Source organism: Callithrix jacchus, chromosome 21, assembly GCF_049354715.1.
Source record: "Callithrix jacchus isolate 240 chromosome 21, calJac240_pri, whole genome shotgun sequence".
Lineage (NCBI taxonomy): Eukaryota > Metazoa > Chordata > Mammalia > Primates > Cebidae > Callithrix > Callithrix jacchus.
Window position 1 is genome coordinate 42,351,195 of NC_133522.1, and position 142,606 is coordinate 42,493,800.

At 45.4% G+C, this 142,606-nt stretch overlaps 3 protein-coding genes and 1 pseudogene across 6 annotated transcripts in view; 2 read left to right on the plus strand and 2 right to left on the minus strand.

The window, feature by feature from the left end:
• Positions 1–12,419: 12,419 nt before the first annotated feature.
• MORC3 (MORC family CW-type zinc finger 3) lies at positions 12,420–66,828 on the plus strand. 3 transcript variants are annotated; one of them, XM_054249123.2, is made up of 17 exons: positions 12,420–12,524; positions 25,110–25,182; positions 27,456–27,588; positions 28,604–28,817; positions 29,961–30,109; positions 31,904–32,051; positions 34,851–34,979; positions 35,190–35,309; positions 39,177–39,274; positions 48,806–48,910; positions 50,659–50,781; positions 50,888–50,962; positions 52,079–52,124; positions 54,254–54,414; positions 58,751–59,639; positions 61,960–62,117; positions 65,329–66,828. In XM_054249123.2, exons 1-17 carry the CDS (start codon positions 12,486–12,488, stop codon positions 65,480–65,482), a joined length of 2,814 nt encoding a protein of 937 aa, XP_054105098.1. In that variant the 5' UTR covers positions 12,420–12,485; the 3' UTR covers positions 65,483–66,828. The 3 variants fall into 3 exon arrangements, with proteins under 3 accessions (XP_054105098.1, XP_054105099.1, XP_054105101.1); XM_054249126.2 differs by lacking the exon at positions 12,420–12,524 and adding an exon at positions 12,598–12,938; XM_054249124.2 differs by lacking the exon at positions 25,110–25,182.
• Positions 20,139–22,785, minus strand: LOC103789648 (elongin-B pseudogene; annotated as a pseudogene).
• A 7,249-nt stretch (positions 66,829–74,077) lies between the features above and the next one.
• On the plus strand, positions 74,078–104,887 carry CHAF1B (chromatin assembly factor 1 subunit B). 2 transcript variants are annotated; one of them, XM_002761418.6, is made up of 14 exons: positions 74,078–74,143; positions 74,761–74,960; positions 76,866–76,998; positions 81,064–81,181; positions 82,407–82,510; positions 85,505–85,601; positions 86,289–86,373; positions 89,460–89,553; positions 95,700–95,769; positions 96,169–96,260; positions 98,910–99,051; positions 100,647–101,078; positions 103,679–103,773; positions 104,340–104,887. In XM_002761418.6, exons 2-14 carry the CDS (start codon positions 74,835–74,837, stop codon positions 104,429–104,431), a joined length of 1,680 nt encoding a protein of 559 aa, XP_002761464.5. In that variant the 5' UTR covers positions 74,078–74,143; positions 74,761–74,834; the 3' UTR covers positions 104,432–104,887. The 2 variants fall into 2 exon arrangements, with proteins under 2 accessions (XP_002761464.5, XP_008984896.4); XM_008986648.4 differs by having other exon boundaries at positions 74,792–74,960.
• Positions 104,888–137,297: 32,410 nt separating this feature from the next.
• CLDN14 (claudin 14) overlaps positions 137,298–142,606 on the minus strand; it is a 21,315-nt gene continuing 16,006 nt past the window's right edge. The window contains exon 2 of the mRNA XM_002761411.6: positions 137,298–139,140. Coding sequence (XP_002761457.1) covers positions 138,341–139,060 — 720 coding nt within the window. The 5' untranslated portion in view covers positions 139,061–139,140 and the 3' untranslated portion in view covers positions 137,298–138,340. The remainder of the gene's footprint in view (positions 139,141–142,606) is intronic.

The window sequence follows — 142,606 nt, forward strand, 5'->3', positions numbered from 1 at the left end:
ATACGCCATTCCAACTGCTTGATATTATTTTCTCCTCCTCCTCCACCTGGCAGAGTCCTAGTTAAGTCATCTGTTGGTTTATTTAACAAATATATGGGAGCCAGTCTGAGATTTTGTTCTGAGGAACTTCTTGCTCTCTTTCTGTCCTTCCTCAGGTACAGGGAGGGACTTTGCCACAGAGTGGCCCTAGGATTGCACCTAAAAATGGAGCTGCCCATTGCTGGCTGTGAGGCAGGAGCCCTTTTATGAAACAAACAGGGTCTGTATCTTCATTTCCTAGTGGTGTCCGGCATATATAGGTGCCCGGTACATAACCACCAGAGGAACCTGAAGGTTGATGTATCTGCCCAGGGTGGTGCTAGAAGGAAGAGGGGAGGCTAGTAAACTAAATGTTTAATCGACTAATTTGTGAGACTAGACAGGTGGGGGCTCAGAGAACAGTGGGTTTTCTGCCCAAAACATGGACCTTTCATCATCTTAATAATCACCTCCCCAAGGCAGATGCAATTTCACTGTTCAGCCACCTTTTGCTCACAAGGATACTGTCCCTGGCATGCTTTTTAGTTTTTTGTTTTTGAGACAGGGTCTCACTCTGTCACCCAGGCTAGAGTGCAGCAGCATGAGCTCAGCTCACTGCAACCTCCGCCTCCCAGATTCAAGCAATTCTCGTGCCTCAGCCTCTTGAGTAGCTGGGACTATAGGCACATGCCACCATGCCCAGCTAAGTTTTGTTTTTTGTTTTTTTTTTGAGACACAGTCTGGCTCTGTCACCCAAGCTGGAGTGCAATGGTGCAATTTTAGTTCACCACAACCTCCACCTCCTGAGTTCAAGCCATTTTCATGCCTCAGCCTCCTGAGTATCTGGGGATACAGGCGCACACCATCGCACCCAGCTAATTATTTATATTTTTGGTAGAGATAGGGTTTCACCATGTTAGCCAGGCTGGTCTTAAACTCCTGACCTCCGGTGATCTGCCTGCCTCGGCCTCCCAAAGTGCTGGGATTACAGGCATGAGCCACCAAGCCTGGCCTTTAAAAAAATTTTTTTGTAGAGACTGGATTTCCCTATGTTCCCCAGGCTGGTCTCAAATTCCTGGACTCGGGCAATCCTCCCATTTCAGCCTCCTAAAGTGCTGGAATTACAGGTATGAACCACTACACCCAGCCCCTCCGGCACACTTTTTACCTCTTCCTTGCTGGTTCCAGGACTACCCAACCAGTCCAACCCCACTGAAGCATCTCTGTGAACATCACTCATGCTGTCCTCACTGGGGTTGTCCTTAATTTTTACTGGACCCTTTGACAACCAAACAGAACTCCGTGCACAACAGCACTTCTTGCAGCTCTTAGTGTTATATTAATGATACTGCGTTAACTGAGAAGGACTTGATTGAATATTGTTCCACATTTCTCCTCCTATTGTGTTTCATTTGTTTCTGTCTTATCCAAGATAATCTAAATTTCATGGTCGAGCACGATGGCTCACACCTGTAATCCCTACACTTTGGGAGGGATCACTTGAGGTCAGGAGTTCAAAACCAGCTGGCCAACATGGCAAAACCCCATCTCTACTAAAAATACAAAATTAGGCCAGATGCAGTGGCTCACACCTATATTCCTGGCATTTTGGGAGGCTGAGGCAGGCAGATCATGAGGTCAAGAGATCGAGACCATCCTGGCCAACATGGTGAAACCGCATCTCTACTAAAAATACAAAAATTAGCTTGGCATGGTGGCACATGCCTATAGTCCGAGCTACTCAGGAGGCATCGCTTGAACCTGGAAGGTGGAGATTGCAGTGAGCTGAGATCACACCACTGCACTCCAGCCTGGGCAACTCAGGGAGACTCCATCTCAAAAAAAAACTAGCCAGAAGTGGTGGTGCATGCCTGTATTCCTAGCTATTTGGGAGGCTGAGGCAGGAGAATCACTTGAACATGGGGTCAGAGGCTGCAGTGAGCCCAGGTCACGCTACTGCCCTCCAGCCTGGGCAATAGAGCAAGACTCTGTTTCAAAAAAAAAATAGAAAATAAAAAATAAAATTAATTAATTTTGTCAGGAAACAGACAAGTTGTTTAATGTTTTGGGAGGGGTAGTTCTTGTGGCCAGCTGAAGACTATGATTGCCTAATAGCAATCAATGAGCTTAACATGTACACATGAAGCCAGGCAGGCACTATGACACACCTGTAGTCCCAGTCACTCAGGAGGCTGAGGCAGGAAGATTGATTGAGACCAGGAGTTTGAGACAAGGCTGGGCAACAATAACAAGGCTGCATCTGTACAAAAAAAAAAATTAGAAAATCAGCTGGGCGTGGCAGCACCAACCTGTAGTCCCAGTTACTGTTAAAACAAGTGCTTTGAATGAAGAGACCCCCGCCCCCCACCAAACAGGCTTTGTGTAAGCAACATGGCTGTTTATTCACCTAGGTACAGGTGGGCTGAGGCCGAAAAGGGTGTCAGCAAAGGGTGGTGGGATAGGAGTTAGTTGTATAGGTTGGGGCAAATCTTTTGGGGAGGGGGCAGGCATGTTAATGGATTAAGATTAGTTACAGTGGTGGGGCTAGGGGTATCCCTTACCATAAATTCAGTTACAGTGGCAGGTGGGGTGAGGAGTATTCACATTATCATAATAACAGTTAAGATGGCAAGCTGGGAAGAGAAGCTTAATGTCCCAGGGAAGCTCCGCTGGGCAATCAGGGATAATGGCAAACCCAGGCAGGGGTGGGGGGTGATCAGCTGAGGCAGGCAGAACTTCAGACTGTCTGGGTCCAGGCTTCCACATGGAGGCTTGACCGTTACTCAGGAGGCTGAGGCAGAAAGATAACTTGAGTCCAGGAGTTCAAGGCTGAAGCGACTTATGATTGAACCACTGCACTCCAGCCTGGGCAACAGATTAAGGCTCTGTCTCAGAATGAAAAAAAAAAAATCTGCATAATCAATATCATAAGCAAGGTAAAAGATAAATGACAAACTGAGAAAAATATTTCAGACTCTTACCACAAAGGGCTAATTTCTCCAATACTTGAAGAATGCCTACGAAAAAAAGAAAAAGAAAAATAGGCAAAAGATATGAAGAGTGAGTTTACCAAAAAGTGCAATTGGCCTTTACGTATGTAAAATATACCCAAATTTACAAAAGTTAGAAAAAAACAAAAATTGCTCTGAAATACTATTCACCGATCATGTAGCAGGTATCAGTAGTAAGGGAAAATAGAATACCTCGTATATTGCATGTGGGAATATAAATTGGTTCAATCTCTCTGGAGGAAATTTGGCAATTTCTATCAAAATTACAAATGCATGTACTTTTTGACCCAGCAAATCTATTTCCAGGAGTTTATCTGATACATGTGCATATGTGCAAAATGATTTATGTACAAGTTATTCATTATAGTAGCACTGGCCAGGTGCAGTGGCTCACGCCTGTTACATGTAAATTTTTGGTGCCACAAAAGAAGTAGCACTCGAATATAAACCTCCTCAGCAAGGTAATTTACTTCCACAGAAGGCTGCAGCTCACAGATGGAACAGTGGCGAGCACACACGTGGACAAGGGAGGGGAAGGGTTCTTATTCCTGATGGAGGTAGCCCCTGCGCTGTGTCGTTCCCCTATTGGCTAGCGTTAGATGGCACAGTCTAGGCTAATTTGGATTAGCTATTTTAAAGAGAGCAGGGGTACCAACTGGAGTGGTGGGTGGGTAGTTTGGAAGAACAGTTACGGGACAGGTCAGAGCAGGTCACCAGGGGTAACTCAGGTCAAAGCAGGTGACCAGGATGAGTCAGGGCAGAGCAGGGTATCACAGGGAACACATGTGAACTGCTGATTCGAACTGGTGGAAAAGGTTGTTTACTGAAACTGCAAGGAAGTTAAACTTTAAAATGGAGGACAAAGAACTGAACCTACTGACATACTGATTCTTTGAAAAGAAATTCAGAACTCATCGTATCCAACACGCCGGTAATCCCAGCACTTTGGGAGGCCGAGGTAGGTGATCACTTGAGGTCAGGAGTTCAAGACCAGCCTGGCCAACATGGTGAAACCCTGTATATACTAAAAATACAAAAATTAGCCAGACATGATGGCACACCCCTGTAATCCCAGCTACTCAAGAGGCTGAGGCAGGAGAATTGCTTGAACCTGGGGGGTCAGAGGTTGCAGTGAGCTGAGATTGTGCCACTGCACTTCAGCCTGGGCGACAGAGTGATACTATCTCTAAATAAATAAATAAATAAAATATAAAATAGTGCTGATAATAGCAAAAGTTTGGAGACAAACTCTATGTTCTCCAGTAGGAGACTGGCTAAATACATTGTGATGCATCTGCTGACTGGGCGCGGTGGCTCACGCCTGTAATCTCAGCACTTTAGGAGGCCAAGGCGGATGGATCACCTGAGGTCAGGAGTTCGAGACCACCCTGGCCAACATGGTGAAACCGTGTTTCTACTAAAAATACAAAAATTAGCTGGGCATGATGGCGGGCACCTGTAATCCCAACTACTAAAGAGACTGAGGCTGGAGAATCATGTGAACCCAGGAGGCAGAGGTTGCAGTGAGCCAAGATAACACCATTGCACCCCAGCCTGGTGACAAGAGCAAAACTCTGTCTCAAAACACAGTCACACACACACACACACACACACACACACACACACACATCTATTTGGTCCAGAAAGGCCGGACGACTCAAAGGTGGGCAAGTGGGGGAGGGGCAGGGTTCAGGTAAATTTAAATATTTTCTGTTTAACAATTGGTTGAGTTTGTCTAAAGACCTGGGATCAACAGAAAGGAAATGTTCAGGTTAAGATAGACGATTGTGGAGGCTGGGTACGGTGGCTCATGCCTGTAATTCCAGCACTTTGGGAGGCCAAGGTGGGTGGATCATTTGAGGTCAGGAGCTCGAGACCAGCCTGGCCAACATGGGGAAACCCCATCTCTACTAAAAATAAAAACAAAAACAAAAACAAAAAAAACTTAGCCAGGCATGGTGGTGGGTGCCTATAATCCCAGATACTGAAGAGGCTGAGGTGGGAGAATCGCTTGAACCCAGCGGGTGCAGGTTGCAGTGAGCCGAAATTGCTCCACTGAACTCCAACCTGTTCAACAGAGCAAGGCTCTGTCTCAGAAAAAAAAGATGGTGGAGACCAAGGTTCTTTTAAGTCTTTATACTGGCTGCCCTTAGAGAAAATAGATGATAAACGTTTTCTATTCAGACCTTTAAAAGGTGCTGGACTCTTAATCTTTTCAATATTGGGGAAGTAAGAGATCTATCTGTGTTAATAGAGATTATTTACAGATGCAAATTTCCCCCTACAAAGGACGGCTTTGCAGGGCTAGTACAAAATATGGCAAAGAGTGGGGCCCAGTGGTTCGCACCTGTAATCCCAGCACTTTGGGTGGCCGAGGTGGGCAGATCAACCAAATTCAGGAGTTCAAGACCAGCCTGACAGACAAGGAGAAACCCCATCTCTACTAAAAATACAAAATGTATGGTGGTGCATGCCTGTAATCCCAGCCACTTGGAAGGCTGAGACAGGAGAATTGCTTGAACCCTGGAGGTGGAGGGTACGATGAACCGAGATGGCACCATTGTACTCCAGCCTGGACAACAAGAGTGAAACTCTGTCTCAAAAAAAAAGAAAAAAAAAAAATATATATATATATATATGGCAAAGAAACAAGTTTTGGGTTAAAATATTTTCTTCTTTGTCACCTAATGTTATGCCAGAGTCATATTGGAAAGTAAGTCACAATGTAATAGAGTTAAATAAAACCCATCTGATGAGAATTTACGATTTGTAGGGCATGAGTCCCCAGACCCCTTAGATGGGAATTTGGTCAAGATAAGAAAAAAATCAAGAGTTTGGCGGGGCGCAGTGGCTCACACCTACAATCCCAGCACTTTGGGAGGCAGAGGCGAGTGGATCACGAGGTCAAGAGATCGAGACCATCCTGGTCAACATGGTGAAACCCCATCTCTACTAAAAATACAAAAATTAGCTGGGCATGGTGGCACACGCCTGTAGTCCCAGCTACTCAGGAGGCTGAGGCAGGAGAATTGCCTGAACCCAGGAGGTGGAGGTTGTGGTGAGCCAAGATTGCGCCATTGCACTCCAGCCTGAGTAACAAGAGCAAAACTCTGTCTCAAAAAAAAAAAGAAAGAAAGAAAAAGTCAGAGTTTAAGCTGGGCACGATGGCTCATGCCCGTAATCTCAGCACTTTGGGAGGCTGAGGCAAGCAGATCACCTGAGGTCAGGATTTCAAGACCAGCCTGGCTAAATGGCAAAACCCCGTCTCTATGAAAAATACAAAAATAAACTGGGCGTGGTGGCACGCATCCGTAGTCCCAGCTACTTGAGAGGCTGAGGCAGGAGAATCCTTTGAACCCAGGTGGTAGAGGTTGCAGTGAACCAAGATTGTGCCACTACATTCCAGCCTGGGCAACAGAGCAAGACTCTATCTCAAACAAACAAATAAATAAAAACAAGCAAATAAAATCTATGGGAAGCCATTTGTTTGGATTGAACTTTTGCAGTAGACACAACAGACCAGAACAAAATGGAGTCACTCATGCCAAAGTTGCATGTCACAAAATGAAACCAAGTTGTTAATTTGCCGCGGATGGGTCGGTTTTAGCCAGCATAATGAGGAAGTCCTCTCTGCTTTCCCCTACAGGGGAAGTGACCTGAAGCAACTAGATGTTAACCAATCTGCTTTTTGTATTTGCTGTTTTCTTGTTCCTGCTCAAGTTGCCTTAAAACCCAACTGTCCTGTCTAAAAAACTCTGTTTTTAGATGAGATGCTGCCCATTTATGACTCACAAAAAAAGCCAATTAGGTCATTAAACTAAATTTGTTGAAATTTGGTCTTTTGAGAAACCTAACAAAACTGTCTGTTCAAATTAGCTCTCAATCAGTTTGACACAATGGCGGTGTCTTTAATAGTGTCTTTGCTATCTGCTGTTGCTCTCTGCCAGGATTCTTTTGGCAGTCATCTCAGATGCCATTTTTCCTCCTGAAAAAATAACCATAGAAAAAATGGTATTTTGAGATTACAATCCTAATTCTTTTTATTTATTTATTTCTAATTAACTTTTGAGACAGAGTCTTGCTCTGTCACCCATGCTGGAGTGCGGTGGTGAAATCTCGGCTCACTGCAACCTCCACCTCCCAGGTTTAAGCAATTTTCCTGGCTCAGCCTCCAGGTAGCTGGGATTACAGGTACCTGCCATCATGCCTGGCTAATTTTTTTGCATTTTTAGTAGAGATGGGGCATTGCCACGTTGGCCAGGGTGGTCTCAAATTCCTGCCCTCAGGTGGTCCACCTGCCTCAGCCTCCCAAAGTGCAGGGATTACAGGCGTGAGTCACTGCACCCGGCCTCTCTCTCTCTCTCTTTTTTTTTTTTTTGAGATGGAGTCCTGCTCTGTTGCCGAGGCTGGAGTGCAGTGGCTCGACCTCGGCTCACTGCAACCTCCGCCTCCCAGGTTCAAGCAATTCTCCCGCCTTAGCCTCCCGAGTAGCTGGGACTACAGGCGCGCACCACCACACCTGGCTAATTTTTGCATTTTTAGTAGAGACAGGGTTTCACTATGTTGGCCAGGCTGGTCTCGAACTCTTGGCCTCAAGTGATCCACCCACCTCAGTCTCCCAAAGTACTGGGATTACAGGCTTGAGCCACCGTCCCCAGCCGAGACTCCATCTCAAAACAAAAAACAAAACCCCCCCCCAAAAAAAAACCGCTTGTGAATTCATGGTGATATTTCCAATTCACAGCAAATTCAGATTTGACTTTTTGTTCTTTAGACTTACAAGTAAATTTGAATTTGTCTGATATGGGCAGCACAGGTATGTGGCTGAGCAGCTGCCATGATCGGGAATCCCCCATAAGCCTTGATGCCTCCAGTTCATAGTCAAAACTGCTGGCTGGGTATATGCTTGACTCTCTATATATTATATTTATATAGTGTATCTCTTTTTTTTTTTTTTTTTTTTGAGATACAGTCTTGTTCTTTCACCCAGGCTGGAGTGCAGTGCCATGAACTTTGCTCACTGTAACCTCCGCCTCCCAGGTTCAAGCGATTCTCCTGCCTCAGCCTCCCGAGTAGCTGGGATTATAGTCACCTGCCACCATGCCTGGCTAATTTTTGTATTTTTAGTAGACAGGGTTTCACCACATTGACCAGGCTGATCTTGAACTCCTGACCTCAGGCAATCCACCTGCCTCGGCCTCTCAAAGTGTTGGGATTACAGGCCTGAGCCGCCATGCCTAGCCTACAGTGTATTTCTTTTTTATCACTCTGAGAATTCTGGCTCTTGAGGGTATGGGGATGATAGATTAGAATATCAGGTAATGATTCATTAGTTTTAGCCCAATTTAAACACAAAGCAGTCTGATAATAGCAATAGCACAACTATCAATAAGATTACCGAAGAGTTAGACTTTTTTTTTGTACCTGCTCTCTGCATCCTCTATCTCCTCTTTTCTTTTTTTCACACTCGAATTCTTTCTACATTGCCAGGCATATAGCCAGCACATCTTTTATATTTATTTTTTGTTTTTGAGACAGAGTCTTGCTCTGTTGCCCAGGCTGGAGTGCAGTGGTGTGATCTTGGCTCACTGCAACCTCTGCCTCCTGACCTCAAGCCATCCTCCCACCTCAGCTTCCTGAGTAGATGAGGCCAGCCATGTGCCACCACGCCCAGCTAATTTTTGTATTTATTTATTTTTTTTGAGACGGCGTTTCGCTCTTGTTACCCAGGCTGGAGTGCAATGGGGCGATCTTGGCTCACCACAACCTCTGCCTCCTGGGTTCAGGCAATTCTCCTGCCTCAGCCTCCTGAGTAGCTGGGACTACAGGCACGCACCACCGTGCCCAGCTAATTTTTGTATCTTCAGTGTCACCTTATTGACCAGGATGGTCTCGATCTCGTGACCTCGTGATCCACCTGCCTTGGCCTCCCAAAGTGCTGGGATTACAGGCTTGAGCCACCACGCCCGGCCAATTTTTGTATTTTTTAGTAGAGACAGGGTTTCACCATGTTGGCCAGGATGGTCTCGATCTCTTGCCCTCATGATCTACCTGCCTCAGCCTCCCAAAGTGCTGGGATTACAGGCGTGAGCCACCGAGCCCAGCTGATTCATTGATTTTTTTTTTTTGAAGGTTTTGTGTGTGTGTGTGTGTGTGTGTGTCTATCTCTTCCAGTTCTTCTCTGATCTTAGTTATTTTTGTCTTCTGCTAGCTTTTGAATTCGTTTGCTCTTGCTTATCTAGTTCTTTTAACTGTGATGTTAGGGTGTTGATTTTAGATCTTTCCTACTTTCTCCTTTGGGCATCTAGCACTATAAATTTCCCTCTAAACGCTGTTTTAGCTGTGCCCCAGAGATTCTGGGATGTTGTGTCTTTGTTGTCATTGGTTTCAAAGAACTGATTTATTTCTGTCTTAATTTCGTTATTTACCCAGTAGTCATTCAGGAGCAGGTTGTTCAGTTTCCATGTAGTTGTGTGGTTTTGAGTGAGTTTCTGAATCCTGAGTTCATATTTGATTGCACTGTGGTCCCAGAGACTGTGTGTTATAATTTTCATTATTTTTAATTTGCTGAGGAGTGTTTTACTTCCAATTACGTGTTCAATTTTAGAATGAGTGTGATGTAGTGCTGAGAAGAATGTATATTCTGTTGATTTGGGGGTGGAGAGTCCTGTAGATGTCTATTAGGTCTTCTTGGTCCAGAGCTGAGTTCAAGTCCTAAATAGCCTTGTTTAATTTTCTGTCTTGTTAATCCATCTAATATTGACAGTGGGGTGTTAAAGTCTCCCACTATTATTGTGACGCAGTCTAAGTCCCTTTGTAGGTCTCTAAGAACTTGCTTTATGAATCTGGGTGCTCCTGTATTGGGTGCATATACATTTAAGATAGTTAGATCTTCTTGTTGCATTGATCTCTTTACCATTGTGTAATGCCCTTGTCTTTTTTGATCTTCGCTGGTTTACAGTCTATTTTAGCCTGGGTGCAGTGGCTCACACCTGTAATCCCAGCACTCTGGGAGGCCGAGGCGGGCAGATCACCTGAGGTCGGGAGTTCAAGACCAGCCTGACCAACATGGTGAAACCCTGTCTTAAAAAAAAAAAAAGTGTTTTATCAGAGACTAGGATTGCAACCCCTACTTTTTTTTTTTTTGCTTTCCATTTGCTTGGTAAATATTCCTCCACTGCTTTATTTTGAGCCTATGTGTGTCTTTGCACATGAGATGGGTTTCCTGAATACAGCACACCCATGGGTCTTGACTCCTTATCCAATTTGCCAGTCTGTGTCTTCTAATTGGGGCATTTAGCCCATTTACATTTAAGGTTAATATCGTTATGTGTGAATCTGATCCTGTCATTATGGTGCTAGCTGGTTATTTTACCTGTTGGTTGATGCAGTTTCTTCGTAGTGACGATGGTCTTTACAATTTGCTACGTTTTTGCCGTGGCTGATACCAGTTTTTCCTTCGATATTTAGTGCTTCCTTCAGGAGCTTTTTTTTTTTTTTTTTGAGACAGAGTTTCGCTCTTGTTACTCAGGCTGGAGTGCAATGGCGTGATCTCCGCTCACCGCAACCTCCGCCTCCTGGGTTCAAGCAATTCTCCTGCCTCAGCCTCCCGAGTAGCTGGGGCTACAGGCGCGTGCCACCGTGCCCAGCTAATTTTTTGTATTTTTAGTAGAGACGGGGTTTCACCATGTTGACCTGGATGGTCTCGATCTTTTGACCTTGTGATCCACTCGCCTCGGCCTCCCAAAGTGCTGGGATTATAGGCGTGAGCCACCGCGCCCGGCCCCTTCAGGAGCTCTTGTAAGGCAGGCTTGTGGGTGACAAAATCTCTCAGCATTTGCTAGTCTGTAAAGGATTTTATTTCTCCTTTGCTTATGAAGCCTAGTTTGGCTGGATATGAAATTCTGGGTTGAAAATTATTTTCTTCAAGAATGTTGAATATTGGCCAAGGGGAACAGATGTGAACTACTGATTAGAACTGGTGGAGAAGGTTGTTTACTGAAACTACAAGGAAGTTAAACTTTAAAATGGAGGACAAAGAACTGAACATACTGACATACTGATTCTTTGAAGAGAAATTTAGAACTCATTGTATCCAACAGTAGAGATGGGGTTTCTTCATATTGGCCAGGCTGGTCTCAAACTCCTGCCCTCAGGTGATCTGCCCACCTCAGCTGCCCAAAGTGCTGGGATTACAGGGGTGAGCCACCATGCCCAGCCAGCTAACTTAAAAAACATTTTTTTTTTTTGTAATTAGGTCTCCCTGTGTTGCCCAGGCTCATCTTGAACTCCTGGGTCAAAGAGGTCCTCATGCTTTAGCATCTCAAAGTGCTGGAATTACAGGCATGAGCCACTGCACCCAGCCTATTTTGCTTTTTTTAAAAATTAATTAATTAATTTTGAGAGACTTGCTCTGTCACCTGAGCCCCAGGCTGGAGTACAGTGGTGCCATCTTGGCTCACTGCAACCTCCACCTCTTGGATTCAAGCAATTCTCCTGCCTCAGCCTCCTGAGTAACTGGGATTACAGACGCCCATCACCACGCCCAGCTAATTTTTGTATTTTTAGTAGAGATGGAGTTCCACACATTGGCCGGGCTGGTCTTGAACCCATGCCAAGTGATCCCCCAGCTTGGACCTCCCAATGTGTTGGGATTATAGGTGTGAGCCACTGCACCCAGGTTTTAGCCTTTAGGACTCTTTCTTTTTTTTGAGATGGAGCCTGGCTGCAGCGCCCAGGCTGGAGTGCAATGGTGTGATCTCGGCTCACCGCAATCTCAGCCTCTGGGGTTCAAGCGATTCTCCTGGCATTACAGGCGCACACCACCAGGCCTGAAGTAGAGACAGGGTTTCACCATATTTGCCAGGCTGGTCTCAAACTCTTGACCTCTAGTAATCTGCCCACCTCAGTCTACCAAAGTGCTGGGATTACAGGCGTTACCCACCGCGCTGGGCCATAGGACTCTTTTTTTTCTTGAATCAGAAGTTCATAATTTTCAGGGCAATAATTTCCATCTTTATTTCGTCTTTATGGACACTGGTGGATAGGAAATGGCTTTTTTCAGTGCAATTCACATCCTACCAGGTTAAGTGCCTGGAGTTCACCTGTCTCGGCTACACCACACCTCGCGCCAGGCTTCAAACTTGCGACCCCCAAGTCACCAGGTCCAGCTTGGTGTCCAGAAGGATACCGGCCTGCCGCCCTTCGCGCATGCGCCCTAGGCCCGCAGGGCCCAGCGCTGGGACCTTAGCTCCCAGCGTACCCTGCTTTAACCAGCCAGGCAATTCACCTTCCCCAAGCTCCCACTTCGGCTTTGCCTGAAGGCGGAAGTGGGTGGGAGGGGCCAGAAGCGCGCCCCTCCCCGGAAGTGGGCGTGACCTCTAGGGCTCTAGTCGTTCCACCGTCTCCCAGTCTGGTTGCGGCTGAGGCCGGTCCTGGCTTTGTAGCTCGCTCAAGATGGCGGCACAGCCACCCCGCGGGATACGCCTCAGCGCGGTGAGCACCACGAGGGGTGGAGCGGGCCGTGTCCCAGGAGGGCGGGCAGGCGGGCAAGCGAGGGGGGGCTGGCAGTGGGCGGTGGCGGCTTCTGGGCCCGGCGCGGCGGCGGGGGCTGCGGCAGGGCCCGAGGAGGGGGCGGCCATCTCGCTCCCGTCGGCGGAGCGGCTCGGCTCAGGGCCGGGCTGCGTTCCGTCGCCTCCGCATTGTGTTTCAGTTTCGCTCCGGTAGCTTCGGGGCGGGCCAGGGCCGCGGCCCCTCCTCCCAGCTCCCTTCTAGCCTCCTCGCAGCTGTCGTCCGCGGGCGAGGCCTCGGCGGGAGTTCTGCCTGCCCCCGGGCCGCGGAGCCCCTGACCCTCTTAAGCCCGTGGGGCACCGTGGTGGGAGGGAGCGGTTTCCGCATCCAGAAACGCCGGTGAGGGGGACGGGGCTCCGGGGCTGCCATCGGGCTAGCGGAGCCGGGATGAGTCTGCCTGATTCCTGTCTGTGCCCGCAGCTTCCTTGGCACTGGAAGCCCTGGGGCTCAGACACTAGATCGCCGAGCTCTCCTCTTTATCCCGCGTTGCGTCTGTTTGGGGGCGTTTCGATTTCACGGAAACACTACAAGCGTTTCTCGTATCTTAGATCGTAGGGAGCGGTCACTCAAGAGGACTTGAACTCTCACGCCCAAGACATGTGGGCGTGGCTTCCCCACCTGATTATCCTAAAAAAGTTTTCTTCCTTGTGAGCGCAGTTGATGCTGAGCAGAAATGTTCCTATTCTCTGAAAGTTGTTGACTCCTGCCAAAGGATAATTGTCCCGGTGCCATTAATTTTAACGTTCGAATTGGTAGTGACTGCTTGGGATACAAACCCGTAGTGAATAATTGGTGCTTTACTCTGCGATTTCTTTCATTCGTTTAGCCAGATTCTAACACCTGGTGTTGTCGGACTTTAAATTTTTTCGAGTCCGATCTTTGTGAAACGATGCCTGGTTTTACTTGCATTTCCTTGACTGTGTAGTTGAGCTCTTCGCATGTATTAGTCTTAGTGTGTTTTTTGTTTGTGTGTGTGTTTGAATTGCCTATTCGTATCCTTTGCCCATTTTCTATTTTTCTTTTGGGAGGATCTTTATTGATTTTTTTCTTGTGATTTGTAAAAGTTCTTTATTTATTCTGGATAAATGTCCATCCTTTCGTTATATAACTGGCTTATTGAGTGAGACAGGCTTTGGTAGTTTGAAATTAGAGAGCAACTTTGTGTGTGTGTGTGTGTGTGTGTGTGTGTGTGTTTGCCACCGGCTGTAAACAATTATTCCCCACTTGTGTGACTCTGGGCCGACTGACGCTTTCCCATTAGCTTAAGGTTTTGTAAAGTCTGGCCTCATCAGTTTACAATCTCTGTTTTCTCTCTCTCCCCTCTTTCTTCTATCTTTCCTCCGCCCCTCCTTCCCTTCCCCTCCCGAGGTTCAGTCTTGTTCAGGCCCAGAAACTTGTAGTGGAGAAAAGGAGTGAGTTGATTTCTTAACTGTTTCTGTCCTTAGATTCTCTTCTTCCTTCCCAGCCTCTGGGCCCTTGGTGTAGACTCTGGCTCTTCAAGATTGAGGGGAGAAAGGAAGAAGAGATAATGGTCAAACAGCCTTAAGAGACCAGCGTTTGTTAGCCGGCACTCTGGGTGTAGCTGCTGTCCATGTGCTGGGTCTTTGTTTTGTGGGTAATACGGGCTGTTGGGAACCTTATGACAGAAATCTCCCATCTGCAGCCTCTTTGCTTTTGCTTTAGGTCAGGAGTTGGCAAACTACATACTGCTGATGGGCCAAATTCAGCCTGACACCTGTTTTTATATGGCCTAAAGCCTGATTTATACATTTGTAAATGGTTAAGAAAAAAAGAAGCATGTTTAGTGACATAAAAATTATGCGAAATACAAATTTCAGTTTCCATAAAATTTTATTGGAATGTTGCCATATTATTTGCTTATAGTTCTCAAATGCTTGCATTAACGGAGATAGAAATTAATGAGCTGGCGGGGCGTGGTGGCTCATGCCTAAAATCCCAGCACTTTGGGAGGCGGAGACCAACCTGGCCAACATAGTGAAACCCCATCTCTACTAAAAATACAAAAAATTAGCCTGGCTTGGTGGCAGACGCCTATAATCCCAGCTACTGGGGAGGCTGAGGCAGGAGAATCTCTTGAACCCTGGAGGCGGAAGTTGCAGTGAGCTGAGATGGTGCCATTACACTCCAGCCTGGGCGACAAAGTAAGACTGCGTCTCACAAAAAAAAAAGAAAAAAAAATTAATGAGCTAATGTATTAGTCAAAAGTCTTACATTTTAAGGCACAAAAGGTGAACCCTTAATGGATACACTTTTTTTTTTGAGAGATGGAGTCTAGCTCTGTCGCTCAGGCTGTAGTGTGCATTGACACCATCTCAGCTCACTGCAGTCACCTCCCAGTGTCACCTGCCACAACGCCCAGCTAATTTTTGTATTTTTAGTAGAGACTGGGTTTCACCCTATCTGCCTGCCTCGGCCTCCCAAAGTGCTAGGATTACCAGCACGAACCACCTCGCCCGGATTTTTTTTTTTTTTTTTTTGAGGTAGAGTCTCACTCTCACCCAGGCTTGAGTGCAGTGGCATGATCTTGACTTAATGCAGCCTCCACCTCTCGGTTTCAAGCAGTGCTCCTGCCTCAGCCTCCTGAGTAGCTGGATTTACACGTGTGGGCTACCACACCTGGCTAATTTTTGTATTTTTAGTAGAGACGGAGTTTCACCATGTTATCCAGGCTGGTCTCAAACTCTCCACCTCAGGTGATCCTCCCACCTCCCCAAGTGCTGGGATTACAGGCCTGAGCCACTGTGCTCTGCCCAATGTATACACATTTTAAAAAGTCATTTAGGAGGTCGGGATGAAATACAGAGTGAAAAAAACTTTTAAAAAGTCATTCAGGATGTCCCAGGGTGAAATGCAGAATGACAAAAACGTTTTAAAATTTTTGCTTTTTACCTTTGTAATTCTAGTGATGTGAAATGCACATACTTTGGTTTTCGTTGTTTTTTTTTTTTTTTTTTTTCAGAAATCCTGCTGTGGATTTAGCTGACACACACTCTTCACCACCTCTCATACTTCCAATGCTTTTACCACTTTTTTTGGTTGAATTACTATATGGTTTGTTATTACTATTACTCACAAATGAGCCAACTAGTGTAGTATGATTGCATTTTCTTTCCTGTACAAACCTTTTGTTTTCCCTGAAGTTAACTGATTTATATTTTGTTTTTTTAGTTTTTCTCTGTGCCGATCATCCAGACATCTAGAGAACTGGGAGCTCTTTTCCAGATGTATTCAGACACACCCAGTATTTTGTCATTCGGATGTCAGTTGGGAGTCATCGGCTCAGTTGTAATTTGGGGACTTCCCTTTAACATCTGTCTGGAAATTTCCTTCCCCTTTTTATGTGTCTCCATCTCACATATCCCTCTGATATGTAGGTTAGTGACTGACATTCTGAATCCCACTCTCGGGTTCAAATCCTGACTCATAACCGGGTGCATGTCCTTGGCTAGGTCATTTAACCTCTTCGTGCCAGAGTTTCCAATTTGAATGATGGCAGTAATAATCTTACCTACCTCAGAGTGTTGTTTTAAAAATTACATGAGGCCAGGCATGGTGGCTCATGCCTATAATCCCAGCACTTTGGGAAGCCGAGGCAGGTAGATCATGAGGTCAGGAGTTCAAGACCAAGACCTGGCCAAGATGGTGAAACCCCATTTCTACTAAAATTACAAAAATTAGCCCGGTGTGGTGGTGGGTTCCTGTAATCCCAGCTACTTGGGAGGCTGAGGCCCGGGAGGCAGAGGTTGCAGTGAGCTGAGATGGCTCCACTGCACTCCAGCCTGGGTGGCAGAGCAAGACTCTGTCTCAGAAAAAAAAAAAAAAATTGCAAGAGCAGATAGATAAAAGGGCTCTGTATGCTCTAGGTGCATAGTAATATTTGCTATTTTTGTTATTGTTAGTGGTGGAGAATATCTACCCTTCCAGAAACAGGTGTCGCTTCCTGAGAAAAGGGTTCATGGGAAGAAAAAAATTGTCATTTCTTGAAAATACATTCATGCTACCCTTGGTCTTTCTTGAATTCTAATATAATTTGTCTGGATTTGCATTCTGGATTGGAAATTATTTTCGAATTTTAAAGATGTGCTTGATTGTTTAATATTAGAGTCTGCATTTTATTGGGCACTTAGCCTGGAAGCTCAAGTCCTTAAGATCTGGAGAACGTTCTTATTTTGACAATTGTCTTCCCTCCATTTTTCTCTTTTTATTTCCTATTTTCTCATTTCTCCCTCCTTGAGGGATTTCCTCCACTTATCTCCTGCTTTGCTCTTACTGTAGTTCTAATTGTTACAAACAACATCTTAGTTTTTGAATGTCTTTGAGACATTAAGAATGACAAAATATTCTTACTGCTAGATATATTGACCATAGTATTTTTGAAGTTTTCTTTTGCTCACTGCATTATCTATTTTCTTCATGTTTCTTTTACTGTATATTGTTTTTGGTTTCTAATTTATTATATATATATTTATTTTTTAAGACAAAGTTTCACCATGTTGGTCAGGCTGTACTTGAACTTCTCCTTTTTTTTGAGACGGAGTTTCACTCTTGTTACCCAGGCTGGAGTGCAATGGCGTGATCTCGACTCACCGCAGCCTCCGCCTCCTGGGTTCAGGCAATTCTCCTGCCTCAGCCTCCCGAGTAGCTGGGATTGCAGGCATGCGCCACCATGCCCAGCTAATTTTTTGTATTTTTAGTAGAGATGGGGTTTCACCATGTTGACCAGGGTGGTCTCGATCTGTTGACCTCGTGATCCACCCGCCTCGGCCTCCCAAAGTGCTGGGATTACAGGCGTGAGCCACCACGCCTGGCCATGCTATACTTGAACTTCTGACCTCAGGTGATCCGCCCGCCTTGGCCTCTAGAGTGCTTGAATTACAGGTGTGAGCCACCATGCCCGGCCTTGGTTTCTAATTTTAAACACTTTCAAATGTCTAGAAACAGTGTTCTCATGTTTTGTTTTTGTTTTTAAGATGGAGTTTCACTCTTGTTTCCCAAGCTGGAGTGCAGTGACGCGATCTTGGCTCACTGCAACCTCCGCCTCCCAGGATCAAGCAATTCCTCTGCCTCAGTCTCCCAAGTAGCTGGGATTACAGGCATGCGCCACCATGCTCGGCTGTTTTTTTGTTTTTATTTTTAGTAGCAATGGTGTTTCACCATGTTGGCCAGGCTGGTTTTGAACTCCTAACCTCAGGTGATCCACCCGCCTTGGCCTCCCAAAGTGCTGGGATTACAGGCATGAACCACCACATCTGTCCGCCTTCTTACATTTTTAAGTGAGACACTGAAAGCTGACCGCAAGATTTTCATAGATGAATAGAGCAAGTCCTTTGGTGGCCTTCACTGTTGGGAGATCACACAGGAATTTTAACCAACGAGAACAACAAGATGCTATCCAGAAGGCCAGGCGAAATTGTTTTTGTTTTTGTTTTTTTCAGACGGAGTTTCACTCTTGTTACCCAGGCTAGAGTGCAATGGCGCGATCTCGGCTCACCGCAACCTCCGCCTCCTGGGTTCAGGCAATTCTCCTGCCTCAGCCTCCCGAGTAGCTGGGATTACAGGCATGCGCCACCATGCCCAGCTAATTTTTTCATATTTTTAGTAGAGAACGGGTTTCACCATGTTGACCAGGATGGTCTCGATCTCTCGACCTCGTGATCCACCTGCCTCGGCCTCCCAAAGTGCTGGGATTACAGGCGTGAGCCGCTGCGCCCAGCCCAAAATTGTTAAAGAACCAAGTAGAACTTTTAAAAATCAGTTTCCCAGCTGGGCGTAGCGGCTCACGCCTGTAATCCAAGCACTTTGGAGGCCAAGGCAAGTGGATCACCTGAGGTCGGGAGTTCAAGACCCGCCTGACCAACATGGTGAAACCCCATCTTAAATAAATAAAAATAAAAAATATATAAAAAATAAAAATCAGTTTCCCAAGGAGGAATTCTACATCTAGTCTTCTGCCATGGCATAATCCTGGCTGCTAGCTCTTAGAAATTGGCATGAAAGGGAGGAAGGAGTTTCACAAGGTTCAGTTTGCTAACTTGCTGTTTGTTTGGTTAATATTGTGATAAAACACATGTAGTATACAATTTATTATCCTAAGCATTTTAAAGTTTCAATTCAGTTGTGCTAAGTACATCCAGATTGTTGTGTAATCAGTCTCCAGAACAGTTTTCTTGCTGCAAAACCAAAACCCTGTACCCATTAAATTGTAAGTTCCCCAGCACCTGACAAACACCATTCTACTTTCTATCTAGGAGTTTGACTACAGTCGTCCCCCCTTCTCTGCAGGTTTGCTTTCTTCAGTTTCAATTACCCAAAGTCAACCATGGTCTGAAAATGTTAAATGGAAAATTATAGAAATAGTTCATAAATTCTAGGTTGGGCACAGTGACTCACACCTGTAATCCCAGCACTTTGGGAGGCCGAGGCGGGTGGATCACCTGAGGGCAGGAGTTTGAGACCAGCTGGGCCAATTCGGTGAAATCCCATCTTTACTAAAAATACAAAAATTAGCCAGGTGTGGTGGTAGGTGCCTGTAATCCCAGCTACCCAGGAGGCTGAGGTAGGAGAATCATTTGAACCTGGGAGACAGATTGCAGTGAACTCAGATTGCGGCATTGCACTCCAGCCTGGGGGACAAGAGCAAGACTTGGTCTCAAAAAAAAAAGAAATAGTTCATAAATTCTAAACTGTGCCCCATCATCTGAGTAGCACCTGGCATGTGAATCATCCCTTTGTCCAGGTGTATCCACTCTGTGGATATGTGCTGCCCACCTGTTAGTCACTTAGTAGCTGTGGGGTTATCAGATTTGGTATTACTGTATCATTCTATTATTAAATTATTGTTAATTTGGCCGGGCTTGGTGGTGCATGCCTGTAATCTTGGCACTTTGGGAGGCCGAGGCAGGGGAATCACTTGAGGTCAGGAGTTTAAGACCAACCTTGCCAATGTGGTGAACCCCTGTCTCTCCCTCTCTCTACTAAAAATACAAAATTAGCTGGGTATGGTGGCACATGCCTGTAATCCCCGATACTCAGGAGGCTGAGGTGGGAGAAGTTTGAACCTGGGAGGTGGAGGTTGCCCTGAGATGAGATCCCGCCATTGCACTCCAGCCTGGGCAATGAGCAAAAGTTCTTCTAAAATAAAATAAGTTGTTAATTTGGCCAGGCATGGTGGCTCACATCTGTAATCCCAGCACTTTGGGAGGTCAAGGTGTGCGGATCACTTGAGATCAGAAGTTTGAAACCAGCCTGGCCAATATGTTGAAACCCCGTCCCTACCAAAAATCCAAAAAATTAGCCAGGCATGGTGGCACACACCAGTAGTCCCAACTACTTGGGAGGCTGAAGCAGGAGAATCACTTGAACCTGGAGGTGAGGTTGCAGTGAGTCACTGTAGTGCACTCCAGCCTGGGCAACAGAACAAGACCCCATCTCTAAATAATAAAATGTTAATTTCTTTTTTTTTTTTTGACTTCCAAATATCTTTTATTGAGAGTAATGGGCCTCTTGGTTGGGGGGTCCTCACTGCATGGCTTATTCATTGGCACTGCTTCCCGAGTCCTGGGGCTTCATCATGTTGGGCAGCTTGGGCGGGCTGGAGAGTGGCTTGATGCACAGGGCCTCAAAGGTGTCATCTTCCTGGTAGGCCAGCCCCGCTGTGGCTGGGGCCTGTGGCCATGCTGTTTGGCTGGTGAAGCCACACTTGCCCAGTGTCTTGCCACTGTCCAAGAGTTGGTCATCCTTGTACAGCCGCTGCTTATCCTGTGGCTGCTTGAGGATGCCCTCAATGATTCACTTCAGCTTGAACACCATGCTGGACTCCTTGGCATCCGTGAAGACGGTGGTCTTGTGGCAACAGATCATAGGGAACACATCCTGGGGGCAGTAGGCTGGCGTGAGGGCAAAGCCCGGGGCCTGCTCCAGTGGCCCAGCTGCCCCCAGCCTGGCTGTCCATCCCCAACCTAAAATGAATATATCTTACTATATCTAATTTGTAAATTGAGCTTTATCATTATATATGTATAGGAAAAAGACATAGCATATATATGGTTTGGTACCATCCTCAGTTTTAGGAATCCACTGAGGGTCTTGGAATGTATTCCCTGAGGATAGACAGAGACTGCTGTACTTCTGTCGGTGGAATCATACAGTATTTTATTATGACTGCCTTATTAATGTCTTCAGGGTTCATCCATGTATCGTGTGTTAGGATTTTCTTCTTAAGGCTGATATTTCATTGTATGTCAGAAGACAACATTACAAATTTAAAGATCTTTTTTTTTCTGAGACAGAGTCTTGCTCTGTTGCCTAGGCAACAGATAGTTCAGTGGCACGATCTTGGTTCACGGCAACCTCTGCCTCCTGGGTTCAAGTGATTCTCTTGTCTCAGCCTCCTGAGTAGCTGGGATTACAGGTGCCCACCACCATGCCTGGCTAATTTTTTTGGATTTTTGGTAGAGATGGGGTTTTGCCATGTTGGCCAGGCTTGTCTCCTAACCTCAAGTGTTTTGCTCTACTCGGCCTCCCAAAGGGTTGGGATTACAGGAGTGAGCCATCATGCTCAGCTTTTATTTCCTATTCTAGAATTGGACAACACTTCTTTCATCAAATGCAGTAAATGTTCTAGTGAGCTGAGCAGAGGAGATTGGCTTTATAGATAGAAAAAGGCTGAAGAAAGCAGAAACCAAGAACAAAAAGCAGATTGGTCATTTCAAAGTTAGGAAGAATAGAAAAATAACTGAATAATTGACATCGGGTTACTTTTTGTTGTAAAACAACAAAATGAGGGGAACTGTAAAACAGAGGGAACTTATCTATCACATAATTGATGGCTGAAACTGGCCTTTTTCATAAATTGGCTGTTATCTCCCCTGATTTCTCTGAAGGTGAGATAACTTATTTCAATTTGTTGACTGAAATTTTAGCATGGGTGACTCCTGTTTGATTTTTAGTCTTGGTTTTGGAGTCCTAGAGTGGGAGCTTAATCCAAAACTGTGGCTGCCTCTTTCTTTTGTTTTGGATACAAAGTCTCCATCTGTTGCCCAGGCCGGAGTGCAGTGGTCTGATATCTGGGGTTCAAGTGATTCCCATGCCTCAACCACTCAAGTAGCTGGGATTACAGGCATGTGCCACCACACCCAGCTACTTTTTGTGTTTTTAGTAGAGAGGGGATTTCACCATGTTGGCCAGGCTGTTCTGGAATGCCCAGCTTCTTGGCTTCCCAAAGTGCTGGGATTATAGGAGTGAGCCACCACACCCAGCCATCCTCCTCTATTTTTTATTTCAAATTTACATACATTTGATACTATCAAAAATGTATATCTTTGTTCTGGTTCTTCGCACTGGAGCTCCTGAAATCTTTGGTATTTCCTGATAACCATGAGAGGAACATCTTTTGTTATTCCTAATAAGCCCCTTTTTATCACACCTTAGTTTATGCTAATTAGCTTTTTTTTTTTTTTTTTTTTTTTTTGAGATAGAGTCTCTCGCTCTGTCGCCCAGGCTGGAATGAAGTGGCTTGATCTCAGCTCATTACACCCTCCACCTCCCGGATTCGAACAATTCTCCTGCCTCAGTCTCCCGAGTAGCTGGGACTATAGGCATGTGCCACCATGCCCAGCTAATTTTTGTACAGATGGGGTTTCACCATGTTGGTCAGGCTGGTTTCGAACCCCTCACCTCAGGTGATTGGCCACCTTGGCCTCCCAAAGTGCTGGAATTACAGGTGTGAGCCACTGCGCCCAGCCTCAGCTTGAGCTGACTCTTGTTAGGCCCCTGTGTAGCTTTCTAACAGTGGCTGGTTGCCGGAGGAACTAGCCATGTCATTGGATGATTAGAACTTTCATTCTCAATCCCTTCCCCCAACTCTAGGTTGGAAGAGGGGCTAGAGATTGAGCTCAGTCACCTGTGGCCAGTGATCTACTACACCACGCCTATGTAATAGAACCTCCATAAAAAGTCCTGAGTGATGGCGTTCAAAGGCCTTAGGGATAGATGAACACATGGAGATGCTGGGATAGTGGTGCATCCAAAGAGGCAGTGGAAGCTCCAGGACCCTTCATGGGTTCCTTGCCCCATGTGCCTCTTTATCTCTTCATCTGGCTGTTCATCTTGTAATATCCCCCCCCCCACCTTTTTGTCCGCCCGAGACGAAGTTTGACTCTGCCATCCAGGCTTAAAGTGCAGTGGTGCGATCTTGGCTCACTGCAGCCTACGAGTCCTTGGTTCAAGCGATTCTTCTGCCTCAGCCTCCCAAGTAGCTGAGACTACAGGCACCAGCCACTATGCCTGGCTAATTATTTTTTCTTTTTTCTGAGATGGAGTCTTGCCCTGTTGCATGGGCTGGAGTGCAGTGGTCTCAAACTGTCTTCATGATCTACCTGCCTTGGCATCCCAGAGTGTTGAGACCCACCGTGCTCAGCTGGAAATTTAGTTTCATTAAGAGCTGTTTGTGATGTGTGTTTTAGAAAGTTCATTTTACATGATATACAAAGAAAGTCTGAATTTCATATACACCAGTTTGAACAGTCTTCTTCAGGATACTGTTTCTCACTTGTGTACTTCAACTTAATGGTAAATGAAGGTTTGGGAATTGTCCAGAAGCAAGTGTGGACAGAGGAAAAATAGACCTTTCTGACACCTTGTGGCCGCACTGAGCACTACATGTGTGATTGGCCGGACCTACACTCCTGTATTTTTAGGGCTCTTCACACTACAAGGTGCTCTTCCTTTTTTCCCCTTTTTAGGAGAGAATCTATTCAAAATGAACAACAAGAAAAAAGCATGAAAATTCTCTGCGTACTGAAAATTTCAAGACTCTGCCTTTTGAAACTGTTTGTGTGTTTTATGTATTTGGTCCATACTACTAAGGAATTTAGAGAGTTCCCAGTAGTATGAGATTGACTGGCATATTTTTCCATAATGAATTGTGAGTAAAATCAGACATAAAAGCCTTGGAAATTAAGATGCAATGCAAATTTGTTTAAAGGAAAAACCTTAGACAAGTTAAGAAAGTTTTATAGAGCAAAGAATGATTCAAGAATTGGGCACATGGGGCGCAGTGGCTCGCTCCTGCAATCTCAGCACTTTGGGAGGCCGATGTGGGAGGATCATTTGAGGCCAGGAGTTTGACCAGCCTGGGCAACACAGTGAGACTACTGTCTCTACAAAAAAAAATACAAAAATTAGCCGGGCATAATGGTGCATGCCTGTGGCCCAGCTGAGGCAGGAGAATCACTTGAACTCAGGAGTTCAACGTTGCGGTGAGCTATGATCACATTACTGCACTGCAGCCTGGGCAGCAGAGAGAGACTCTTACCTCTAAAAGAAATAAGAGCTTGGGTGCGGTGGCTCACACCTGTAACCCGAGCACTTTGGGAGACTGAGGAGGGTGGATCAATTGAGGCCAGGAGTTCCAGACCAGCCTGGCCAGCAGGGCGAAACCCCATCTCTACTAAAAATACAAAAAATTAGCCACGTGTGGTGGTGCACATCTGTAATCTCAGCTACTCTGGCGTCTGAGACAGGAGAATCACTTGAACCCAGGAGGTAGAGGTTGCGGTGAGCCGAGATTGCACCGCTGCACGAAAGCCTGGGTGACAGAATCTGATTCTGTGTAAAAAAAAAAAAAAAAAAATAGGACAGGCTTCAGAACCAGAAAAGATTCTAAGCACTCTGTCCTGCAATGTGATCAGCCAATATTTATGGACAAAACAAAAGTGAGGTACAGGAATAATTTAATTGGTTGCAGCTTGTCATTTTGTCTTATTTGAATCAGCTGGTGACCTGTGATTGAAGATGGGCTTCTGTAACTGACTGAGACTCAGCTGTTTGTTACTGGAATACAAATACTCCTAAGTTAGGCATTTAGTTAGTTTTATGCTGTTAGGGTGTAGTTCCTCATGTCCTGACTGGAGTTTGGCGGCATCCTCAGGCCAAGTTTAGTTTAGTTTAAAAATTGGAACTCTTATTTGAGTTCTTGAAGTTTGTAGATGTGAACTACTACAAGTTCAGCTATAGTGAAACTTGGAGTAAATAATCAAGTCACAGTGCCAGAAAGTCATATTGATCAAGCAAGTCAAGTTTATTGGGCTTGATACACCTAGGAGAAAATGCCTCCTTGACAGAGTCTTAGTTGTGTCTCAAAAGTAGAGAAATTAGGAAATGGTGTTTATAGGATTTTAGGGCCTTGACTGGATCATTTTAAGGTAGGTCTTGGCAAGGCAGGTCCCTGTTTGGGTTTGGACAGTTACTACATTGTAGACATAAGGAGGGAAAGGGTTCTGAACCAAGTCTTGGTCAGTAAGCCGTTTAGTTGGTTCCCAGTGTTACCTTCCAGGAATCATATTCTAGATTGTATCTTACAGATGTATCCTGGAGAAGCAGCGAAGTCACTTTGGTCTCAATGTTGTTGAACACAGGGACAAAAATACTGGTTTTTATTTTCAAAAGTAAGTCCTGAATTAATTTACATGAAGCATTTGTTTGTTTCAGCTTTGCCCGAAGTTTTTACATACAAATTCTACTAGTCACACATGGCCATTCAGTGCAGTTGCTGAATTAATAGGTATGTAGTTTGACATTTCATGTACCATTTGTTGCTTGAAATTGTAGTTTTAAAAACCTGTTATTGAAAACTTGTGTACAGTGTCTTTTTGTAAAAAGTGTCTTGGCCAGGCACGTAAGGCTAGAAGTTGAAGACCAGTCTGTGCAACATAGTGAGATCCGGTCACTACAAAAATATTAAAAAAAAATAGCTGGGTAATGGTGGTGCATGCGTCTGGTCCCAGCTACTCAGGAGGCTGAGGTGGGAGGATCATTTGAGCCTGGGAAGTTGAGGCTGCAGTGAGCTATGATTGTGCCATCGCATTCCAGGCCAGCTTGGGCAGGCGACAGAGCAAGCGAAAAACAAATACCTCGAATGACAACATTAGTGGTAAAGATTACACAGCATAACAGCTCTTCATATGGATGTTAAATTAATCACTGTTCAGCCTTCTCTTTAATACTACTCAAGTATTTTGTAGTGTTTAGGATTTACTTGGCTAAGTTCCTAAATTGTTTATATTCTGATTATAAAAGTAAACAGATTTATGGGGAGTTTGTTTATTTTTAGACGAGGTCTCACCATGCTGTCCAGGCTGGTCTCAGACTCCTGGGCTCAGGCGATCCTCCCACCTCAGCCTCAGGAGTATCTGGGATTACAAGTGTGCATCACAGTGACTGGCATAATTATGTTTCTTAGTAGCACAAAAGTGTGTTATACATACAGCATGGATTCATTTTTCTGGTATCAGTAGGAGGATTAGTATTGTGTTAGATTTGTGATAAATTCTTGTTTTCTCTAATAAATGGGAAGTTTAAGGTTTAGGATTGTATTTTAACAGCATTTCAGTGAATATGAGAAAGAGGCATGGTTGCAGTCAGATTTGCATTTATGGGCTGTGATTTTTCTTCTTGGGAAAAATTCATGCATTGTTCACACCTGTAATCCCAACACTTTGGGAGAGAGAAGCAGAAGGGTCACTTGAGCCCAGGAGTTTCCCACCCTGAGAAATATAGTGGGACCCCATCTCTACAAAAAATATAAATATTAGTCAGGGTGGTGGTGCACACCTGTAGTGCCAGTTACTCGGGAGTCTGAGGTGGGAAGATCACTTGAGCCAAGGAAGTCAAGACTGCAGCAGAGTGAGTCTTACTCCAGCCTGGGGAACAGTGAGACCCTGTCTCAAAAAAAAAGGGAAGAGAAAAAGAAAAGAAAAATTTATGCACATAAACATAAGCCTGGTTGAAAAATTTAGGTCTCTGGGGCCGGGCTCAGTGGCTGAATCCTGTAATCTGAGTACTTTGGGAGGCCGAGGCAGGTGGATCACGAGGTCAAGAGATCGAGACCATCCTGGTCAACATGGTGAAACCCCGTCTCTACTAAAAAAAAAAAAAAATACAAAAAATTAGCTGGGCATGGTGGCACGTACCTGTAATCCCAGTTACTCAGGAGGCTGAGGCAGGAGAATTGCCTGAACCCAGGAGGCGGAGGTTGCGGTGAGCCGAGATCGCGCCACTGCACTCCAGCCTGGGTAACAAAAGCGAAACTCGGTCTCAAAAAAAAAAAGGAAAATTTAGGTCTCTGTTTAAGAAACAGATAATAAAGGGATATTGTATTTTTAGGTATTCTTAGTTATATTTTAGAATCTTTATCAATGAAGAGGTTCTATCTTAGATGGAAGAAAAGAAGGAAGAAGGAAATTTTTTTTTTTTTTTGAGACAGAGTCTCACTGTGTCACCCAGGCTGGAGTACAGTGGTGCAGTCTTGGCTCACTGCAAACACTGCCTCCCGTGCTCGAGGGATTCTCCCATCTCAGCCTCCGAAGTAGCTGGGACTTGAGTGTGTGCCATGATGCCCAGCTGATTTCTGTATTTTTAGTAGTGACGGAGATTTACCATGTTGGCCAGACTGGTCTTGAGCTCTTGACCTCAGGTGATCTGCCCACCTCGGCCTCCCAAAGTGCTGGGATTACAGGCACAAGTCACCATGCCCAGCATCTCTCTCTTAATCATCTCTGCAGTGTAGTGATTTTTCTTCATTTGTACTTTGGTTTGCTGGGTATCAGTCTTGCCATCTGTTTAACATGAAGGTGTTAATTCTGTAATAGTCAATTAATATATACTAGGATATAGTTTATTTTCATGTTTTTAAATCTTAAGAGTTCCTGAAAATTGCAGCTTTTAAAGTTGTCTTAAACATAGTCTTCTATTGCTTCTTATAGGATTGTTCTGAACTAATTAATTACTCTTTTTCAAAGTGCAAAATCAGATTTTTTTCAAACTTGTGTTTCCCAGATAATGCTTATGATCCTGATGTGAATGCTAAACAAATATGGATTGACAAAACAGTGATAAATGACCATATCTGCTTGACATTCACTGACAATGGGAATGGTATGACTTCTGATAAATTGCATAAAATGCTAAGGTAGGTAAAATGTGCCACACTTCTTAAAATTGTTACTTTTACTTAAAGGGTTTCCCGTGCCATACTTATTATTCTTGGTTTTTGTTTTTTGAAGTGAAATGCTGTACACGTAGTGTGAGCTGTTCTCTAAGAGTCTTCCCGTGATTCTCCTCTACTGGTGGATGATGAGTCAGTCCTCACCATCCTCATCACCTACCCCACCCTATCTCCAAATCCCTAAAAGTCCACCATTTATTTAGAGTTGTAGTATACTGATATCAATTACTGATACTTTAGTGTACATTAGGTTTAACCAGTATTTCTTTTTTTTTTTTCATTTTTTGAGACGGAGTTTCGCTCTTGTTATCCAGGCTGGAGTGCAATGGCGCGATCTCGGCTCACCGCAACCTCCGCCTCCTGGGTTCAGGCAATTCTCCTGCCTCAGCCTCCTGAGTGGCTGGGATTACAGGCATGCACCACCGTGCCCAGCTAATTTTTTGTAATTTTAGTAGAGATGGGGTTTCACCATATTGACCAGGATGGTCTCGATCTGTTGACCTCGTGATCCACCTGCCTCGGCCTCCCAAAGTGCTGGGATTACAGGCTTGAGCCACCACGCCCGGCCCCTAACCAGTATTTATAATAAAACTTACCACTTTGTTGGGAGTAACTTTTAGAGGAAGAGATTCATGGGGTGAAATCTCACAGTCCCGGGAGCATGGCTTTTACTCAGCTATTTAGTCAGGGTGTGCCAGTGATGAGTTTCCCTGTTAGTACTTGCAGTCCTTTCTCTCCCCTGTGACATAGATTTGGTTTCCTTCATTGCAGAGCTGGGAAAACATGTCACAATAGATTAAAAGTAATCTGCCTAATATGTAAAAAATAAAACAACAGAAAAGTAATGTGCCCAAGATTATACAGCTAGGAATGATGAGACCAGCATTTGAACCCAGGCTGTTTACTTGGTATTACTTACTGAATTAAGAAAAAATATAGATATAGGTATTGTTTTAAAAAATCTTTCTTTTCTTCTTAGCTTTGGTTTCAGTGACAAAGTCACCATGAATGGTCATGTCCCCGTTGGATTATATGGGAATGGCTTCAAGTCGGGTTCCATGCGTCTGGGTAAAGATGCCATTGTTTTTACCAAAAATGGAGAAAGCATGAGCGTGGGCTTTTTGTCTCAGACCTACTTGGAAGTCATAAAAGCAGAGCATGTTGTTGTTCCAATAGTGGCATTCAACAAACACCATATCCTTTTTGTTGTGAAATAGAAGCTGTGGAGAAACTGGAGCAATAATTCCAAAACAATCTATGTTTTTGCCTTCCTCCAAATTATTCTCTTGGAGTAACACCTATTTCATTTCTTACCTCTGTCCGCTGCGTTTACCCTACACCTGAGGCTAAGGGTTTGTCCCTTTCTCTTCTCTGTTGGACTCCTACTATGGAAATCCTCAACATTTTATGTTAAACTTCCCATAGCTCTTCTGTTCAGGCTTATTGTGGACTAATAAGACTTTGTAGTCTGGCTTGAAAATTTGACTAGTGACCATGAAAAGCAAGATAACTTTAGGAAAATGCTTTCTGTATGAACACATTGAAATATTGGAAAGTATTAAATTAAGAATAATTTGCTCATTTTTTATTCTTCTTGGTGTTTGTTTGAAATCAAACTGCTGGGCCGGGCGCAGTGGCTCAAGCCTGCAATCACAGCACTTTGGGAGGCCTAGGCGGGTGGATCACGAGGTCAAAAGATCGAGACCATCCTGGTCAACATTGTGAAACCCTGTCTCTACTAAAAATACAAAAAATTAGCTGGGCATGGTGGCACGTGCCTGTAATCCCAGCTACTCAGGAGGCTGAGGCAGGAGAATTGCCTGAACCCAGGAGGCGGAGGTTGCGGTGAGCCGAGATCGCACCATTGCACTCCAGCCTGGGTAACGAGAGCGAAACTCCGTCTGAAAAAAAAAAAAAAAAAAAAAAGAAATCAAACTGCCATATTAAAACTTACAAAATAGACTGAGCTCGGTTACTGATGCCTGAAATTCCACTGCTTTGGGAGGCCAAAGCAGGAGGATTGCTTGAGCCCAGAATTTTGAGACCAGCCCAAGCAACATAGGGAGACCCTGTTTCTACAAAAAATTGAAAACTTAGCTGGTCATGGGGGTGGGTGTCTGTGGTCCCTGTTAGGCTGCAGTTAGCCCTGATCATGTTACTGCACTCTAGTCTGAGCAATAGTGAGACCCTATGTCAAAAAAAAAAAAGAAAAAAAAAAAAAAACCTTAGAAAATTATTTATAAATAGTTTTTCTGTTATTTAAGTTTACAGAGTTGGTTTTCATATTGTAATTGTGAAAAATATGTCGGCAGTCTGAGTCTTTAACTTAGGATATACGACAGATGATTAATTTGGCAGAATCAAAAGCCAGCCTTGCTGCAATTCTGGAACATTCTCTGTTTTCTACGGAACAGAAGTTAATGGCAGAACTTGACGCTATTATGGGCAAGAAGGGGACGAGGATCATCATTTGGAATCTTAGAAGGTAAATGTGGACAGCTAGATGTGGACCATTTGGGAAGGAAAGTGCATGTGCAGGGTGCTTTCATGACATTCATTTCTGTTACACACAGTAGAAATACATGGAAAGGTACTCATTCTTGGGTGTACTGATTTGTCTTTGTTCAGGATATGTTATAGAGGCCATTTTGGCTTCAATTTGTGATATTTTCATATTGCTAAAAAAAATTTCTGTTCCTGCCATTCATTCTCCGTTAGTACTCTATTCTCTCTCATTCCATCCTCTCTTGTCAAAAAAAATGAAAAAAATCAGTGAGAAGACAAATTTAGGAGGATAAGTCTTTCTCCATTGTGTCTATTATTTAAAGCTAAAAGTGATGTAGAACCTGATGAGAAAAGTAATATAGGTGAGATTTTTGTGTTGTTAAAGTTTATAGTCCTTTATCTTTGTGAGGATAAAATCCTTTGCAAATAAATTTTAAAATTTAAGATTAATGTCTAATATTGAAAGATCTAAGACATACTGCGTCACAGATAAAGCACAGGTACTGATAAGCCTGAAGAACTAAAAAAGCTTGTGCTGTTCAGATACCTGAATTCATTTTCTTGCTTTCACTTCCCTACCCCTCCTCCTGGAGGATTTTTTTCTATTAAGCTTTTTGAGATAACTGTAGATTTATGTGTAGTTGTAAGAAATAACATAGAGGTTTCATGTATACTTTATCCATTTTCCCCCAGTGGTAACATCTAACAAAACTATAGTACAGTAGTACTGTTGATATTGACAGGATTTTGACATTGATGTAGTCAAGATGCAGGACGCCTTAGTCATCGCAGGAATCCCTCATATTGCCCTTTTATAGCCATACCCACTTCCCTCATAACCCCCACTCCCTTCTTAATCCTTGGCAACCTCTCATCTTTTCTCCATTTCTATTAATTTTGCCATGTTAAGAATGTTACATTAACAACATTGAAACCTTTTGGGATTGGCTTTTTTCACTTAGCGTAATTCTTTGGGGTTTTCTAGGTTCTTGTATGTATAGTTTGTACCTTTTTCTCTTTTTATTTTTTTGAGATGGAGTTTCACTCTTTCCTCCAGGCTGTAGTAAAGTGGCTTGATCTCAGCTCACTGCAACTTCCGCCTGCCAGGTTCAAGCAATTCTCCTGCCTCAGCTTCCTGAGTAGCTGGGACTACAGGGGTGTGCCACCACACCTGGCTAATTTTTGTATTTTTAGTAGAGACGGGGTTTTGCTATATTGGCCAGATAGGTCTCGAACTCCTGTCCTCAGGTGATCACCTGCCTCAGCCTCTCAAAGTGCTAGAATTACAGGTGTGAGCCATGCGCCCGGCCAGTTTGAACCTTTTTCTTGTTGAGTAGTATCTCATTGTATGTATGGAACGCAGTGTGTTTACCTGTTCAAGACATACGGGTTTATAGTTTTGGGATATTACAAATAAAGCTATAAACATTTGTATACACGGTTTTGTTTGAATATAGTCTTCGTTTTTCTGAAATAAATATTCAGACCTATAATTGCTGTATCATATAGTACTTGCATTTTATTTTCTAAGAAATGCCAGACTGTTTTCCTACCAGCAAGGTATGAGTCATAGAGTTCTCTACATCTTCCAGGATCCATTTTCTTTCTTTTTCTCTTGCCTTTGCACCCCAAACCCCCACTGACATGCACCACGTATCTGTTTATTTATTTGCTTACCTTTTAAATGACTTACAGTGCTTGCTTGTAAGTGATAACTTACAGTTATCTTGCCGTGAGGTTCAATTTTGGTTCTTTCTAAAAATTATTTCTGCAGCTACAAAAATGCAACGGAGTTTGATTTTGAAAAGGATAAATATGATATCAGAATTCCTGAGGATTTAGATGAGACAACAGGGAAGAAAGGATACAAGAAGCAGGAAAGGCTGGACCAGATTGCCCCTGAGAGTGACTACTCCCTGAGGGTATGTATTCTGCTCTTTGTGGAAATGAGAAAATCATTGAGTCATGGTGGTATTAGGAGAGAGCTCATGTTACCTATTTGTGATATGAAGGCTGCCAGTGCTCAGAGAATGAAAGTATCTCAGACATAACCAGCTTAGTTAAACTTTTCATTAGCACATTGGTTGATTTATTTGCTTAGAAATCCTTTTTAAATTATGAAGTCGTCAGGTCTAACAATGCTTGTAGTTTTTACTATATGCTGACATCATCATATTAGAATCAGTATATTATTATTAGATTAATCAGTATATAGTGGTCAGACTCCTTCAACCAAAAAACACCAAATTCAAAGTCTCATTAAAATTTTAACGTATTCTAGAATACATACCTTAATTGTCCTTCTAAAGCAATAAATTATAGACTACAGATAGATAATGTACATTAATATGCTTTTTTGATAAATGCCTCTAGGATTTTCCCTTTAGAAATGAGGTTTTTGTTTTTTTGTTTTTCTTTTTGCAGATTACGTTTTTGGGTCTCACTCTCTTACCCAGGCTGGAGTGCAGTGGTGTGATCTCGGCTCACTGTAGCCTCTGTCTCCTGGCCCCAAGCAGTCCTCCCACCTCAGCCTCCTGAGTAGCTGGGACTACAGACATGTGCCATCAAACCCGGCTAATTTTTTATATTTTTGGTAGAGTTGGGGTTTTGCCGTGTCCAGGTTGGTCTTGACTCCTGGTCTCAAGTGATCCACCTGCCTTGGCCTCCCAAAGTGCTGGGATTACAGGTGTAAGCCACCACACCTGGCCAAAATGAGTATCTGTTTAAGATTGAAGAAATTGGCCTGGTGTGGTGGCTCATGCCTGTAATCCCAGCACTTTTCGAGGCAGAGATGGGTGGATCACCGGGGCCAGGAGTTTGAGACCAGCCAGGCCAACATGGTGAAACCCTTTTTCTAAAAATACAAAAATTAGCTGGGCACGGTGGTGGGTACCTGTAATCCCAGCTACTTGGGAGGCTGAAGCAGGAGAATCACTTGAACCCGGGAGGCAGAAGTTACGGTGAGCTGAGACTGTGCCGTTGCATGCCAGCCTAGGCAACAAGAGTGAAACTCCATCTCAGAAAGAAAAAGTGAAGATTGAAGAAATTAATATCTTGATATAACAATGTCAGTAAATTAAGGTTGGCATGATCTTGGCTCACCACAACCTCTCAGGTGCAAGTGATTCTCCTGCCTCAGCCTCCCATGTTGCTGGAATTACAGGCATGTGCCACCATGCCTGGCTAATTTAGTATTTTTAGTAGAGATGGGGTTTCTCCATGTTGGTCAGGTTTGTCTCAAACTCCTGACCTTATGTGATCCACTTGATTCAGCCTCCCAAAGTACTGGTATTATTGGTGTGAGTCACTGTGCCTGGCCAATGTCAAATTTTTTAGTCACTTTGATAAGACATGTGATACTTTTTGTTCTATTTATTTTTTTTCTTTTTCTTTTGAGACAGAGTCTCGCTTTGTTGCCCAGGCTGCTGGAGTACAGTGGCATGATCTTGGGTCACCACAACCTTTGCCTCCTGGGTTAAAGTGATTCTTCTGCTTCATCCTCCCAAGTAGCTGGAACTATAGGCACACGCCACCATGCCCGGCTAATTTTTTGTATTTTTAGTAGAGACGGGGTTTCACCATGTTGACCAGGATGATCTCGATCTCTTGACCTTGTGATCCACCCGCCTTGGCCTCCCAAAGTGCTGGGATGCTTTATTTCTTGTGTTAAAATTATTCTCTAACCCCAGCCTATGGATTTATTAGACATTTACAGATTAAACATGTAATTTTTGCTAAATTCTTAGCAATTATAGTGGCAGATATTTACTATTCGTTGACGTTTCCTAAAGTGTTTGTAGTGTATGTCCTATTATTTCATACTTGAGTATATCATACTCAAGTATGAAACAGGTTCAGAGGCAGCCAGAGAAGATGGTATGGGTTTAGTACTCTACAAAATATGTTTTTTAAATGACACAAAGCACCACTTTTTTTGAAATCAAGAGTCCGGAAAAGTAATAGAAAATTTCAAAGTTTTAGTTTTGTGTTGAAACTTTTTTTTTTGTTTGAGATGGGGGTCTCCCTCTGTTGCCCATGCTGGAGTGCAGTGGCATGATCTTGGCTCACTGCAGCTTCCACCTCCGTACTTGACAGAAAAATCAGAAAATGCACCTTTTTTTACATATATACATTTTTAAAAATTAAAATGTGATCATACCATGTGTGCTGTTTTGTAATTTTTCATACTCTGTAATATTAAGTGTTTCAGCATCTATATCAGTTGATTGTACTTTGCAAGTCATTTTTCCTGGCTGCAGTGCATTGAGCTTAATTTTAATGAAAAATAGAATAACATACAACTTTATAGTCTGTTTTATCGAAGAGTTAATTTGTCTTTTATCAAGTTAAGAGGAGAGTGTTTATGTAAATCCACGTCTAAGTAGTGATGCACAAACCTGTAGATACTAACTTTTTTTTTTTTTGGAGATGGAGTCTCAGGCTGGAGTGCAGTGGTACAATCATGGCTCACTGCAACCTTTGCCACCCGGGTTCAAGCAATTCTCCTGCCTCAGCCTCCCGAGTAGCTGGGACTACAGGCGTGCGCTATCACATCCAGCTAATTTTTGTATTTTTAGCAAAGACAGAGTTTCACCATATTGGCTAGGCTGGTCTGGAACTCCAGACCTTGTGATCCGCCTGCCATGGCCTTCCAAAGTACTGGGATTACAGGCGTGAGCCACCATGCCCGGTCGATACTAACTTCTTACGTTACTTTGCAGGCTTATTGCAGTATATTGTATCTAAAGCCGAGAATGCAGATCATTCTACGTGGACAGAAAGTGAAGACACAGCTGGTTTCGAAGAGTCTTGCCTACATTGAACGTGATGTTTATCGACCAAAATTTTTAGTATCCTTTTCCTTTTTATGATTCCTTATAGAGCATATATTAATCAGGTGTATTCTCCTTTGCCCCTTTCCCCTTCTATGTGGATAGGGGTTCTAGTCTTCTCTAGCTTTGCCCTCTTTGTGTACTTTTAGACCTACTAAAGAATGAAATAGAAAGGATGATTTGAACTGAGCAAAGTGTTAGGTTCAAAATTTACCTTAATATTTTAAGTCTAAAACAGTGAGAATTACCTTTGGATTCAACTGCAGAAATAAAGATCATTATGGGATAATGATGTATCACAGAAATAGACTCATCAAAGCTTATGAAAAAGTTGGATGTCAGTTAAGGGTAAGCTTTATTTTTTATTTGAAAAGAAAATGTCTATTTTCCACAAAAATTAGGATAATATATGCTATTGGGTCAAATGTTAAATAATTTTATCGTACCTTTTGCCTATGACTTTTCAATGTCAGTTTTATAAAAATAACATTAGTATGGTATTTAAATTATATTTTCTTTTCCTTTTTCTTTTTTTTTTTCTTTGAGACAGAATCTCACTCTTTTTTCAGGCTGGAGTGCAGTGGCACAATATCAACTCAATTCACTGCAACCTCTGCCTCCTGGGTTCAAGTGCTTCTCCTGCCTCAGCCTCCCAACTAGCTAGGACTACAGGCACATTCCACCATGCCTGGCTAATTGTTTTGTATTTTTAGTAGAGATAAGTTTCAACACGTTGGCCAGGCTGGTCTCAAACTTGTGACCTCAGGTGATCCACCTGCCTTGGCTTCCCAAAGTGTTGGATTACAGGCGTGAACCACCATGCCCAGCTTTATTTATTTTTACTTTTTGAGAGGGCTGTGTGTCTGGCTGGAGTGCTGAGGTGCAATTTTGGCTCACTGCAACCTCTGTCTCCCAGGTTCAAGTGATCTCACATCTTAGCCTCCTGCATAGCTGGGACCACAGATGTGCACCAGCACACCTGGCTGTTATATTAATTTCTTTCTTTTCTTTTTTTTCTGGAGATGGAGCCTCACTCTCTTGCCCAGGCTGGAGTGGAGTGCAGTGGTGTGATCTCAGCTCACTGCAACCTTTGCCTCCCCGGTTCTAGCGATTCTCATGTCTCAGCCTCCCAAGTAGCCGGGGTTACTGGTGTGTGCCACCGCGCCTGACTAGTTTTTGTATTTTTAGTAGAGATGGGGTTTCACCATGTTGACCAGGCTGGTCTGAAACTCCTGACCTGAAGTCATCTGCCTGCCTCTGCCTCTTAACGTGCTTGGATTACAGGTGTGAGCCAGTGTGCCTAGCCCATTAATTTCTTATTTGATCCTGAACAGTCCTGTGAGGTAGGGACAGAATATTTCTTTTATCTCTATTTTATGCATAAGGAAGTTGGGGACCAGACACAGTGGCTTGTCCTATAATCCTAGTACTTTGTGTGGCTGAGGTGGGAGGCTCACTTGAACCCAGGACTTCAAGATCATCTTGGGCAACATATCAAGTCTCTGTCTCAGCTGGGTACGGTGGCTCACACCTGTAATCCCAGCATGTTGAGAGGTCAAGGCAGGTGGACTGCTTGAGCCTGGGAGTTCAAGACCAGCCTGGGCATTGGGGCAAAACGTCTGTACAAAAAAAACTCTAAAAATTAGTTAGGCCTGATGGTGCATGCCTGTGGTCCCAGCTACTCGGGAGGTTGAGGTGGGAGGATTGCTGGAGTCCAAGAAGTAGAAGCTATAATAAGCCAAGATTGTGACACTGCTTTTCAGTCGAGGCAGCAGAGTGAGACACTATTTCCAAAAAAAAAATCACTGTCTCTACAAAATGACAAAAATAATTAGCCAGTTGTGGTTGTACATCCCTGTAGTCCCAGTTATTTAGGAGGTTGAGGTGGGAGAGTGCTTGAGCCCTGGAGTTTGAAGCTAAAGTGAGCTATGATTTTGTCCTTGCACCCCAGCCTGGGCAGCAGAGTGAGACCCTGTCTCTTAAAAATAGGGAAATTGGGACTAATAATAAATAGATGAAGCAACTTACCTAAGGCGTAACAGTGTGGATCTCAGACACAAACACATTTGAGTGCATTTGGATATGGATCCATTGCATATTTCTAAGATTTTGGTGGTAATTCTTTATCTTACTTTATTCTAAGTTTTTTGTAGAATGATACTGGCTCTACACCATATAACACTGTGGATTCACCTTGAATATTAACAGGGGTTCTGACTCTGCTTTACTTACTTTACATGGCAAGAGCCCAAATACAGCATATTTGCAAAAGTAAATGAACTTTATGTCTACCATGGAATGTAAATTTTTTTTTCTTTTATCAGTTATTAATCTGACTTAAACAAGATACATACATGGCCCATTTTCCCAGCCTAGTTAAATTGGCATGGTGTGTATTTCCTAGTTAAGCTCAACCTTGTAAAAATAGGCTGTTACAGCTAAATAATAATATTCGTCTTTAGCAGATGGTGAACTGGGCCTAGTATTTGCATTCTGTGAATTTAGTAAAATGCCCATTGTGATTTGCGGTGCTGGGTGCTCAGCATAAAATGTTAATAAAATACAGAGCATGTCCTCAAAGCTCAGTTTTGTGAGGGGACTGTGGAACATCCTTGGAAGCATCAGCAAAGGCTTCTTTTTCTGTGTGTTGAGTTGAGTCTCAGCTGACTTCATTGTCTGAGTCAACATTGACTGCAAAGTCTGGAAGGGCTTTCCAGGTAGGGAAAACATGTGAAAAGGCAGAGAAAGAGGTTTCTGAGAGTATGACATCATAAAGGGAGTAATTTACTGTGGCTGGACCATATTTTAAGTGGAGAACAGAGGAATGAGAGAGGCACAATGATAAGGCTAGACGGAAGATGGATAAGAACCACAAATTAAAGGATCTTGTTATTACCGTAGTCTGAAATGGTGAACCTGATGGATTTTGATAGAGCAGAATTAGGATTGGTTGTATGGTTTGGTCCATAGTTGTGTTCGTAAAAATTGTCATTTTATGAGTTACATGTTATTTTATTTTTTCTTCATAGGCTAAGAAATACAGCTACAATCATGAATATACTTGTTAATCTCATGTAGATAATCAGAAGATGAATCATATTCTTGGAGTTCAACATTTTAGCTAGTAGATTTAAAAAACCAACCTAGGTTTTTATTTCCTCATCTTTAGTAACTGGATGTGTAATTTTGGGTAAATGACTTTAACTTTTATCTTGCAAACTTACGGAATATTGCCTTTCAGAGTCTTTGCTAGTCGCTACACTATCTGGATGAATTATTTGTGGTTTCTGTTCTCTAAGAAATTGTATCCTAGACCAGGTACGGTGGCTCATGCCTGTAATCCCAACATTTTGGGAGGCCAAGGCAGGTGGATCATGAGATCAGGAGATCAAGACCATCCTGACCAGCATGGTGAAACCCCGTTTCTACTAAAATGCAAAAAATTAGCTGGGCATGGTGCCGTGCGCTTGTAGTCCCAGCTACTCAGGAGGCTGAGGCAGGGGAATTGCTTGAACCTAGGAGGTGGAGGTTGCAATGAGCCAAGATCACGTCACTGCACTCCATCCTGGTGACAGAGTAAGAAAAACTCGTCTCAAAAAAAAAAAAGAATTTTATCCAAGTAGAGGTAGTCCTTTTTCTCTTGTGTAAAATTAGGAATGATAATACTTTTCTAAATGGATACTTGCCAACATTCAAAAGGGCTTTTGAGGTAGACTCTAATGTATATAGAAATTAACTCCCAGGAAAATGTATCATCTACCCTTTTCTTTTTCAGCCTAAATTTGATGAGAATTGGCTGGGTGCAGTGGCTCATGCCTGTAATCCCTACACATTGGGGCCGATGCTGGTAGATTGCTTGAGGTCAGGAGTTCAAGACCAGCCTGGCCAACATGGTGAAACCCTGTGTCTACTAAAAATACAAAAATTAGCCGGGCTTGGTGGTGCATGCCTGTATTTCCAGCTACTCGGGAGGCTGTGGCAACGAGAGTTGCTTGAACTTGGGAGGTCTCATGTTTCTTGCAGTGAGCCAAGATCACGCCACTGCACTCCAGCCTGGGTGACCATATGAGACTCTGTCTCTAAGTAGATAAATAAATATGATGAGGATCATACAAGATAAAATAGAGGAAAATATGCAATCTATAATTCTTTAAGAATACTTACTTTGAGCATCATGTCTTATGCTGAAAATGCTGATTTCATTTTATTTTTCAGGCAAACAACATGGGTGTTGGAGTGGTTGGAATTATAGAGTGTAATTTCCTTAAGCCAACTCATAATAAACAAGATTTCGACTATACTAATGAGTACAGGTATGTTACCTATTTAAATTATTGACTGAGGTTCCTAGGAAATGGATTACCAAGAAAGCAGGAACTTTCTCTATTTTCTACGAATCTCAGAAATACCTTATTAGTAAAGATAGGTTTGAATATACTACTTGTGATTGTGTAGGTTACAGTTTCTAGAAGGGAAGATTGTTATATTAGCTTTCTGTGTAAGTCCCTTCCTACTTATTTTCTTAAAGTTCGATAACATAATTATAATTTCATAAGTAAACTAAAAATATCCACAAGATGGCAAAATACTTAGTTTAAGTTATGAAAGTATTTTGAAAATAAACTTTAAAAAGAAGTCAATAATTTAAATAGGTAAATAGAGGGCCTGGCCAGTGCTGACCTATAGACACAGTCTCTGATTGACAGAGTGTGTGAATAGGTGGAGCTGGTCTGTAGAGGGTGCCTTATGTTGTTGGAGCTAGCAGAAGACTGCTGGTCGGCAGAGCATGGTCTAGTGGGCACAGCCAAAGCCTCTGGGAGGTCACTGGGCAGAATAGTAACAAGAGTACCAGAACTTGGGCTGGATTTGGAGCCCAGAGACAATAAATTTGTGATTGACTCAATCATAAAAGTCTGCTGGGTGCAGTGGCACAAAATCCTGTCTCTACCAAAAATACAAAAAATTAGCCAGGTGTGGCAGCATGTGCCTGTAGTCCCAGCTACTCAAGAGGCTGAGGTGGAGGATCGCTTGAGCCTAGGGAGATGGAGGTTGGAGTGAGCCGAGATGGCGCCACTATACTCCAACCCGGTTGATAGAGTGAGATCCCGTCTCAGGAGAAAAAAGGCCAGGTACAGTGGCTCACATCTGTAATCCCAGCACTTCAGTAGGCCATTGCAGGAGGATCTCTTGAGCTGAGGAGTTTGAGACCAGCCTGGGCAACATAGTGGAGAGCCTATCTCTATAGAAAATAAAAAGATGAGGTGGGAGGATCACTTGAGCTTGGGAGATTGAGACTGCAATCAGCCATGATTGTGGCACTACATTCCCACCTGGGTGACAGAAGAGACCCTGCCTCAAAAAAAAAAGGCCGGAACATTGTTTGGACTAATAAAGTCTATAAGTATCTGGCAAGACCAGTTAATGAAAAAGGAGAAAATACAAATCATCAGTATTAGAAATGAAAAAGAGGAAATTGCTGTAGAGTCTACAGACATGAAACATTAAGCAGATAGCGTGAACAAGTTTTCTCTATTTTAAATGAGGTGGACGTATTCCTTTGAAATTGAATCAGTTGGTTAGAAAACTTCCCACATACTAAATTCAAACATTTAAGGAAGAAGTGGCACCAATCTTTTTAATTTGAAACAACACATAACAATCCATTTTTATGCAAATACATGTGATATTTTATTACAAGCATATAAATACATAATGATCAAGCCAGGGTTATTGGGATATCCATCACCTCAAGCAGTTACCATGTTTTGTGTTAGGAACATTCCAGTTTTGCTCTTCTAGTTACTTTGAAATATATGAGTGTTACTGCTAACTACAGTTGTCCTATTGTGCTACCAAATACGGGATCTTATTCCTTCTAATTAACTGTATTATATTTATTTTATTTTATTTTTTTATTCTATTTTGAGACGTCTTGCTCTGTCACCAGGCACCAGGCTGGAGTGCAGTCGTGCAATCTCGGCTCACTGCAGTCTCCTCCTCCTGGGTTCAAGCAATTCTCCTGCCTCTGCCTCCTGAGTAGCCCAGCTAATTTTTGTATTTTTTAGTAGGGACAGGGTTTCACCATGTTGGCCAGGATGGTCTCAATCTCTTGACCTCGTGATCCTCCTGCCTGGGCCTCCCAAAGTGCTGGGATTACAGGTGTGAGCCACTGTGCCCAGCAGCTGTATTATATTTATACTAATTCGCCATCCCCTCTTTATTTCCCTCTCTGCACTCCGTGTCCCAGCCTCTGGTAACCCTCATGCTGCTATGTCCTAAGATGAGTATTTTTTAGCTCTCATGTATGAATGAGAACATGAGATATTTGTCTTTCTATACCTGACTTACTTCACATAATGTCCTCCAGGTATATCCATTTACATCCATGTCATTACAAATGACTATTCTTGTGGTTGAATAATATTCCATTGTATATATGTACCATAGTTTTTTTATTCATTTATTTGTTAATAGATGCTGATGAGGATGTGAAGAAAGGGGAACCCTCATACACTATAAGTGGGAAAATAAATTAGTATAGTTGCTATGGAGAATAAGATGGAGGTCACTCAAGAAAACTAATAACAGAATTACCATATGATTGAGCAATCACATGGCTGGATATATATCCAAAGGAAAGGAAATCAGTGTATGTGAAGAGATACCTGCACTCATGTTTATTGCAGCACTGTTCACAATAGTCAAAGGTTTTATGAAGCCACATAACCTTGATAGTAAGCTCAGGAGTACAGGAAAGGAAATTTATGTCAGTCTCTCATCATAGAATTGAAAGTCTTAATTAAAATAATGGGGGAAACGATCCAAGATGGCTGATGGCTAACAGCTCAGGATTGCAGCTCCCAGTGAAAGCGCAGAGAATGAGAGGATGCCACACTTTCAGACAAATTTTTGGTCGCTCACGGAGCAGAAGATTCCCAGTGGAGGAACGGTACAGGTCGCCAGCGCGACTCTTGTGGCCGGCGCAGCGGTTTTGCCGGCACCTCGGTGCGGCAGCTCTTGGTGCAGAGTAAACGGGACTGGTTCCCCTTCTGACCTAGGTTTGGAGGAGCTGCACGGGTCGCCAGCATGACTCTTGTGGCCGGTGCAGCGGTTTTGCCGGCACCTCTGCGCGGCAGCTCTTGGTGCAGAGTAAATGGGACTGGTTCCCCTTCTGACTGATGTTTGGAGCTCCGGGAAGGCAACGTCACCTATTACGGACTCAAGAAGGAAGCCAGACTGGAGATTCCTGGGGAGAAAAGCACCATCAGTCTTAACACTGTGGTTTTGGCCAGCACAGTGGGTTGCTCATATTTCGGCCCTGGATATTAACAACTTGGATGTCCACTCAGAGACCTAATTTGAAAGTTAGTAACTACAAAGACGACAGTTGGATAAATTTACAATGATGGGAAGAAACCAGCGTAAAAAGGCTGAGAATACTCAAAATCGGAATGCCTCTCCCTCTAAAGAGGATCATCATCAACAAGGGAACAAGGCTTGATGGAGAACGAGCGCATCCCATTAACAGAATCAGGCTTCAGAAGATGGATAATAAGAAACTTCTGTGAGTTAAAAGAACATGTTGTAGCCCAGTGTAAAGAAACTAAGAACTTTGAAAAAAGGTTTGACAAAATCCTGAGAATAGACAACTTAGAGAGGAATATAAGTGAATTAATGGAACTGAAGAATACAATACAAGAACTCCGAGAAGTATGCACAGGTTTAAACACTCGAATTGTTCAAGGAGAAGAAAGGATATCAGAGGTCGAAGTCCAACTTAATGAAATAAAACAAGAAGACAAGATTAGAGAAAAAAGGATAAAAAGGAATGAGCAAAGTCTCCAAGAAATGTGGGACTATGTGAAAAGACCAAATTTACGTTTGATAGGTGTACCTGAATGTGACAGAGAGAATGAATCCAAGCTGGAAAATACTCTTCAGGATATCATTCAGGAAAATTTTCCTAAACTAGCAAAGCAGGACAATATTCAACCCCAGGTAATACAGAGAACACCACAAAGATATTCCTCAAGAAGAGCAACCCCAAGGCACATAATCGTTAGATTCACCATGGTTGAAACGAAGGAGAAAATACTAAGGGCAGCCAGAGAGAAAGGTCAGGTTACCCACAAAGGGAAGCCTATCAGACTTACAGCAGATCTCTCAGCAGAAACTCTACAAGCCAGAAGAGAGTTGGGGCCAATATTTAACATTCTTAAAGAACAGAACTTTCAGCCCAGAATTTCATATCCAGCCAAACTGAGCTTCACAACTGAAGGAAAAATAAAATCTTTTATGAATAAGCAAGTACTCAGAGATTTTATTACCATCAGACTGGCTTTACAAGAGCTTCTGAAAGAAACATTACACACAGAAAGAAACAACCAGTATTAGCCTTTCTAAAAATACACCAAAAAGTAAAGAGCATCAACATAAAGAAGAATTTACATCAACAAATGGATAAAACAGCCAGTTAACATCAAATGGCAGTAACCCTAAATTTAAATCGACTAAATCCCCCAATCAAAAGACACAGCCAAAACCCAACGGTATGCTACATCCAGACCTGTTTCACATGCAAGGATACACAAAGACTCAAAACAAAGGGATGGACAAAGATTTACCATGGAGAGCAAAAATAAATAAAAAGCACGAGTTGCAATTCTCGCATCTGATAAAATAGATTTTAAAGCAACAAAGATAATAGTGGTAAAAGAATCAATGCAACAACAAGAGCTAACAATCCTAACACCCAGATACATAGAGGCTTAGACTCAATGAGACAGAAAATTAATAAGGATATCCAGGACTCGAACTCAGATCCGGAACAAGTGAACTTAGTAAATATTTATAGAGCTCTCCACTTTCAATACACAAAATAAACGTTCTAGTCAATACCACATCACACCTACTCATAGGTTTAAATGAAATATTGATTGACCATTATTAATACCCATTTTTTTTGGAATAAAGCAACATTTTTGTTCTCTCTCCCTCTTTTTCTTCCTCTTTCTTCCTCTCCTTCACTCCCTTTTTTTCCTTTACTTCTCTCAAAAAAAGAAAAAATAAACTTGTAGACCTCTAGATCCAGGTTGGCAATGTCTCTCTCATTGCCTGATTTCCTTCCTTCCCTTCCCTCCCTCCCTCCCTCCTTCCCTTCCTCCCTTCCTGTCTCCCTCCCTTCCTCCCTAAAAAATAAAATAAAAAAATAATGGTAAATACCATCCAGTGACATGCTAAAAGCATAATACCATTAAAACCAAGTGGGCTGTGTTCTAAGACAACATGGATGGTTTTAATGTAAAAAGTGAATTTAGGTCATCATATTGATGACATCATATTGATTGTTAAATAAAAGAGAATCCTTATGGTTATCTACATAGATACCAGAAAAAGCACTTGTGATTATTATTTTTTTCCACCTCCCACCCCGTGATTATTTTTAAAAGGAACACTTACAAAAACTGTGAATCAAAGGGCATAATAACAGAGTATTTATACACACAGCAAGCAACATTACTAATGAGGGACAATTGATAGCTTTCCCTGGAAGGGTGGGAAAGAGTTAAGGATATCATCTATTCACTAATGTTCTTGAGAAAATAACTAATGTAATAAGGCAAAAGAAAGAAAAGTGTTGAAAAGGAAGACATAAAGCTGTATTACAGGTTGAGTATCCTTATCTGAAATCTTTGAGACCAAAAGCGATTTGGTTTGGATTTTTTTATATTTTGGAATGTTGGCTTTATACTTACTGATTGAGCATCACAAATCGAAAATCTGAAGTCCAGAGGGCTTTGACGAGCGTTTGCTTTGAGTATCATGTTGGTACTCAAAAAGTTTCAGATTTGAAGCAATGTGGATTTATGCATTTTGTATGTTCAACTTGTACGAGTAGTTGACAATGTTAAGTACCATTGACCCTTGAGCAACACAGGGTTTAGGGATACTAAATATCCCTCAGTCAAGGATCCACGTATAACCTGACTGCCCAAAACCTTAAGAGCCTGCTGTTGAATGGAAGCCTGACTGATAACATAAATAGTTGATTCAGCTGGGGTTGCTGGCACACACCAGTAGTCCCGGCTACTCAGGAGGCTTGAGGCAGAATCATCACTTAAGCCTAGGACTTTGAAGCTACAGCGAGCTGTGATTTTGCTGCTGTGTTCCAGCCAGGGTGACAGAGCAAGACCTTGTCTCTTTAAAAAAAAGAAAGAAAGAAAACCATCTATTAACATGTGTTTTATATGTTAAATATAATATATACAGTATTTTTAAAGTAAGCTAATGAAAAAATGTTAAGAAAATCATGGCTGGGTGCCATGACTCAGGCGGGTACAGTGGCACACACCTGTAATCCCAGCACTTTGGAAATCACCGAATCCTAGCCACTAGACCATCAGGGAACCACAGTCCCAGCACTTTGGGAGGCTGAGGTGAGTAGATCACTTAAGATCAGGAGTTTGAGACCAACCTGGCTGACATGGTGAAAACCCATCTCTACTCTTTTATTTTTTTTTTTCTGAGACAGAATCTCGCTCTGTCATCCAGGCTAGAGTGCAGTGGCTCAATCTTGGCCCACTGCAACCTCCGCCTCCTAAGTTCAAGCAATTCTTCTTGCCTCAGCCTCCCAAGTAGCTGGGATTACAGGCATTTGCCACATAGCCTGGCTAATTTTTTTTTTTTTTTTTTTTTAGTAAAGATGGGGTTTTGCCACCTTGGCCAAGTTGGTCTCTAAATCCGGACCTCAGGTGATCCAGCCACCTCGGCCTACCAAAGTGCTGGGATTACAGGTGTTAGCTGCCACCCCTGGCCCCATCTCTACTAAAAATAGAAAAATTAGCCAGGTGTGTTGGTGGGCACCTGCAATCCCAGCTACTTGGGAGGCTGAGGCAGGAGAATTGCTTGAACCCACAAGGCAGAGGTTGCAGTGAGCCTAAATTGTACCATTGCACCCCAGGCTGGGTGACGTGAGAATTCGTCTCAAAATGAAACAAAACCCAAAACAAAGAAAATCAGAAGGAAGAGAAAAGATCTCGGCTCACCGCAACCTCCGCCTCCTGGGTTCAAGCAATTCTCGTGCCTCAGCCTCCCGAGTAGCTGGGACTACAGGCAAGCGCCACCATGCCCAGCTAATTTTTGTATTTTTAGTAGAGATGGGGTTTCACCATGTTGACCAGGATGGTCTCGATCTCTTGACCTCGTGATCCACCTGTATCAGCCTCCCAAAGTGCTGGGATTATAGGCATGAGCCACCACGCCCAGCCAGACTTTTTTTTTTTTTTTTTGCTCGAGTGCCGTGGTGCGATCTTGTGATTCTTCTGCCTCAGCCACCTGAGTAGCTGGGACTACAGGCGTGCACTACCATGCCCGGCTGATTTTTGTATTTTTAGTAGAGACAGGGTTTCACCATACTGGCCAGGTTGGTCTTGAACTCCTCACCTTGTGATCTGCCCAGCTTGGCTTCCCAAAATGCTGGGATTACAGGTATGAGCCACCATGCCCAGCACATTTTTATTTTCCTAAAAATAAATCTGTGCAGTACCAATTCTTCCACTATCTGCTTCAGTTTCAGTGCGAGTATCATAGAAGTGTCCGTGTTGTAAGAAGTCAGAAGCAGTTGTGAATGATTGGAACGCGTATGCCAGACTGTCTAATGTCAGTTTGTTGTCTGGCACTGCTGCTTTTGTCTTCTTCCTCACTAACACTGGTTCAGAAACACTTACCTCCATCAAGTCGACTTCAGTTGATTCCTCAGTTGTGGCCTCTGTCCACTCTTAAATTCCTGCAACATCCATATCTTGAAACTCTTTGCCCCCTACCTTATTTTCCCTGTATATCCACAATCTCTTTGATGATTTCCTCACGTGGCTCTGTTGTAAATGCTGTGAAGTCATGCACAACATTGGACACAGAAGGAATTTATAGTTTTGAGCTTGATGTCTTTCACAGCTTTTTCTGTACTAATAATGGCCTCTTCAGTGGTATCATTATTCTTCTAGACTTCCATGATGTTTTTTCTGTGGGAATTCTTTTCCACAGTGTTAACCATCTTTTCCATAGACTACTGTGCGTAATGAGTCTTAAAGGTCTCATGACCGCCCTTATTTTCTAGTAGCTGAATTAAAGACGTTGTGTTTCCAGACAAGTAGACCGTTTGGATGGCTTTGGTGTTGAACTCATGGGATTATGGGTGGCCAGGATACCTTGTCCAGTATCAAAAGAACTGTAAAATGCAGTCCTCTACTGGCAAGTTAATTCCTGACTTCAGGAACAAAGCATCAATGGAACCAGTCAGAAAAAGGGTTTCTCATGCAGGCCTTCATTTATACAACGAAGACTGGCAGCTAGTTTTTGTCTTTTCTCTTCAAGGCTTGAGGGCCAGCATGTTTATAGATAATGGCAGTCCTGATCGGAAACCTGATGACATTTCCATGAAGTAGTAGGGTTAGCCTGTCCCTTCTTGGACTTAAATCCTGGTTTATGCTTCTCTTTTTTTGCTAATAAATGTCCTTTGTGGCATTTTCCCCTAGAATAGAGTACTTTTGTCTGCATTAAAAACCTGTTCAAACAGGCTGGGTATGGTGGCTCATCCCTGTGATCCCAGCACTTTAGGAGGCTGAGACAAAAGAATGACTTGAGGCCAGGAGTTCAAGAGCAGCCTGGGCAAAAAAAAAACAAAAAATGAGACCCTGGTTCCACAAAATTTACCCAAAAAATCAGCCAGGTGCAGTGGTGAGTGCCTGTAGCCCTATCTACTTGGGAGACTCAACCTACATATCAAGGAGTTATACTTTTTATTGTATTGTGACTTGGCTTCTTGAGAAAACAGCTGGCATCACTAGTGGCAGTTCATGTGGGTCCTGTGGTGTTATTCAGCGTTTACAGTATTGCACTAAATGATTTTTACTGCAATACAAAATTTCTTGGAGATGCTAACATGGAGATAATATGTCATAAGGCACTTTAAGCAAATAAAACATGTTAGTTCACCAAAAGCAATAGGAGGTGGCTGTGAAATTATAGTAGTGTTGTATATACTATAATTAATTTTATGCAGTTATAATTTAAGACTGTGTCTTTGTTTACATTTCTCTTGACTGCAAATGAAACCACTTACAGTCTGTATATGCTTATGTCTTAATAAATTCTAACTCTTTGAATAGCTTTGTGTATATTTTATGGTAGTAAATGATAAAATAGACTAGTATCTGTATTTTTTTTTTTTTTTGAGACGGAGCGAAACTCTTGTTGCCCATGCTGGAGTGCAGTTGTATGATCTCGGCTTAGTGCAACCTCCGCCTCCCGGGTTCAAGTGATTCTCCTGCCTCAGCCTCCCAAGTAGCTGGGATTACAGGCATGTGGCACCACGCCTGGCTAATTTTGTATTTTTAGTAGAGACGGGGTTTCTCCACCTTTGTCAGGCTGATCTCGAACTCCCGACCTCAGGTGATCCACCTGCTTCGGCCTCCTAAAGTGCTGGGATTACAGGCATGAGCTTACCACGCCCGGCCTGTATCTGTATGTTTTATGCATTCACGACATACCTAACTTATTCTTAATTTTTTGGGTATTTCTGGACAATGCAGTTTGTGTTTAAGTTTTTTTCAAATTATAATCCTCTAAAAATTTTTCTAATTTATTGAAAGAAACTCATATGTAAGTGCAGTTCTAACCTGTGTTGTTCAGGGTCACCTGTACCTTGAATGTTCTTTATTAACTATATACTTTGGAGTTTTTTCTCTTCACAGTGTCTATTTACTCATTACTAGATTATTTATGATTTCTCTTGTGTTGGAAAAGACTCTTTTTTCTTGGACTGATTTTATGATTTACTTTTTAAGACTTACAATAACAGCACTGGGAGAAAAGCTGAATGATTACTGGAATGAAATGAAAGTGAAGAAAAATGCAGAATATCCTCTAAATTTGCCAGTTGAAGATATACAGTAAGTACATTTTTTTTTTTTTTTTAATTTTTTATTGGATTTTAGGTTTTGGGGTACATGAGCAGAGCATGCAAGACAGTTGCGTAGGAACACACATGGCAGTGTGCTTTTCTTTCCTTCTCCCCTTCACCCACATTTGGCATTTCTCCCCAGGCTATCCCTCCCCACCTCCCCCTCCCACTGGCCCTCCCCTTTTCCCCCAATAGACCCCAGTGTTTAGTACTCCCCTTTCGGTGTCCATGTGTTCTCATTTTTCATCACCCGCCTATGAGTGAGAATATGCGGTGTTTCATTTTCTGTTCTTGTGTCAGTTTGCTGAGGATGACGTTCTCCAGATTCATCTGTGTCCCTACAAACGACACAAACTCATCATTTCTGATTGCTGCATAATATTCCATGGTGTACATTTTTTTAAAAAATCAACTTGGCTGGGTGCGGTGGCTCACGCCTGTAATCCCAGCACTTTGAGAGCCCAGGAGGGCAGATCACGAGGTCAGGAGATGTAGAGCATCCTGGCTAACATGGTGAAATCTCATCTCTAGTAAAAATAAAAAAAATCAGCTGGATGTGATGGCACGTGCCTGTAGTCCCAGCTACTCGGGAGGCTGAGGCAGCAGAATTGCTTGAACTCCCTGGAGGTGGGGGTTGCAGTGAGCCGAGATCGTGCCACTTCACTCCAGCCTAGCAACAGAGTGAGACTCCGTCTCAAAAAAAAAAAAATAACTCACTTTGATATCAAGATGTGGCATTAAGAGTATAGGGATTATACAGTGTTTCATAAACTTAGGACTGTAAACTCATAGTAAGGAATAAATTCTGCAAAATCGTTGGCGAGAATGTAAACGTATACATGCACACAAAACATAAGACGGTATTTACCTGTATGTGTGATGCACATTCATGTTACTCATTTTAAGATGCGATGAATGGATTGTGTAATCGTTTGAAAAACACTGATACAGTGTATCATTAGGATGATGGGGCTGAAACCTAACTTGTGTTCATATTCTCATTCTGCTTAAGTAGCCATGTGACATGGAACATATTACTCGGCCTCTTGTAAACCTCCATTTTCTTGTGTATAAAATGGGAACATTCAGAGCATTTGCCTCCTTGAGTTATATGAATTAAATAATATGCCTGGCAGGCACGTAGTAACACAGCACATGATAATCCTATAAATGAACTGTGTGTTCTTTATACATTATGAATAATTTATACATTATACATAATTTATGCATTATTACAAAGATAACCAAGATACATGATGAAAAACAAGAAAGATGCAGCTCAGTGTATAGACTTTCTATTGTACTTTTCAATTTTTCTATATTATTTATAGTTTTTATATATTTATTTTATATATTATACAGATAGGGTCTCACTATGTTGCCCAGTCTGGTCTCAAAGTACTGGGTTCAGGTGTTCCTCCCACCCAAAGTGCTGGGTTTATAGGCATGAGCTACCATGCCCAGCTTGTATTTTTTAAATGTATTAATATACACATGCACTACCATGCCCAGTTATTTTTTGTGTTTTTTGTAGAGACGGGGTTTCACCATGTTGTCCACCTGGTCTCTAACTCCTGGGATTATAGGCATGAGCCATCACACCCAAAGAGTATGTCACAGAATTTTTAGGAAAGGAATTAAATAATGGCACCTTGTGGTAGAAATGACACAGAACATCTAATGAAGTATTTAAAGTTCATGTTTCTGTGTTAATATTTTGTTCTTGTTTTGGGATAGGAAACGTCCTGATCAGACATGGGTTCAGTGCGATGCCTGTCTAAAGTGGCGGAAATTACCTGATGGAATAGATCAACTTCCTGAAAAATGGTATTGCTCCAATAACCCTGACCCACAGTTCAGGTACCATAGAGTTGGTAGTACCCTTTTTGGAAAGACGGGAAGTACTGTTAACAATGTATAAATAGACGCTGGTGACGTGTTATTCCTGTGTGATTTTCCTGACTAGAAATTGCGAGGTTCCAGAAGAACCTGAAGATGAGGATTTGGTACATCCCACTTACGAAAAAACCTACAAAAAGACGTGAGTGTTGCAGTGATGTCTGGTGGGTAATAATGCCTAAAGCATGAACAGTGATGCCTTGGCAACATTAGTTGATGCTTCTCCAAGGTAAAAGTTTGTAATGTGGAGTGCGTAATATCAAGGGCTTTAGAAACAAAAATTTAACACTGTGGATACCTGCTGTTTCTTTCCCTCATTCCCATTGCTGCCATATCTCCTGAGTAGCAGAGTCCCAGCACTTTGGGAAGCTGAGACAGGTGGATCACTTGAGGTCAGGAGTTCAAGACCAGCCTGGCCAACATGGTGACACCCCATCTCTATTAAAAATACAAAAATTAGCCTGGTGTGGTGGCACGCATCTGTAATCCCAGCTACTCAGGAGGCTGATGCAGGAGAATCGCTTGAACTCAGGAGGCAGAGGTTGCAGTGAGCCGAGCACGCCACAGCACTCCAGCCTGGGTGACACAGCCAGACTCGGTTTCAAAAAAAAAAAAAACAAAAGGAAAATAAAAGAAACCTGGCCAGGCGCAGTGGCTCATGCCTGTAATCCCAGCAATTTGGGAGGCCGAGGCAGGTAGATCATGAGGTCAAGATATTGGGACCTTTCTGGCCAACATGGTGAAACCCCATCTCTACTAAAAATACAAAAAGCCCGGTGCGGTGGTATATGCCTATAATTCCAGCTACTCAGGAGGCTGAGGCAGAAGAATTGCTTGAACCCAGGAGGCAGAGATTGCAGTGAGCTGAGATCGCACCACTGCACTCCAACCTGGGCAACAAGGTGAGACACCGTCTCACACACACAAAAAAAAAATTAGAAAAGAAACCTATGTGATGTTCTAGTTGAAAAGTCTGTGATTCTGGACTGAGTTAACTGGCCTTACTGGAGAAAAAAAGACCAAAGTTCTGCAGTTCATACCTGTGAGGATGGAAAAATTCAGGCAGACATTACGGTGCTACTAAGATAAGAGGTAGAAAGTATTTCCCGAAAGGCTTCCTGCTGATCGTGTTGAAACAGAAGCAGAGTTTAGAGTGCCTTCGTAACTGCGCAGTTAAATGGCAGGTACGTCCGTGGGAAATGGGATTGAGAAATAACAATGAGGTAAATGTAAACATGTTTTCATCTTTATTTTAAAGCAACAAGGAAAAATTCAGGATCAGACAACCGGAAATGATCCCGCGGGTAATTAAGCCTTCCTTCCTTTTTTTTTTTCCTTTTCTTTTTTTTTTTTTTTTAATAGAGTTGGGGGCCGGGTGTGGAGGCTCACGCCTGTAATCTCAGCACTTTGGGAGGCCAAGGTGAGTGGATCACCTGAGGTCAGGAGTTTGAGACCAGCCTGGCTAACATGGTGAAACCTGTCTCTACTAGAAATACAAAAATTAGCCGGATGTGGTGGCACATGCCTGTAGTCCCAGCTACTTGGGAGGCTGAGGCATGAGAATTGCTTGACCCTGGGAGGTGGAGGTTGCAGTGAGAGAGATCAGTGCCACTGCACTGCAGCCTGGGTGACAGAGACTCAGTGTTGACCAGGCTGGTCTTGAACTCCTGTCCTCAAGTAATCCTCCCAAACTGCTATGATTACAGGTATGAGCTACCACACCTGTCCAAGCTTTCCATCTTAGAGCTGTGTCTTATGTTGGATAGTGCTTAATCAGTACTGACTGTTAAAGTTTACTATATATCAAAGGGATTTGGTTTATTCGTTTTCTTCTCTTGTACTTTTCCTTGCCCACCTTTCCAACTCTTCCTTTTTTTTTTTTTTTTTGAGATGCAGTTTCACTCTTGTTACCCAGGCTGGAGTGCAATGGCGCGATCTCAGCTCACCGCAACCTCCACCTCCTGGGTTCAAGTGATTCTCTTGCCTCAGCCTCCCAAGTAGCGGCAACTACAGGCACACGCCACCATGCCCAGCTAATTTTTGTATTTTTAGTAGAGACGGGGTTTCACCTTGTTGCCCAGAATGGTCTCGATCTCTTAACCTTATGATCCACCCGCCTCGGCCTCCCAAAGTGCTGGGATTATAGGTGTGAGCCACCGCACCCGGCCTCCAACTCTTCCTAATTCAACATTGTTCAGACTGTTAGTTTTATTGTTTAGTTGGATATCTTCTGAGGAAAGGGAAACAAACTTTTAAAAGTAGTACTGTTAGATAAGCAGTTAAGGAAAAGGTCCCAGGAACACCCAGGAAGCCATATTCTAGTGCTAACCTGGACAGAAGCTATAGTGTTTTTCTAAGTGTTGACTACTCTGCCTGATCTCTCTCTTCTATCTTAATACTTACTGTGTTAAAGAGTTTTGGTTGAGTATAGATGCTCCAAGGCTTATCGTGGAGTTACATCCTTGTAAGCCCATCAGAAGTTGAAAATGTGGTTGGCGGCTCACGCCTGTGATCCCAGCACTTTCGGAGGCTGAAGCAAGCGGATCACTTGAGGCCAGGAGTTCGAGATCAGGCTCGGCAATATGGCAAAATCCTATCTCTACTAAAAATATAAAAAATAACTGGGCCTGGTGGCAAGCCCTTGTTACCCAGCTACGCAGGAGGCTGAGGCACAAGAATAGCTTAAACCAGTAGGTGGAGGTTGCAGTGAGCCAAGATCTCACCACTGCACTCCATTCTGGATGATAGAGTGAGACTCTGCCTCAAAAAATGAACTAACAGCACACAGAAGATATTATCAAAAATGCATTTAATACACTTAACCTGTTGAATATCATAGCTTCGCCTAGCCTACCTTAATTGTGCTCAGAACCCTTATATTAGCCTACAGTTGGGCAGTCATCTAATAGTCAGTTTTATCATGAAGTGTCAAGTGTCTCAACCTTATTGAATACTGAAAGTGAAAAACAAAACCAAAGTGATTGCTTGAGTACTGCAAGTACAGTTCCTGCTGAATGGGTATTGCTGTCGCACCATCATAAAGTTGAAGCCATCATAAATCAGAGGCCATCTGTATACGAGTAGGCAATGCTTGAGAAGTTCTGGTCTTGATAAGTCCAGTAGCAAAGAGGTCACCACATGGTAAATCTTTTTGGCTTTGTGGGCCATATAAAGTCTCTGTTGCATATTCTGTTCTGTTGCTTTGTTTCTTCATACCTTTTAAAAATATGAAACCATTCTTAGCCTACTTGCAGGCTGAATTTAGTTCATTGGTTTAGTTGTTGATCATCCCTGGTGTAGCACAAGGAATTTGCATGTTTACAATTGTTCTTGTGTCTTCTGGGATAAGGGAGAAAGGAAGATTATGTCTTGTGTTTTGGGCATGTCACAGTAGAAATAGTTCCTTTAAGATCAGTATTTTTCCCTCCAACAGATTAATGCTGAACTGTTGTTTCGGCCAACTGGTCTTTCAACTCCCAGCTTTTCTGCTAAGGAAAGTGTTCCAAGAAGAATTTCAGAAGGAGCAAATTCTTATGCAACAAGACTTCTAAATAATCATCAAGTTTCACCCCAGCCCGAACCTGAGAGCAACAGGTCAGTGGCTAACATTGGTTTTCCATTTGGGGAATATTAAACAGAGCCTTTGATTAACACTTTTTTTTCTAGATGGAATATCACGCTGTTGCCCAGGCTGGAATGCAGTGGCATGATCTCAGCTCACCGCAATCTCTGCCTCCTGGGTTCAAACGATTCTTTTGCCTCAGCCTCCCAAGTAGCTGGGGCTACAGGCATGCGTCAAAAATGCCCGGCTAATTTTTGTATTTTTAGAAAAGATGGGGTTTCACTATGTTGGCCAGGGTGTTCTCGAACTCCTGACCTCATGCTCCGCTTGCCCTAGCCTCCCAAAGTGCTGGGATTAACAGGGTTGAGCCATTGTGCCCAGCCTTACTTGATACTTCTATGACAGTGATGCAATTTAGGATCATTGTAGTTTACATTGTGATTTGTAGGTTACATGAATGTGAAAATCTTAAGGATGAATTGTCTTGCTTTTATTGTCTAAACTTAGGCTAAACCCTACTTCCGCCACCTCTTGAATTATTTAAAAAATGTTAATTGAGCAGCCTGGCCAACATCGCAAAACCTCATCTCCATTAAAAATACAAAGAAAATAACTGAGCATGGTGGCAGGCACCTATAACCCCAGCTACTTGGGAAGCTGAGGCAGGAGAATTGCTTAAAGCTGGGAGGCAGAGGTTGCAATGAGCTGAGATCATTGTGCCATTGCACTCCAGCCTGGGCAACAGGAGCAAAACTCCGTCTTGAAAAAGAAAAAATAAAGAGTTTAATTGTATTCATTGTAGAGTTTGATCACATTGTCACCTCTTTGAACTTCTATATAGTATGAAAATTCCTGCTTTTAAAATGATCAGTACTTAAAAAAATGTGAAGCAATTAACAGTATGACACTGTAGTGACCCAGAAATTCTTTGCAAAAAAGCCTATGGCACGCTGTAGGCACTTACTTTTATTGGAGGAGTGGATGGAGAAGGAAGGGAGAGAGAAAGAGAAAGTGATACATGAATAGTTAGCCACCTTGACCAGATTGATCAGCGAAGGCTTTGTGATGAGGTGGTACTTAGATTGGCTGGTTCCTGAAGTTCTGAAAATAGTAGTCTTGTAGAAGCCTCTTCCAAGTTAACAGAATGAACAAGAGTGGAGAAGAATGAACATGATGTCTACAAACTAGCGGATCAGACTGACTATACTGATGTTTGTTATTGAAAGAGGGGAATTTTTGATTAAATGACTTTTTTTTTGTTTTGAGATGGAATCTTGCTTTGTCACCCAAGCTATAGTGCAGGGGTATAATCTTAGTTCATTGCAACCTCTGCCTCCTGGGTTCAAGCAGTTCTCCTGCCTCAGCCCCCAAGTAGCTGGTACTACAAATGCATTGCCACCACACCGGCTAATTTTTTGTATTTTAGTAGAGATGGTGTTTCACCATGTTGCCCAGGCTGGTTCAAACTCCTGAGCTCAGGCAGTCTGCCTGCTTTGGCCTCCCAAAGTGCTGGGATTACAGGTGTCAGCCACAGTGCCCAGCCTATTAAACAGTTTTTAAAGCCATATTTATTATCAAATTTATAAACCAAAGTTTATGGAAAGGGTGTATCTAAACTAAGTCTTAGGAAATACAAACAGGAATTCGCTTGGTAAGAAAAATAATACAGTAATTCTAAATTAAACGGGCAGAGTAAGAAGTAATTGATATAGCAGACCAGAGAAAGCTGAAACCTAAGGCTACCGGAGAATGGTAGAAACCTGACAAGAAGCAAACCAGTTTACTCCACAAATCCCCTAGAAAGTCTCCTAACTTGGAAGCATCGCTGACTGCTGAAGGTGGAAGATAGGTAGGGGCAAGAACCAGAGGCTCAGTTGGAAAATTGAGGTCGAGACCTCTTCCCAACCTGCAATGTCTGGTGAGTGCTCTTTCTCTGCCTCTGTCAGAAGATAGGAAATTTATTTTATGGAGCAGTTTTTACTAAAGATGAAGATGAACAATTGGTTTATTTTATTTGTTTTTTGTTTGTTTGTTTGTTGTTTTTGAGACAGTCTTGCTCTGTTGCCCATGCTAGAGTGCAGTGGCATGATCTCGGCCCACCACAAGCTCTGCCTCCCGGGTTCAAGTGATTCTCCTGCCTCAGCTTCCTGAGTAGCCGGGATTACAGGCACATGCCACTACGCCCGGCTAATTTTTTTTTGTATTTTTAGAAGAGATGGGTTTCGCCCTGTTAGGCTGGTCTTGAACTCTTGACCTTGTGATCTGCCCGCCTTGGCCTCCCAAAGTGCTGGGATTACAGGCATGAGCCACCATACTGGCTGAGCCATTGTTTTGAAACAGAATGAGTAAGGGAAAGTTTGGTTACTAAATGGTGAGAAATCTACGCTCCCTCACTTCCTCACTAGGCTCCAAGAGAAAAGCCCTAAATGCTGATGGCAGTTGGAGCACCCTTTGAATCACAAGCTCAGTCCTCATTGCTGCTAATCAGTTTCACTCTTAGGTATAAACAGATAGCCATGGATAGCCAGATGTGTGATCTCCCACATGGGACAGCAAACTGAAACAATGGGAAACGAAGAAAACACTGTGACACTTACTGGGGGAAAGTGATGTAGACTTGAATAAATAAATCTCTTAGAACAAAAAGATAAACAGTTGGAAGATAGAGAAAGAAGAAAAGATAATAGTATCTGTATTGGAAAGCAGCCATCTAAATAAGGGAGTTTTAGAATGGGAAGTTGGCACTGGTGTTGGTGGTATGGTGTGGTAAGCATAGCCACCTTCCAGAATGGGAAATCATACCAGAAAAACTGCATTTCCACTAACTACAGAGCATAACATCTGGAAAGAGAGCCACTCCAAGACATTGCATTGTGACATTTTTTTAACACAAGGGAATAAAATATTTTTTCAGAAAGAAAAAAGCAGATTATGTACATGCAAAAGATGAGGAATTCAAGTGGTAGAAACACTTGAATGGTAGATGAAAATGGAATGATGTTTTTAAATTTTTGAGAAAATAATTTCCAACCTGGAAGTCTATGTACCAGTTAAGCTAGCAATAGACTTGAGAGGGAAATAAAGATGTTTTTATCATTGCAGAACTTTGCATTGTCATGTTTTGTATACTTTTCATTAAGATGCTGTTGCAGGCTGTGCTCCCTCAATATGGGACAGTCCAAAAAAAGAGGAAAGTCAGATTTTTCTGACATCTAGGAGGTCTAACACAAGGCCCAACTAACAAACCAGTACAAATACTCCTCCAAGTGTGGAAAAAGGCAATCAAATTGTGATAAATAAATGTCAACTATGCACACATTAACATACATGAATGGGAAATTATGCAAATGAAATTGGGGCAGTTTTTAATTGAGATGAAATTGTTTAATATGAAAGGATAGGCCGGGAGCAGTGGCTCACGCCTGTAATCCCAGCACTTTGGGAGGCCGAGGTGGGTGGATCACAAGGTCAAGAGATTGAGACCATACTGGTCAACATGGTAAAACCCCGTCTCTACTAAAAATAAAAAAAAATTAGCTGGGCATGGTGGCGCACGCCTGTAGTTGCCGCTACTTGGGAGGCTGAGGCAGGAGAATTGCTTGAACCCAGGAGGTGGAGGTTGCGGTGAGCTGAGATCGCGCCATTGCACTCCAACCTGGGTAACAAGCGCGAAACTCCATCTCAAAATAAAGAAAAAAAAGGATAAGAGATACTGATTTGCTTTATGGTTTACCTTTGATCACTGAATACTGATACAAATTATTATGGGCAAAATGGTGAAGCCATTCCCCGAGCTGAAGAGTACAAAGAAGGGGCTAGGGTGTGTAGCATTCTGCTCTGGAAATATATACATTGAAGTGCATGGAGGTCATCAAATGCAGAGACTTGGGAGTATACAGATCTGGTACTTAAAAGAGATCTCAATAGTCCATTGTTCCTTCATCCCTAAAAAGAGGAAAGAGTCCCTTCTTCATTAAATCAGTTGTGGTTGGTACTATACAATGCATCACTTTAAAAAATGAAAATTTATAGGCTGGGCTCGGTGGCTCCCACCTTTAATCCCACCAATTTGGGAGGCTGAGGCAGACAGATTGCTTGAAATCTGAGACCAGCCCGGCCAACATGAGGAAACCCTGTCTCTACTAAAAATAGAAAAATTAGCTGGATGTTTTGGCAGGTGCCTGTAATTCCAGCTACTTGGGAGGCTATGTGAGCCGAGACTGTGCCATTGCACTCTACCCTGGGCAAGAGTGAAACTCCGTCTCAAAAATAAATAAATAAACTGTTATAATTCTGGATTTATTAGAATGATTAAGGTAATCTATTTTGTCTATATTTTCTAATCTTATATGTAAATTTTTTTTTCAGCTTCAAACGGAGACTTTCTACTCGTTCCTCAATTTTGAATGCGAAGAATCGGAGATTGAGTAATCAGTTTGAAAATTCAGTTTATAAAGGTGATGACGATGATGAAGATGTCATCATTTTAGAAGAAAACAGTACCCCCAAACCTGCAGTAGATCATGATGTTGACATGAAATCAGAACAGAGTCACATTGAGCAAAGTGGTGTTCAGATCGAACTTGTGGGTGACAGTGAACCTTGTGGCCAGACAGGTTCAACAAGCACCTCGTCATCCCGGTGTGACCAGGGAAATACTGCAGCTACTCAGACTGAAGTACCAAGTTTAGTTGTTAAAAAGGAAGAAACTATTGAAGATGAGATAGATGTAAGAAATGATACAGTGATTCTGCCCTCCTGTGTAGAAGCTGAAGCAAAGATACACGAAACCCAGGACACCATTGATAAATCTGCAGATGATGCAGGCTGCCAATTACAAGAACTGAGAAACCAGCTACTTCTTGTCACCCAGGAAAAAGAGAATTATAAAAGACAGTGTCATATGTTTACTGATCAAATCAAAGTGTTACAACAGAGGATACTAGAAATGAATGACAAGTATGTGAAGAAAGAAACGTGCCATCAGTCCACTGAAACTGATGCTGTATTTTTACTTGAAAGTATTAATGGCAAATCCGAAAGTCCAGACCATGTGGTATCTCAGTATCAGCAAGCTTTGGAAGAAATAGAAAGGCTGAAAAAACAATGTAGTGCTTTGCAGCAAGTAAAGGCTGAATGCAGTCAGTGTTCCAGTAGTGAGAGTAAAAGTGAAATGGATGAGATGGCCGTGCAGCTTGACGATGTGTTTAGACAACTGGACAAATGCAGTGTTGAGAGGGACCAGTATAAAAGCGAGGTGAGTTACATCATTCCACATGTAGTTGTGGAGTCCAGGGCCATTTAAACCTTAAGAAGCTGCCGGTTGGCTGGGTGCAGTGGCTCACTCCTTGGAGTGAGCACTTTGGAGGCCAAGGCAGGTGGATCACTTGAGGTCAGGAGTTTGAGACCAGCCTGGTCGTTGTGGTAAAACTCTGTTTCTACAAAAATTAGCTGGGCATAGTGGTGGGCACCTATAGTCCTAGCCACTTGGGAGGCTGAGGCAGGAGACTTGCTTGAACTTGGGAGGTGGAGGCTGCAGTGAGCTGAGATCACACCACTGCACTCCTGCCAGAGCGACAGAGCAAGACTCTGTCTGTTGTTTGTCACCAAACAAACAAAAAGCTGCCAATCTTTGGAATACTTTCACTTAAAAATAATTCTGTTTTTGTTGAGTGTCTGTTATTCTACTGGTACTCAACTGAGGAGTGGGTCTCCTGGGGGCATATGGAAATGTATAGGGGCATTTTTGGTCCTTTCAGTGTCTTGAGATGTTGAGATGTGCATTCCTGAAGAATGATGGGGGTAGCCAGGTATGGTAAATGTCCTGTTAAGAATGCCAATATTAACTTAACACTTTGAGATAGTCTCGCTCTGTCTCACCCAGGCTGGAGTGCAGTGGCACAATCTTAGCTCACTGCAATGTCTACCTCCTGAGTTCAAGCAATTCTCCTGCCTCGGCCTCCTAAGTGAGATTACAGCGCGTGCTACCACACCTGACTAATTCTTGGATTTTAAGTAGAGAGAGGGTTTCATCATGTTGGCCAGGCTGGTCTGGAACTCCTGACTCTCAAGTGCTTCACCTGCCTCAGCCTCCCAAAGTGTTAGGATTACAGGCGTGAGCCACCATGCTTGGCCTTAGTTGCTTAGTTCTGACTATCAGAACTAAGTCATCTGGCTAAAGGGTACCTGGAGAGTGCAGTCTTTATTCATGGGTTCTTTTACTGAGAAAGAAGGAGAAAAATGATAAATACCAGGAGACAAATGATAAATACCAGTGGCCTCTTCATGTGCCCCTGCTTCAGATTCAGGTACCTCCTTTTAATCTGTTTTACACATTTTTGTGTGTGTGGCCTTTGAAAGGATTTTTCCACCAAAAAGTGTTTGGGAACCACGGTTTGGTGCTGTGCTGTCTCTTCCTTGGGGATATTGCCGTTCATGCAAGCACTAATCTTGATGTCTTAGCTTAGCTGAAAGACAAAATACAGATGCTCCTCAGCTTAGGATGCTGTTAGTCCTGAAAAACCCATGGTAGGTAGGAAACAGCATTAGGTCCAAAATGCATTTAATTACAGCTAACCTCCCAAAATCATAGCCTAGCCTGCCTTTAAAGTGCTTAGAACACTTGTGTTAGCCTCCATTTGGGCAAAATCATCTAACACACAAAGTCTGGTTTATCATAACGTACTTGAGTATTTCATGTAATGTATTGAATCTGTGCTGAAAGTGAAAAACGGGATGGTTGTATTGGTATTGAAAGTTCAGTTTCCACAGACTGCATCTCACTTTTGCATCGTCATAAAGCTGGAAAGTCAGAAAGTTGGAAAATCATAAATCAGGGACTACTTGTTTACAAAAACCATAAACTCACTATTGTAATTTAATTATAAGCTGATGAGTATGTAAGAATTGAAAGCTACTGTGACATTAACATAATTTAGGCATTAGTATCTCAGTCTTTGATTTTCTAGGTACTATTTTATATATATATATATTTATTTATTTTATTTATTTATGTATTTTTTTCCTTTTTTTCTTTCCCCCGAGATGGGGTCTTTCTCTGTCGCCCAGGCTGGAATGCTGTGGCACAGTCTCGGTTCACTGCAACTTCCGCTTCCTGGATTCAAGCAATTCTCCTGCCTCAGCCTCCTGAGTAGCTGGGATTGCAGGCATGCGCCACCATGCCCAGCTACTTCTTGTATTTTTAGTATGAACGAGGTTTCACCATGTTGGCCAGGATGGTCTGGAACTCCTGACCTCAGGATCCGCCCGCCTCAGCTTCCCAAAGCGTTGGGATTACAAGCGTGAGCCACCGTGCCTGGCCCACTTTTTTTTTTTTTTTTTTTTTTAATCAAGTGGTAATATGTTGTGTTCTCTCAGTGTAAAAAGATGTAGAAGTGAAGCTACAAACAAATGAAGCCTTGTTTATAGAAAACTATTTGTTTTTCTTTGTGTATTTGTTTTTTGATAGTTGATAATTTTATCAAGCAGGTTCTCTCTATTTCTTGGCTTAAAATTTTACTTTGCCATTAGTATTTTTAAGTTTTACAGTTATCAAATTCATTTATATTTTTCATTAGGTTGAATTACTGGAAATGGAAAAATCCCAGATGCGTTCACAGTGTGAAGAACTCAAAACTGAAGTTGAACAGTTAAAATCTACAAATCAACAAACAGCAACAGATGTTTCAACATCAAGTAACGTTGAGGAGTCTGTAAATTATATGGATGGGGAAAGGTAATATTAAATGAGACATTTTTGTGGGGCTGCAGTTATGGTTAGGATACTACTTATTTAACTGCTAGCATCCATCAAATAGATACTGTTCTATCAAAAGAAATTATTGATTGTCTGCTGTGACCCTGGTGTTAGGATAGATACAAAAGAAGTGACACTTCATTATTCTTCCTTTCCAGTTCCTGACAGTTTAGGTTCTATTTAAGTGGAATAGGAATTTAGAAGGGATAAAGCATTTGATTGGTCAGAGAGGTTTTAGAATATTTTTTGGAGGAAAGTAAAAATGGGCAACATATTGCAGAATGGGGGAATTTGGCCATGAGTAGAAGATACGAGACTGTTAACTGAAACTCACTCTTTCAACCTGATTGGCTTTTCTTTTACTGTCATACTTGGCGCCATTTCTGTATGGCTGGCTTGCTGCCCTTATTTCACTGTATGCACTCTATAATCTTAACTTTTAGGAAATAACAAAATTATTAAAAATTGCCATAGTACAGCTGATATTAGGAAGAAGTCCTATTAAAACAAGTAGAGGCCAGGCACGATGGCTCACGCCTGTAATCCCTACACTTCGTTAGGCTGAGGCGGGTGGATCACCTGAGGTCAGGAGTTTGAGACAAACCTGGCCAACATGATAAAACCCCGTCTAGACTGAAAATACAAAAAATTAGCTGGGCATGGTGGCGTGGAGAATCAGGCCACCTGATTCAGGTGAGAAACCTGAGGCAGGATAATCACTTGAGCCCGGGAAGCAGAGGTTGCTGTGAACTGAGATTGTGCCACTGCACTGCAGCATTAAACAAAAAAATAAAAAACAAAAAAAACCAGGGTGGGCACAGTGGCTTACACCTATAATCCCAGCACTTTGGGAGGCTGAGGTGAATGGATCACCTGAGGTCAGGAGTTCAAGACCAGCCTGGCCAACATGGTGAAACCCTGTCTCTACTAAAAGTACAAAAATTAGCCAGGTGTGGTGGCAGGTGCCTGTAGTCTCAGCTATTCAGGAGGCTGAGGCAGGATAATTGCTTGAACCTGGGAGGTGGCGGTTGCAGTGAGCTGTGATGGCACCACTGCATTCCAGCCTGGGCAACAGAACAATACTCCATCTCAAAACCAGGCATGGTGGCTCATCCCTGTAATCCCAGCACTTTGGGAGGCCAAGGCAGATGGATCACTTGAGGTCAGGAGTTTGAAACCAGTCTGACCAACATGGTGAAACCTCGTCTCTACTAAAAATACAAAATTAGCTTGGCATGGTGGCACACACCTGTAATCCCAGCTACTTGGGAGGCTGAGGCAGGAGAATCGCTTGAACCCAGGAGAAGGAGGTTGCAGTGAGCCAAGGTGGTGCCACCATACTCCAGCCTTGACAACAAGAGGAAAACTCCATCTGAAACAAACAAAAAACAGCTGACATGGGAATAAAGTATTATCAAAGATCTAGTGGAATCTTACCATAAAAGCTCACAAAACGAACTTGTTCAAAATTCCGTTGCCTGCATTGTCATCCTAAGGAAAGAACATCTTGATCCCTTTATAGATTTCCACACTAGAAAAGTCAGTATGTAATTTAATATGGACTTACTGTATTGTAGTGGGGTGGGCAATAAGAACAACTATAACACTCAGTGTTTGACATAGTATTTGAAGCAAAAAGCTGTATAGTTTAGGTGTTTATTGATTAAATGCTTTTGGGCATTTTATTTTTTGAGATGGAGTGTCACCCTTGTTGCCCAGGCTGGAGTACAATGGTGCGATCTCAGCTTACTACAACCTCTGCCTCACGGGTTCAAGTGATTCTCCTGGCTCAGCTTCCTGAGTAGCTGGGATTACGGGCATGTACCACGACACCCAGTTAATTTTTTGTGTTTTTAGTAGAGACGGTGTTTCTCCTTGTTGGTCAGGCTGCTTTTAAACTCCCGACCTCAGGTTCCACTGGCCTTGGCCTCCCAAAGTGCTGGGATTACAGGCGTGAGCCACTGTGCCTGGCCAACTTTTGGGCATTTTTAAAAAAAGTCTAGAATATTGATATTCATAAACTTGGAAGGCATGGTAATTATCTTAATCTAGGGTTTCCCAGTGTTTTCAGCAAACCATTGTTCTCTGTAAATGCGTGGTAGCTTGAGCAAGCAATAGGATCAGATAAGTCCTACAATTTAAAAGTTTTTTTTTTTTTTTGAGACAGCCTTGCTCTGTTGCCCAGGCTGGATTGCAGAGGCACAACGTCGGCTCACTGCAACCTCCACCTCCCAGGTTCAAGCGATTCTCCTGCCTCAGCCTCCCCAGTAGCTGGGACTACAGGCATGCGCCATCACGCTCAGCTACTTTTTGTATTTCTAGGTAGAGATAGGGTTTCACCATGTTGCAGGCTTGCCTTGAACTCCTGACCTCAGATGATGCGCCTGTCCTGGCCTCCCAAAAGTGCTAGGATTTACAGGCATGAGCCACTGCGCCTGACCTAAAGAAAGTCTCTTTGACATTGTTTAACACGTTTTGCAAGCTTATTTGACCACAGAACCTTTTATTACTGCTTATACAACTATGGATATCTTATAGAACATGTTGTTGATAATTCTGGCTAGGCATAGTGGTTTATACCTGTAATCCCAGCCCTCTATGGTGGGCAGAATGCTTGAGCCCAGGAGTTTGAGACCAGCCTGGGCAATATAGTGAAACCCTGTTGCTACAAATAATAAAAATTTAAAAAAAATTAGCCGGGGGTGGTGGGGTGAGTCTGTGATTCCCACTACCCGGGAGGCTGAGGTGGGAGAATTGCATGAACCCTGGAGTGCAGTGGTGCCATTGCAGCTCACTGCAACCTTGATCTCCTGGGCTCAGGTGATCCCCGACCTCAGCCTCCCAAGAAGCTGGCACCAAAGGTGCCCCCACCAAGCCTGGCTATTATTTTGTGTTTTTAGTAGAATCAGGGTTTCCCCATGTTGCCCAGGCTGGTCTCAAACTCCTGGGCTCCAGCGATCCTCCCTCCTCAGCTTCTCAAAGTACTGGGAATAGAGGCATGACCTAAGTACACCTGACTAATGAAAATGAATTATTAAAGTGAATTAAGTTCTCTAGGGGAAGTTTTGCTTTTCTTTTTGTTTAATTGTATATTATTCTAGAGAGATTTGATTTTGATATTTTACTTTGTAAGTGCTACATGAAGTAACAGGTAACGCTCATCTAATAAGTTACATATTTGTATTTGCAGCCTCAAACTCCGATCTCTTCGAGTTAATGTAGGACAGCTGCTGGCTATGATTGTGCCTGATCTTGATCTTCAGCAAGTGAATTACGATGTTGATGTAGTTGATGAGATTTTAGGACAAGTTGTTGAACAAATGAGTGAAATTAGTAGTACTTAAAGTATACATTATGTAAGATAAGAAAATATTTGCTCAATTCTTTTGGTTGTACAGCTTTCAAAATATAAATAATTTCATTTTATAGATATGATAGGCAACAGACTGAAAACCATAATCTTATTACTGTATTCTATGCATTCAAGTGTGGTCACAAATATTGTGAACACATGATCATATGTTTTGAAATACCTGTGAATTGTTGGCATTGAGCAGCTGAAGCTACTTCATGACTGTGTTTTGAATGTAAATATTTGTAATTAAGCCTGCACATATTTTTTTATTGCCCTAGAGTACTTAAGTGTTTTTCACCAAGAGCTTTTCAGGTTGCCCCTAAGCTTTGTGCAATTTTTTCTGGTTCCCCAAAGTGTATTTTTCTCTAAGTCGAGGGCTGTGCCATAATACAAATGGAAATGGTACCTTTGATTTTCTTATAAAAGAGTTTAAATAGGATTTTTAAATAATGTAGTCACACTCCTGATACAACTCTGATTCTAAGTGAATTGAGCATTAATGTTTCTTTTGTATAAATTCCTATCCTGAAATATTTTATTCATGAAAGTAAATGTAAGCAAAAACCATCTCCATTTTGCCAGGATTTTATTGTGCTGAGATTGCCAAACACAGTTAAACGCAAAGAGTTTTTATAGAACGAAGAAACAGTCTTTAACAGGAAAAAAGTATTGAAACATTAAATGACCACCAGGTTTACTTTGAAGCCCATTTCTGGCTGTTGAGTCAGCATGAAGTGGGTATGATAATTTTTTAACATTTCTTTTTGTGAAATTTCCTGTACAGCCTTTTGTAGGATTACTACAGGTTAATATGAGTTGAGGAATAGAGTCTTTCTCGAACAACACTGCATACGATTTATTATACTACAAACCTAAATGTTTTATATCCTGGAGTCAAGGAACAAATTTCCCTAGGATTATAGTATTACATGCCATCAAATACTATGCTTTCATTGGTTCTATGTTTTGTGCAATTTTAAAGAGATGGCTTTCTATTAAGTATAAACTATGTATATATAATTAAGAACCATATTTTCCACAACTAAAATGTGCATTATTTTTTCCAAAGTTTTATCATTGCTATTTATTTTTACCTTTGTTTTTGGACATTCAGTGTATTCTTTTTTGTATGTATGCTTAATATGTGTCTGTCATATACAATATTAAATTTTTACTGTATAGTAACTTCTGGAAAGAGCAAATAAATGAAGATTGTTTTTATTTGCCTGATAAAGTAATTGAAAGTGTATTTTTGGTATGAAGCTGGTTTTCTGTCATAATTGTAATTTCCCAAATTTTAAAATCTTGTAATAAAATAAAATATATGATGGCTAACTGTTCAGATACTACTTTTAAAGAATTAATATTCACTTCAGATTATTTTAAAACTGAAAATGTATTCAGTTAGAACCTCAAGTTGAGCTCATTTTAACTACATTAATTGCAAGTTATTTTTTGAAGACTATTTCCATTAAGACTGAGGCAGAGCTCCTCTTTCCTGAGAGTATGTGTATTCTGTTTACAAAAAGAAGCCTTTTCTCGGCCGGGCATGGTGGCTCATGCCTGTAATCTCAGCACTTTCAGAGGCCAAGGCAGGTGCACCTGAGGTCAGGAATTCGAGACCAGCATGGCCCACACAGTGAAACCCCTTCTCTACTAAAAATACAAAATTAGCTGGGCGTGTTGATGCATGCCTGTAATCCCAGCTACTCGGGCGGGTGAGGCAGGAGAATCACTTGAACCTGGGAGGTGAAGGCTGCGGTGAGCCGAGATCACGGCATTGCACTCTAGCCTGGGCAACAAGAGCAAAACTCCATCTCAAAAAAAAAACAAAAACTTCCTATGGCTATCTGACTTGATGGGAAAATTAATCATTGGATTAGTAAGATAAACTTGCTTGCTAAATTGATTCTTTGGAAGTACTTAGATATTTTTTGCCCTTTATGAAGATATTGTAAGTATTGCCAAGGTATGAGACTTTGAAAACTGTTGTTTAATAGAACAATATGGACTTTCATGGTGTCCACATTGTTGTCTCTTTTGTTGTGTGTGTGGGACAGTATTGTTTCAACTAACATTTATTACTTTAAAACACCAAAGGGGACCAGGCGCGGTGGCTCACTCCTGTAATCCCAGCACGTCTTGGGAGGCCGAGGTGGGCCAATCAGGAGGTCAGGAGATAGCGACCATCCTGGCTAACACGGTGAAACCCTGTCTCTACTAAAACTACAAAAAATTAGTTGGGTGTGGTGGCACGCACCTGTAGTCCCAGCTGCTTGGGAGGCTGAGGTAGAATAATTGCTTGAACCCAGGAGGCAGAGGTTGCAGTGAGCTGAGATAGTGCCACTGCACTCCAGCCTGGGCAACAGAGCAAGACTCTGTCTCGAGAAAAAAAAAACACACACAACACAAAAAGTATGAGGAAGTAAACCAAAACAGTCCACAGTGTCTTCAAACAGGACCTAGGGTGGCAAAATCAATGACAGCTGAGTGAGCACACACAGCAGGAGGGGCATGGCATGTCCATGTGCGCTTCCTTTGGGCCTCAAATTCCTAATGTGGCAGATCCAGTTGATGTTGCTTGTGATCTCAGACGATTGACTTCTGCTATTAAATAAACCTCTTAAACTTGGGCCGTGTGTCATGGAGGAATCATTTAAGTTCTCACCTCTGGCTGCCTTTTAGAATCACTTGGAGAGCTTTTTAAGGTAAGGCTGCACCTCACGCTAATTTAGTCAGTGTCTTTGGGGGTTAGAGCCAGATAACAGTAGTTTTTAGGCTTTACAGGTTAATTCCAGCGCACTATCAGAGCTGAGCACCATTGATCTGTCTTCTGTTGAGTATTTACAAATGTTGAACTCAAGTGGTTAATGAAACTCAAACATTCATGTGTATGTATTTTATTTACATTAAATTGAATATATGTGCATCTCAAAATTTACACAGCGGGATTATACCATATAATTGGTAACTAAACATTTCCATATCTCAAAAAGCTTAAGGAACATTTCGTCATAGGAATATGCTCCTATTGCTTATTTCTTTTTGTTAGAATATACTGTGAAAATTACTACATACCACACATGCTTTTCTGATTATATCCAGAGTGTAAATTCTTCGCAGTGAATATTGATAAGTCAAAGAATGTATGCCATGTACATTTTAATAAATGTTGCCATCCAGAAAAGGTTGCAGGAATTTATACTTATGACGAGTGATAAGAGTATTTTCCTCAAAATCTCTCAAACTTAATTTGCTAATTTGATATGTGAAAACATGACAGCTGACGTTTGTCTCAGGTTGGACATATTTTACTATGTTGGCCATTTTAATTTTCTGTGTTCTATACCTGTTCTTGCCTCTTCTTTTCTACTGGGTTGTCTTATTGCTGTAAAGCTGAAAGCTTGTGTTAATTTGGCCACATACCAGCCAAAAACTACCCAGACACACACCCATTTATTCCTATTTCAGAAAATCTGCACTAGGTTTTTTTTTTGTTTTGAGACAGGGTTTCATGCTGTTGCCCAGGCTAGAGTGCAGCATGTATGATCATGGCTTACTGCAGCCTCAACCTCTGAGACCCAAACAATCCTCCTGCCTTAGCCTCCTGAGTAGCTGGCACTACAGGCATGCCCCACCGTGCCCAGCTAACTTTTCTATTTTTTGTAGAGGTGGGATTTCGCCATGTTGCCCAGGCTGGTCTCAAGCTCTTGGAGTTAAGCAGTCCACCCTTCTGGGCCTCCGAAAGTGTTGGGATTACAGGTGTGACCCACCGAGCCTGACTGGTTAAGTCTCATTTTGTGCAGTGTCTCATAAATAGGGACTCAAGTGGTTTGAAAACCTCAATAGAATCCTATCTTTGCATGTTAGTCTGTTGAATGTGGTCACAGCTCATAAAAGGAATGCTATTAATACCTGATTGTTGTAGAGGAAAATATATATGTAAATGTGTCGCTTTTTAGAATTGTTTCTTGATCACAGAGTTAGCTTTTATATACTGTCCTGTAGGAAGAAAGTCAAGACTAAGGAGACACAGTGTCCAGTCAAGCCATTTAAATATAGGTGAAATAAATGAGTGTGAGGCCACAGAGAATGAATTCGCCATGATAGACCTGGAGTGTGCGTTACAATTTAAGTCCATTTTCTACACACATTCTACCGAGTTGTGAATAGATGCAGTTTCCTCAAACACAAAACAAGTGTAGCCTCAACCTTCGGTATTTTGGTAGAGTGAACAGGAAACTTTTGAGAGCCACAATTTGGTAGAGTCATTAGGACTCTAGGTCTTGGTAACAAGACAGAATAAATTTAAGTTTGAATATAAAGGACCTTTACCCTAACCTGGCTAACAATATTTAGGTTATGTGGTCAATACGTGAATATCTAGAATTTGGCTCTATCTTTTTTTTTTTTTTTTGAGACAAGGTATCACTCTTGCCCAGGCTGGAGTGCAGAGGTGTGATCACGGCTCCTGCAGCCTCAGCCTCCCGGACTTGGTGATCCTTCCACCTCAACCTCCTGAGTAGTCAGGACCACAGGCACACACCACCATGCCTAACTAATTTTTGTATTTTTTATAGAAACGGATTTTTCCCTTGTTGCCCAGGCTGGTCTCGAACTCCTGGGCTCAAGCGATGCACCCCCACCTTAGCCTCCTAAAGTGCTAGGATTACAGGAGTGATACCCTAACTTAAGGTTTTGTTGATTTTTTTGGTTGTTTTTCTATATATACTCCAGGGTATTTCAGAGGTAAGGTATTTCAATACATTTTAAAAATTTCCCAGTCTAGACTTGGTGACAGCCATTTCTCCAAGGAGCTCTGCTTTGATTTGTGGAAAATGCTATTTGAAGACCATAATCTAAGCACAGATATAGTCACTGTTAGGGCATTTTTTTTTTTTGAGACAAGGTCTTGCACTGTTGCCCAGGCTGGAGTACAATGGTACAATCACAGCTTACCATAGCCTCAGACTCCTAGGCCCAAGCACTCCTCCTTCCTCATTCTCTCAAGTACCTGGGAATAAAAGGCACATGCCTGGCTGATATTTTTTTTTCCCCTAGATACAGGGTCTTGCTATGTAACCCAGGCTGGTCTTGAACTCCTGAGTTCAAGTGATTCTCCTGCTTCAGCCTGCCAAAGTGTTGGTATTACAGGCATAAGCCACTGTGTCTGGCCTAGTTTGGGCATTTCTAGGCCTTTTTAGTGGACCGAACTAAAAGACTATATAAATATAGTCTCAAACTCCAACTCCTGGGCTCAAGTGCTCCTCCTTCCTCAGCCTCCCAAGTACCTAGGACTATAGGCGCATGCCACATGCCTGGCTGATTTTTTTCCCCCTAGGTACAAGGTCTTGCTACATTGCCCAGGCTGGTCTTGAACTCCTAGGCTCAAGTGATACATAAATATACTCTCTTTTGCTGAAAATCTTGGTTCCTAACCCCGTAATTATTCGCTCTTGCCAATGTATACATAATACATATGTATGCATATATGTAACAAATACCAATATTTTCCAACCATAGTATGACTGAGGAAGTAAGCCTTCTTTGGGGTAGGATGACATTTCTGTGTTTGCCAATCACTTGAAATAACTTGTTCTTATGTGCATCACAATCTTTCTTCATCCGTGTTGCTGCCCGTGTCAGCCAGTGCGGAGTTCTCCAGGAAAACAGAGCCAGTAGGATAGATGGAAGAGATTGATCAGGAGTGGCTTAAGAGGTTTTGGAGGCTGAGAAGTCCCATAATCTGCTGTCTGCAAGATGGAGACCCAAGAAAGCCAGTGGTATAACTTAGTCCCACTCCAAAGGCCTGAGAACCAGGAGCTCTGACGTCTGAGGGTGGAAGATGGATGTCCCAACTCAAGAAGAGACAGAATTTGCCCTTCCTCCACTTTTTGTTCTTTTCAGGCTCGACAGATTGGATGATTCCCAGATACTGCTTATGTTGGTGGGGGTGGATCTTCTGTACTCAGTCTACTGATTCAAATGCTAATGTCTTCCAGAAACACCCTCATAGTCAGAAACAATGTTGACCAACTGTCGGGCATGTCTTGGCCCGGGCAGACTGACACATAAAATTAACCATCACAGTATTTCTTTTGGATTACTGAGTAGAATCCCAAGGTATGAATATAGCACAGTCTGATTACCTTTTCTTCTGTGGGTGGATATTTGGTGTCTTTCCAGTTTAGGACTATTGTGAATAATGATTCTTGTGAATAATGATTCTTGTATGAATTTGCTTTTGTTTTCCTGATATATATGCCAAGGAGTGGAATTGCTGAGTCATGGGGTAGGCATATCATTAACTTTATTAGACACTGTTGAACAGTTTCTTAAAGTATTTAACGTCAGCTTATACTTCCACCAGTGGTGTGCCAGAGCTCCTGTGGTTCCCATTCTCCTCTGCTGATTTCTGCCATTTTCTTCTATTTTCCTTTTTTTTGAGACTGAGTCTCAACTCTGTCATCCAGACTGGAGTGCAGTGGTGCGATCTCAGCTCACTGCAACCTCTGCCTCCTGGGTTCAAGCAATTCTCGTGCCTCAGCCTCCCGAGTAGCTGGGATTAAGGCGCCTGCCACCATGTCCAGCTAGTTTTTCTATTTTTAGTACAAAATACAGAAGATAGACGGGTTTCATCATGTTGTTCAGGCTGGTCTCAATCTCCTGACCTCAAGTGATCTGCCCGCTTCAGCCTCCCAGACTGCTGGGATTATAGACGTGAGCCACCACGCCTGACCTCTCTTACATTTCTTATTCTGATATTTGCTCAACACTTTTCCAACTCTGTATTGAACTTTTATTTGTGCTATCAAAGCTTTTTGTTGTTCTTTTTGAGACAGAGTCTCACTCTGTCACCTAGGCTGGAGTGCAGTGGTGCGATCTCAGCTCACTGTGACCTCTGCCTCCTGGGTTCAAGTGATTCTCCTGCCTCAGCTTCCTGAGTAGCTGGGACTACAGGCACACCACACCCAGCTAATTTTTGTATTTTTAGTAGAGATGGGGTTTCACCATGTTGGCCAGGATGGTCTCCATCTCTTGACCTCTTGATCGCCCTCCTGGCCTCCCAAAGTGCTAGAATTACAGGCATGAGCCACTGCACCTGGCCCTGCAGGATGTGTTTTGATCTTTTCAATCCATAGTTCAGGGTCGTGACACTTCAAGAGGTGGGCAGAGTATTCATTTGTGAATGAACAGCATTTATGAGAAATTTGAATAATTCTGATGTTTGAGAGATAGGTAGAATCCCAGGCTTTCCAAAACAGACTGATTATCACACCCATCAGGGAGTTTATGAAAATGCAAACCCCTGGAGCAGCTGGATGTTCGCAATCATGGGGCTGGTTTAGAACAGCCAGATTATCTAAAGTATATGGTCATTCCCAGTCCAAGCTCTAAATCCTGGAGAGAAAAATCTAAAAACTGCATATCTGGATATGTTATTCTAGCTTCCTGTAGAAACTGGGCTTCAGGCCGGGCGCAGTGGCTCACGTCTGTAATCCCAGTACTTTGGGAGGCCGAGGCGGGCAGATCATGAGGTCATAAGATCGAGACCATCTTGGCTAACACCGTGAAACTCCGTCTCTACTAAAAATACAAAAAAGTAGACGGGCTTGGCACGCGCCTGTAGTCCCAGCTACTTGGGAGGCTGAGGCAGCAGAATCTGTTGAACCTGGGAGGCAAAGGTTGCAGTGAGCGGAGATCGCGCTACTGCACTCCAGCCTGCGCGACAGTGGGAGACCCGTCCCCCGCACGTATCAAAAAAAAAAAAAAAAAACGGGTTTCAAGGAGCATACAGCCATTCTCATCAACATGAGACACTGATTTGTAGACAATTTCTGTACCTTTCATAAAGCTGTCTAAAAGCCTCAGCCAGTATTTATATAAGAATACATGTCTGTTCTTGTTTTTCAAAAATGCCTAGAACAGTTGGCTCCTCAGATAAACCTGTGTGATCCTTTTATCCAGTAAAAGCAAAGTATCCAAAGGTACTTGTTTCCCCGCCTTCTGGGGAATTAGGTCTCCTATGGAAACGTCCCATTTCAAAAGGCCTGCGGTATGTATCTCTGCCTACCGCTCGTTTTACAGCCTCACTTTAAAATGTTAGTCTGTTTTTTTAACAAGGGTTTGTGACGGCATCTGCTGTAATAATAAAGTGTAAGCAACCTCGCGCTAGGTACTGAACAATTTCATAACTTTGAACTCTCCAAAATGTTCTAGAAGCCAATATAGAAAACCCAGAAATTTCAATTTTTGTTTGCAGAAGGAGCACGAGACCCGGTTGTGTTGGCCCTCCACCAAGTACCCAGGGCTAGCATAGGGTCGGTCTAACACACAACGCAGGCTGTGTAAACGTTTGCTAAAAGAACGAATCAGCAAGGAATAAGTAATGGAGAGTAATGATGAATAATAATGACTCCATTCTTTCTGCTGTCGTGGGTCTGGCAGGAATAAATTCCGGCCCGGATTCCGACCCCAGGCCCAGAGCGGGAGTATCCTCTGAGCCCAGGAGGGGGCGGGACCTGAGGGGCGCTGGAGGGGCGGGGCGTCCATGGGGTCCCGCCCATGTTGGGGCGGGGCCTGTGGCGCGCGGGAAGAAGGCGCGCTGCGCGGGAGGTGACGGCGCGGCTGACGGTCCGGGTCACTGCAGGTACAGCTTCCCGGGGTTGGCCCAGGGGGCTTCGCGGCATTTGTGGTCACGTCGGTCTCAAGCCAGAGGCCCTCGCTGAGGGCGGGCAGCTAGGGCCCAGGCATAGCTCCGGAGCGGCCCGCGTTTGGGCGGCGGGGCCCCATCCATCCCCTGGCCCCCGCGCGGCCTCCTCCCGGCGGCCTAAGTCCCAGCTTCCCCGGCCCAGCGCCCGGTCCCTGGGAAAGGCGGAGTTCTCTTGTCCCGCCGCCCGGGCCCCCAACCTCTTTGGCCCCCTCTTCCGGGATGCTCCTCCCAGGGCGCGCCCCTCCCCCGGCTCTCAGGGCGCGCCCTCAGCTCCCAGTAAGCGGGAACTGGCTGTGCAGCCGGCCCAGGCCCCTAGGTAGCCTCTACCTGGGTGTTTCGTTTTGCTTTTCTGGATGTAGCGGAGTATCATTAACTATGGACGCCAGGGCCCAACGAAGCATTTTAGGTGGAGCTGGCAAGGTGTTAATGTCAGATGGCAACGTTAACATCCTTTCCCAACGCAGTGTGGTGCGTTTTAAATGGCCCCTGACTCCTATTCAACGCTCAGTGACCCTTAGCTGCTGCTGTAACACTGTTGTTTAATCCATCACCAGCATTTTGCAGCTCTCCTCTGTTTTGAGGCAGAACCGTGCCCGAGAAACGTTTTGCCCCTTCGAGACTCAGGAGGATGAAAGTCATCACTTGCGAAATAGCCTGGCACAACAAGGAGCCCGTGTACAGCCTGGACTTCCAGCATGGGACGGCCGGGAGGATCCACAGACTGGCGTCTGCAGGCGTGGACACCGCTGTCAGGGTAAACTGGGGCAGAGAAGACATCGGAACACTGCTTGAAGCAATTGTTTTCATTCTTTTTTTTCTTTTTTTGAGACGGAGTTTCGCTCTTGTTACCCAGGCTGGAGTGCAATGGTGCGATCTCGGCTCACCGCAACCTCCGCCTCCTGGGTTCAGGCAATTCTCCTGCCTCAGCCTCCTGAGTAGCTGGGATTACAGGCACGCGCCACCATGCCCAGCTAATTTTTTGTATTTTTAGTAGAGACGGGGTTTCACCTAGTTGACCAGGATGGTCTCGATCTCTTGACCTCGTGATCCACCCGCCTCGGCCTCCCAAAGTGCTGGGATTACAGGCGTGAACCACCGCACCCGGCCCTGTTTTCATTCTTTTATTTAAAACTAATGTCGGCTGGGCGCAGTGGCTCACGCCTGTTATCCCAGTGCTTTAGGAGGCTGAGGTGAGAGGATCACTTGAGCCCAGGAGTTCAAGACCAGCCTGGGCAATATAGTCAGAAATTAAAAAGTAGCAAGAGGTGGCAGTGTCAGGTGTAGGCCCAGCTACCCTTGGGAGGTTGAGGTAAGAGGATCACTTGAGCCCAGGAGTTTGAAACTGCAAATCCCTAGGAATTTGATCCCTAGGAGGTTGAAGCAATGATCACTCCACTGCACTCCAGCCTGGGTGACAGAGCCAGACCCTTCTCTTAAGTAAATGAATGAATGAATGAAAGTATGTCAACAAACTCAAACTACTTTGTCATCTAGCTCAGAATGCTAAATTTCCAGGGCCTGGAGGGAGCAATGAAAGTAAAAGAGAGCTGCTTTCTTTTTTTTTTTGAGGCAGAGTCTCACTCTCTTCCCCAGGCTGGTTGCTCACTGCAACCTCCGCCTCCCAGGTTCAAGTGATTCTTCTGCCTCAGCCTCCAAGTAACTGGGACTACAGGTGCCTGTCACCACACCGAGCTAATTTTTGAATTTTTAGTAGAGGTGGGGTTTCACCATATTGGCCAGGATGGTCTTGAACTCCTGACCTCAGGTGATCTACCCACCTCAGCCCTGATTTCTTATTTGAGTCATTTTCCCTAGATGATTGTAACTGGATGTTCATTGTTTTGGGATCCTGATCTGGGTTCCTATTGGGTGACAAGTTGCTCTAGAAAGAAGGTGGAGGGGGACAGTAGACATTTATGTTTTAGATAGGGAGTGCTTTCATTTTATGTTTCAAAAGAAAAACTAAATTTTCTTTCTGGAAATAAATAGAGTATTTTTTTTTTTTTTTTTGAGGCATGGTCTTACTCTGTCTCCCAGGCTGGAGTGCACTGACCTGACCTCCTAGGCTCAAGTGATCCTCCCACCTCAGCCTCCCTGGTAACTAGAACTACAGGCATGTGCCATCACACTTAGCTAATTTTTTAAATTTTCTGTAGACACAGGTCTCACTGTGTTTCCAGGCTGGTCTCAAACTTCTGGCCTCAAGTGATTATTTTCCCACCTCGGCCTCCTGAAGTGCTAGGATTACAGGTGTGAGCCACTGCATCCGGCCTATGGTATTGTGGGTTTTTTTTCTTTTTTTTTTTAAACGGAGTCTCGCTCTGTCACCAGGCTGGAGTGCAGTGGCACGATCTCCACTCACTGCAACCTCCGCCTCCTGGGTTCAAGTAATTCTTCTGCCTCAGCCTCCTGAGTAGCTGGGACTATAAGTGCGCACTACCACGCCCAGCTAATTTTCGTATTTTTAGTAGAGATGGGGCTTCACCATGTTGGCCAGGATAGTCTCGATCTCGACCTCATGATCCGCCTGCCTCGGCCTTCCAGAGTGCTGGGATTACAGGCATGAGCCACCTCGCCCAGCCCATAGTATTGTTCTAATACAAACAGTATAATATGCGCTCATTCTGTGTTTCTCAAATGAATGTTTTGTTATCAACAGATCTGGAAGGTAGAGAAGGGACCAGATGGAAAAGCCATTGTGGAATTTTTGTCTAATCTTGCTCGTCATACCAAAGCCGTCAATGTTGTGCGTTTTTCTCCAACTGGGGAAATTTTAGCATCGGGAGGAGATGGTGAGTCTTGCTGTTCTTCAGAGACTCTTTAGGAACCAGATAGATACCTGTGTGTCTTGTGTCAGATAGTGAGATTTGAGCTGGATATGCTTTTTATTTCAGGTGTGTCCGGTCCTCTCAGTCTGTCATTTGGGTAGTTAAGTAAAATAACGTTCTAGGGAGTGTGTTAGCGTCATGGGAGAGAGGACAGCAAGATTAAATCCAGAAGACCTGTTTGAAAACAGCTGCTTTCCCACTAGCTCCCACTGAGCTGGCTGTTCTAAGACAAGAAGGAAAGGCACTTACCCCTCTGTCACATCCCAAGCAAGGTGACTGCTCTGGTTTTGTTTGATTGTTAGTTTAATATCTGGTGACCAGAGTTGGGTCTGTGTCTCTGTGTGATTAATTGACTGGCTTTAGGACTGTGTAATTAATTAATTGGCTCTGGGAGTATTTTTTTGAGTTTCACACTTGTTGCCTGGGCTGGAGTGCAATGGCTCTATCTCAGCTCATTGCAACCTCTACCTCCCAAGTATAAGTGAGTCTCCTGCCTCAGCTTCCCGAGTACCTGGGATTACAGGCATGCACCACCATGCCCAGCTAATTTTGTGTTTTTAGTAGAGACAGAGTTTCTCCATGTTGGTCAAACTGGTCCTGGCCTCAGGTGATCCACCTGCCTTAGCCTCCCAAAGTGCTGGGATTACAGTGTGAGCCACTGTGCCAGGCTGGGAGTATTTTTTTTAAAACCAGTCATCTTTTATTTGAGCTTTTTTTTGTGTGAGACAGAGTCTCTCTCACTCTGTCACCCAGGCTGGAGTGCAATGGTGCAATCTCGGCTCACTCACTGCACCCTCCACCTCCTGGGTTCCAGCAACTCTCCTGCCTCAGCCTCCCGAGTAGCTGGGATTACAGGTGCCTGCCACTACACTGGGCTAATTTTTGTATTTTTAGTAGAGATGGGGTTTTGCTATGTTGACCAGGCTGGTCTTGAAGCCCTGAGCTCGGGCAATCTGCCTGCCTCAGCCTCCCAAAGTGTTAGGATTACAGGCGTGAGCCACTGTGCCCGGGCTATTTGGGCATTAATTTTTAAGTGGGATATGAAAGAATTCAGCAGGCCAAGTTCCTCATGGAGGGGTGCCATGCTCAGAAGCGCAGTGTGCCCTCCCACCGGCCCCTCTTCAGTGGGCCCTGAGTAGCCACCTGTGTTTGGTCTCCCTGTAAGAAAAGCAGTAGCTGAAAAGTGCGTATGCTGCTGGCACCCTGGAAACCCCTGCACTGCTCCCTTTCTTCAGTGACGTACTTGTTGTAATACCTGTGGTAGCCTCTGAATCGCTCCCGCAGTGCCGGTCCGGGTGATATCCTGCATTGTACCCAGCTTGGCAGCTCCCCTAGTTTGACATCCATGCATTTCCTCCCTTTCCCTGCGGTGATTTTGTTCCCTGCAGTGACTGATGCTGTCTTGGAGTCTTGGTGTCGGCAGTGCCAGGATGTTGGAGGGTATTGGGGAGGAAGCACACCGGGAGCGTCGTTAATGAATGGCCTTGTGATTTGTGCTTGTTTGGTGGGAACAGATTGATTCGTATTTTCTGCCTGTGCTTAAATGGGATAAAATTATATGGAAAAAGTAAACCAGGCTGGGTGCAGTGGCTCACACTTGTTGTAATCCCAGCACTTTGGGAGGCCGAGGCAGGTGGATCATTTGGGGTCAGGAGTTTGAGACCAGCCTGGCCAATGCAGAGAGACCTCATCTCTACTAAAATACAAAAACTAGCTGGGCATGGTGGCAGGTACCTGTAATCCTAGCTATGCAGGAGGCTGAGGCGGAGAATTGCTTGAACCTGGGAGGCAGAGGTTGCAGTGAGCCAAGATTGGACCATGGCACTCCAGCCTGGGCAACACAGTGAGACTCTGTCTCAAAAAAAAGTAAACCTTCTTACCATACTTTAAAACAATGTAGAAACTAGTACAAATTAAACAGAAATCTAAAGGGTTTTTTTTTTTGCAGAAGAAGGAAAAGAGACCTGATTGAGTTCAGTGCCATGATCCCTGGAGTGTGTGAAGGTGTGCGTATGTGCACATGCACTCATTTGTAGAGGGAAAGGTGGGGAGCAGGAGCGTCACTTAGGGGTGGCTACATGCTGTCTCCCCTGCAGTTGCACGTGTCAGCCCTCATTTTCCAAAGTTCCTTAGCCTTAGAGGCCCAAAAACCTGCCTTTGTCAGCATGCGGAGAGTGTTCATCCATTACGGCCAATGGCATCTTAACCAAGCTCCCAGACTAATGTGTGCAACATGGATTCTGGTTAACTTAGACGGCAATGTGTTTGTCCTTACAACCTCATTCATTCACTCTTCTGCTGTGCTCATTCCTAAAAGTGAAGCCAATGGATGGCCAGAAGTTTATGTGGTAATCGTGGAGTCAGAATGTGGGGAGTTAGCGGACTCAGACATTGAGTGACCTCAGGCTAAAGGACCCGATGTGTCTGTAACGATATTAATAGCTGACACTTACTGGGGCTTACTCTCTGCCGGCTGTTGTGTTGCGTGTTATGCCCATTGGCCAATTTAACCCTCACAACAGCCTGTGAGGTAGGTGTACTGTTATCTCCATTTTTGGGACAGGGTCTTGCTCTGTCACTTAGGCTAGAGTGCCGTGGTGAGATCAGAACTCAATGCAGCCTCCACCTCCTGGGCTCAACTGATCCTCCCACCTCAGCCTCCCAAGTAGCTGGGACCACAGGTGTGTCCCACCACACCTGGCTAATTTTTCTGATTTTTAGTAGAGATAAAGTCTTGCTCTCTTGCCCAGGCTTGTCTTGAGCTCCTGGGCTCAAATGATCCTTTTGCCTCAGGCTCCCAAAGTGCTGGTATTGCAGGCATGATCCACCACACCCTGCTTGTTATCCCCATTTACAGGTGAGGAAACTGAGACATCAAGACCTAAGGGACTTGCTGAAGGTTTTCAGCTGGGAACATTTGCCGACCATTGCACTGGGATTTTTTTTTTTTTTTTGCTGTTTTGCCTTCCTTCCTTCCTTCCTTCCTTCCTTCCTTCCTTCCTTCCTTCCTTCCTTCCTTCCTTCCCTCCCTCCCTCCCTCCCTCCCTCCCTCCCTCCCTCCCTCCCTCCCTCCCTCCTTCCTTCCTTCCTTCCTTCCTTCCTTCCTTCCCTTTTCTTTCTTTTTTGAGACAAAGTCTTGCTCTGTTGCCCAGGCTGGAGTGCAGTGGTGCAATCTCAGCTCACTGCAACCTCCGCCTCTTAGGTTCAAGAGATTCTCCTGCCTCAGCCTCCTGAGTAGCTGGGATTACAGGCATGTGCCACCACACCTGGCTAATTTTTGTATTCTTAGTAGAGACAGGTTTTCACCATGTTGGCCATGCTGGTCTCAAACTCTTGACCTCATTATCTGTCTGCCTTGGCCTCCCAAAGTGCTGGTATTACAGATGTGAGCCACCATGCCTGGCTGCTGTTTTGTTTTTCTATTGAGCTATTAATAGATTATGCCTTTAGAATTGTTTTTTCTTTTTGAGACGGAGTTTCGCTCTTGTTACCCAGGCTAGAGTGCAATGGCCGACCTCGGCTCACCGCAACCTCCACCTCCTGGGTTCAGGCAATTCTCCTGCCTCAGCCGCCTGAGTAGCTGGGATTACAGGCACGCACCACCATGCCCAGCTAATTTTTTGTATTTTTAGTAGAGACAGGGTTTCACCACGTTGACCAGGATGGTCTCGATCTCTTGACCTCGTGATCCACTCGCCTTGGCCTCCCAAAGTGCTGGGATTACAGGCGTAAGCCACCACACCCGGCCCACCTTTAGAATTGTTAATGTAGCCAGTCACTTTACAGTGGCATTTTGCTGGCTAGGGACCCTTCTGTTTAAGATGATTTTGTATAGCACTGACCTAGTATGAATGTGATTTTGAGGTTTTAACTCAGAAGGCAAGCCTACTTTCCCTGTTGAAATGCTTGGAAGTAAAATATTGTGGCCAAAGCGTCCACTGAACAACATAAATGTGGTTGAATATCCTAAAAATCCTGACATGAAGGAGTGTGGGTGAAGCGTGGGTCACGTGATTGAATCACCTGCAGATGCTGTCATCCTGTTGTGGAAGGTGAATGATAACAAGGAGCCAGAGCAAATCGCTTTTCAGGACGAGGACGAGGCCCAGCTCAACAAGGAGAACTGGACAGTTGTGAAGACTCTGCGGTAACCTGGGAAGGACCATGGCACTGATCTCTGTTCATGATGAGTGCATTACATGGAATACACATTTTGACTTTTTTAAATCTTTTTTCTTTTGAGACAGAGTCTTGCTCTGTCACCCAGCTGGAGTGCAAAGGTGTGATCTCGGCTCATTGCAACCTCTACCTCCTGGGTTCACACGATTCTCCTGCCTTAGCCTCCCAAGTAGCTGGGATTACAGGCACATACCACTACACCCAGCTAATTTTTTGTGTTTTTAGTAGAGATGGGGTTTCACTATGTTGGCTAGACTGGTCTTGAACTTCTGACCTCGTGGTCCGCCTACCTCGGCCTTCCAAAGTGCTGGGATTATAGGCATAATTCACTGCACCTGGCCTTTTTCTTTTCTTTTGAGATAGAGTCTCATTGTCACCCAGGCTGGAGTGCAGTTGTGTGGTTGCAGTACCCTGCAGCCTTGACTTCCTGGGCTCAGGTGATCCTCTCACCTCCCATTTAGCTGGGACTACAGGTACATGCCACCATGGCCTACTAATTTTTAAATTTTTTGTAGAGACGGAGTCTCACTATGTTGCCCAGGCTGGTCTAATTTAGAAGTTTTATTCATGTGAACCAGTCCTAAGATAACAGTTTTAAAGGATGAAAGCATAATTAAAATGGATTTTCTTAGTTTCCCAACCTCAGGTGATCTTTCCTCCTCGGCCTCCCAAATTGCTGGGATTACAGGTGTGAGCCACTGTGCCCAGTGAAAGTAGTTTTTTAATAACTATTAGCCAATATGGTGCCAGTGGAAATTTTGGAATCTCATTTTAATGCATAGTTCCAGAGTTTGCCTTTATATTTTTGAAAACTTGTTCCTTTTTGAGTTAATACTGGCTTTTTTTGCTTTTTAAAATTTTTTTTTTGTTTTTTGAGATGGAGTCTTGCTCTGTCACGCAGGCTGTAGTACAGTGGCATGATCTTGGCTCACTGCAACCTCTGCGTCCTGGGTTCTGGGGTTTCTGCTGCCTCAGCCCCTGAGTAGCTGGGACTACAGGCAAACACAAGCACACCTGGCTAATTTTTGTATTTTGAGTAGAGATGGGGTTTTGCCATGTTAGCCAGGCTAGTCTTTGAACTCTTGACCACAGGCAGTCTGCCTGCCTTGGCTTCCCAAAGTGCTGGGATTACATGCGTGAGCCATGACACCCAGGCAGTAATTGCTTTTTTCCTCTTTGGTTTTGGATTCTAGGGGCCACTTAGAAGATGTGTATGATATTTGCTGGGCAACTGATGGGAATTTAATGGCTTCTGCCTCTGTGGATAACACAGCCATCATATGGGATGTCAATAAAGGTAAATGATCTGTTTTGTTATTATCAGCAGGAAGAAATATTCTAAGTGTCTATAAAAGCCTTTTCTTGAGGCCGTCTTGCTTTGTCGCCCAGGCTGGAGTACAGTGGGGCGATTGCGGCTCACTGCACCCTCTGCCTCCTGGGTTCAAGCGATCCTCCTGCCTCAGTCTCCTGAGTAGCTGGGACTATAGGTGTGTACCCCCACATCCAGCTAATACTTGTGTTTTTAGTAGAGATGATTTCATCATGTTAGCCAGGCTGGTCTTGAACTCCTGACCCCAGGTGATCTGCCCGCCTTGGCCTCCCAAAGTGCTGAGATTACAGGTATGAGCCATTGTCTCTGGCCCTGATTTCCTGTAACTTTATTTTTTTATTTTAATTTTTTTGGAGACAGAGTTTTGCTCTTGACCAGGCTGGAGTGCAGTGGCGCGATTTTGGCTCACTACAACCTCTGCCTCCGGGTTCAGGAGATTCTCCTGCCTCAGCATCCCCAGTAACTGGGATTATAGGTATGGGCTACCAGGCCTGGCTAATTTTTTTTATCATTAGTAGATACAGGGTTTCACCATTGGCCAGGCTGGTCTCAAACTTTTGAACTCAAGTGATCCACCTGCCTTGGCCTCCTCAAGTGCTGGGATTACAGGCATGAGCCACCAGGCCCGGTCTACTTACTTTAACTTTAAAAGCAACACAACCAATTGTTTTAGTTAATTGAAGTAGACAGTTGGCTCAGCAGGATAGGGGTCAGTCTCATATGCCATGGATCGTCAGAGTGTAAGAGGCTTAGCAGCCTGTCATCTTACCTGCAGGCGAGTTACTGATGCTGAGGCCAGGCAGATCCCACATGGAGGGGCCTGCAGGTAAGATGACAGGCCCAGGCCCTGCCTTTATGGAGGCTAGGATCTTGGGAAGATTAACAAGTCACTTATAATTTATAGGGCATGGCATGCTGGTTGGTGGGGTAGGTGGGATCAGGTTTCCATTTCAGAAGATCAAGGAAAGCCAGGGACATTCTGTTCTCTAGTTGGGGAGACAGTTGACATGTGAAAAGTTATAGTGGTATAAAAATAGCTTTGAAATGCCAAAAGCAAGCAGGGGCTAATTCCTAACCATTTTTATCCCCCACCGTCCTTTATTCAACTTTGTTTTCTCCTAAGCGTCTTCCTGCCAATTCTACAACTCAAGTCCCTGGGGAGGGGAGTTGGTGTTGGCTGTCCCCGAAGCATTGTGTCAGCCCAGCTCTCATCCGGTTTATAAAAATCTTCGCTCTTTTTCGTTCCATGCTGTCCAGCCAAGCCGTCCTCCATCCTGTCTTGTTTGTTTGTGTGTTTGTTTGAGACAGAGTTTCACTTAGTCGCCCAGGCTGGAGTGCAGTGGTGCAATCTTGGCTCACTGCAACCTCTGCCTTCTGGGTTCAACAATTCTCCTGCCTCAGCCCCCAGAGTAGTTGGAATTATAGGCACCCACCACCACACCCAGCTAATTTTTGTGTTTTTAGTGGAGACAGGGTTTTTGGCCAGGCTGGTCTCGATCTCCTGACCTCAAGTGATCCACCTGTGTTGGCCTCCCAAAATGTTGGGATTACAGACGTGAGCTACTGCTCCTGGCCAGGATTTTAGGTTTTATCTTGAGTGTGATGTGTTGCTACAGAACCTCACCAAAAACCTCAAAAAAAAAAAAAAAAAATGACCTGCCAGACACAGTGGCTCACTCCTGTAATCCCAGCACTTTGGGAGGATTGCTTGATCCCAGGAGTTCAAGACCAGCATGGGCAACATGGCAAAACCCTATCTACCAAAAAAATACGAAAATTAACTGGATGTGGTAGTACGGGCCGATAGTCTCAGCTCCTCGGGCTGCTGAATCTCTTGAGCCTGGGAAGTTGAGGCTGCATTGAGCTCTGATGGTGCTACTGCACTCCAGGACCAGACCTTGTCTCAAAAAAAAGAAAAAAAAAAAGGAATGGCCAAGGCTTCGTAACTCCCTTGTCCTTTTATGCAGGCGATCTCTGTGTGCTGAATATTTTCTGAGTCCCTTTTCTATCCCTGTTCACATTGTCTGCTCTGGGCCCTCTTCATCTTTTTCCTGGTCTACTCGGTCACCTCCTAACTAGTGACACTTTGTCATCTTGTAAACCTGTTTGAACTTTAAAATGCAGATGACTTCTCAGCTTGACTACCCACAGCCCTTTCCTTACACACACGGTCTGTAATATTTCTCCTTTCCTCCTTATCTTCTGTTCTTGGCCCTCCAGTGTACCCATTAGCAGTTTTTGGTCACCTGTCACTGCTCCGTATTCACTTCACTAATCTGTCTTTTTTTGGGGGACGGAGTTTTGCTCTTGTCGCCCAGGCTGGAGTGCAATGGCGCCACCTTGGCTCACTGCAACCTCCGCCTTCCAGGTTCAAGCAATTCTCCTGCCTTAGCCTCCCAAGTAGCTGGGATTACAGGCATGCACCACCATGCCCAGCTAATTTTTGTATTTTTAGTAGAAATGGGGTTTCACCACGTTGGTCAGGCTGGTCTTGAACTACTGACCTCAGGTGATCCGCCCTCCTCAGCCTCCCAAAGTGCTGGGACTACAGGCATGAGCCACCTCGCCTGGCCACACTAAGCTGTCTTAACCCCGTGGATTTCCTTAGAATACCTTCTTCCACCCTTCATCTCCTCCTCATCCTGCCTGACCTGGGGAACTGAACTTAGATCTTCTGGGACGCGGTGCCCTGTGCTATCAGCTCCCCCTCCTCTCCCGGTCCACATGTGTGATACTTGCCTGTTGATGGGTCTGTCTGATCTGTGAGCTCCCTGACGGTGGGGACTGCATGAAATCATCTTTGCAACACCAGAGCCTGACACAGGGTTTAGTACGGAGTCTCTCACTTATGCCCGCTGAGTGATACATGGTAAAAGGGAATAATATTTATGTCATAGTTTATGCTATTTGGGCTCAAATAAGTTTTGATAATGCTGTTTTGTGTGTGTGTGTTTTTTGTAGGACAAAAGATATCGATTTTTAATGAACATAAAAGTTATGTCCAAGGAGTAACCTGGGACCCTTTGGGTCAATATGTTGCTACTCTGAGCTGTGACAGGTACATTCGGCTTTGGCAAGCTGTCTTTGTATTTACTTGGAATTTTCTGCAGAGAGATTTTTATCACAACTTAACCAAAATTTATCATAGTCTAGCTTTGATTCTTTTGTTCTTGCTTTTATACTCATTCTTATAATATGATCAGAAATTGAAAATTAATTAGGGCAAGTGCCTTACACGAAGTTTGTATTTAGTAAATCCTTTTTGTTTGTTTGTTTGTTTCTGGAGACAGAGTCTCAGTCTGTCACCCAGGCTAAAGTGCGGTGGCGCAGTCTCAGCTCACTGCAACATCTTCCTCCTGGTTTCAAGTGACTCTCCTGCTTCAGCTTCCCTAGTAATTGGGATTACAGGTGTGCACCACCACACCCGGTTAATATTTGTGTTTTTAGTAGGGACAGGGATTCACCATGTTGGTCAGGCTGTTCTCGAACTCCTGATCTCAAATGATTGGCCTTCCTTGGCCAACGTGCTGGGATTACAGGCATGAATCACCACGCCCGGCCTATAATATTCTTTAGGTTGCTAATACTCACTTCCTTCATCATTATCCAGTTGTGAATATCACTGGTAAAAGATTTTGCAGGCTGAAAATTGTTGCGGTGGTTATAGGCTGTTGGTAATAAGTTGTTTCTGTGTGAAGCATAATTCATGTACTAGAAGTGGTAAATCAATGTGTTCTTTCTTCAGGGTGCTGCGAGTATACAGTACACAGAAGAAGCGTGTGGCTTTTAATGTTTCGAAGATGCTGTCTGGAATAGGGGCTGAAGGAGAGGTACACAATATTTTGCCATTCTTTTTCAGCAGCACTTTATTAGGAAGTCACGAGCTCCTCCCATACCCTTGTGGCCAAATTATTGGCCTCAAGGACCCCATTCCTGAACTATAATAAGGCCTCCTCTTGGACAGTCAAGGCTCAGTTAGTGTGGTGGGCTAATCTGTATGGAAATGGGGACATCTGGAGACCAAGGGAGAGCCACCAATGGAGGACAGGACAGTGGTTTTCAACCCTGGCTGCACTGTAGAATCACCTGGGAAGCATTATAAATATGGGTGCTGGCCGGGCGTGGTGGCTCACACCTGGAATCCCAACACTTTGGGAGACTGAGGTGGGCGGATCACTTGAGGTCAAGAGTTTGAGACCAGCCTGGCCAACATGGCCAAATCCCATCTCTATGAATTACAAAAATTATCTGGGCGTGGTGGTACATACCTGTAATCCCAACTACTCGGGAAGCTGAGGCATGAGAATCACTTGAACCTGGGAGGCGGAGGTTGCAGTGAGCTGAGATCATGCCACTACACTCCAGCCTGGATGATAGAGCGAGACTCTGTTTCAAAAATAAAATAAAATAAGGCTGGGCATGATGGCTCACACCTGTAATCCCAGCACTTTGGGAGGCTGAGGTGGGCAGATCACCTGAGGTCAGGAGTTCGGGACCAGCCTGGCCAACATGGTGAAACCCCGTCTCTACTAAAAATACAAAATTAGATGGGCATGGTGGTGCATGCCTATAATCCCAACTACTAAGGAGGCTGAGGCAGGAGAATTGCTTGAACCCAGGAGGCAGAGGCTGCTGTGAGCTCAGATCGCGCCATTGCACTTCAGCCTGGGTGACCAGAATGAAACTCGATCTCATATAGATAATTAATTAAAATAAAATAAGAATAAAAATATGGATGCCTTGGCCCCAGCCTGAGTGGTGTGATTCACTTGGTTGGAGGTAGGTAGGGCTGCCATGAATCTCAGATGTAGTGAGGGCTGGTCACAACTGATCTGGGAAGATCCCTACATGAGGTAACAGAAGACAGGCAGTCCAGCTTTGGATCTGTCTGGCAGCATTCACTTTACTATCTTGGCAGGTAGATAGAGAGCTTTGGTAGCAGACAGCAGAGACGCAGCCAAAACTCTGTTATTTAGAAATAGGAAGGATTTTGACTTTGAAAGAATTGGCAAATGAAAATAGGACTGTAGTCCTAAAGGACTCAAGGCTACTGAGGCAGACACCAAGGTACAGGGGAGTAAGCCGGTTACTGGCTTCACATGGGAACTTGGTGCACATCCCTCCAAGAAAGCAGGGTAAGGCAGTGTGGGCTGGCCACTGACATGCACTGAGAGGTCACACCTGCGAAGTAAGAGTAGTAATGCCGGCTGGGTGCAGTGGCTCATGCCTGTAATTCCAGCAATTTAGGAGGTGAAGGTGGGCAGATCACCTGAGGTCAGGAGTTCAAGACTAGCCTGGCTAACATGGTGAAACCCTGTCTCTACTAAAAATACAGAAATTAACTGGGCATAGTGGCACATGCCTATAGTCCCAGCTACTCCGGAGGCTGAGTCAAGAGAATTGCTTGAACCCAGGAGGTGGAAGTTGCAGTGAGCCGAGATTGTGCCATTGCCCTCCAGCCTGGGCAACAAGAGTGAAATTCCATCTCAAAATAAATAAACAAATAAATAAAATAATAATAATGCCTGCTTCCTTGTGTTCTTAAGAATTAAATGCTTGCTTGTTTGTTGAGACAGTGTCTGGCTCTGTCTCCCAAGCTGGAGTGCAGTGGTGTGATCTTGGCTCACTGCAACCTTCACCTCCCAGGTTTAAGTGTTGCTCCTGCCTCAGCCTCCCGAGTAGCTGGGATTACAGGCGTGTGCCACTATGCTTGGATAATTGTATTTTTAATAGAGACGGGGTTTTGCTATGTTGGCCAGGCTGGTCTCGAACTCCTGGCGTCGAGTGATCTGCCTGCCTCAGCTTCCCAAAGTGCTGGGATTACAGGTGTGAGCCATCATGCCCAGCACATGCTTGATGTTTATAAAATGTCAATAAATAGTAATAAGACCTGTGTTAGACAGGTGTTCAAGAAATGTTGTTTGGGAAGATTAATGATAACCAGTTTAATAATCCACTATTTTCTTTTTTAAAAAGATACATTTATTAATAGCTGGAGGTGATGGCATGTGCCTATAGTCCCTGCTACTCAGGAGGCTGAGGTGGGAGGATTGCTTTGAGCTCAGAAGTTCTAGGTTGCAGTGACCTATGATTGTGCCGCTGCACTCTAGCCTGGGTGACAGAACAAGATGCTGTCTCTAAATAAATAGGCTGGGCGTGGTGGCTCATGCCTATAATCCCAGCACTTTGGGAGGCCAAGGCGGGTGGATCATGAGGTCGAGAGATGGAGACCATCCTGGCCAACATGGTGAAACCCCATCTCCACTACAAATACAAAAGTTAGCTGGGCGTGGTGGCATGTGCCTGTAGTCCCAGCTACTTGGGAGGCTGAGGCAGGAGAATTGCTTTTATCTGGGGAGGTGGAGGTTGCCGTGAGCCAAGATTGCATCCTTGCACTTCAGCCTGGCGACAGAGCAAGACTCCATCTCAAAAAAAATAAATAAAAATAAAAATAAATAAATAGAGTACATTCATTTGGAAATTCTAAATGAATCCACACAGATAGAAAGCAAAGGTCTCCTGGTCATCTTCCCACTGTCTCCCAGTCTCAAGCCCCAGTTGACCCACTGTTGACCCTTTGGTTTGTGTTCTTAAGAGTTTTTAAAAATAATTTTAGAAGCACATAAAACACCCACATATACATACAACTTTACCTAACAAAAATGTGTGGTCAGTTTTCATGAATGATTACCCTTGCAGTGTTGCACAGTTACTTGATTTGAAATACATTTCAGTTTGATTTATGATTATGTCAACAGTGATTGACACTAAAGAAAACCACGGGAACACACAGCGTCTGGGAAGCCTTTATTGTGAGCGTGAGGACTGGAAAAATGTTTAGACTTTGTGTGTAGAGAAGAAACAAACAAACCAAATAATTAAAAATCATCATAAAAATAAATGTTCTGTGCGGCAGGCAAGAAGCTACCGGATGTTTCACGATGACAGCATGAAGTCGTTCTTCCGAAGACTGAGTTTCACTCCTGATGGATCTTTGCTCCTCACGCCAGGTGTGTTTCGTAGCTTCGGATTTAAGGGAATGATGGCCAAGCAGGAATGTCTGCTCCTGTTTGACACTGCTTATCAGCTCAGTGAATGCTGATCACAGCAGGGGTCCCCAGCTTGCAGGGGTCCCCGACTTGCCTGCCATTGGAACCTCCAGGGAAGCTTCAAAAAATTCCTGGACCCTATGTCCCACCCCCAGAGTAGTGTAATTGGTCTGGGTGGCTTGGCTTTTGGAATTTTAAAAAGATTTCCAGGTGATTCTCATGTGCAGGCAAGTTTGAGAGTTACGAGATTAAAGTGATAGGCATTTTCTCTGAGATAAATTTAACTTTTGGCTGGGCACCGTGGCTCACGCCTGTAATCTTAGCACTTTGGGAGGTCAAGGTGGGCGGATCACCTGAGGTCAGGAGTTTGAGACTAGCCTGACCAACATGGAGAAACCCTGTTGTATACTAGAAATACAAAAAATTAGCGGGGCATGGTGTTGCATGCCAATAATCCTAGCTACTCAGGAGGCTGAGGCAGGAGAATCGCTTGAACCTGGGAGGCAGAAGTTGTGGTGAGCAATATCATGCCATTGCACTCCAGCCTGGGAAACAAGAGCAAAACTTTGTCTCAAAAAAAAGGTCAGCCAAGTTTCATTGTCCCTAAAAAGGCTCAGCACAGCAAGATAAGGCTAGGTAGCATTGAGGCCAGGGTGTACTCAGAGAACAATGCCTACTCATCTCCACTGCTCTAGGACCATCCTGTGCATAAAGATGACAACATCGACCAGGGTTGGGCCAAACTGGAGGGCACAGGGCAGGTTTGCCACTGAGTCCCATCCCAGCTGGGCCAGGGAGGGTCTGAGAAGGGTGTGAATCACACATGCAGCCTTGTGGGTGAGGTTTTAAAGAACACTGTGGAACATGTGGGAATGATACTTTGGCTTAGGAAGTCTCAGGATGAAGAAAAACTAGTTGTTTAGGTTATTTACTAAAGTTAGTTATTAAACATAAATCATTAAAAGTTATTCACTAAACCCAGTAATAAATTCTTTTAATATATATTTTTTAAATGGAGTCTCTCTCTGTCACCCAGGCTGGAGTGCAGTGGCACCATCTTGGCTCACTGTAGCCTACAGCTCCTGGGTTCAAGTGATTCTACTGACTCAGCCTCCTGAGTAGCTGGGATTACTGGCGCCCATCACCACGACCAGATAATTTTTGTATTTTTAGTAGAGATGGGGTTTTGTATTTGTATTTTTAGTAGAGATGGGGCCTTGTTTTCATATTTTTAGTAGAGATGGGGCCATGTTGGCCAGGCTGGTCTCAAACTCCTGCCTTCAGGTGATCTGCCCACCTTGGCATCCCAAAGTGCTGGGATTACAGGTTACAGTTGTGAGCCACCTTGCCCTGCCCCAGTAGCAAATCCTTTCCTAAGTGGCCACTCTAAAAATATTTTCAATTAAAATCAAGTAGCAAATGGATGGATGTCTGTTATCACTGCTTTGTGCTTTGTTCTTTGGGTTGTTAGTGAGTGCAGGAAAACAGAAAAAGGAAATTACAAAGATTGGAAAAGAAGAGATAAAAACTGCAATAGGATTGTATTTCTAGAAAATCCAAGAGATTTAAAAAATACTATTAGAAGTTTAAAAAGAATCTGATAAGTTGGCTAGATATTGTAAAATATATAAAAATCTGTATCTTCTATATTGGCAGTGAGTACTTAGAAATGGAAGGATGAAAAATATTCCATTCATAGTAATGCAAAGCATGTAAAATATACAGAGTAAATTTTTTTTATTTTTTAGACAGGGTCTCACTCTGTCACCCAGACTGGAGTACAGTATGATCATGGCTCACTGCATCACTGCAGCCTTGATTTCCTGAATTCAGGGAATCCTCCCACTTCATTCTCCCTAGTAGCTGGGACCACAGTCGTGTGGCACCATGCCCAACTAATTTTTAAAATTTTTGGTAGAGACGAGGTCTTGCTATGTTGTCCAGGCTGGTCTCGAGCTCCTGGACTCAAGGAACCCTCCCACCTCAGCCTCTCAAAGAGCTGGGACTACAGATGTGAGCCACCACACCCAGCCAGAAGTAAATTTAATAAGAAAGGGACAGGACCTTTATGGAGTAGCCTACAAGGTCTTATTGAAGGTTATAAAACAAGTTCTGGACAAATGGAAAGATATATCATGTTCTAAAAATTAGCATAGCAATTTCATTTCCAATTAGAATTGCATTAAAGTTTTTTTTTTTTTAAATTGGATGAAGTCTTAGCTTTGTTTAGTAGAATAAATGCTGAAGAATAGCCAAGGAAGTATGAAATAAAACCAGTGGGGCCGGGTGCGGTGGCTCAGGTCTGTAATCCCAGCACTTTGGGAGGCCGAGGCGGGTGGATCACAAGGTCAGGAGATTGAGACCATCCTGGTAAACATGGTGAAACCCTGTCTCCACTAAAAATACAAAAAATTAGCTGGGCATGGTGGTGCATGCCTGTAATCCCAGCTACCCTGGAGGCTGAGGCAGGAGAATTGCCTGAACCCAGGAGGCAAAGGTTGCGGTGAGCCGAGATCATGCCATTGCACTCCAGCCTGGGTAACAAGAGCGAAACTCCGTCTCAAAAAAAAAAAAAAAAAAGAAAGAAAACCAGTGATACTTGGGAGAGCATTTGCCTCTCTGCATGTCAGAAGATACTGTAACACTACTGTTATCCAATCAATATAGTGTTGCTATAGGACCAGACAAATAGGTGAGTGGACCAGAGCACAGAATCCAGAAAAAGATCTCAGGATATAAGGCAAGTTAATATATGACCGCAGGTGGTGTTCCAGTGGAGAGAATCTATTACTTGTTTATAATTAATTATATGTCACTTAAATAATCCTCAAGAGAATTAGACACTCAAGGCAGATAGGACAATAATATGTCATTAAGGAGGCTGGAAAGTATTGAGATTGGATAAAGACCTATTCCTCATTTTTTTGAGACAGAGTTTCGCCCTTGTCGCTCAGGCTGGAATACAATGACACAATCTCGGCTCACTGCAACCTCCATCTCCTGGGTTCAAATTATTCTCCTGCCTCAGCCTCCAGAGTAACTGGGATTACAGGAGCCTGCCACCATGCCTAGCTAATTTCTGTATATTTAGTAGAGATGAGGTTTCACCATGTTGGCCAGGGTGGTCTCAAACTCCTGACCTCTACTGATCCGCCTGCCTTGGCCTCCCAAACTGCTGGGATTACAGGCATGAGTCCCTGTGACCGGTCTCTTCTTTTTTTTTTTGAGACAGATTCTTGCTCTGTCACCAGGCTGGAGTGCAGTGGCGTGATCTCAGCTCACTGCAACCTCTGCCTCCAGGGTTCAAGCGATTCTCCTGCCTCAGCCTCCTGAGTAGCTGGGATTACAGGCACATGCCACCATGCCCAGCTAATTTTTTTTATTTTTAGTAGATAACGGGGTTTCACCATGTTGGCCAGGATGGTCTTAATCTCTTGACCTCATGATCCGCCTGCCTGCCTCGGCCTCCCAAAGTGTTGGGAGTACAGGCATGAACCACTGTGCCCAGCTCCCCTCTTTTTTTTTAATTGAAGGATGAAATTATATGTAGTTGTGTAGGACATGATGTTTTGAATTATATATATGTTGTGGGATGACTAAATCTGGCTAACCAGCATAGCATGACCTCACATAATTAGGATGTCTGTGGTGAGAACACTTTATATCTACTCTCAGCATTTTTCAGGAATATAATACATTGTATGAACCATGGTCACCATATTGTGCAGGGGATGGATCTGATGAAGGAAGACTCTATCATTGAATGCGTAGTACTGGGGTAGCCAGCTGCGCGGAAGAAGTTAAAAGTGGACCCCCTGCCTCTATGTAAAAAATAAATTCCAGGTGAATTCAGTACTTAAACACAAAAGGTAAAAATAGAAAACTTGTAAGGAAATGTAGGAGGACTCAATTAAGACTGGAAACCCAGACGCTCTTAAGGAAATAATAGACCCATGTGACTGTATTCTATGACAGACGATACAGTGAGCAAGATCAGTGGACAAAGGATGGAGCTGGGAAATAATTCGTGGTCTAGAGGAGAGAGGGCTCATATAGATTATTGACAATGAGCCCTTCCAAACTGATAACAAAAAAAAGAGGAAAAACCCAAAAGAAAAAATGACTGAAGGATACAGAAAGAGCAAATCTGCAGATAGAAGAAAAGGCTCTGAACTCAATAATAGGGAAATACAAACTATAGTGGTGTCAGAGTCAGATACTTTTTTTCATTCCCTTCGACTGGAACAAGCAATGCTGCTTGCTGATGGGCATGTAGAATGTGGGTATTGCTGGTGGGAGTGTGAATGGTTCCAACCGTTTTGGAAAGCAGCCTGGTAACAGCTAAATGCATGACCCTCCAGCCCATCTGTCCCACATCTGAGACCAATTCCTTTAGAAATGAGAGTCTAGTGTATAAGAGTGTATGTTCAAGGATGCTTATTGCAGGCATTGTTTACAGTGGTAAAAAACCAAAAGGAAAGAAATACTCAGTAACAGAGATTGGGTGGATGAATCTTGCAGTCAATATTACATGCAGCTGTAAGAAAAGACTGCATCAGTGCTATGCAAGTTAACTCTCATGAGTAGTTGACTGAGACAAGCAAAATAAGGAAAAGTATCAATACTCTGTTTTGTAAAGCAAATGGACTCAATAAAAAACCATCATAGAGGTATATATGTGATTGAGTTATAGCTGGCTGTATGTGAGCGTGGAGGAGATATACAGATGATAGAATGGTGCGTTGGATGTTGAAATGGATTTCTTGGGGATGGAAGAAATGGAGCGGGATGAAAAGAGGGGCCGGGCGCAGTGGCTCACGCCTGTAATCCCAGTACTTTGGGAGGCTGAGGTGGGCAGATGACTTGAAGTCAGGAGTTCGAGACCACCCTGGCTAACATGGTGAAACCCCATCTCTACTAAAAATGCAAAAATTAGCTGGGCATCATGGCAGGTGCCTGTAATCCCAGCTACTCAGGAGACTGAGGCAGGAGAACTGCTTGATGCCGGGAGGTGGAGGTTGCAGTGAGTCAAGATTGTGCTGCTGTACTGTAGCCTGGGTGACAGAGTGAGACTCCATCTCAAAAGGAAAAACAAAAAGAGGGTAGCTATGTAGAATGCATTAATAAAAAGACTACTGATACTGTCTACTGCCCTCCCTAGTGGATGTGAAATGGTCATATGTAAAGTTATATGTGTGTATATGTATCAAGAAATATGAACATAAAACAGGGAGATGTTTCCAAGAGCAGCCATGGTTGATGGTCACTCTGACAAGACTGAACTGTTTTAATGCAGCATGGGTGAGTGGAGAAGAGCTCTCAGATGGGGGCTGTTCCCCATAGCAGTCAGGCCCTGAAGGAGGCTGGAGGTTTCCGCAGAGGGTGAGGTCTCCTGGCAGCCTCATGGCTGGATAGGGCAGTCGGGGAAAGGCAGATGGCAACCGAGGCTGGAATCCAGGGAATAGAGATGGGTTCTAGCTGGGAGCCTGGGCAGCTGGATCTAGTCATGGGATTGAGGAACTGCCTGGAGGCTCAGAGGTATCCTATGGCAAGGGCTCCCTATGTTCTTCCAGCCCACAATCAGAACCAGGTCCCCAGGGGCAGCCCACAGGTAGGTAGAGATGCCAGGTGGGTAGAACTGGAGTAAGGGCTGAGACCAGACAGTGCTGGAATTTTTTTTTTTGAGACAGTCTTGCTCTGTCACCCAGGCTGGAGTGCAGTGGCGTGATCTCAGCTCACTGCAACCTCTGCCTCCTGGGTTCAAGCGATTCTCATGCCTCAGCCTCCCAAGTAGCTGGGATTACAGGTAGGCACCACCACACCCACTTATTTTTATGTTATTAGTAGAGACGGGGTTTCACCATGTTGGCCAGGACTGTCTCATTCTCTGACCTTGTGATCCACCCACCTCGGCCTCCCAAAGTGCTGGGATTATAGGCGTGAGCCACCGTGCCTTGTTTTTGTTCTCAGTCACAACGCTGTCCAGAGAATATAACTTCAGGGGAACTGTTTTGCAAACCAAAACTGAAGGCTCTTGAGCTTCTGTTGGTGAACAGCTTGCTAAAGCAGTGACTCGTCTTTCCTCTCCCTCCCTTCCCTGCTCCCAGCTGGATGTGTGGAATCCGGTGAAAATGTAACGAATACCACTTATGTTTTCTCCAGGAAGAATCTTAAAAGGTATGCAGTTGAGGAAATACTTAACATGTTTCCTCTGTTTTTTGAGATGGAGTTTTGCTTTTGTTGCCCAGGCTGGAGTGGAATGGCATGATCTCAGCTCACTGCAACATCTGTCTCCCATGTTCAAGTGGTTCTCCTGCCTCAGCCTCTTGAGTAGCTGGGATTCCAGGTGCCCACCACCACTCCGAGCTAATTTTGGTATTTTTAGTAGAGACGAAGTTTAACCATGTTGGCCAGGCTGGTCTTGAACTCCTGACCTCAAGTGATCCGCTCGCCTCAGCCTTCCGAAGTGCAGGGATTGTAGGCATGAGCCACTGTGCCCTGCTGAAATGTTTACCTTTTATTTTTGCTTTTGCTGAGTCGCAGTGCCTTTCCCTAAAACTGCAATTAATCCATTAGGCCCATCGCTCATCTTCCGTGTCCTGGAAAAGCCACTCTTGCTGTTCGCTGCTGTCCAATCTGCTTTGAACTGAGGCCGGTGGTGGAAACAGGTATCCTCAGAGCTTCGGGGGTGTGTTATGTTTTCTCTCTAAAACAGGTCACCAGAGTGGGGTGGCGGTTTGGATTCCATCTTACGGGGAAAGGCGGGTGTGTGGGTTTGGTTCAGTTTAGTTATTTTAAAAATATTTTATTTTATTTTTACATTTAAATCTATTTATTTATTTATTTTGAGACCAGGTTATGAGGCTGGTTAATTTTCGTATTTTTGGTAGTGATGGAGTTTTAGCATGTTGCCAAGGCTGGTCTTTAACTCCTGGACTCAAGCGATCCTCCTGCCTTGGCCTCCCAAAGTGCTGGGATCACAGGCGTGAGCCACCATGCCTGGCTCAGTTCAGTTATTCTTAAAAGCTGGAGCAAAGACTGAGGTTATAAAAATGCATGTCAGTTTTTTTTCTTTTTTCAGGATATATTTTCTTGCTTAGGGCACTTTAAAAAGAATAGAAGTACTCCTTTTGTCTATGTCTCTGATTATCAATTTTCTTTCTTTCTTTCTTTTTTTGAGATGGAGTCTCACTCTGTGGCCCAGGCTGGAGTGCAGTGGTGCAGTCTTAGCTCACTGCAACCTCCACCTCCCAGGTTCAAGCTATTCTCCTGCCTCAGTCTCCCAAGTAGCTGGGATTACAGGTGTGCACCACCACACCCAGCTAATTTTGGTATTTTTAGTAGACACAGGGTTTTGCCATTTTGGCCAAGCTGGTCTTGAACTCCTGACCTCAGGTGATGGCCCCTCAGTTTCCCCTTGCTTCTTAAGCTTATAGAATGCAGTTGTAATAGCTCTTTTAATGTCCTTGTATACTGGTTGGATTTCTTTTTTTTCTCCTCATTGTGTTTCATATCTTCTTGTTTCTTTGCTTGCCTGGTACTTTTTGATTAGATACCAGACATTGAATTTTAATCTAACATTAAAATTCAATGTCTGTGTCTTAATGGATGCTGGGTGTATTTTTACTCCTATAAAAATTCTTTTTTTTGAAACAGAGTCTTGCTCTGCCGCCAAGGCTGGAGTGTGGTGGCACAATCTCAGCTCACTGCAACCTCCACCTCCTGGGTTCAAGAGATTCTCCTACCTCAGCCTCCTGAGTAGCTAGAACTATAGGCATGCACCACCATGCTTGGCTAATTTTTGTATTTTTAGTAGGGATGGGGTTTCACTGTGTTGGCCAGGCTGGTGTCTAAGTCCTGACCTCAGGCGATCTGCCTCCCTCGGCCTCCCCAAGTGTTGGGATTACAGGTGTGAGCCACTGCATCTGGTTTATTCTTATAAATATTCTTGAGGTTTATTCTGGGATGCAGTAGTTACTTAGAAACATTTAGCTTCTTTTAGGTCTTGTTTTTAAGCTTTGTTAGGCAGCGTTTAGTCTAGGGCTAATTTTCCCCACTCCTGAGGCAAAGCCGTCCATGTACTCTAATCTGGGCCCTGTGAAATACGATGTTTTCTACTCCACCTGGGGGAAGACGCACTGTCGGCCCTTTGTGGGCTTCGGGGATTGTTCTTTCTGATGTTCTTGCTCCAGCCTCAGGTCCGCTCATGCATGCACAGATCAGCACTCAGCCAGTGACCCCAGAGGGACCTTGAAGGCCTCTCGCTGTCTGCGGCTTTTGTCTCTGGCCCTCACTCTCCGCGGCTCTTGTATCTGGTCCTCTGCCGTGTGACTCTAGCTGCCTTGGCCTTACTGGACTCCCAGCTCCATCTTCTCAGCTCCGGGCATCTGCTGGGCTCTGCCTGGCTCCTCTGCCTTTACAAGGCCTGGAAACTCTCCAGGCAGTAAGTTGAAGAAATGGAAGGACTTAACTCGTTTGCTTCCATTCTCTCAAGGATCACTATCCTTCACTGCCGGTGTTTTAAAAGACTGCCTGGTATTTTAGGATTTTTTTAGGTAGGAGGGTAAATCTGATCCCATTTTCTCCAGGGCTGGAAGCAGAAGCTGTTTTTAAATTTTGATCCTTTATGTGATTGAATGAAAATCACTGGATACAATGTTGCTAAGTAACTCTTACATTTCCTTAAAGAAAGCAGCCTCTGAGATTATCTTGCCCCTGTCACACATCTTTTGTTTTCCCTGCTTTTTTGGCCCTTCTGTTCCCATGACTCTTGGTTCCTGATACACTGTCCTCACTGGTTCATGCATGTTCTCTCTATTCATGTGGTCAGGTATAAATAATACCGAGACCTGAATTTTTTTGTAAAGCATGTGGTAAACTAGCTTTTCATAAAACTGTGTCATTTAGGTCCCCCTGGAGAGAGGGCTTTGCTGGGGAATTAGTTGTTTCCTTTAAGAGCTTTGCTGTTTATTTACTCATTGAGGCAGAGTCTCACTCTGTCACCCAGCAAAGTGCAGTGCAGTGCAGTGGTGCGATCATGGCTGGCCTCAGCCTTAAGTTCCCGGGCTCCAGCGATTCTATCACCTCAGCCTCCAGAGTAGCTGGGACTACAGGCATGTACTCCCAAGCCTGGCTAATTTTTGAATTTTTGGTAGAGACAGGGTTTTGCCATTTGCTTAGGCTGGTCTCAAACTCCTGAGCTCAAGCGATCCATCCGGCTCTGCCTCCCACATTGCTGGGATTCTGGGTGTGGCCACTGCGCACAGCCAGAAGCCTTGTTTCTGCAGTTTCACTTTGTCTCTGTCCCCGACCCCCAGGTGCGGAGCTGATGAGTCTGCCCTACCGCCTAGTGTTTGCTGTGGCTTCAGAGGACTCCGTGCTTCTGTACGACACCCAGCAGTCCTTCCCTTTTGGTTACGTGTCTAACATACATTACCACACCCTCAGTGACATTTCATGGTGAGTGGCTGCTAAGGAGGGAGAGTGAGTAAAGGAGACTGTGGCCGGTACCCTGGAATAGACCCTGGGGTCAGGGAGTATTTTATTACTAAAGATGGCTTTGGGGGCCCTATTCACCTATTTTGTTTGTTTCTTTTTTTTTTTTTTCTTGAGACAGAGTCTCACTCTGTCACCAGGCGCCAGGCTGGAGTGCAGTGGCATGACCTAGGCTCACTGCAATCTCTGCCTCCTGGGTTCAAGCAATTCTCCTGCCCCAGCCTCCCGAGTAGCTGGGACTACAGGCGTGCGCCACCACACCCAGCTAATTTTTTTGTATTTTTAGTAGAGATGGGGTTTCATCATATTGGCCAGGTTGGTCTCAATCTCTTGACCTTGTGATCTTCCCACCTCGGCCTCCCAAAGTGCTGGGATTATAGGCGTGAGCCACTGCTCCTGGACCTATTTTGTTTCTTATTTGTTTTTTTGAGACTGAATCTCACTCTATTGCCCAGGCTAGAGTGCAGTGGTATGATCTCATTTCACTGCAACCTCCACCCTCAGGTTCAAGCAATTTTCATGCCTCAGCCTCTCAAGTAGCTGGGATTACAGGTGCGCACCACTATGCCTGGCTCATTCTTCTGGTTTTAGTAGAGATGAGGTTTCACCACATTGTCCAGGCTGGTCTCAAACTCCTGGGCTCAAGCGATCGTCCCACCCTGGCCTCCAAAGTGCTGGGATTACAAGTGTGAGCCACCACGCCTGGTCCAATTTTGTTTTTGAAAGAATCAATATTAAAAGGAAAGCCATTTCTAGTTTGCCACAATACTTGCTTCTTATTTTCACACTGGTGGGTTTTGATGGCATTCAGATGTCCCTGTGGGGTTAACTGGACTCTGATAAACTGAAGGGAGGCACTGTGGACTCCCTGACCATTTGGGAACTCCTCAGGCCCTCTAGGAGGAAGCCCTTCCCTGCACGCCCCTGCTGCCCAGGATAGGGAAGTACCACAAGCTGGGCCTGTCCAGAGGATGTCACTCAGCACTGCCCTTCTGCCACCTTTCAGTCAGCCCCCACAGCCTGCTTGGCCCAGGGTGAGTTTTTGTTTTGTTTTTTTGAGATGGAGTCTTGCTCTGTCACCTAGCCTGGAGTGCAGTGGCACAATCTCAGTTCACTACAACTTCTGCCTGCTGGTTTCAAGCAATTCTCCTGCTGCCTCAGCCTCCCGAGTAGCTGGGACAGGTGTGTGTCACCAAGCCCAGCTAATTTTTTTGGATTTGTAGTACAGACAGGGTTTCACCATGTTGGCCAGGTTGGTCTTGAACTCCTGACCTCAATGATCTGCCTGCCTTGGCCTCCCAAAGTGCTGGGATTGTGGGTGTGAGCCACTGTGCCCCACCTACTAAAGTGAAAATTGCTAGTAGCACAGATCAGTTGCAGCGACTCAGGAAATCACAATGGAACTGCTCGCGTGAGGTGCTGTCACACGGTTTTCTAGTCGTATCTTTTCCTTAGTTTTTGCCTTCAACAAAAACTTGTGATATGGCTTGAACTTCCTTCTTCTAACTAGATGTGAGCATGTTGGTAAGGTCTCTAACTTTTCCGTTTTGGGGACAAAGGTCCAGTGATGGTGCCTTCCTGGCCATTTCTTCCACGGACGGTTATTGCTCGTTTGTGACATTTGAGAAAGATGAACTTGGAATTCCTTTGAAAGAGAAGCCAGTTTTGAGCATGAGAACTCCTGATACAGCAAAGAAAACCAAGAGTCAGACACCCCGAGGGTCTTCGCCAGGACCCAGTCTGGTAGAGGGAATGCCTACCAGCAGAACCCAAGACTCCAGCAGCCCCAGCACGACCCCCCCACAGGCCAGACAGGCCCCAGCCCCAGCAGCTGTCAGGGACCCTCCCTCCGTCACTCCTGCTGTCAAAAGCTCCTTGCCCGGGCCTTTGGAGGAGAAGAGCTTGCAGCCCAGTAGTCAAAACACAAAAGCCCACCCATCCCGGAGGGTCACTCTGAACACACTGCAAGCCTGGAGCAAGACAACGCCCCGGTAAGAACTTCTTGGAACCAGAAATTGTCATTGCAAAACGAAACCTGAAATGCAAACAGAACCCTCCCAACCTGCTGGAGGTGGAATTTCAGGCAGCGAATACTTCATACCAGTAGGTTGCCAGAGAGATTCTTCGTTTTTTTTTTTGAGATGGAGTTTCTCTCTTGTTGCCCAGGTTGGAGTGCAATGGTGCCATCTCAGCTCACTGCAACCTCTACCTCCCAGGTTCAAGCGATTTTCCTGCTTCAGCCTCCGTAGTAGCTGGGATTACAGGCATGTGCCACCATGCCTGGCTAGTTTTGTATTTTTAGTAGAGATGGAGTTTTTCCATGTTGGTCAGGCTGGTCTTGAACTCCCAGTCTCCGGTTATCCACTTGCTTTGGCATCCTAAAGTATTGAGATTACAGGTGTGAGCCACCTCGCCCGCCGCCAGAGAGATTCTTAACTTCAAATCCAAGAGTGTCATTTCTTGCTACAGGCCTCTGTCTGTTCCTCCATTTCCTGCCTGGCACGTAAAGCCCAGGCTCCTAGGCACACACACGGACTGTGATTTGGTTGCAGCCTGTCCAGGACCGTGGCCATTCTCTTTCTTCAGTCCATGGCCTTCATCTCTAGCCAGCCCTGAATGCCATCTTCCCAGAGCACACATACTCTACCCTTTGAGGCCTTTGTCCTTCCCTTCCCTGGGGAAGCCCTGATCACCTGTTCCTCTTGGTGACTCCAGGAGTCTCCTGAAAGACGCCGTTGAATGTACCCTCTCTGTTTGCAGTCTTTTCGGCCCGTCAGCCCTTCCCTTGTCATCACACATCGCATTCCTAGCAGGTGCTTCGATGCTTCAGTTTCCCCTGCTGGTTATGAGCCCCCAGGAACAGGAAGTAGGTCCCAATTTTTATTTCTGCTGTCCTGCCCAGGACGTAGGCAGTGCCAGGAGTGTCTTTCTGAGACTGTGTTTGATGTTTCCATCAGCCTGGCCCATGAGAAATGGGGGTGTTAATCTGATAACAGACAGTCCCTGGGGAGGTGCAGAGTTGTTTCGTCCCTGCTCACGTCAGTATGGCTGGCATCCTGTGTCGGCTACTCCTGCTGGATACGGAGCTGCTTAGCAGGTCCTTCTGCCATCGGGCAGTGCAGCCTCCCATTTTCTTCCTTCCCTTGCAGCTGATGTCCAGTTACCCCTCTGACCTTGTATAGTTCCTTCTCCATTAAGCCCTGTGACTCCCAGCCTTCCACATCAACTGAGTCAGGAGGAGGGTTGTGGTGGGGGGACGCAGAGCGGAGTGGTGGGGATAGCGAGCTAGACAAGTGCCCTCTGCCTCTCAGCCTCACCTGTGCCCTCTGCCTCTCAGCCTCACCTGTGCCCACAGGTCTTCATTTGCAAGTTCACAATATGTGTATGGATCGCTAACTTTACCGCTCTCTTAAAATCTCTCTGCAGATTAGCAATGTATTTAAAAATTTTTCTATTTCTTTTTAGGTGGTAGAAAGTATTCCTTGAACTATTTTTGGTATTAAATTATTTTCCCCCTCTTAATTTCTTCTGATTTATTTACCAAGCTTCTCGAAGTTGTAATCTTTTTTTTTTTTTTTTTTTTGAGATAGAGTTTTACTCTTGTTGCCCATGCTGGAGTGCAATGGCACAGTCTGAGCTCATCGCAACCTCTGCCTCCCCAGTTCAAGTGGTTCTCCTGCCTCAGCCTCCCGAGTAGCTGGGATCACAGGCATGCACCACCACGCCCAGCTAATTTTGTATTTTTATAGAGATGGAGTTTCACCATGTTGCCCAGGCTGGTCTCAAACTCCTGACCTCAGGTGATCTACCTGCCTCAGCCTCCCAAAGTACTGGGATTACAGGTGTGAGCCACCGTGCCTGGCCTGTAATCTTTTAAAAACAAGAATAGTTCTTGAAAATTAAGACTCTGGGTATTTATTTATTCATTTATTTAAGACAGGGTCTTGCTCTGTTGCCCAGGCTGGAGTGCGGTAGTGCGCTCTCAGCTCACTGCAACCTCTGCCTCCCGGGTTCTAGTAATTCTTATGACTCAGCCTCTCAAGTAGCTGGGATTATAGGCTCATGCCACCATGCCTGGCTGATTTTTTGTATTTTTAGTAGAGATGGGGTTTTGCCATGTTGGCCAGGCTTGTTGCAAACTCCTGACCTCAAGTGATCTGCCCGCCTTGGCCTCCCAAAATTCTGGGATTATAGGGTGAGCCACCTTGCCTGGCCCAAGACTCTGGATTTTTAAAAAGTATATCTGTGTTTCGGTGCTTTTCATATATAGAAACCATATCTGACTGCCTTATACAGCAGCCAACCGTGTTCACAAGACCGTGGGTAATAACAGAACACAGGTTTTGAAACTGTGGGATGACTGGTTATGGTTTCAGCTGACTGTCATAAATGTGATGGTTTCACTTAATACATTAATGTAGTCCTCAGTTACTAAGCAAGTGGGCGCAGCTCACTACTTAATGCCTCGATCCACATTTTCAGCTGAAAATTTAAGTATTTTCTTTGGTAGTTTTGAAAGTTGGTATAAACATAAACAATTTCTGTGATATGAGCCATGCACCCCTCTACTTTTTTTTTTTTTCCAATCAAGGAGAATAAACTTAACACCCTTAAAGACAGACACTCCACCAAATTCTGTACCAACCAGTGTAATTTCAATCTGTTCTACAGAAGAAATTCAGTCAGGTAAGTGACACTGTTACTGGTTTAATGTAATTAAAGGTAGAAGAGCTTTTCTTTTGTTCTTTTGGAAATTAATGCCATCTAATTTTAAGTCAGTTCTGAGAGAGCAAGGCTCATCTTATTGGAACCATTGTTTAAGCCCACTGGCTGCCTGTCGAGGCCTCAGCAGGGAGACCACCTGGCCAGTGAGAGTCCCGGTGAGCCAGGTAGTGGGTTCCATAGGAGACCATTTAGATCAGGTTTCTCTACCTGATGACTGTTGACTTTTTGGGACAGGTAATTCTTTGTTGTGGGGGACTGTCCTGTGTATTATAGGATATTTAGCAGCCGCCCTGGGTGCTATTTCTTGCCCATGACATTCTAAAATGTCACCAGACATTGCCCACTGTCCCTTGAGGGGCAAAATCGCCCCTTTTTGAGAACCACTGTACAGATCCTTCCCTTGTATCAGTATAGGATCTTCCCAGGCAGTTCAGTTCCGTGTCTTGGCTCTGTATTTTGTAAATGTCAGCCCTGGGCTTCCAGAATTCTTCATTTATTTCCCAACCTTATGTTTGTTAATGTTGCAGAGACGCCTGGAGATGCTCAGGGCAGTGCCCCAGAGCTAAAGCGGCCCAGACTCGATGAAAACAAAGGAGACACGGAAAGTCCGGACGCTTGATGGGACCTTGGTTTCTGCGGGAAGCCTGCCAGGCCCCAGTCTGTGCTGGGAGGTGGCGAAGCTGGAGATGCCTGAGACCAGGGCTTCCATGGAGTGGGACAGGCACTAACAGAAGTGGCGTGTGTACTGAATTTTCTCCAGAAATATGGTGTATTCAATATCCATTTTTAATTTGGGGACATGAATGTGTTAATATAGTAAGTCCTCTCTTTGATAAGTTTCTGAACTGGGAGCAGTTCAACGTTATCCAGTGTGAAAATGAGTGAGTTCTCCCTGGCATCGTGAAAGTGCACAGACTTCATGGAGGGACTCCGTTTAAATTAGAATTAGGGAGATGGGAAAGGAATGAGATTTCACACTGTTGCATTGTAGAGTATTTGAAGTGATTGTTAGATTTCACTTCTAAGGAGGTGATTGATTAAACTTTGGAAGGTGGTTGTGTTTGTTGATTTTAAAGGTAATGGTGCTCATTCTGTCAAGTTCGTAAATGAAGTGAAAAAGATAGGAATCACCCATCATCTTCCCACCAGAAGTAACCCTCGTTAATGTAGTACATTTCCTTAGCATTTTTATGAATCTATTTATTCTAAAGAGACAGTTGAGATTTTATTTCACATACAATTTGGTATCTCAGTAGGTTAGTTTTTTACATTAGGTTTTTAAAGCAAAAAAAGTATCTTTTGTGTTTTGAGACAGGGTGTTGCTCTGTTGCCCATGGTGGAGTGCAGTGGCGCTATCTGGACTCACTGTGCAGCCTCAACCTCCTAGGCTCAAGCAATCCTTCCAACTCAGCCTTCTGAGTAGGTGGGACTACAGGCAGGTGCCACCATGCTATGCTAATTTATACACACACACACACGCACACATACGATCTATATATATTTTTTTTTTCTTTTTTTTTTGAGATAGAGTTTCACTCTGTCACCCCAGGCTGGAGTGCAGTGGCACAATCTCAGCTCAGTGTAACCTCTGCCTCCTGGGTTCAAATGATTCTCCTGCCTCTGCCTCCCGAGTAGCTAATATTATAGGCGTGTGCTAAAGTATCTGGCTAATTTTTGTATTTTTAGTAGAGATGGGGTTTGCCATGTTGGTCAGGCTGATCTCAAACTCCTGACATCAGGTGATCTGCCTGCTTCAGCCTCCCAAAGTGCTGGGATTACAGATGCGAGCTACTGTACCTGGCCTACTTTTTGTGTTTTTAGTGGAGATGGGGTTTTGCCATGTTGCCCAGGCTGGTCAGGAACTCCTGGGCTCAAGAATCCTCTGACCTTAGCCTCCTAAAGTGCTGGGATTACAGGTATGAGCCACTGCACCATACCAAAGTATCTTTACTTACCAATTTATGTCTGTCTTTGGGGGCTCTGGAAACATCATAGTGGGGAGAGGAAGGAGGAGGAGGATGAACTGCTTCAGCCCTTTCTTCCCCAGCCTGGGGTCTTCCAGGCCCCCTGCGGCTTCCCTGGTTATTTGGCCACAGTTCAGCCTTGGGTGTGTGTGTGTGTAGGAGGCAGACAGATCTTGGACAGATTCCTTCATGGATCTGTGCCTGTTTCTTTACCAGAACAACTCTCTTTACAGCTAGAAAACTTTGGCCTTGGATTGCTTTGGTAGGGGAGAGGGGTAAGAGAAAATGCAGGGGGGTCATCGACGCAGAAACGAGAAATGGAATCAACTCGGCTGGAAGTTGAGCCAGATCCCACTTCCCTTGCCTTGCCTATCGAAGTAACAGACGCTTGCTTTCGTTCGCAAATTCTCAGTGGCCACTGGGGGTCACTGTCCCCACTGAATCCACTCCGTAGTTGTGCCTCCGAGGCCTGAAGGCCCCATCCCACTGCCCCACCTCCTTTAAGTGATCACGTCCCCGTCCATTCTTGGGAGCAGAGTGGCCTTAGACACTGGCTTCCACACCTGGTGGCAGACCCAGAGTGGAGCATTGTTGAGCAGACAGGGGTGGGAGAGGATGATGAAAGCAGTATGTGAATGGCCATGCCATTCATTCATTCATTCATTCATTCAATAAATGTCTATCACATGTCCTCTGGGTACCAGAGGATGTATCAGGAACAAACCAGACAAGCCACTGCCCTCGTGGGGCCTACATCCTGGCTCAGGGAGACCAACAGCAACATAAGTAAATGCAGGGAAAACAGAACGGTGAGGCGCCCTGGGAGAGCTGGGTTGGAGACTGGGTTGCATCCTGGCGCGAGGCGAGCCGAACTGGGAAGGTTGAGAGGCAACGTAAGAGAGGGCGAAAGGGAAAGTGATCGGGTTGGGCATTCTAGATTTTTCTAGAAGCAGGACTGCCTTGTCATCTAGGGTACCTGGTGTGTTCTCTGGGCAGGCTGGGTATTTTGGGGTCTCCCAGTGCTTTCCCACTTGTCATGCAGCCCCAGGTTGGCTGGAGTTGCCCTGTTCATCACCCGGCCTCCCTGTTGCCCTTGCCTTGGGAGTCGACCTGATGCTGGCCTGTGTGCAGCCTCTGGAAATGCAGTTGGGTGGCCCTCTGTCTCTGGCCTGGCCCTTTTGTCCCAGATCGAAGGCAGAGCCACGCTTCATCTAGCTGTTACCTTCCATGTCCTGCTTTTAGCAGATTCTGTGGTGGTTTTAACCACTCAGTTGTGCGAGGTGGTGGTTGTGGAGGGCGCTTTCTTCTGCTGGCCTCTGCGCCTTACGTCCTGCCTTAGCACAGACAAGGTCAGCATGGAGAGGAAAGTATCTCCGCTGATGTGGGACCTGTAGAGGGCTGCTTTTCCCTCAAGTTTCAGCTCTGAGAGGTGGTGTGAAGCAACAGGTGTTGCCCCTTTCAAAGAGGCTGTAACAAATTTGTAGCAGTGATTAAATAAAGGGGGTTAGAGACTGGCCCTCTTTTCTTTTTCTTTTTTGAGATAGGGTTTCATTGTTGCCCAGGCTGGAGTGCAGTGGTACCATCTCGGCTCACTGCAGCCTCCAATTCCAAGGCTCAAACAATCCTCCTGCCTCAGCCTCCTGAGTAGCTGGGACTACAGGTATGCACCACCATGCTCATATTTAACCCTTTTCTTTTGTAGATCCCACTCCCGGGGTCTCACTATGTTACCCAGGCTGGTTTTGAATTCCTGGCTTCAAGTGATCCTCCCGCCTCAGCCTCCCATAGTGCTGGGATTGATGAGAGCTGTGAGCACCCAGACAGCTCCTGTTTTCTTAACAGCCAGAACAGCCTGATGTCTCCTCTCATGGAGCATTATCTGTAAAAGCCATTTCAAGTGTCATCACAGGTTATTTCTTTGAAATCACTCTGGTCTCCCTGAACCCTTGGCGGGGCTGCGGAGAAACTCGAGTTTGGCGTGAAGTGAGCACTGGCTTCAGCCCCTCCTGCTCCAGTCCTTCAATTACCCCAAGACCTCCTGTTCCCTCCCGGGCTCCTCGAATCTGTGGAACTGGCCGTGTTCAAAAGCAAAACAAAAGAACATCACCTCGAGCCTGGGCTTTGTCCGGATCTCCAGTCAGCCCTGCAGGGGAGCTGGGCACACGCTATTTCCAAAGCTCTGGAGACTCCAGGCCCTCCACATTGGGAACCCCCGACGGGGTGAGTTGGGAAGTCTTGAGGATATGAGGGGAGAGGAATACTTCGAGTTCAGCTGTCTCGTGACAAGCATCCATATTCCACAACCCAAGAGGATGAGTGGTGGAGAAAAGTCACCCCCACTCCGGCGCATTCTGCTTTCACGTGACAGTTACAGGAAGGAGTAAATGCCCTGTTGCTGCAGCTACCCCCAAAGCCAGGACTCGGGTTCCTAAGACGTCAGGCACTTGTGGAAACCACTGGGGGCAGTATTGCTAATCCTCTCCTGCTTGCCCCAAAGAGCCCTGTCCCTGCCTCCTTCCTGGCCCAGGCCTCCTGTCCCTGCTCTCTGTGGAGCTCTGCTGTTGGAAACTGCTGTGAATTCCCTGGTGGCCCCTTATCAGACGTGTCTGCTGGTTGTCGTTGACAGCAGAGGCATTTTAGTGTTTGTCTTTTTGATTTCTACAGAATCCTCAACACTCAAGACTGCCTTAAACGTGGCCTGTCTCCTAATCCTTGGTGTAGCTGGGCCACTGCTCTGTCTCATTGCCTCACTGGCCAGGTGGCCTGCCCATCCCCTAGCAGCAACCCTCTTCCCACTGCTCCCCACACCAGAGCTGCATTTTGATGCCTCCTTTCCACCCTGTAGGTGAGGGATGGATTCCCACACTGGGGCTGCGGGATGGTCAGACACAGCACCCAACCCTGGACACTGGACATGCACGGCGGTTTGTCAGTTGCATCACTCACAGCTTGGGAGGGAGAGCACTGCAGGCCAGGCAGGGCCACACAGCAGCAGAGTGAATTTCGGGGTGGTGGGCAGCCAGCTTTGCAGTAACAAGAGGGTGGGGTCCCCCTGGTTCCCACAGGAGGCTGTGATGGGCCCATGTGACTAATGCCTGGGCTGGTCAGGCAGTGAAGTCTGCTGCTCAGGGATAAACAGGAGATGTGCCTGGGGCCATGAGAAGGCCTGGCTGGGGGACCTTGTCCACGGGAGGAGAACGCGGAGGGGAGCTGCAGTTAGGTCATTCAAGGCCCTTACAGTTTTAGAGGCCAGGGAGCACCTAATTATTAGCTTTAGACCTTAAACCACAGCTGGTGGGTGGAAGGCTGGCAAAGGAGTTGTCCTTGATGGTGGCAGGTGACCTCAGGCCAGTGAGCCAAGTGAATGTGGGCTTCTCCCTCAAGACGGGGCCACCGGAGTGTGTGGGATGGCACGGATGGGGTGTGGGAGGTGGGAGTGAAAAGCATATGGACTTTGGAGCTAAAAGAGGCTTAATTCTGTCTCAACCGATGAATTGCTGTGGGTCTTTGCACATTTCACTTCACTGACCTTGGTCTCCGTTTTCCTCTCTGTAAAATGGGATGCAGCATTTGCCTGATGGTGTTTGGAAGGACCACCTGAGACAGGTAGCTTCCTTTTTTTTTTTTTTTGAGACAGTCTCTCTCTATTACCCAGGCTGGAGTGCAGTGGCACAATCTTGGCTCACTGCAATCTCTACCTCCTGGGGCTGGTCTAGAACTCCTGACCTCGTGATCTGCCCACTTAGGCCTCCCAAAGTGCTGGGATTATAGGCGTGAGCCACCGCGCCCAGCGTAGCTTCCTCTTGAGAGTTCCATTTTCTCACAGGAGAAATGTAGATTTCTGGGGAGATACTTAACCACTGTGTCAGTCATGGTTCTACAGGACATGTGTAGAGAGATTTACTATAAGGAATGGGCCCATGCGATTATCGGGGCTGACAAGTCCAAATCCACAGTGTGGACTGGCAGCCTGAGACCCCCGAGAGCCAGCAGAGCAGAGGAAGGCCAAAGCCCTCTGCTGGAGAGTGCCCTCTTGCCCAGGGAAGGTTAACTTTTGTTCTAGTCAGGCCTTTAGCAGGCTGAGTGAGCCCCACTCACATTACAAAGGACAACCTGCTTCCTCAGAGTTCATGAATCTAAGTGTTAATTTCTCCAAAATACCCTCCAAGTTAGGCACAAAATCAACCCGTGCCCAGGCCAGCACTAGGAATTGGGAATTGAGAACACATGTGGCCTGGTGGGCTGACCGAGTCTAGACTCCAAACAGCTGTGGGTCTGGATCCTGAGTCCATGGGCAATCCGGCCTCCCGTTTAGTAAGTACCCTCTCTCCCTCGGAGTCTGGGTCCTGAGTCCATGGGCAATCCGGCCTCCCGTTTAGTAAGTACCCTCTCTCCCTCGGAGTCTGGGTCCTGAGTCCATGGGCAATCCGGCCTCCCGTTTAGTAAGTACCCTCTCTCCCTCGGAGTCTGGGTCCTGAGTCCATGGGCAATCCGGCCTCCCGTTTAGTAAATACCCTCTCTCCCTCTGAATTTTCTCATCTACAAAATGAGAGTAGTCTGAGGATATCAACAAAACACCATGCTCTGAGAACCTCTAATAACAATTCAGGAACTCTTCAAACAGTGTTAAGCTCTTTTTTTTCCCCCCTGTGAGCAGTAACAACGCAAGGCATTTGTGAGTTAACATGTAGCTGAATCAGCATGACACAGGTTCTCGGCCATCACATGGTTTAAAGGCTACGGACTCCCAGTCAGTGTGCCTGGGCTTGGATCCTGGCTCTGCTAATTGCTGTGTGACCAAGGGTGTTTTGCTTAACCTCTCTGGACCTTGCTTTTTTCATCTGTAAAATGAGATGACAGAGAGCCCTGGCCTCAGAGTCTTGCAGTGGAAATGACAGTCCCTGTGTGGAGTGCCTGGCGTTAGTGTCCCCTGCAGTGAGCCTCAGAACCCATGAGCCAGGGTTGCTCCTCTCCAGACCCGGTCACTGTTGCCACCGACCCCCTCGTGGGCACATGTGCTACAGGGGTTTTGGTCTCAACCAATGCTATAGGGCCCAGTTCATACTGCTCCTTCCAGTGGACCTTTGCCCTATTGAAAGCTGTCAAATTCACATCTCCAAAGCCCTACATGGACACAGTGGTGAGAGCCTGTAGTCCCAGCTACTCAGGAGGCTGAGGCAGAAGAATCACTTGAACCTGGGAGGCGGAGGTTGCAGTGAGTCGAGAATGCGCCACTGCACTCCAGCCTGGTGACAGAGAGAGACTCCGTCTCAAACACAAACAAACAAAAAACAGCAAGGTTCTATCCACCAAGCCAGTGTGAAATGGAGTACTGGAACTCGTGGATTAGTTTTGGGGCTGCCGTAATACATTGTCAGTAGTGGCTTGAAACAGCAGAAATGTATTGTCAATCCTGGAGGCCAGAAGTCCTAAGTCAAGGGGTTGGCAGGGGCTGGTACCTTCCAAAGGCTGCAGGGGAGAACCCTTCCTTGTCTCCTCCAGCTTCTGCCGGCTTCTTGTCTTTCCTGGCTTGAAGCCCCGTCACTCCAACCTCTGTGTCTGTCTTCCACCGCCTTCTCCCGTCTTCTCGTCTTCTTCCTTCCCTTCTCTTCTAAGGACACTTGCCATTCGCTTTAGAGTCCACCCTAGTTCAGGATGATAGCTTAAGATTATTTTTTTGACAGAGTCTTGCTCCGTTGCCCAGGCTGGAGTGCAGTGATGGGATCTCAGCTCACTGCAACCTCTGTCTCCTGGGTGCAAGTGATTCTCCTGCCTCAGCCTCCCGAGTAGCTGGGATTACAGGCATGTGCCACCACACCCGGCTAATTTTTTATATTTTTGGTAGAGACAGATTTTCAAGATGTTGACCAGGCTGGTCTCGAACTCTTGACCTCAGGTGATCCACCTGCCTTGGCCTCCCAAATTGCTGGGATTACAGGTGTGAGCCACCATGCATAGCCTCAAGATTTTTAACTAATTGATATGGTGCGGCTGTGTTCCCACCCAAATCTCATCTTCAGTTGTAGCTCCCATGATCCACACCTGTCATGGGAGGGACCTGGTGGGAGGTAATTGAATTATGGGGGCGGTCCCCCCCACCCGCATGCTGATCTCATGATAGTGAACAAGTCTCATGAGATCTGATGGTTTTATAAAGGGCAGTTCCCCTGCAGACACTCTCGAACCTGTCACTGTATACAACGTGACTTTGCTCCTCTTCGCCTTCTGCCATGATTGTGAAGCCTCCCCAGCCGTGTGGAACTGTGAGTCCATGAAACCTTCTTCTTTATAAATTACCCAGTCTCGGATATTTCTTCATAGCAGTATGGAAATGGAGGAATACACTAATTATATTTGCAAAGATGTGATTTCCAAATTAGGTCACATTCTTAGGTTTAAGGTGAACACAAAATTTGGGGGGACAGGATTCAACCCTCTACACAATACCGTGAGATGGGCCTGTGAGGGGGCTGGCTGGAAGATGGACAGCAGTTTCACAACATATGGCGGCTAAATCCAAGCCAGGAAGAAACCCCCGTAATTACAGAAATGCAACATGTCCTTGGAACTGTCCTCAGCTGGATGGGCACGGCCCCTCTGAAGGTTTCTTTGCCTTGGCTGGTGCTGGCTGGAGGAGAGGAGGTGACGGTGTGTGGGCAGCCAAAGGGGCTGCTGAGGTTAGCTGCACAGCACGGCGTCAGCTCCCAGATCCTTAGTTCTTGGAGGTATAAGGAAACCGAGGCACAGGGAGCATAAGAAACTTGCTCATGGTCTTAAACTTGCAGCTAGTAACTGGCTGGGAGCTAGCTGGCTCTAAAGCCTGTGGTCTCACCCACTCTGATCCTGGCTGGAATCCCATCTTTACCTGGGGAACGTGGGTACATAGTGAGCTGGAACCTGTGTTTCCCTGGGTGTAGGAGAAGCTCAGGAGCTCAGGTGAAGCCGGACCAAACTGACTCTATCCCTCCTTTCACTGGCAAAAGGGTGAAAAGATGCGCTTTGGGAGGCTGAGGTGGGAGGATCACCTGGGCTCAGGAGTTCCAGATGAGCCTGGGCAACATAGCAAGACCCCATCTCAGGAAAAAAAGAATGGAAAAGACTCGCCACCTGATGGTCCAGTGAAAGTGCTCTGCTTCTGGCTTAGCTTTTCTGAGCTCAGCTCTACCATGAGAGGTTGGACTGGGTCACTGCAGCCCACAGGGGACCACGGAGACAGTTCATGAGAGAGCCTCAGCCTCCCAAGTAGCTGGGACTGTAGGCGCATGCCACCGTGCCTGACTTTTTTGTATTTTTAGTAGAGATGGGGTTTCACTCTGTTGGTCAGGCTGGTTTCAAACTCCTGACCTAGTGATCTGCTCACCTCAGCCTCCCAAAGTGTTGGGATTACAGGCATGAGCACTGCGCCCGGTTCTATCTGTGTTTTAGAAGGAGCTCCTTGGATGTCATGTGGACAGTGAGTTGTGGGTGGAATCCTAGTCTCCCACGCCATTACACTCCTGCTTGCGCTAGGTTACTGCATTAGTCCAGGAAGTGGGGACAAGCCTGGGCCAGATGCTGGCTTGGCAGGTGGAGGGATGGGCGCATCTGAGGGGTGCTTTGGAGCTCAAGATGGCAGTCATGACTTTACTGATGTGAAATTCTAGGACTCTGTTATTGGGGAGGCCTTGGAAATTTGAATTTTACAGCCAGAAGCAGCCAACCCAGTAGGATCACCCATGTCTGCCCAATTTCCCTGAACTTCCCTTCTTGGTGAAGCCTGGTAAAGGTAGGTTTGTTCAAGGAGCAGATGGCAAATTCACTTTCAAGAAAGTGGAGCCCAGGGCCAGGCTCTTTTCCACAAGGGACAGTTTTCACATAATCCACGCTCCTTCCAGCGCAGGGGGACCATTCACTAATCATGCTCATCTCACTCAGCCTCAGCTTGGAGCCCTCTGGCAACTGGAAGCTCACCACTTTGTGAGCTCAGCCCTAGACAGGCAGCTCCTCCACGTATGGAATCAAAACCCAGCTGTAAGCCCAGGCAGGGTGGCTCATGCCCATAATCCCAGCGCTTTGGGAGGTGGAGGCAGGCGGATCATGAGGTCAGGCGTTCAAGACCAGCCTGACCAACATGGTGAAACCCTGTTTCTACTGAAAAAAAAAAAAAAATACAAAAATTAATTGGGTGTGGTGGCACATGCCTGTGATCCCAGCTATTCAGGAGGCTGAGGCAGAGGCTGCAGTGAGCCAAGCTCACACCATAGCATTCCAGCCTGGGCGATAGAGCAAGACTCTGTCCCCCCACCCCACCCAAAAAAAAAAGGATCATGCAGCTCTTGTCTTTTCAGGACAGTCACCTTTTTCAGGAAGGGGGGGACCGCCAAACCACTGCCCTGCCCTGGGCAGGGCAGCTGCCTGTCTAGGAAACAACCATTTTGGCAGCAGAGGAAATGCCAGCTTCACTGAGCAGCCTAGCCCAAGTGGCCACCCGGGGTCTGTCTGGTCTCGGCTCTGACCTGCAAGTCACTGCCTTATTTTTCTTCTGAGGCTTCGGCTTAGTCAGGGGCTCCTGTTTCCTGGCTGTTGAAGCAGGTGGAAGAAACACAATCGCAGCCCAGAGGCTGCGTGAGGCTCATGACCCTGTGGGGTGACTGCCCGAGCTCAGCGGGTGGGACCCGAAACCACCTCTGGGCACTCCTGAGTCACAGGCACAGGAGCCTTCGCCTCCGCCTTCAGCCTGGCGCTTGGGCTTTTCTGCTCAGAGGCGGGGAATTGTGCAGCTGGAGTTGCATTTTCCAAGGTAATGTGAGTTGTTCTACTGTGGTAAATGACAGGATGGGAAATGGAACCTGGGTCGACATCCCTGCCATGTAACTAACACAAGCCTGCCAGGGGTAGGAGGGAGTCAGTTTCTCTGGGCATGTACATGTTTCTTTTCTTTTCTTTTTTTTTTTTTTTTAGACAAGGTCTCACTCCTGTCACCCAGGCTGGAGTGCAATGGCACAATCTCTGCTCACTGCAGCCTTGACAGCCCCGGCCCCAGCAATCCTACCACCTCAGGCTCACAAATAGCTGGTACTGCAGGCATGTGCCACCACACCCAGCTCATTTTTGTATTTTTTTGTAGAGACAGGGTTTTGCTATGTTGCTGGATCCAATGATGTAAAGGGTTGAATTAGGTACCCCCCAGAAAGATATGTTGAAGTCCTCACTACCGGTATCCCAGCATGCAATGTTATTTCTAAATAAGGAGGTTCTTTACAGATGTAAGCAACTTAAAATGGCACACCCTAAAGCAATGTGACTGGTGTCCTTCTAGAACAGGGAGATTTGGACGCAGGTAGAGAGGTATGGAGTGAGGATGTTGTGGACATGCAGGGAGAAGCTGGCGCCAAGAAGCCAGGGGACGCCCAGGATGCCAGAAGCTGGGAGAGCCTGGAACAGATCCTTCCCTTGCGGAAGGAGCCAGCTCCACCAACACCTCAATTTTGGTTTTGTTTTGTTTCTCAAGACAGAGTCTGGCTCTGTCGCCCAGGCTGGGGTGCAATGGTGCGATCTCGGCTCACTGCAACCTCTGCCTCTCAGGTTCAAGCGATTCTCTTGCCTCAGCCTTCTGAGTAGCTCACCTCAGGTGATCTGCTTACCTTAGCCTCCCAAGGCGCTGGGATTACAGGCGTGAGCCACTGTGCCCAGCCTTCCTTTAAAAAAAAAAAAAAGATAAGGCCGGTCACGGTGGCTCACACCTATAATCCCAGCACTTTGGGAGGCCGAGGCGGGTGGATCACGAGGTCAAGAGATCGAGACCATCTTGGTCAACATGGTGAAACCCCGTCTCTACTAAAAATACAAAAAATTAGCTGGGCATGGTGGTGCGCGCCTGTAATCCCAGCTACTCAGGAGGCTGAGGCAGGAGAATTGCCTGAACCCAGGAGGCGGAGGTTGCGGTGAGCCGAGATCGTGTCATTGCACTCCAGCCTGGGTAACAAGAGCGAAACTCTGCCTCAAAAAAAAAAAAAAAAAAACAGTCTTGGTAAGCGTGGAGTGGGATCTCACTGCGTCTTGACTTGCGTTTCCCTTGTGAGCCAGTGAGCGCGCTGCTGAGCATCTTTGCCGGCCGTCTGTACATCTCCTCTTACTGGTATTGGAGTCCCCGGCGCACAGCATCTGGTCTGCTTAGCACAGTCCCTTTGTTTGGCTGGATGAGTGGGTGGAAAGCCCTGGTCTTGGGCTTCCCTGCTGCTTTCACTCTGTGTAGCCGGTTCATTGGGAACGTTACAGCAGACTCATCCAGTTGCTTCTCAGTGGGCTTAGAATAAACCTGAATTCCTCACACCGCCTTCATGGATGGTTCCCCCCTCCGCACCCACTTCATTTCATTTCATTTCTTTTTTTTTTTTTTTGAAATGGAGTCTTACTCTGTCATCCAGGCTGGAGTGCAGTGGCACGATCTCGACTCACTGCAACCTCTACCTCCCGGGTTCAAGTGATTCTCCTGCCTCAGCCTCCCGAGTAGCTGGGATTACAGGCATGTGCCACCATGGCTGGCTAATTTTTTTTTTTTTTTTTTTTTTTGTATTTTTAGTAGAGTCGGGGTTTCACTGTGTTAGCCAGGATGGTCTTGATCTCTTGACCTCATGATCCACCAGCCTCGGCCTCCCAAAGTGCTGGGATTACAGGCATGAGCCAGTGTGCCCAGCCTTTATTTTTTATTTGAAATGAATGGAACCAGCCTGTTGCCCTGTGCCTAACAAAAGTTAGACAGTGAATCAATAGCTGTCGAAGGAAAGAGCTATTCACAGTGGTAAGAAACGCACTGTCGTGTGGCTATCCAGATGCCAGCTGGGAACTGATAAAACTTGGCTGAAGATCCACATTCTGTCAAGAGAAAACTTGCAAGCTGGAAAAATTAAACCAGTGAGGAAGCTTGGCTCTCAGATTGCACCTTAACCAGACGATGGGTTGGAATCACTGTCAATGTTGGTCATTTCCCCCTTAAGCTGTTATGAAAATGGGTTTTTACAGCTCCTGGCTTCTTTCCTGTAGCTACTCATTTCCCCACCTATTCACCACCCCACAGTCCACCTACCACCTACCCATCCACCCACCCACCCACCCACCCACCTTTCCAACCAACGTCCACGCACCATGTGCCATCTGCCTACCATCTAACCTCCCATCCCCTCCTGCACCCATGAAGCCAGCAGCCACCCCCCCACCTCTGGTGCTTGGGCATGGTTGCCAGTGAGAGGAGGAGTTTGCTTAGGGCAGCTCCCCTCTAAAGTATCCAAAGATGAAGGTTACATGTGAATAAAACAATGAAGAGAGACACCTGAGGTTTCCTTCCAGACCTGGTGATTTGGGGGCACAGTAAGGCCCAGCCACAGAGGCAGGCTTGGTTATTCCACAGATTAGCCTGTGCATCTGTCTGCTGGACCCAGTGGTTCTGTGCTTGATAATCTCCCATCCAAGGCATGAGACGTAGGGTGTCAGAAAGGGCCTCGAGGCTGGCCCTGCTCTCACACGCAGCCCTTGCTTCTTTCTTGTGATCAGAGGATGAAACAGAAAGTGTTTGCAGCCATAGAATATTGGGCCTTCAGCACGGCTCTGGCCAGTCCTTTCTTGGCAGGGGAGAGAGCCTGGGCCAGGGGCTCCCATTACCAGTGTCCAGCCAGAGCCTCTAGGGGACCTGCCAGGCCAAGCACAACCTCAGAGGGGATGTGAGTCTGCTGTTTTACGGGACGTCTGCAGTCTTTGGGAGATCACCATGCCTGTGTGCCATTTAGCTAGTAGTAAACAGGGTTACTTTCTTTGTGTCTTTTACAGTTTTTCACACTTGCTGCAGACTAGGGGATTCTTTGTGTCTTAAACACAAGGCTGCTAGCATCTATGGAATCAGTCACACCGCTGCTGTCTGGGGTTGTAATTTGCACTGGCTTATCTTATCCCTGGAGAGCCCCTTCTGGAAAAGTCTGCAGTCAAATGGAAGCCAGAGCCCTAGTTCAAGGGAGAGAGGTTTCTGAAGAATTAGCCAGGTGGTGTAAGGGCCCAGCAGGCCTCAGTCATTGAGCGTGATATATAACCCTGGCTGTCCCTGCAGCCTCTCTGCGTATCACTCACACCTTCTAGGCTGTCCTGTTGAGACTTGTGTCTGCACCAAAACATCCTGCAGCGAGCTGGGGCCTCTGAATGTTATTTCTCCTGCCTGACAAATCCAGACTTTCCCAAATTCAAAAGCGCACCGCAGAAGAGAGATTACTTTGTCGACACCCTGGCACGTACATTTTCCGCCCCCACCACCCTGCCAAGTCCTCCATATTCTGCTGCGGATTTGGCTTTTCACAGACTTATTTATTTAGTCCATTTAGAGAAGCCATACGTTTGGAGACAAAAGGTGGGGTAAAGAGAGGAAATAACAGTGGGAATACAGGAACAAAAAGGCAGTGACCGGCACGTGTTAAAAGTCAATAAAATGCGGCCGAGCGCGGCAACTCACACCTGTAACCCCAGCACCTTGGGAGGCCGAGGCAAGCAGATCACTTGAGGTCAGGAGTTCAAGACCAGCCTGGCCAACATGATGAAACCCTGTCTCTACTAAAAATACAAAAATTAGCCAGGTGTGGTGGCAGGCACCTGGAATCCCAGTTGCTCTTCTGGAGGCTGGATTCAATCCAGAGGTTGCAGTGAGCCGAGATCATGCCATTGCACTCCAGCCTGGGTGACAGAGCAAGACTCCATCTCAAGAAGGACAAAAAAAAAAAAAAAAAAAAAGGCCAATAAAATGCCTATTTGAAAGGGTTCTTCTTTGGTTCTGTTGTAATGGAATGACTGAGACTCCCCTCTCTGCAGTGCTAATGCTGAAAGGGAAAAATGTCTGTACAAGCCGGTCCCATTTGTAATGACATTCCAGAAGGCGGAAACCACGCCTACGTATGCATATGTATGTGCTTCACAGCCAGTTGCGGTTGAGGCTTCTCCCGTAGGCACCTGTTATGGCTCCCCATTTTCTAGCCTGGGGATCAGAGGTGGTATCAGCTGTTTGACAGTTGGGGCAACTCTTAGAATTAGGAATTTTCAGCTGGGCACGGTGGCTCGTGCCTGTAATCTCAGCAGTTCCGGAGGCTGAGACAGGCAGATCACCCAAGGTCACAAGTTCCAGACCAGCCTGGTCAACATGGTGAAACCCTCGTCTCTACTAAAAATACAAAAATTAGCCGGGTGTGATGGTGGGCGCCTGTAATCCCAGCTACTCAAGGGCTGAGGCAGGAGAATCGCTTGACCTGGGAGGTGGAGGTGGCAGTGAGCCGAGATTGCGCCACTGCACTCCAGGCCTGGATAACAGAATAAGACTCCATCTCAAAAAAACAAAAAAGGAAATATGAATTTTCTTTTTTCCTTTTAAAAGTCATTCTTGGCTGCACTCCAGCCTGGGCAACGACAGCGAAACTCCATCTCAAAAAAAAAAAAAGAAAAAAAAGTCCAGGACGGAGACCTGGGTCTGGGGGGAGGAAGAGCTGCACCAGAACCTGCAGTGTCCCCCAAGCCCCAGGAGGGTTTCCAGGGTGAAGAAGTGGTCAGATATGTGACCTGGCTGCTGGGACTCTGAGTAAGATGAGGACAGAAAACCAACTGGTGTTTTTGGCAAAATATGAATAAAAGTTCTTATCAGGGTCACGAATGGACCTTGATAAGAACTTTTATTCACTGTCTCGTGGATGTAGCCACTCCCACAGTGACGCACACGTGAGTTGTCTCTCTCTTCCCATCCACCCCAGGTCTTGTAGGACTGAGAGTTGGATCTTTTTTCTCTGCTTTTTTGCTGTTGAAGGCAATGCCACAATGAGTGTCTGGTGCATATATGTTTGCAGACCTGCGAAAGTATTTCTTTTGTATAAGGCCTAGAAACTATTGAGTCAAAAGGTATGCACATTGTTGATATGGCTGCTAAATGGTTATGCCGATTTACATATTTGCACCAGCAGTGTTTCTGAGTTTTAGTTTAACACGAAATTAAATCTTTGCTAATCTGGCAGTTGAAAAATCTTGGTAATTTCATTGGAACTTCCTGTTTCATTGGATATTTGTATCCGTATTTTCCCCCATGTTTCTTTTCAGTTATTCTTTTTTCTTGTTGATTTATCAAAGCTCATGTGTATATATATAATTTTTTTCCAGTTTATGGTTACCTTTTGATTTTTAAGTGGTTTTCCTTGACAACTTTAAATTCTGTATCTATTACGTAAATTAGTCAGTTTTGTTTGTTTTTGCTTAGAAAGGCCTTCACCATCCCAATATTATAAAAATATTCATTTATTTTCTTCTAGGTTTTATAGTTTCTTTTTACAATTGAATCTTTGATCTATATAGAATTATTTTGGTGTCAGAAGAGAGGTTGAAAGCCAAGCTTCATTTTCCAAGTGGTTACCCAGCTGTTTCAACACCATTTGTTGAACAATTTATCTTTCCCTAATTAATTTAAAATGCCACTCTTATTATTTATTAAATTTCCTCATATTGGTGGCTCTATTTCTGAATTATTTTTTGCTCCATGAATCTACCCATGAATATGTCTGCTGCTGTACCAGTACCATACTGTTTTAATTACTGTAGCTTTATGTGTCAGTTAGGAAGCCTTTGTGTTGCCAGTGCTGGAAAATCCATCTTAAACTGGTTTAAACACAGGGCAACATATTGACTCAAGTAAATGAAAAGACTGAGAGTGCTGAAAGTCACCAGAATCTTTTCTTTTGGTGTCACTTGACTTTGCTCCCAAACTAGGCCAGAGCCTGTCTCTTTGAAGGTTCAAGTCTGGCTGTCTCTCTGACTGCTGCATGAACCCCGTTGACATAAATGGGGTTGCAGGCACATCCTGGGACAGGCCTGAGTCAATGCTAGGGTGGAGTCAACTTCACCCAAAGTACTTGGGCTGAGAGAGGAAATGGGGTGCCACAGAGGGAAAGTGGATGTGTCACTGGAATAGTTGCCAGGAAGGAAAAGTGGGCATGTCCCTGGAATAAAAGGTGCCATGAAGGGGAAGTGGGCATGTCACCAGAATAGAAGGTGCCAGGAAGGGGAAGTGGGTGTGTCCCCGGAATGAAAAGTACCTCGAAGGGAAGGTGGTGTGCCACTGGAATAGAAGGTAAGAACTTCTTTTTTTTTTTGAGACGGAGTTTTGCTGTTGTTACCCAGACTGGAGTGCAATGGCACGATCTCGGCTCACCGCAACCTCCACCTGCTGGGTTCAAGCAATTCTCCTGCCTCAGCCTCCCGAGTAGCTGGGACTACAGGTGTGTACCACCATGCCCAGCTAATTATATTTTTAGTAGAGATGGGGTTTCACCTTGTTGACCAGGATGGTCTCGATCTCTTGACCTCGTGATCCACCTACCTCAGCCTCCCAAAGTGCTGGGATTACAGGCATGAGCCACTGTGCCTGGCCAAAGGTAAGAACTTCTTACAATTATCTTCTTCTTCTAATTATCAAATGTCTCAATGGCTTATGTTGTGATGCTTGTATTATTTTTCTCCTTTGAACTACTGAGTCCTCTGGGATGGATTTTGAATGAACTCACTTATGGTATACATTTGTCTTTGTGGGATCTATTTTCTAATGTTTTAGTAAGCATTTGTATTAATATTTATTTATTTATTTTGAGACAGAGTCTCGCTCTGTCACCCAGGCTGGAGTGCAGTGGCATGATCTTGGCTCACTGCAACCTCCGCCTCCTGGGTTCTAGCGATTCTCCTGTCTCAGCCTCCCAAGTAGCTGGGATTACAGGCAAGTGCCACCATGCCCGGCTAATTTTTGTATTTTTAGTAGAGATGGTGTTTCACCATATTGACCAGGCTGGTCACGAACTCCTGACTTCAAGTGATCTGCCTGCCTTGGCCTCCCAAAGTGCTGGGATTACTGCCATGAGCCACCATGCCCAGCCCTTTGCCCACTTAAATTTTTTTTTCTTGTAAATTTGTTTAATTTCCTTATAGATGCTGGATACAGAAAATGTGGTACATTTACACTATGGAATACCATGCAGCCATAAAAAAGAATGAGATCATGTTTTTTGCAGGGACATGGATGGAGCTGGAGGCCATGATGCTTAGCAAACTAACACAGGAACAGAAAACAAAATCCTGCATGTTCTCACCCATAAGTGGGAGCTAAATGATGAGAACACATGGGCACATGTTGTGGGGGCGGCAGTGGGGACAGCAAACACTGGGCCTGTGGGACGGTGAAGGGTGAGAGGAGGGAGAGGACCAGGAAGAGTGACTGATGGATGCCGAGCTTGATAGCTGGGTAACGGGATGCTGTGAGCAGCAAACCACTGTGGCACGAGCTCCCAGTCAACACGCCTGCACATCCTGCACACGTACCCTGAACTTAGAGTCAAAGTTGGAAATTAAAAACAGGAAGTTGGCAGGAGTGTCATGAAACCATCTGAGTGTGAAGCTTTTGTGGCGGTAATACTTCATAGGCAACTTTTTCCATTTTTACCAAAATTACGAAGTTAGCCTTTCCATCTTTTCTTTGGTCAGTTTTAGTAAGACATGCTTTCCTGGCAGACCATTAGCCAGCACAGAGTTGCCTAAATATTGACTTGCAATTATGTCCCTTACTTGGTCCTAATTTTGTTATTTGTGTTCCCCCAACCCTGCCTTTTAAAAAAATGATCAAATGAGTTTGTGATCTTTCTACTTCCATTTTTTTTAAAAACAAAAAAGCAAAAAAAACTAAATCTTTATTTTATTTTGTTGGAGATGGAGTTTCACTCTGTCGCCCAGGCTGGAGTGCAGTGGCATGATCTCGGCTCACTGCAACTCCGCCTCCTGGGTTCAAGTGATTCTCCTGCCTCAGCCTCACGAACAGCTGGGATTACAGGTACCCGCCACCACACCCAGCTAATTTTTGTATTTTTAGTAGAGATAGGGGTTTCACCATGTTGGCCAGGCTGGTCTTGAACTCCTGACCTCAGGTGATCCGCCCATCTTGGCCTCCCAAAGTGTGGGATTATAGAAGTGAGCCACCGCACCCGGCCATATATCATGAATTTGTTAACAATTCTTCTGTTTTTCTCTTCTGTTTCCTTTATGTTTTATATTAATATTTCTTAGTGTCTCCTCCCCCCAGAATACTCGATTTACTTTTGCTTTCCATGAAATATTTAAGAATATAAATGTCATTTTGCCTTCGGCTTTGACGCTGTCCCCTGAGGTTTTGATATATAATATCCTCATTATTGTAATTTCCTCGATAGGCTGCAGTCGTAGTTTGATTTCCTCTTTAAAATGAGGAAAAACGAGATTTCTTTTACATTTCCGATAGGTTGAGTATTCATGTTCTTTTCGCTTCAACCTTATTATTTTTAGTTTTATTGTAGCTTGAGAATGTGGTTTCTATTTCCCTTCTTAGAATTTATTGAGATTTTCTTTGTGATCTAATATATTGTAAAATTGCGTAAGTCTCCTATTTGAAAAGACAGTGTATCGTATTTCCTCTTTCTTCTCAGGACTCAGACTGAGATATACATGGACAGTGTAAGCCAGCCTTGTCCATCCTGTCAATCAGACCCTCTGTATCCTTTTTACCCCCTTCCTTGATGAGGACTGAGAGAAATGAGTTAAAATATCCTATTACTAATGTGTTACTGTCCTTTACTGCAGATGCCGAGAAATATCTTTTCACTGTGGATTATGAAGTTCGTAATCCACAGTAATCAAGTGACCTGTGTGTATGACTTACTGTTTTCCTTGAATTCAGCTTTCTCAGATGTGAAAGTTGCAGACTTTCCCTTGATTTCTTTTTATTTAGATACCATCATATTATTTTGCTTATAATTTGAATTTCAGCCCTTCTGAATCACTTTGTTTTAGTGATTTATTTAGAGTTATCTTTTTTCTTTTTTTTGAGACGGAGTTTTGCTCTTGTTACCCAGGCTGGAGTGCAACGGTGCGATCTCGGCTCACCGCAACCTCCGCCTCCTGGGTTCAGGCAATTCTCCTGCCTCAGCCTCCTGAGTTATTTTTTAAATGTAATGTGAGGCTGGGCGCGGTGGCTCACATTTTTAATCCCAGCACTTTGGGAGGCCTAGGTGGGTGGATCACCTGAGGTCAGGAGTACATAGACCAGCCTGGCCAACATGGCGAAACCCTGTCTCTACTAAAAAAAAAATACAAAAATGAGCTGGGTGTGGTGGTGGGTGCCTGTAATCGCAGCTATTTGGGAGGCTGAGGGAGGGAGAAGTGCTTGAACCTGGGAGGCAGAGGTTGTAGTGAGCCAAGATCACACTATTGCACTCCAGCCTGGGCGACAGAGTGAGGCTCTGTCTCAAAAAAAAAAAAAGAGAATTTTTAGATTTTATTAAGCTTATTTGACTGTATTATAATTGATTACCTCCATCTAAAAGCTGTCTCTGTGTATGTGTGTATTTTTAATAGTTTCTTCTAAAATAAAACCGGGAACATGTGCAGAGCGTGTAGGTCTGTGGCAGAGGTATACACGTACCATGGTGCTTTGCTGCACATATTGATCCATCCTCTAATTTCCCTCCCCCACCGCCCACCCCCAACAGGCCCTGGTGTGTGATGTTCCCCTCCCTGTGTCCATGTGTTCTCGTTGTTTGACTTCCACTTATGAGTGAGAACATGGTTTTCTGCTCCTGTGTTAGTTTGCTGAGGATGATGGCTTCCAGCTTCATCCATATCCCTGCAAAGGACACGATCTCGTTCCTTTTGATGACCACATACTTTCACAACTTTAAACAGTGTCCTTAACCCAGTGTTTCACAATGTATGAACGTCAGTAACATAACCATCCCTCTTTATTTTCTCATATAAAAGATGAGAAAACGGGCCAGGTATGGTGGCTCACACCTGTAATACCAGCACTTTGGGAGGCTGGGGCAGGAGGATCATTTAAGCCCAGGGTTCAAGGGTGCAGGGAGCTATGATTGTACCTCCGCAGTCCAGCCTGGGTGACAGGGCAAGATGCTGTCGCAAAAAAAAAAAAAAGAGAGAGAGAGAGAGAGACAGGGAGAAAATGTACTCTTGGAGCGTCTGTTTCTCCATTTCCTGATTTTATTTACTTGTTTTGGAGTATTTGTCCAACTCTATATCATTGTCTGTTAAAAATAATGAAATCGTCCTCTCTTTCACAGGGACCACAATAATAATCTTGTAATTAGAACTTCTGCATTCCTTGGGTGTAATTTATAGTTAATAGATTCAGTGCTCCGTGCTGATTTTTAGTCATATGACTTCCTCATTTCTAAGTTATTTATTTATTTTAAAAAGTCTAGGCCTTGCCCTGTTGCCCAGACTGGTCTTGAACTCTCGAGCTCAAGTGACCCTCCTGACTCAGCCTCCCAAAGTGTCGGGATTACAGACATGAGCCACCTCACCCAGCCTAAGTTAATTATTTTAATCTTAGGTTTAAAATCGATTGTGTCTGCAAGTAAATTTTTTCAATCTTACTGTGGTATACTTGCAGTATACGAAATTGCATGTATCTAAAATGTACAATTGGGTGAGTTTAGGCACACTCACCTGTGAAACCATCACTGCGATAAAGAGAACAGACATTTCCATCTGAGTAAAGGCAACGCTCTATATGGAGGATGGACAACCTAAATATCTAATGGACCACAAACTTTATAGACCTAAAAATACAGTAGAACAGATTGACTAGAAACAAAAGTATAATAAAGATGGAATTTCTCAAAATGAAGGAGGACATAAATGTTTACACAAAGAAGTCCTTCATTATAATAAAGAACTATAAACTCGGAGTGGAATTACTGAAAGACAAGGTTAGAAGGAATATGGTAAAAATAAAGTTGTATGCTAGGAAAAGTAGTCTAACTTCAGATTTCTTCTTTTCTTCTTCTTCTTCTTTTTTTTTGTTGAGACGGAGTTTCACTCTTGTTGCCCATGCTGGAATGCAATGGGGTGCTCTCAGCAACCTTGACCTCCCAGGTTCAAATGATTTTGCTGCCTCAGCCTCCCAAGTTAGCTGGGATTATGGGCATGCATCACTATGTCTGGCTAATTTTGTATTTATAGTAGAGATGGGGTTTCTCCAGGTTGGTCAGGCTGGTCTCGAACTCCTGACCTCAGGTCATCTACCCACCTCAGTCTCTCAAAGTGCTGGGATTACGGGCATGAGTCACCGCACCCGGACTCTTTTCTTTTAGAGGTGGGGTCTAACTCTGTCACCCAGGCTGGAGTACAGTGGCACCATCTTGGCTCACTGCAGCCTCAGTCTCCTGGGCTCATGTGAACCTCCTACCTCAGCCTCCCAAAGTGCTTGGATTGCAAGCATGAGCCACTGTGCCTTGCCTTCTTGACAATTTTAAATGAAAGAAGAAGATGGAATAATGGCTACTGAGGACTCTGTTGTATGACCCAATTTTCCATGCCCAGCCAAGTTGTCATTCATGTGACAAGTCCACGGAAAGATGTTATGGCCAGGAATTTATGAACTGTATGTACCTGAGTACAGCTCACATCATGCACACGATGACAGACTGTGTCGTTTTCCCCGGGACTGGCAGTAAGTATGCTCACTTTCAACACTTCTATTCCCCATGGTCCTGGAGGTTACAGACGTGGCATTAGGTAAGAAAAAGATGTAAACATAGGAATTGACAAAGTATAGAGTTTTATGTAAATGGAACCATATGGTCGTGACCTGGGGATGGGATGAAGAGAGGGAGAGATTGCCTAAACCTGCGGGTGATAGAAATGTTTATCTTAATTGTCAAAAATAATATGGGAGAAATTTCCCTTTCCTGGCTTCCTGAGCACTGCTAGAATCCGCCCCGAGGCATTTATTCTGCAAGGTGGGCTCTCAGCATCTCTTCCTCGTTAGATCTTTAGTTGCTTGAGTGGCTGCCTTAGTGTTTGGGAGGAGGCCGGTGGCTGTGGTTTCTGGAAACTCCGGCCCTGTGGCTTCTCTCTGACTGTGTGGACTCCATGGGAAACTGGTTGTTCTATGCGCGTGGGTGACCTTTGGATTTCAGTTGGTTTTTCTGCATAGGTGTGAGGCAGTCGCCTCGCTGAGAAGCTGAGCTGGAGTGGTGCCTTGCAGCCTGGCTTGGAGTCTTCTGTTCTGGGTGTGAGCCGCTTATTTTTACCCAGCAGCCGCCGCTTGTCTGCAGCTGTGACATGTGTGTGTCCAGATCTCACGGTTGGGGAGGGAGAGCCTCTCTGAAGAGTCGACATTTGAGGAGAAACTTGAATGAAGGATAGGAAGGAGCCCCTTGGAGATTGCAGGGAAGGGCATTCCAGGTAGAGGGAACAGCTGATGAGGAAGCCCTGAGCTGCGGGGCTGGGTGCTGCATGGTCGAGAGCCTCTTCTTCCCGCCTTGCTGATGTTGGAATGAACCCACTCATGCCTTTAGTTCTTCCAGGCCAGCAGGGGTTTCAGGGTTGCAGGGAGCCCTTCAGAGCTTCATTCTCTTCCTGTGACAACCCTCACCATGTTCCCAAGCCGCTGTCTGTGAGTGTCTCTGGTGTGTCCTTTCTTTTTTTTTTTTTGAGACAGAGTCTGGCTCTGTAGGCTGGAGTGCAGTGGTGTGATCTCAGATCACTGCAGGCTCCATCCCCCGGGCTCAAGCAATTCTCCTGCCTCAGCCTCCCTAGTAGATGGGACTAAAGGCCCCCACCACCACGCCCGACTAATTTATGTATTTTTAGTAGAGATGGGATTTCACTGTGTTGGCCAGGATGGTTTTGATCTCTTGACCTCGTGATCTGCCCACCTCGGCCACTCTGCTCAGCCTGTCCTTTCTTACTGACACCCAGCCAGCAGCCTTTGATGTTTATGACAAGTGGCTGAAGCCCTTCATAATTTCAGGTGAAACAGTTTTCTTTCCCATGGAACTCAGCTATGCATCGTCCCTTTGTCCTCTTGCTCCCGAGTCTACACGTGTCTGTCCCATGCTGTGCCAGCGCAGTCCCTTTGTCCTCTTGCTCCCGAGTCTACACGTGTCTGTCCCATGCTGTGCCAGCGCAGTCCCTTTGTCCTCTTGCTCCCGAGTCTACACGTGTCTGTCCCATGCTGTGCCAGCGCAGTCATGGGGCTCAAAGTTTCTGCAGTTTCCCTCCAGACATTTCCAGTTGCCCAAAGGCATTCGTGGTTTCAGAAATGCCACTGAAGGCTCAGTGGGGAGACAGCAGGGAGCTGCATCTTGTTCTCCACCTGGTACTTGTATCAGAAGTATCCCCCTTGGATGCTTTGCTCTGTAGGTTGCCCTTCAGTGGGTGCCATGCCCTGGAGATTGCTCTTGCTCTGGGAGTGGTCAGAGAGGAGTGCAGGGCTGGCCATGTCCTTCCCATATAGCTGCTGCCTCCTCCTTCCTGGCTGCAGCCTCGGGCTGGGAGCTCCCTTCTTCCTCCCTGATCATAGCTTGGGAAACTAGCTACTATTACATGTTTTAAAAATTGGGCCGGGCACAGTGGCTCACACCTGTAATCCCAGCACTTTGGGAGGCTAAGGTGGGTGAATCACTTGAGGTCAAGAGTTCAAGACCAGCCTGACCAACTTGGTGAAACCTCATCTCTACTAAAAATAGAAAATTAGCAGGGCATGGTGGCGTACACCTGTAATCTCAGCTACTCGGGAGGCTGAGGCAGGATAATTGCTTGAACCCGGGAGGCAGAGGTTGCAGTGAGCCAAGATCATGCCACTGTACTCCAGCCTGGGCAACAAGAGCAAAACTCCATCTCAAAAAAAAAATTGAGGTGAAATTTACATAAAAGAAACCATTTAAAAGTGTATGATTCAGCTGGCCATCATAATGAAATCAGGTCTCTACTAAAAATATAAAAAAATTAGCCAGATGTGGTGGTGTGCACCTGTAGTCCAGCTACTTGGGAGGCTGAGGTGGGAGAATCGCTTGAACCCAGGAGGTGTAGGTTGCAGTGAGCCAAGATCATGTGACTGCACTCCAGCCTGGGCAACAGAGTGAGACTCAGTCTCAAAACTAATTAAATACATAAAGGTGTACAATTCAGTAGCATTTATTACATACACAGTGTGGCACAATCAGCACATCTGTCTAGCAAAAAATATTTTACTCTTGAAAAATGTCTTCATCATCCCCCAAAAAATGCCATCCTTCATTAGGAAGTCACTGTCTGCTCCTCTCCTCGCAGCCCCTGGCAGTCACCAATGGGAGTGGGCTGATACAGCGGGGCACACACATGGCACATGGGGGACATCTGCACATCGGACTAATATTTAAATCAACCATTTAAATAAATGGGCCAGGTACAATGGCTTGTAATCCAGCACTTTGGGAGGCCAAAAAGGGAGAATCACTTGCGGTCGGGAGTTTGAGACCAGCCTGGGCAACACAGAAAGAACCCATCTCTACAAAAAATTGGAAAATCAGCCAGGTATGTCGTACATGCCTGTGGTCCCAGCTTCCTGGGGGGCTGGGGTGGGACTTGAGCCTGGGCGGTCCCGGTTGCAGTGAGCCATATCCTGCCACTGCACTCCAGCCTGTGTGACACAGTGAAACCCTGTCTAAAAAAAAAGACTCTGTTTTTGAAACAAGTCTTGCTCTGTCGCCCAGGCTGGAATGTAGTGGCGCGATCTCGGCTCACTGCAACCTCTGCCTTCCAGGTTCAAGCGATTCTCCTGCCTCAGCCTCTGGAGGAGATGGGATTACAGGCGTGCACCACCACGCCCTGATAATTTTGGATTTTTAGTAGAGATGGGGACTACAAAGGCAGCTTCTGGGCCGAGGCCTCTCCTAATAATCCTCTTGGGTTATGTCAGCTGCCAAGTGGTGCTGGAACCAAGTCCATCCCGGAGTGGCCCTGGTTGTTCCCTTTGGTGCATTTTCCCCTCCATCCTCAGGCACTTGAGCTTGCTGAGGCACTGGGCTTTATCCCGTAGTGGGAGTCAAAGCTGGTGTGCTAGCTTTCCCAGGAACAGCTCCTGCCTCCTGCCTTCCCTGTGTCCCCTTCCAAATAAAATACAGACCTGGGCTGGGCGCAGTGGCTCAGGCCTGTAATCCCAACACTTTGGGAGGCCAAGGCGGGTGGATTGCTTGAGGCCAAGTGTTCGAGACCAGCCTGGCCAACACAGTGAAACCCTGTCTCTGCTAAAAACACAAAAATTAGCTGGGCATGCTGGCACGAGTAGTCCCAGCTACTCGGGAGGCTGAAACAAGAGAATCGCTTGAGTGTGGTGGTGGAGGTTGCAGTGAGCCAAGATTGCACCACTACACTCAGCCTGGGTGATAGAGCGAGCCTGTCCTAAAAAAAAAAAAAAAATACAGACCTGAAATTTACCTGGGGCTGTCTCTGGTCCCACACATACAACAGTGAATGACATGAACATAGTCTCTGAACTCCGACCCTAGAGTCTAATGGAGGATTCAGAAAACTGTGTGTTCTGATTAATAGGACAATTACACATCCTGAGAAAAACTGTGGGAAATGAGCAGTGTGCTGAGATAAAGACTCACAGGGTGTGGTGCTGCTTTGGGTGGGAAGGAGCCGGTCATTCCTTCCATATGATTTGGATTTCATCCTCCCTTCAGGTGCTTTCTTGGGTCCTTCTTTTATGTTCTGAAATTTCATGAGGATGTATCTTAGTTCTTTCTTTCTTTTTTTTTTGTTGAGACAGAGTCTTGCTGTCACCCAGGCTGGAGTGTATTGCTGGCACCCATCTGTATTCCATTTCTGTAGACCAGAACTCTCCTGTGTTTTCTGGGCTGTTCAGTTTACCTTCTCGTGATGTCTTATGCCGGATGGGAACCTACACAAATGCTTTATTTTGGAAAAATGACTGGGATGACAAAAACAAATCCCAGACCTCCCCAGAGCTAGAGGCTGCGGAGACTCCCGGCAGGAGCTGGTGGGCTGCCCTGGCAGGAGGGACAGCTTGAGCCAGTCAGTCATTTACCCAGAGGGCATGGGGAAGGTGGCGGGCTTTTAAATAGAAGGCCCCCAGGAGAAAGGAATTCAGGTGCATGTTCTGCTGGGTTTTCCTGGGATGAAGCTGGCAGAGCAAGGGGTGAGGTGAGGAGAGGCAGGTGATTAGCCCCCCAGGGGCTGGGCCCTCCCTGATTTATGGGGTGACCCCCACTGGCCTTTCCCAGGCAGGAAATGGGCTGTTTACTAATGCCTTCCCCCTGCCACACACCTGCACAAGCCAGTCGGCGGTGTTTTAAAATAATTTACTAGAATGAAGCTTCTGCGTTTTCCTTTGGATAGTTGCCCAGTAACTGGCCTTGTGTTTTTTATTTTTATTTTTAAATGTCTTAAAATATACAGGATCTTAAGCTTCAGTGTTTCTTTTTGTCTCTCTCTGTTGCTGTCTCACTGTCTGTTTGTCTCTCTCTCACACACACCCCTGTGTCTCAGGCAAGAAAGGGGTCCTCACTCTAGATGATGTGGGATAGTTTTGGGAAGTCTTGGTTAATTCTTTTTAAACTATTTGTCACTCTCTCTGGGGCTTCTCTGCTTTCTCCTTCCTCCCACGGTGACCTTAAGCCACAGAGCATTGCCAATTCTAATTTTGTCTAAAATTGGTGTTTCCAGCAGAAGAAATGTGCTGTTGGCTGGCCTTTGAGCTTGGCCTGCCTCGGTTTAGCAAGGTCTCCCTCAGGGACCCTGTCTCCAGCCTGTGGAGCATGGAAAGATAGCCACGGTACCTGCCCTGAAGCCATGACAGGGGCATCTAATACCAGGTGAGGAGCCACCCATTCTGTTTGTAAGAGATGGAAACACTGCCACTGGGGGAATTGCAATTCATTCCCTTCAAGGCAGCGGATGGCACTTACAGTGCACACATGAGAAACCACGGCCAGGCCGGGCACAGTGGCTCACGCCTGTCACCCCAGCACTGTGGGGGGCCAAGGCGGGAGCATCACGAGGTCAGATGTTTGAGACCAGCCTGGCCAACACGGTGAAACCCAGTCCCTACTAAAACTACCAAAAAAAAAAGTTAGCTGGATGTGGTGGCAGGTGTCTGTAGTTCCAGCTACTTGAGAGGCTAAGGCAGGAGAATTGCTTGAACCCGGGTGGTGGAGGTTGTAATGAGCTGAGATCACACCACCGCACTCCAGTCTGGGTGACAGGGTGAGACTCCATCTCAAACAACAACAACAACAGCAAAACTACCGCCAACTTAGCATTGCATTCCAGGCCAAATAGGGGGAGGCTCGCACTGAGCATGAACGATGGCCCAGGGGTTTGCTGGGCTCAGGAAGGGTGCTCTCTCCCCGACCTGTTCTGCTGCCCTGTACTCCCCGTAGACCCACACACATGAAGCCCTCTTGGGTCTCCATGTGGCTCTTAGGAATTGCTTTACTAAACTGTCACTTATGTGCAGCAGGAAATTTGAATTTCCAGTTGCATGAAAGTTTTCTCATGGTGAAGGGGCTTTACCTGCACCTTCAAGTCGTGTGAGCAAATGTTTTACTTTTCCCAGCCCCGTTTTCCCGTCTGTGGAAGGAAGGTGAGGCTAGTGCTCACTCCTGGTGTGGATGTGAAGTTGAAGGTGGTGAATCCCCGCTGTCGATTACTGCTCCCTCCTCCTTGAAACCGGCTCTGCCCTCAGCTTCCAGGACAGTTCTCTTTGGTTCCCCTTCCCCGCTGGGCATTTCTCACCTGGCTCCTGTGCTGAACCTCCTGCCTCTGCCAGCTTCTGGATGCCACTCTCTCTAGGGCTTGGCCCAGTCTCTTGGGTTCCTCATCTGTATTCACTTTTTTCCTAGCTGCATGGTTTAAATTCCAGCTCTGGACCAATCTCTCCAGCTCAGGGCTCTGCCTGAACTCCAGCTTTATATCTACTCAGCTTCTCCACTCAAGGCAGCTCAGACCAAATAGATGAAAGTAAACTTGATCTACCTCACCAACACCTATTCTTTCTGGAATCTTCTTCATTTCAGAAAATGGCATTGCTCTTCTTCAAGTTGATCCAATCCTAAACCTTGGCACCACCTTTAAAGCATCTTTTCTTCACGCCGCACGCTTAGCCCTCAGGAAACCCTGTCAGCTGTACCTGCAGACCCATCCCCGTTTCTTCCCACCTCTCCACTGCCATCGCCTGGCCCTGACCCATGTGGGGTCTCCCTGCCTGGATTGTCACCATTCATGCTATTCCTTCTGCCTGGCAGTGAGGGACAGGGAGACCAAGGCAGGGAGACAGGATGGTGTTGTGGCCAAGTATGGGGCTTTGGGGCCAGGATTTCCGGGTACAGATTCTGGTGCCATTTTTGGTTTATTACTATCAAGAAATTGATTGTTATTATACACGCTTCAAATTGTGCTGTAGTTTTCAAATTATTTCCATTTAGGATCACAGTGGTTGATATGAAAGTGGGATTTCTGGGAGGTTTAAGAAGCCTTTGATTTCAAAAGTCTAAATCCATGAAACAATTAGGGTGTGCTGTCCAAGAGGGGAACAGGTGCTTTCAGCATAGAAGGGGCAGCTCTGTCTCAGGAAACGGCTTCCCAGAGACTGCCTCGGGGAAAAGTTACTTTCTCTTCAGGGTTCTATGGGGTGGAAGATTCCAGTGCCTATTCACAGGGAGGGATAAGGAGCACTGGGAGCTCCTAGCTGTGAAGGCATCAGGCCTGGCAATCAGTGGGAAACCAGGGCGACCCTCAAGGACAGAAGACCAACCCCCCATCCCTTCTAAGTCTAGGGCCTCCCTTAGTGCTGGGCCCCTGAGACCCCCTCAGTGCAGGGAGAGGGGACCAGAAAACATGGTTGACTTCAATATGCATTTTTTCCCCTATAATGACTTTAGATCTCTCTGGATTGAAGCCAAATTTGATTTGATATAGAGAAACAAAGAAATGCAGCATTTCTTAATCCATGAGGGTCATGTTGTAAATTTATGCCTGTAACAACGATTTCCTGGAACACCTGATCTGGACTCATGTTCCCTTTGCAATCTGAAATGTGGGGTTGTACATTGTACCTCCAGAAGGAGATCAAGCTTTGTTGAAACAACCTTGGTTAAGAAATCTTAAGAGTCTCAAAGATTTGGGTGGATACAGGCATCTCTCACGGCCAAGGTTGTAATGTGGCCAAGGGGGGCTCAGAGGACCTGAGTAACAGTGACAGCCAGAGAGAAGGGGGAGCCAGGCGCTGCATTCTTACACCTGCTTCCTGAGGGTGGGAACCAAGGTCTTACGCAGGTCAACTTCCTGTCTGAGCTGGCCAGCTTCCCCTTCCTGTGTGCCACTTCCTGTTTCCCATGGGATTCCTTCTTGGACCTCTGGGTCTGACATCACCTTTCATCCAATCCAGCCAGGACCCAGTTAACACAAGCTCTGTAGCATGATGGTTCGGCAAAGAGTCACGTATGGCCATGAAACAATTCCCTGAGTTATTTGGATAAAATCTGGACATAAATGTGCTTAGACTATAGGTCATGTGTCTACTTGAGTGAATGTATTCACCCCTTGCTCTGGGTTCAAATCCCGGGTCTTTTACTCACTTGCTCTGTGGCCCTAGGCAAGTAATTTGATCTCTTTGTGCTTTAGTTTCCTCCTTTGTAAAATGGGGTGAAGAATAATATTCAGCTGGTACATTGGCTCATGCTTATAATCCCAGCACTTTGGAAGGCTGTGAGGCAGGAGGATTGCTTGAGCCTGCCCCGGAGTTGGAAATCAGCCTGCGAGACCCTGTCTCTACCAAAAAAATAACATTAACCAGATATGTGGTGGTAGAGCCCTGTAGTCTCAGCTACTCGGGAGGCTGAGATGGGAGGATTGCTTGAGCCTCGGCGCTCGGGCTACAGTGAACTGTGATTGAGTCACTACACTCCAACTTGGGTGACAGAGTAAGACCCTGTCTCAAAACAAAACAAAACAAAACAAAACAAAACAGAAAACCAAAAAGAAAAAAAAATGCTATTTATCTAATTGAATCAAATTAGTAGATGAAAAGTATGTCTGATGCATAGTAAATGATCAATAAATTGTAATCACTATTACTAGTCTTTTACTTGAGGAGGAGAGGGGGCCATATTTTAGTAGTGACAGAATTCAGAGAAAGAGTTCGAAAAAGTTATTTTATCGGCCAGGCGCGGTGGCTCACGCCTATAATCCCAGCACTTTGGGAGACCGAGGTGGGTGGATCACGAGGTCAAGAGATCGAGACCATCCTGGTCAACATGGTGAAACCCCGTCTCTACTAAAAATACAAAAATTAGCTGGGCATGGTGGTGTGCACCTGTAATCCCAGCTACTCAGGAGGCTGAGGCAGGAGAATTGCTTGAACCCAGGAGGTGGAGGTTGCGGTGAGCCAAGATTGCACTCCAGCCTGGGTAACGAGAGTGAAACTTCGTCTCAAAAAAAGAAAAAGTTATTTTTTCATGGCAGGGTGCGGTGGCTCACTCCCGTAATCCCAGCACTTTGGGAGGCTGAGGCAGGTGGATAACTTGAGGTCAGGAGTTCGAGACCAGCCTGGCCAACATGGTAAAACCTCATCTCTACTAAAAATACAAAAATTAGCCAGGCATTGTTGTGCGCTCCTGTTCTCAGCTACTCGGGAGGCTGAGGTGGGAGGATCCCTTGAACCCAGGAGGTGGAGGTTGCACTGAACCGAGACTGAGCCACTGCACTCCACCCTGGGCGACAGAGCATCACTCCATCTCAAAACAAAAAGCAAAGTTACGTTTTCTTTCTTTTTTTTTTTTGAGACGGAGTTTCGCTCTTGTTACCCAGGCTGGCATGCAATGGCGCAATCTCGGCTCACTGCAACCTCCACCTCCTGGGTTCAGGCAATTCTCCTGCCTCAGCCTCCTGAGTAGCTGGGATTACAGGCAGGCGCCACCATGCCCAGCTAATTTTTTGTATTTTTAGTAGAGACAGGGTTTCACCATGTTGACCAGGATGGTCTCGATCTCTTGACCTCATGATCCACCCGCCTCAGCCTCCCAAAGTGCTGGGATTACAGGCTTGAGCCACCGCGCCCGGCAGCTACTTTTTCTTTCATTTGTAACAGGTCTGTTAACTAGAATAACTTCATCAAACGCTTTTTGGGTTGTACCCATCAAGCAAGGACTGACAGTATCATTCTGTTGGTAGAAAATTGTTTTTCTCCTCTTTATGGACTCAGATTTATTCCTTTTTTTTATAACTTAAAGAATAGATGACAACTGCTTGTTTCATCCTGAGTAAACGAGGGCCTATCTGATCTTGATGCCTGGCCTAAATAGTATGGCAGATCCTGGACTCCTCAGCTCCTCTGTGGTCAGATAGAGGCCGAGGTGTGTGGCACCCACTCCTTCCAGAGGAGTCATCTATTGCCTGGGGTCTAGAGGTTCATACAAAACAGACAAGAAGCCAGGCATAGTGGCTTACACTGGTAATCCCAGCACTTTGGGAGGCCGAGGCAGGAGGATCACTTGAGGTCAGGAGTTCAAGACCAGCCTGGCCAACATGGTAAAACCCTGTCTCTAGCATTCCTGCATGAAGGAGGTCAGGAGAGCATCCACAGGCCTCAGGCCTGGCGGGTTCCAGGGCTCCAGGCTGTGGGTGGACTGCCCTGCCCTTTCGATACCAGTTCTCAAGCCTCTTGACCCCCGTATAGAACCTCCCTGGCCTGGAAGCCAGGGTCTCAGCAGGCCACACGGGCGAGCCTGGCCCGCCAGCTGCATGCCTGCCACGAACCCACTGCGGCTCTTCCCTGCATGCAGGGAGGAGCCCTGACTCCCAGACCACTGAGGATGGAGGGACTTCACATCACAGCTCCTCTGTGTATAGGTCTCAGGCCAAGCCCTTCCACAGACTGAGCTGTTTCCTTTCACATTCAGAAGGTGACAGCACCTGCTCAGGTGCTGTCTGAAGTGGGCCAAGGACATAAGCCCCTCTGTATGTGAAAGCAGGCCGGGGGTTCTCTGGGCTGATAGGGTGTATGTGTCACCATGTGACTTAGATCACAGCCAGCAGGGATCAGCAGTGTCCTCAGAGCCGTCAGGTCTCCCCCTGCTCCCCAGATACTTTTTGCAGCTGCAGGAACAGCCACAGATGCTAGGACCTGCTCTCACGGCAGCCGGGACTGGCCACCCAAGAAAAGAAGCCAGTGAAGTCCCAGTGGGGCCCTTGGGGACCGGCAGTGTCCTAACTGGGCTTTTTGCCAAAGCCTAGAAAGCTAAGACACTGGCCATGTTTCACTCCCTTTTTCCCTCTTTTATTTATTTATTTTTTTTTTTGAGACAGAGTGTCACTCTGTGTTGCCCAGGCTGGAGTGCAGTGGTGCAATCTAGGCTCACTGCAACCTTTGCCCCCCGAGTTCAAGTGATTTTCCTGCCTCAGCCTCCTCAGTAGCTGGGACTACAAGGTGCCCACCACCATGCCTGGCTGATTTTTGTATTTTTAGGAGAGATGGGATTTTACCATGTTAACCAGGCTGGTCTCAAACTCCTGACCTCAGGTGATCCAACCCCCTCAGCCTCCCAAAGCGCTGGGATTACATGCGGGAGCCACTGCACGTGGCCCCATTTTTCCTTCTGACTCTTGTTTTCTTACCAGTGGGGACCTGTTGCTTATGGGAAGAAAATGACATTGTCCTTATTTATTTATTTATTTTTTTGAGACAGAGTGTCACTCTGTTGCCCAGGCTGGAGTGCAATGGCACAATCTTGGCTCACTGCAACCTCTGCCTCCTGGGTTCAAGCGATTCTCCTGCCTCAGCCTCCGGAGTAGCTGGGACTACTGGTGTGCGCCACCACGCCCAGCTAATTTTTGTATTTTCAGTAGAGACAGGGTTTCACCATGTTAGTCAGGATGGTCTCGATCTCTTGACTTCGTGATCTGCCCACCTCAGCCTCCCAAAGTGCTGGAATTACAGGCGTGAGCCACCGTGCCTGGCCGACATTGTCCTTATTTTGTGACGTCTGGCAACTGTCTTTTTCCAAGGAAGCCCCTTCTCTCCGACACTGCCTCTGAGTTCAAGCCGCGGTGCAGCTCTAGTGTTTTCAAGCATCTTACAGGTGGAGATCAGCCCCGCCCTCCCCGAGATCCCCACCCTGTGTCAGAGTCGGGGCTCCACGGTGCTGCGGTCAGCACTGCTGCAGGGCTGTGCAGCCCTGAGCCCCGCGGTCTCTGACTGTGGTTACCAGCACCTTAGGAGGCAGAATAGCAGACACCATCCATTTCATAAACGGCCATGTCCACAGGGTTTATTCATAAACAGCCGTGTCCACAGGGTTTATTCATAAACGGCCATGTCCACAGGGTTTATTCATAAACAGCCGTGTCCACAGGGTTTATTCATAAACAGCCGTGTCCACAGGGTTTATTCCTACATCACAAATCAGCCCCACTGACCAAACTCCCAAGTGACTTTGTATTAAACTTGTTATCGAATCACCCACATAAACACATAGAATAAATACAAACATGGGGTTTTTTTCAGTCTTTGAGAGCACTTTCTCCTCCTGTTTCCCCTCTGTCCCTGCGCTCTAAAGACACTTCCTCGAGTTCACATTATTTCCTTAAATACAAAAATCGCCCAGAAGTAAACTTGGTGCTGGAACCCCTGCCTCCATCGACAGTCCCACAGGACACCCAGCCCACAGTGGCCCTGGGGGGAAGCCAGCCGTGGGGACTCACACGTAGTCATTCAGCCTGTACCCGCTGTGGGTGGCTGAGGTCACTGAGGGGGCCCGGTTGTCTTTGTAGGCAGCTGGTGGCTGGTAGGCGGGGGCAGTGGTCGCAGTGGCTGTGGTGGCCCTGGGCTGGGCCTGGTAGGGCTGGTAGGGTGCCTCGTTCTGGCAGGACAGGCAAAGCAGGGTGCCACCAATGAGCGAGAGGGACGAGGAGATGAAGCCCAGGTACAGGGCCTGGCCGATCTCGAACTTCATGCTGCTGGGCAGCAGCGGGTTGTAGAAGTTCTGCACCACGTCGTTGGTGGTCCAGGAGACGGCCACCATGCACAGGAGGCCGGCCAGGATGAAGAGGGCACCGCCTAGGATGGCGAAGGTGGTCTTGGCAGGCGTGCCCTTGGCGCAGCGTGTGCACTTCATCCCAATGACGGCACAGGCACAGGCGATGCCCGAGAGCAGGCAGGAGATGACCATGAGGGCACGGGCAGCCTGGAGGTCTTGGGGCAGTGCCAGCAGGGAGCGGTAGATCTGGCACTGGTAGATGCCCGTGCTGTGCCACACGCACTCCATCCAGAGCCCTTTCAAGTAGGACACGGCTGTGAGGATGTTGGTGCCCACATGCGCTGTCCTCCGCCAGTGTGGCAGGATGGTGGTGATCAGCGTGCCCACCATGCCCAGGAAGCTGAGCAGGAAACCGAGGAGCTGCACGGCTGTGCTGGCCATGGTCGGCTGCCTGCCTAGGCCAGCCGGGCAGCTCCCTGGGCCCTCGGGGTCGTGCCGCTCCTCAGGTGCCGGCAGGAACCCTAATAAAGCCGAGCGCGGCAGGAGCAGGGAGAGAAAGGAAACGGGTTAAAGATTATCTCGTGCACTTATTTCTGTCACCGAAACCGAGTTTTCCATAGGCAGTTGGTGTGGCAATTAGCATGTTCTCAAAAATAGTTTCTGAGACGTCACTGGGTGGGAGAATACCTGCTCTCCTGGAAAGGCAGGATCTGAAGGGTGACAGCCGGATGCTGGCCTCAGGGAAGGGCTTTAGCGCCTGCGGGAAGTTCTGCTTATGTCTACCCTTAAGCACTGCTGCTGCGCTGGAGTCTCTTGTCCTTCTGTTCATCAGTAATCAGGAATAACAGTTGTTAAATCAACATGTGCTATTCACGCCCTGGACTGAGGGTGCTAAGGTGTGTGCTGGCTGCGACTTAGAAAACAGCCCTGCGTGGTTGTCGGGATGAGGGGTTTTCTGAAGCGGGAAGCTTCCCCACCCACATGCTCAGCCAGGGAGAGGTTTAGTCTCCTGGGCAGGTCAGATGCTGCCTTCAGAATTCCAGAGCTGGATGTGACCTAGAGGTTGTCAGCTGATGCTGGGGCAGGAATTTCCAAGGTCACGGCTCTTCAGGAGCTGCCGTAGGACCAAGGGCCAGCATCCCTTCTCTCCAGCACTGACCTTCACTCCCACCATGCTCCCTATTCTCTATGTCCAACTGTCATTGGTGAGGGCTGTCTGAGGGTGACTTTGTTATAAGACAGAGGCAACCACCTGGCTTTCAGGGATATGGGAATGTGGAGCCCTTTCAAAGGCTTTTAAAGAATTCTTAGCATACCAAAATCCAGGACACTTTTTGGGGACGAGGACCCAGCACCCATGTAGGGCCAGGCATATAGAAGACACTAGGAAATATGGAAAGGAAGGGAGGGAGGGAGGGAGGGAGGGAGGAGAGAGGGAAGAAAAGGAGGAGAGAGGGAGAAGGAGAAAGAAGGAAGAGGGCAGAGAAAGGAAGGGAAAAAAGGAAGAAATGAAAGCAGAAAGGGAGGGGAGGGGAAGTCCCAAGTGGACACCACTAGCTTTTCTCTCCTGCCGGGGACAAGGTGATCAACGAGACAGAGATTAGGAGGCCCTGGGCCCTGGCTGCGCTACCCAGTGGGCAACCTGGGGCTCAGCTTCTTTTTTGATTCTGAAGGGAAAAAAGGAAAACATCTCTGCCGATGTCAAGTCACTTCAGTGTCCCAAAGCGGCCAAGAACTCAGTAGGCAAAACCTGTTTCTCTTTCTGCAGAGGGCTGAGCCTCATTTAAGCAGTGCAGGCTGCACGCAGGAGGGTGGGGCCGCACAGTGCTGCCATGAGACCCTGGGACATTGTCAAGAAATGCCCAGCAGGGCAGAGTGGCTCAAGCCTGCAATCCCAGCACTTTGGGAGACTGAGGCAGATGGATACTTGAGGTCAAGAGTTTGAGACCAGCCCCGCCAACATGGTGAAACCCCATCTCTACTAAAAATACAAAAATTAGCCTTCCACGTAGCTTCTTGGAAGGCTGAGGCAGGAGAATCACTTGAACCCAGGAGACGGAGGTTGCAGTGAGCCTAGGTCGTGCCACCGCACTCCAGCCTGGGTGACAGAGTGAGACTCTGTCTTGAAAAATAAATAAATAAATCCCCTGCTAGATGTAAATCACTTGGTGAATAAATAATTAATATCTGATGCCTCCACTGGGAGTCTAAACCATCATCTTGCTGATCGCAAAACATAAACTGGGTTTAAATGCCTTGGCATTGTAGGAGGTAATTGATTCTGTCCTGGTGAATGAACAAACAAAAATAAATAAGAACAAAAGCACGTGGTGCCTGACAGGACACGCGGTGGGCTGAGGGGTGTCCAGGTGGTAGGGTTTGGATTTGTGTCCCCACCCAATCTCTTGTTGAATTGCAGTCACCAGTGTTGGAGGAAGGGCCTGGTGGGAGGCAGATGGGTCACGGGGATGGACTCCCCATTGCTCTTTTTGTGATAGTGAGTTCTCACGAGATCTGCTTGTTTAAAAGCATGCGGCACCTTCCCGCTTCCCTCTCTCTCTTCCTCCTCGTCCGGCCGTGTGGCTCATGCCTGCTTCCCCTTTGCCTTCCACCAAGATTCTAAGTTTCCTAAGTCCTCCCAAGCCATGCTTCCTGAACAGCTTGTGAACCGAGAGCCGATGGAGCCTTTTTCTTTGTAAGTTACCAGTCTCAGGTCGTTCTTTGACTCCGGTTGCAGCGTGAGCACGGACGGATACTCCAAGGGAGGCTTTGCTGCTGCTGTTTTGGATGACTATTTTTTCGCAGCACAGAGTTTGCCACACGCACTGCACCGTGCACAGCGCTGGCTTTGCACAAAGCCTTTCTTCCCTCCTCTGGGCATGCACTCATTCTGTCCAGGGGCTGAGGACACCGTCAAGTCCCTGCTGGCAGCTGTCCTGTGGTCACTGCCTTGGGGGAGGTGCTGGCAGCAAGGCCAAGGTGGCCACCCTGACATGCACAGCCAGAGGGTGTGCCGGCGGACCCGCCCTGCACCCTGAGCACACGGATGACACCAGCTGAGGGGCTGAGCATGGTTTGAACATTGACACATGTCCTAGTTTATTTCCAGCAACCTAATGTGGCCATGACTGTTACCATCCCTGTTTTACACATGGGGAAACAAGAGGAGCAGAGGATGAAAATTCTATGCCTGGCCTGGCTAGTGTACTCCTTGGTGTCATCCTCCCTTTAAACACTACCTGCCTCTATGAGACAGAACAGAAGTCAGTGTGAGGGCTGAGGGGTGGGGTTAGCAACAGATTCTCCTTCCCACAGAGATCCCAGAACAGCAGCCTTGCCCCCTTTGCAGGGGTTTTGGCAATCAGGGCAACCAAGGGTCCTGCTTTGCGAGGGACTGAGGGGTTGCCCAGGGCGGGGACCTTCAGTGCGGAAGCTAAGACAGTCCCAAGGAAACCGGGACCACAGGCTTCTTCAGGTACCCAGATCTCCGAATGGCTTCTGAGATCCCTTCCTGCCCTGCTCTGAGGCTGCCTCCAGGCTGACAACCACACGGGATGTCCCTGGTCCAAGCATAGTGGGGCTTCTTGTGGCTCTCACTGTCAAGGTCAACCGTGAAGTAGATGGATCGTAAAGAATGTGGCATGAAAGCCAAGCCCATTAGGCTAGGCAAGTGGACCAGAGGTTTATTGGAGGTCTAAATATTTATGCAGAGCAATGATGGCTAATTTTAGAAACCATTAGCCTGCTATTTTTAGACTCGTGGTATAAGGATTTGCTAATTTAAGAAGTGAGTGTTAATGAGCCCCCAGCTCCCAGACACCAGCTCCCCAACCCCCTTTCCTTCTTTACCAGCAGCTGCTACTGGCATTAGGTGATAATGCAACTTCCCTGCAACTGCTTTTCACTTTGGGGCCTTTCAAGGGAAAAATAACTTTAACTGAACGCATCTCCCTGGAAACCACATACAATTCTTCCCTGCTGCTCCGG

Coding starts and splice junctions, on each gene's coding strand:
- MORC3 (XM_054249123.2), top strand. CDS start 12,486: ATGGCGGCACAGCCACCCCGCGGGATACGCCTCAGCGCG. Junction 25,183..27,455: donor TGCAGTTGCTGAATTAATAG/GTATGTAGTTTG, acceptor TGTGTTTCCCAG/ATAATGCTTATGATCCTGAT. Junction 35,310..39,176: donor AAGTTGGATGTCAGTTAAGG/GTAAGCTTTATT, acceptor TTTATTTTTCAG/GCAAACAACATGGGTGTTGG.
- CHAF1B (XM_002761418.6), top strand. CDS start 74,835: ATGAAAGTCATCACTTGCGAAATAGCCTGGCACAACAAGGAGCCCGTG. Junction 74,961..76,865: donor GCGTGGACACCGCTGTCAGG/GTAAACTGGGGC, acceptor TGTTATCAACAG/ATCTGGAAGGTAGAGAAGGG. Junction 101,079..103,678: donor TGGAGCAAGACAACGCCCCG/GTAAGAACTTCT, acceptor TTTCCAATCAAG/GAGAATAAACTTAACACCCT.